The 130,333-nt window shown below is 44.9% G+C and overlaps 7 protein-coding genes across 13 annotated transcripts; 4 read left to right on the top strand and 3 right to left on the bottom strand.

Annotated features, from left to right (window-relative positions):
* Positions 1-22,956: 22,956 nt before the first annotated feature.
* Positions 22,957-27,641, bottom strand: tmem182a (transmembrane protein 182a). Its single transcript, XM_018749973.1, has 5 exons — positions 27,381-27,641; positions 25,851-25,974; positions 24,611-24,709; positions 24,386-24,523; positions 22,957-23,844 (listed from the first exon to the last, which is right to left on the bottom strand). Exons 1-5 carry the CDS (start codon positions 27,537-27,539, stop codon positions 23,618-23,620), a joined length of 747 nt encoding a protein of 248 aa, XP_018605489.1. The 5' UTR covers positions 27,540-27,641; the 3' UTR covers positions 22,957-23,617.
* Positions 27,642-29,487: 1,846 nt separating this feature from the next.
* Positions 29,488-36,367, top strand: mfsd9 (major facilitator superfamily domain containing 9). Of its 2 annotated transcripts, none has more exons than XM_018749958.2 (6): positions 29,488-29,605; positions 31,318-31,405; positions 32,412-32,455; positions 34,152-34,281; positions 34,604-34,813; positions 34,925-36,367. In XM_018749958.2, exons 1-6 carry the CDS (start codon positions 29,522-29,524, stop codon positions 35,662-35,664), a joined length of 1,296 nt encoding a protein of 431 aa, XP_018605474.1. In that variant the 5' UTR covers positions 29,488-29,521; the 3' UTR covers positions 35,665-36,367. The 2 variants fall into 2 exon arrangements, with proteins under 2 accessions (XP_018605474.1, XP_018605475.1); XM_018749959.2 differs by lacking the exon at positions 29,488-29,605 and adding an exon at positions 29,998-30,031.
* Positions 36,368-39,609: 3,242 nt separating this feature from the next.
* On the bottom strand, positions 39,610-53,550 carry slc9a2 (solute carrier family 9 member 2). The gene is made up of 13 exons (XM_018749912.2): positions 53,529-53,550; positions 53,315-53,422; positions 50,666-51,129; positions 48,731-48,981; positions 47,204-47,421; positions 46,781-46,980; positions 46,279-46,368; positions 45,963-46,033; positions 42,112-42,279; positions 41,599-41,707; positions 41,361-41,477; positions 40,375-40,462; positions 39,610-40,105 (listed from the first exon to the last, which is right to left on the bottom strand). The coding sequence occupies exons 1-13, from the start codon at positions 53,548-53,550 to the stop codon at positions 39,720-39,722; spliced, it is 2,292 nt and encodes a 763-aa protein (XP_018605428.1). The 3' UTR covers positions 39,610-39,719.
* A 3,056-nt stretch (positions 53,551-56,606) lies between these two features.
* inpp4aa (inositol polyphosphate-4-phosphatase type I Aa) lies at positions 56,607-88,806 on the top strand. Of its 5 annotated transcripts, none has more exons than XM_018750134.2 (25): positions 56,607-56,722; positions 62,447-62,527; positions 64,199-64,448; positions 66,046-66,090; positions 66,801-66,919; positions 68,121-68,237; positions 68,574-68,653; positions 68,835-68,946; positions 69,035-69,125; positions 70,148-70,295; positions 70,379-70,509; positions 70,624-70,728; positions 71,077-71,185; positions 73,135-73,152; positions 74,094-74,280; positions 74,771-74,989; positions 75,175-75,307; positions 76,410-76,442; positions 78,752-78,924; positions 79,320-79,443; positions 79,879-80,146; positions 80,305-80,402; positions 80,485-80,597; positions 80,878-81,032; positions 86,124-88,806. In XM_018750134.2, exons 3-25 carry the CDS (start codon positions 64,349-64,351, stop codon positions 86,254-86,256), a joined length of 2,811 nt encoding a protein of 936 aa, XP_018605650.1. In that variant the 5' UTR covers positions 56,607-56,722; positions 62,447-62,527; positions 64,199-64,348; the 3' UTR covers positions 86,257-88,806. The 5 variants fall into 5 exon arrangements, with proteins under 5 accessions (XP_018605650.1, XP_018605651.1, XP_018605648.1 ...); XM_018750135.2 differs by having other exon boundaries at positions 74,097-74,280; positions 86,124-86,256; XM_018750132.2 differs by lacking the exon at positions 86,124-88,806 and adding an exon at positions 83,473-83,653 and having other exon boundaries at positions 74,097-74,280.
* Positions 88,807-91,195: 2,389 nt separating this feature from the next.
* On the top strand, positions 91,196-96,396 carry LOC108933192 (inosine-uridine preferring nucleoside hydrolase-like). The gene is made up of 6 exons (XM_018750076.1): positions 91,196-91,514; positions 92,547-92,736; positions 93,341-93,520; positions 93,987-94,098; positions 94,262-94,398; positions 95,417-96,396. Exons 1-6 carry the CDS (start codon positions 91,309-91,311, stop codon positions 95,762-95,764), a joined length of 1,173 nt encoding a protein of 390 aa, XP_018605592.1. The 5' UTR covers positions 91,196-91,308; the 3' UTR covers positions 95,765-96,396.
* Positions 95,597-99,594, top strand: unc50 (unc-50 homolog (C. elegans)). 2 transcript variants are annotated; one of them, XM_029251475.1, is made up of 6 exons: positions 95,597-95,651; positions 97,591-97,888; positions 98,032-98,152; positions 98,575-98,714; positions 98,838-98,945; positions 99,127-99,594. In XM_029251475.1, exons 2-6 carry the CDS (start codon positions 97,606-97,608, stop codon positions 99,261-99,263), a joined length of 789 nt encoding a protein of 262 aa, XP_029107308.1. In that variant the 5' UTR covers positions 95,597-95,651; positions 97,591-97,605; the 3' UTR covers positions 99,264-99,594. The 2 variants fall into 2 exon arrangements, with proteins under 2 accessions (XP_029107308.1, XP_018605594.2); XM_018750078.2 differs by lacking the exon at positions 95,597-95,651 and adding an exon at positions 97,047-97,182.
* Positions 99,595-101,003: 1,409 nt separating this feature from the next.
* LOC108933191 (alpha-1,3-mannosyl-glycoprotein 4-beta-N-acetylglucosaminyltransferase A-like) lies at positions 101,004-129,765 on the bottom strand. The gene is made up of 16 exons (XM_018750075.2): positions 129,614-129,765; positions 129,008-129,245; positions 117,183-117,350; positions 116,818-116,958; positions 113,301-113,434; positions 111,963-112,009; positions 111,518-111,631; positions 110,751-110,826; positions 108,498-108,612; positions 107,810-107,940; positions 107,486-107,593; positions 106,990-107,183; positions 104,505-104,583; positions 103,919-103,979; positions 103,326-103,438; positions 101,004-103,000 (listed from the first exon to the last, which is right to left on the bottom strand). Exons 2-16 carry the CDS (start codon positions 129,099-129,101, stop codon positions 102,974-102,976), a joined length of 1,602 nt encoding a protein of 533 aa, XP_018605591.1. The 5' UTR covers positions 129,102-129,245; positions 129,614-129,765; the 3' UTR covers positions 101,004-102,973.
* Positions 129,766-130,333: the final 568 nt, after the last annotated feature.

Genomic DNA, 130,333 nt, shown 5'->3' with positions numbered 1-130,333 from the left:
TGACGTGGGGCTAGGAGAGGCACAACAACACGCACAGCACACCCAGGCAGGAAAGCTCACATCCCCAGCTATCCCCGCGCAAACGATTCCGCAGGTGTAGTTTTTTTAACCCCCTACGGTCTGCCTGTGTGTATTACGTGGTTTGTACATTAAACGAGTTATTTACAGATGTTCGCGCGCAAGTTACCCGCGGTTCGCGCCATATGCCGACACGTCACGGCGGTGACGTCACCAAGGACGTCGGCCTGTTCGCGAACATATGGCCATTTCACAAAAGGTTACTCCGCATTAATTCCTCACCATGCGGCCTGTCGGCGTTTAAACTGCTTCTGGATCGTACATACGGTCCATGAATTGGATCCCTTTAACGAAGAGGCGCAGTTACCTCTTCCTCTGGCGGTCTTAAAATCTAACGGGAAAATATTACGATTTCTCATACAGAGTGGAACTACACGACAAGCAGACGCATCTGTGACTTTTGAAAAAGAGTTTCGGCTTCACTTCGGAATCGCGTGGAAGAAATATTAACGTGTCACGTGCTACAAATTAAGCATTTTGGCCTGGACCAAATATCCTAGTCACCCTTTTCCTGATTATGACCCCGGTCGCCAGGGGGCGCTAACAACGTTCACAGGCAAATAAACGGGAATGGCGCACAATCATACGTACACGAACAGAGGAAAGATTTGCTTTTAGCTGAATTAAAACCACTAGGTACTTGTGAAGACAACAAATGCATTTAAGCGATATTTTAAGTAAAAGGTTTAAAAGCCTTGTACTGTTTAAATACCATCGATCAAGTTACTTACCATGAATGGTACAGTAAGAATACCCTACTATATTAATAGGCTATTCATTCCAAAGTTGATTATCTATTAGCTAAATAAAGCTCTGAATGAAAAATTCAATTATGGTCAACATGAAGGACTTTGGGAAAGGGTCAGGTGCTTGGCCTGCTGTTGTATTGTATTACCTCAACTTTTTTATCAATATGCAATGCATTCTTTTTTTTTTCTTAATTTTTAATATATATCCAAGGCATGTCTATGCAAATGTACCATAAAATAGCAACAGAATTACCAGAAGCTTTGGTAAATGTCCAAATGCAGAGAAGTCATCTTTGGCAGAAGTGTACATATTATATCTGTAATTCTAAAATAACTGAGCTACAAAAAGGTAAAAGTCAGTGCTACTTTTTTAATTAAAATACAACCTTACCAGAATGGACAGCAAGCAGCACTATAGAAAACTTCTGTCCAAAAGATTGAACTAATTTCGGCCAATAGGCCCCCGTTTTATTTTTCCCGAGTCTTCTAGTGACATCTAGTGGTAGAGAGTTGAAATGATCATGTGCGAGCACAGTCCAGCATTAAATATCTTCAAAAGTGACTGCAGATTTCTGTTATTTCTAAAGTTTTATTGTTTGTACTAATAAAGCTCATTGTTATGTAAAATACCTTTATGAAGTCATTTAAAGCTACATGCAGTGGCATCATTTTTCGCCTCTAACACATATGAGCCCTTCATACCTGAATGTCAAAGATTTCGAGTGTGAAGAAATAATATAGGTGATCAGAATTTCTGCTTGGTTCTGAGCTCAGCCGTTGATCGTATCACCTCAACTGCACGCTGTCGGTATATTTTCCGAGTCACCGAAACCCGTGCATTAAAATCCAGACCCGAAGGTCTTAACGGCAGTTCAGCGCAGGTACTCCTTCATCGTCGCGGCTCTATTCATGTGGCCTCCGCTGCCATTGTTTTAGACTCCCCGGTGCCCTTCATTACAGTGGCAGGTTTGATTTGTTAAAAATAACAGCAGCTAACTTTCTCCCGCGGTTGTGATTCACAAGAAACAATGGCAGATGAATGGAGGGCCCCGGCGCGGAGGACGTGAGGATGCTGCCGAAATCTTCTGATCTTGCCTAATTGAAGCTTTGTCACGTAGATGGAGTGGAGGCTCTTCAAAGGCACGTTTTCCAGCTACATTGTTTCATTATGGGCCTCTCGGCCTTTGATGTGGGCCACTCGTGGACCACCTGCGGCTTTGATATCGAAAGTCATAGGAAGAACCCGGGCCAGAACGCAGGGCCTTGAGCCCAATTCCCATTCACCGGCAGAAAGGCCACACAACGGAACAGTAAAAGTATAAAAGCACTTTTCTGATTTATTTTCATTTTCATGCCCGCCTTAATTTCCTCAAGTACTGCCTTTCATATTATTATTATTATTGTTATTATTACTATTATCATTATAAGAGATCATCATCAATAGAAAGCTATAGAAACAACTCCTTAAATTTCACCTCCACTTCAAAATTCTTTCTTTTTTTCTTTTTTTTTAATTAAGATCAATACATATATGGTTTTGGGATTCATAATTTGTTGTTTGGTTACTGGAATTGGTGTGGTGGTGCAGCAGGCTTGGCTGGGTCCTGCTCTCTGGCGGGTCTGGGGTTCGAGTCCCGCTTGGGGTGCCTTGTGATGGACTGGCGTCCTGTCCTCGGTGTGTCCCCTCCTCCTCGAGCCTTGCGCTCGGGACAAGAGGTTTCAGAGCGTGTGTTGTGTCTGTACCTGGAACCCTGGTGGCCTTAGTGCACTGTGAGAAAAGGGGCCTTGATTTATTGATTGTGATTCATATTTACAGGCTCAGGTCTGTGGCTATAATAATTGTGAGAAACTAGCGGGGTCTGGAGACCGAAGTGCGTCGTGAACGCGAAGGCGCCGGTGAAGGGATGGCGCGACGCGGTCTGCCGCCACACGATGGGGGTTCTTCGCTCAGCAAAAGAAGAGGATTTTGAAAAATTGGCTGATGCAAGACTGAGCATTGTAAATTGCTTTTTTGGAATAGATGCTACAATCAAGACGTTTTTGTTTTCCCTCATACATAAGTAACCTTCAGTGAATAGCATTTCGGGACATACCTCAGCGCTGTCACATAGTCGATTCGAAAACCCGGCTGGGACTATTTGAGTGGCGAATAAGCGAGAGCTTCTGAACGAGGCGATAAGGCTTTCCTGAGATGAATGCATCATTACTGTAACAAGGCTTTCTTTCCGGGGCAATGAATGCCTCCGCGTGTATATTACCTCTGACACAAAGTCCGCGGTTACCTTTTGTATTGTCTTCACGGCCGCAGCCCCGGATTCACCTCGGCCATCGTCTTTTCAGCAGTTATGCTTTTGTTCAGCGGAATAAAGGCAGGAGAAGAACATGGCAGAGGGAAAAGGCATTAAATAAAGTGCTAATCAATACTGCTCTTCAGCTGCTGAGATAGATAGGGCCAAATATGGATGTGTTCCCCCGCGCGAGCAGGTCCTACGGAGTCGGCCGCACCGACGCCAATCGTCTGAAAGCAGGCCGGGCGCAGCTTCTCGCCATTATATGGTGTCACGTCATATAGTTTCGCACCCGGTGTTTTTGACGGTGCAGCTCGTTCTCTGGCACGGAATTTCGTGGAGCCCCTTGACACGTGGCGTTCACAGCGCTGCTTGAAGGTGCATGAACCCTGTGGGGATGGTCATTCTTCTTGTGTAAAATATTAAACTTAGAAAATCGAAAGGTTAAATATTAAAATAAACGTAATTACACCGGTAGGGGGCACGGTGGCGCAGTGGGTTGGACCGGGTCCTGCTCTCTGGTGGGTCTGGGGTTCGAGTCCCGCTTGGGGTGCCTTGCGACGGACTGGCGTCCCGTCCTGGGTGTGTCACCTCCCTCTCTAGCCTTACTCCCTGTGTTGCCGGGTAGGCTTCGGTTCCCCGTGACCCCAAAAGGGACGAGCGGTTCAGAAAATGTGTGTGTATGTGTAATTACACTGATTTATTACTATGATTTACACACTTGACTCTACGCTCCTAGTCGGTTCGACCAATGCAACTTGGGGTTCGCTTACTTTTGCACCTGCACGACCTCCGTGTTTCTGCTACACGCACGATTTCCTCGAAAGCAACACTTGGAACTGGTCATCACACACCTATTATGTCGCATAAGAAAGGCTGATTCTCACCGAATAACCATTCTGTGGTGAAACTAAGGGGCACGGGGGCATTGCACAATTCGAACCAGTGTCGCACCTGCTCTTGATCGCCTCTCCGAGCCGCGCCATTTTTCACGAGGAGATGAACAAATGTACCCTTCGCAGGCCCTGACCCAGCCAACCTCGCCGGAGCATCTCGTTGCTTTTCGGACCCTTGCCACCTGCAGTTCCTCACCGGCTGTACGTGTGCTTTGCTTTATCATTATCCGCTAAGAGGAAAATACATGAAGTTCCCACTGATATATTCTTTCCTTGAAAGGTGGTTCACGTGGTGCCTTCGAAATGCACGACCGTCCGACATCCATGCCCACACCTCTTTATTATTGCTGGCAAATGACGGAAACAAAGGTGTCTCCTCCTAGTCCCGGAGACCGATATCGGATCGAGCTGATTGTTGCTTCCGTTTCTTGTCTCATTAGTTTCCAAATTGCGAAAAACACGGACACAAATGATTTAAAGCAGTAACTGCGTGATCCCGGTGGTTGGAAGTGAGACATGAGGCGAATCCCGTGCTCTGCGCGAGGCCCGGCGGTGCAGGGAATCATCAAACCAATTTGCAACCACTCGGAAATATTGAAAATGCTATTACTTTTCAACACAGCGCATTTCTTTATGGATAACTCCCCATCTTCTTTTCAATTTACATTCATTTGACACATGTGGCATTTTCGATTTCTTTTTTTTCTTGCCCGATGCAGAAGAAACAACCAGACGGCACCTCGCACTGTACCAATCCGTGTCGAGCGGCAGCGTGTGCGTTCGGAATCCGTGCATCGAAATTACGCATCAACCGACACGCAGCGGCATCCAAATGAATCGCAGACGCAAATGCGCAGCGTCTAAGAGCTCCGCGCTATTATCTCGAAAGGGGAAAATGCCTTGGAAATTGGCAGCTGTTAGGGATCAAAATCCCGTTTTATTTATGTATTGATTCGTTTGCTTATTTCCGCCCGTTCGCGGAACGTCCACGTCAGGTTAGCGTTAGATCGACAGCGTGAAAGAAAGGCCTTTCCGATTAAAACAAACCCGAGGAGCACGTTATCTCGGATGAGCATCTTTAATCGCTTCTGTGGTTCTTCCGCAGATGAGCAGATTGCCGGGTGAAATCGGAAAGAGCCCCTCTGGAAAATTACGGGTTCTTAAAAACGTGGGCCCAACTGCGGGGTCTAGCGGCGATCGAGTCGCTCGGGTCGATAACTTGTATTCTCTGCTCTTCTTTACCCCCCCGCACAGAAGTAGAAAGCAGCATTTATTACAGCTTTACCATTTAACTGGCACTTTTCTCCAAACCAACTTACATTTATTAATTTAGCCGATGCTTCCCTCCAGAACAGCCTCCGATGTTTAGCTACTTTACAATTGGTTACAGAGCTGTGCAACTTTACTAGAGCAATTTAGGGTTAGTAATGATGCATTTATAACACACACTGCAAAACTGTTTGTCCCAAGCAGGGTCGTGGTGAACCGGAGACTAACCCGGTAACAGGGCGTAAGGCGACACACCCAGGATGGGACACCAGTCTACCGCAAGGCACCCCAAGCAGGACTCGAACCCCAGACCCATCAGAGAACAGGCACAGGCTAAACCTACTGCACTACACAGTTTACTCATTTCACTTGTTTTTATGGGAATTAATGCTCCAGACGAGACACTAGTGAGACTCTAAGGAAAATACGAACAACAGTAAACACTTGTATGTAAACACATGTATGTATACGGTAAACTCTATTGTATTTTTCCAGCCTCATCCTCTTTAACCACTAAATTTGCTACTGGGTATAACACAAGAGAGAGGAAGAAAATATATGGTAATGCAGGCAGAAACAAAGGGTATTCGTATTTCGCCCAAGGGTACTGTAGCTAGGATTCGAACCTGTGATTTCCAGCACCAAAGACAGCCGCTGTAGTGCTAATCATTACACTACGAGCTTCCCCTGATAGGAGCAGAAATAAACTTCTTTAACGGAGAGTAAAGTAAAGTACTTTCTAGAGCTGTTATGCACTTTTAATGGGTGAATGTTCTATGATAGCAGGGTGGTGCAGTGGCGCAGTAGGTTGGACCGGGTCCTGCTCTCCAGTGGGTCTGAGGTTCGAGTCCCGCTTGGGCTGCCTTGCGATGGACTGGCGTCCCGTCCTGGGTGTGTCCCCTCCCTCTCCGGCCTTACGCCCTGTGTTGCCGGGTAGGCTCCGGTTCCCCGCGACCCCGTTTGGGACAAGCGGTTCAGAAAGTGTGTGTGTGTGTGTGTGTGTGTGTGTGTGTGTGTGTGTGTGTGTGTGTGTATATGTTCTATGATATAATGTAATATCAGATCAGGACAGCTGATAGTGGTTAAAGCTGTTCCCTTTGCACCCAAAGGTTGTAGGTTCAAATCCCCCCTCTAGCCCTTAATAGTTGAAGTTCACCTTTGAGCAAAGTACTAACCCTAAATTCCTCTGGTAAAATCACCCAGCTGTATAAATGGGTAAATAATTGTAGGTAACAATGGTGTAAGTCACTTTGGAGAAAAGTATCAGATGAATGAATAAATGTAAGTGCATAATAAATAAAAAAATGCATCATCTGAGCTCTTTGTTCACATCCAGCGCTGAGGAGCACATAGATGTTCAATGTTGGCATAACTGTGTGGAAGAATGACTTTGTCGTGCCGTCAGTGGTCGGCGATGTCTAAGCACAAGCCAGAGCACGGCGGGGAACCCGAGGAGAACCTCGTCCAATTGGAAATGACAGGGCGGCCTTTCTGCGACACGGGCCGCCCTGCGGTCGGGGTCTCTCTCGGCGTCAATATATTGAGCTGTGCATGGCAGCGGTTCATGACAGTGACACACGCCCATCGTGCGGGTCACAATCCGTGCCAGCGCCGGTGGCTGTCGCCTGGGCAGTGAGCTGGCACAGGCTCAACTGCGCGAAGAAGAAAGACCCGGAGCTTCCAAATGGTTCGGTGCGACGGCACACGGGAAAGGTGTCGAGGTGAGAATTTTCCGGAAACCTCACGCGCTCTTTGCGACAAACCCTAAGACCCTAGATTTCGAAAGGGACTGATGTTTATTCCAAAAGTATTCTGCTGCGGCGAGTTTTGTTATGGACGAGAAGCGCTCCGCCCTCGAGGAACTGCTCGTGTTTTCATTTGCGCGTGGCTGAACTCGTGGGGCCATTTTCCACAACTTTAATGAAATTCCTAAATTCTCGCCAGACGTTAACTGTGTTATGAAACGGACTTTTTAGCTCGTCATTTGCGATCTGTTCGAGTGTTATTGTTTTTGTGCTCAGCACTCGTGGTTAAATGATTCTGTGAATTGTGTCACTGTAACCCTGAGCTCGACCAGTACTTATGGGAAAAGGATGGAGAGCACAGAATGGACCTTTGGGGGTCACTTCTCACAGTCATTTCTGGCTGCACTGCCCATCGCTTGGGCCTGGAGAGGGATTTTTGGCACAAATAACCACGCAGAGCTCCTACAGTAATTCGCACATAGCCCTGCTGATAAATAACCCGGGTGGACTGGTGTCGTTGTGCTCCGTGCTTCTGGGACCAGCTCCACACCACCATGACCCTGACATGGACAAGCAGTTACACAGTCAGTGAGTGAATCAGTAAGTCAGTCAGTTAGTGAGTCAATCAGTGAATCAGTCTCTGGGTCAGTCAATCAATGAGTCAGTCAGTCAATCAGTCGGTCAGTGAGCGGTCTAAAAGAACAAATGTCGGTACCCTCGGCCCCGTACCTACTCGGTGCTCTGTGGTTTCCGGTTTGGAGCTGCGTGTCGGACTGAGGTGCGCGGCGCAGTTCGACAAACAGCATTGCTGTTATTTGCTCCTCCCACCTCTCCTTGCTGTTGGAGATCTGCACGGGTTCCCCCTTCCCAGCAGCAGTCTGGGTAATCAACCCCGCCCAACCGGCCTCCCCCCCCAGCCCTTCGCGGACATGCCATCCCAGGATCCTGGGTCGACACGCCGTGCCGTAATCAGCTCTCGACGGTACAAGCAAAATAGAAGTAAAAGAGCATCGGTGATTACGACACGATTCCGCCGGCGCGCAGTAATCGCCTGCGATTTCAATCAGATTAATTTTATCGCTGGGGCGAGGAAAATCACCCCCACCCCCACACTGGTCCCCCTGAACACCAGAGAGGCCCTCGCGATGCCTCTCTTTCCAGTCACTGTGCTCACAGAGGCCTGATCAAGCACACCTCCATCGAAAGAATGGGACCCTGCCCTTGTACCCTTGAGCGCGCTACTTAATCTCTGTGGCTTCAGTGTGACATCCTGCTGTAGAAATGAGTAACGCGGTGAGACGCGCAGGTTGCTTTGGAGAGAAATGCTGTATGACAGAGGGGGTGTGGTGGTGCGGTGGTGCAGTGGGTTGGACCGGGTCCTGTTCTCCGGTGGGTCTGGGGTTCAAGTCCCGCTTGGGGTGCCTTGCGATGGACTGGCATCCCGTCTTGGGTGTGTCCCCTCCGCCTTACGCCCTGAGTTGCTGGGTGGGCTCCGGTTCCCCGCGACCCCACTTGGGACCAGCGGTTCAGAAACCGTGTGCGTATGTGCTGTATGATAATCGTAAGCACGTTAACATCTGAGGTGGGTACGGACCGCAAGCCCGTTTAACACCTCCAGCGCTTTGCTGTGAGGGAAAGGTTGAGGAGCGATGGCGGTTTACAGTGAAAGGGACCGCAGCTCAAAAACGTACACTTTGCTTTTTCTCTTCTTCCATTTTTCACACGCAGATCGCGCACTGCGGTCACGATCCGCTCTTCTCTCACATCAGATATTTGAGGATCAGAGCACAGGAGCCGTCGCCCTCTCCAAGGAGACGGAAAGACGGCATCTGTATTCCGTCACCTCTTCCCGGAGTCTGCTCCTGTTTGCTGTCTGGTCGGTCCTTGTCGCGAGTCGATCGATGAGCCCCTCGTGAGCCCCGGGCCCGTGCCGCGTCGGTGCAAACACGACCGGATCCCCAGCGACGCAAAGGCGCTCGGAGCCCAGAAGGCTTGGGCCGACCGGGCCAATACAGCTCAGGGTGTGTGCCTGTGCATATGTGTGCGGTGTGTGTGTACGTGTACGTACCCTCGGGCGCCCCCTGTAAATGGGTTGTTTCTCCCTACCGTGCTTTTCGCTCTCCTTCAGAGGCTAACGTATGACTGCAAATAAATTAAAATAATTAAAAATAATGCAGACTAAAAGCGACAGTGAAGGACAAGCGCATTCTAACTTATGCACCGGCGATGTTGCAAACCAGTCTCATGGCACAAGGCGGAAATAAGCCCTCGTTTTTCTGCTGGTTTGTTTGTTCGTTCGTTCGTGCGGCCGATGCCTTTGCCCACGGCGACTTACAGCGATAGGTTAAGCCGAGGAAAAAGTACTTACCACAAATGTTGGGTTTTGTCGAAAGAGAAGGCAGCAGTAGCTGGTAGTGCAGTGGTTTGACTTGCGTTCTTTGGACTCAAAGGTCATGGGTTCAATTCTTACCTCTAGATGTGATGCTATTAAGCAAGGTGTTTACCCTGAATGCCCTGGTAAAATTAGCCACCTGCATGAATTGGTGAATAAATATAGATTGATTAATGTCGTAAGTTGGTTTGGGGGAGTCATCTGCTAGATGACTGAAGGTGAAACAGAGTACAGGTGTTGTTTGATTATATATGTGCTGACTATATAGGACTTGGTAAGAAGTACTTAAGACAAAGAAATATATCCACTGATTCTTCTTTGAATGCTTTTTGAGACCAACAGCTTTGCTTCATTTAACCAACAAACCAGTCAGAACCACTGCTGTCCTCCACAGAGTCCCTTACATTTATTTATTTAGCAGACAGGAGGTGCACAGTGGTGCAGTGGGTTTGGCCAGGTCCTGCTCTCTGGTGGGCCTGGGGTTCAAGTCGCATGGGGGGGTGCCTTGTCCTGGATGTGTCCCCTCCCCATCTAGCCTTGCAGGTTAGGCTCCAGTTTGCTGCAACCCCATTTGGGACAAGCAGTTTCAGTCACCATGTGTGTGTTTAGCAGGCACTTTTCTCCAAAGCGATTTCCAATGAACTCTATGTAGCGTTATCAGCCCACACACCTTATTCACTCAGGTCATTTACACTACTAGATACACTACTTACACTGGGTCACCCATCCATACATCAGTTGAACACACACACTCTCTCTCTCTGTCACTCACACACTATGGGTGAAGCTGAACAGCATGTCTTTGGACTGTGGGGGGAAACCAGAGCACCCGGAGAAACCCGCACAACCGTGGGGAGAACAGACTGAGCAGGGATCGAACCTATGCCCTCCCGCACCACCCAGGAGCTGTGAGACTCACTGTGCCACCGTGCCACCCTAGTGCCTTTTCTGTCCTCATTAGAGCAGACGGACCTGAGCGGTAGGCGAGCCACAGTAGTAGCCAGTGTGGGCCCTTGACCAGCACCGCTGTGCATGAACCCGTGCCCGTTTCGCAGGAGCGCTTCTGATGTTTTCCGGGCTCCTCGCATCGCAAGAAGAGCGGTTTATCCGTCTAATAAATAAACCCAAAACGGAATGAAGAAGCCGAGATGAGTCTAAAATCCAGCTGGCAAGTCGCTCGGCTGAGGGGAGATTATCCCTCTCACTTAGCAGCGGTGTTAATTTCTCCTGCCAGGTTGAACTTCCCAGAATGCATCTGGGGGATTGGCTGTCTCCTTCTCTTACAGCGGTGCGAAGCGCAGCCTCAACCGCTTGAATCGGGGGCCTCTTTGATCATGGCTGCCACGCGCGCCTCGCTCAAGGACCGCATGCACGCGCCTCTGAATTGGAACGCGCTTCGCCGTTTCAACTTGTCTATATCAATCTGAAATACGAAATCCATGCAAGTGCACTTTGAAAGAGCACGCGCTTTTTTAAATAACCACCATCATCCTCGCTGTGGGATGTCGGCACCAAGGCTGTGCAACTAGACCGTAATCTGAATGGAGAGCAAGGAGCACGTCTGAGTAATGCGGTTGCGGTATTATAACTTCATATGTTTGCGTCATTTAGTAACGTGCATATGAATGTTAGCGCAGTCCGTGATGTTCCAAGCAGTCGAAAGCCCACCAGTGGCTGCATGGGCTCCTGTCTGGAAACGTAAGTGTTGTCCAAAATTGGCACATGGACTTACCGACAGCTGTTGGATTCACCAAAAACATCACAGTACCGCTTCAAAGTATGGTAACCCCTCATGTCCCTTGGTTTTACCGCAAAACACTTATTTAATGAGAATCAGTCTTCTTCGGTGGGGTGGGGTGGGGTGGGGTGTGGTGGAACAGCAGGTTTGGCCTGTGCCTGCCCTCTGGTGGGTCTGGGGTTCAAGTCCCACTTGGGGTGCCCTGCAATGGACTGGTGTCCCATCTTGGGTGTGTCCCCTCCCCCTGTGCCGCTGGGCTCCGGCTTGCCGTGACCCTGCTTGATTGCATGCATGCATGCGTGTGCATGTGCGCAGTCTTTCTCGTGTGTAATGACCAATTCCGTGTGTTGCTTTGGAGGAAATCATGTGTAGTAGAAACACACAAGTTGTGCAGGTGCAAAAATAAGTGAAGCCCAAGCTCCATTGGTTAAACCAAGTAGGTGAGGAGAATCAGTCATTTATTAATTTTATAAGTTTGTTTTTATTTTAATATTTTATGCAAGAATATTGATCATACCGGGTCCTGCTCTCCAGTGGTCCCGGGGTTCGAGTCCCGCTCGGGGTGCCTTGCGACGGACTGGAGTCCCGTCCTGGGTGTGTCCCCTCCCCCTCCGGCCTTACGCCCTGTGTTGCCGGGTCGGGCTCCGGCTCTCCGTGACCCCGTATGGGACAAGCGGTTTCAGATGATATGTGTGTGTGTGTGTGTATTGATCATACCTACAGTATATGGTTCACATACTTTCAAGCAGCACTGTAAATAATTTAGATGTGCAGTAATCAGGTACCTGTAATGTATATTTGATGGTGTACCATATGTATAAAATTGCTATTGATCATTTTCCTTGAGGTTGGAACATTGTGTAATCAACAGAGGAACCCAGCGCCAGGTGGGGGTTTAGAAAGACCTGACCACAAGTTCCAGGCCCAGAGCATTTCCGTGTCCTTGACTCCCTCTGATGACACCGTCCTTCCCTGAACCCGATTCACTGCCACTGGATCTCGCTTTCCGTCCATAGGGAGGGGCTCCGACCACCATCCCGCACCGGAGGTGCGGGTGACATCGACACTAACTCGATCCATAGGCTCTGGCAATTTGTATCCTGCGCCTGACCTCGGAGCTCGCATCCACGGGAAAGGGAATTTGCCGCTCTGGTTGGTGTGACATTTCTTCTGCCCCCCGTGCGGTGCGTTATTCCACGATGTGGAGGGCATTGAGATGTGGCCCTGGATGAAAAACCCCAGGTGTGAGGAAGCTGGAGATGAAATGAATGCCAATGCTTCACCCCCTTCACCCCAGGGGAGCCCAGGCCTTATTACCCATCAGCCCCAAGGACAGTGTTTGTCAATTGCATTAGTGTTGGGGAAAGCAGACAGGACCCGTGTCTGCAGCACATCAGTAATTGACACACGTGCAAACTCAGAATGAATTCAGAGGGCTGTTTTTGTTGGGGGCACTGTGCTTCAGTATAGCAGGAGAACAAGGGCTGTTTCACTACATGACACTGGTTTGCTGTAACACATGTTTTAGCACTTCATTTTCCCTTGGATGTGTCCTACATAACTCTGTGTTATGTGCATGTTACATTTACATCTATTCGTTTAGCTGACACTTGTCTCAGCTTACCATAATTTACTGATTTATACAGCTGGGTAAGTTTACCAGAGCCACTGAGTGGAAGTACCTTGCTCAAGTGGGGTGTGGTAGCACAGCAGGTTGGACTGGGTCCTGCTTTCTGGTGGGCCTGGGGTTCAAGTCCCATTTGGGATGCCATGTGATGGACTGGCGTAGCATTCTGGGTGTGTCCCCCTCCAGCCTTGCACCCTGTATTGCCAGGTTGGGCTCTGGTTTGCCCCAACCCTACTTGGGACAAGTGGTTTCAGACAATGTGTGTGTACCTTGCTCAAGGATACGATCGCCATAGGTGGGGTTCAAACATGTGACTTTCAGGTCCAAAGGCAGCAGCCCTAACCACTACGCCGCCAGTTACCGCTGCAGGTGTGTGTGCAACCCGTGGTGTTCCCTGTCTTGCTCCCTGTGCTTCCACAATAGGCTCCTGCCTACCACAACCCTGCATGTATCAAGCAGTAAACAGTAATGACCAGATGGACAGGTGGACGGATGGAGTCTGTCTTGATTTGTCCAGCAGTCCAAATAGATCTGGTTACTCGAGTCTTTACGATACAAAAATACCCGTTTTAATCTCATTCCATCGGCTTCTGCGTCGAAGGCAAGTACAGGATCCTCCAAGGACCCCTGACAAAACTCCAGCTATCGAAGCCAGTTTTCTCAGGAGCACCAGAACGTGTGAAAATCTTCTCCTTGGCCTCACGGATCCAACTTCACCGACTTTTGCACTTACTGGCTGCGGCGCGCAGACGGCTCTGTAATTAATACGGTGGATCGCGGCCATTGTGCAACGAGCCCCCACAACAAATCCCCAGCCTTGGTGCTCCTTTGAAAGCGGGCTGCGAATTCATGCAACCTGGCATGTAGCCATCAAACACGAGGAAGGAGGAAAAAAAAAAAAAAGACGTACTTAAAGGAAAAAGACCGTTTCCAATTGTCAAGCCAGGTTAACGGAATACACGCCTGCGAGGAATTATAAGGGGGATAAAAGGTGTCTTGGCAGGGAAGTCGCTCCTTCCGTTCTCAAGGTGCACATGGTTGCGTGGAGCCGTGATGTTTTAACAGAGGAAAACTAATCTCTCTCCTGCAGACAGAGGCCCTTACTGGTGAAAGCCTGTTTGGCAAGGCGATGGTTTGGGGTTGGGGGGGGTTAAACCCCTTAAACTGATGCACACGAGCACTAATGCGGTTACGCAACAAATCAGACCATCAGAACAGAATAACGGAGCGTGCAGGACAGCTGATCGAATACCCTACAGGGCCCGGTGGGCCACGGGCCAAGACCCGCCGCTGTCCGCCGGTTGACCTGACCGCCAGCGCCTTGCCGCTCACGCGAGCCCCCGCCCCCCCATCCGCAGCTCACTGCTGAGCTGTTTGTTTAGGAATCTCGCCCTCGCCCTGAAAATTGTATTCCATCGACCATGCTCGCTATCAACACACAATTATCTGACTTAATCATGTGGAACAGTAGCAAATTCACCTGGGGCTTAGGAACTAATGACATTCTCCTCTGGCCTGCTTTAGTGAAATGGCCTGGCTCCCGCCGCAGGAGCAGGGAGATTGCTTAAGAAAATTTGGTTTTTGTTTTTTTTTTTTTTTTCCCCCTCTTCTCCCTCCCTCTTTCTCTGTGTCTTTCAGTCACCTTTTCTCCCCCACCCTCCCCCTCTGTAACTCTCTCAATTTTCCCGTGCATTTTCATTCTGCAGCATATGGCGTCCCAGCATGCCTCAGCGGCAGCCCGCGGTGAAAGGGCCCGGGCACGTTGTTTTCGTCGACGCCCGCGCTTGGCAGGGAGCGGCAGCCTCCCAGGACCTCGGCGGCGGAGGAGCGGGAGAGCATCTCGGGCTTGGGTGGGGGGTGTGGGGGTTGGCGTCCCGGCCCCCCGCCCCGGCGAAACGGCGAACCCGCATTCTCGCTGCATAATTAGGGAGGGATTGTGTGCAGCGAGCATGGCGGAGACGTCTCCGCGGTCCGTCGGGGTGCGGCGAGCGGCGCGCCGCCGCAGAGCCATTTCATCTCACACGTTACACAGCCGCGCTTGTTGCTCATAATGACATATCAATACCGGCGTTCGCTTTTCATCAAACATCGTATCGATGTGTGAAATGGGTATCTCACCGCTGGCAGAGCGGTGCACCACAACCTGCCCCTGATGAAGATGTCGGCGAGTGAAGTGAGCAAAACATGCGGCGCGAGGAGTCTTGATGCTGTCCTGCATCCTCAGAGGCCCGGAATGTTTTCCCTCCCTTGCGTGGCAGGTACTCTTCTCATACGTGTCCATTTACAAAACATTTACAATCGTTTAATAGACGCATGTGGCTTCGCATCTGTCAGCTGAGTACGAACGATGCTGACTAACCTTGCCCTTTCACCTCGCTAGTATCGGGAGAATTCTCACCGTTAATAAGGCCGCGATACACTTCTGGTCGTCAGCAAAGAGCTTTTCTGTCCGTCGGAGCTCTGCGGCATGTTCCGGAATTGCTCGCTCACAACCACGAGCCCGTTATTTGGCGTTGACAAAAAGGCTGTTCTGAACTCGGCCCCACCGTCTTGCCGTTAATTGAAAATGGCACCAAAGTAATTGAATTTAAGGCTTTAGGATGCATGTTAGAGCACAACACAGGAATCGCAGTCGCGATCCACCCAAGTCCATGTCATGGTTTAATAGCCTCGCAAAATTCATAAAACGCCCCTCGAGGCCTCCATAATCTCCCCTTTTTTCCTACTTAATAGGAGATAATAAGGAGTGTGGGCCCGATGAATCGGTGTGCAACAGCAGCTTTAGTTTGATAATTAATACCAGCGTTAGAAACAGATTTGCGATTTGGCAGCGAGGGTCTCCGCATCTGATACTGTGACTCTCAAGACAAGGCAGTCTCTGTTGCATCCCTGTACTCTTCCGTTGAGCTAATCGCATTTTTTTCCAATAGCGTTAATTCTTCAGCTAAAGCCTGTTATCTCATTACGGTGCTCTGCGATGGGATTCGATGGCACCCTGACATCTGCATTCATTCGCCTCAAAATTAGTCTTGACACAAAATTAATGAAAAAAGACACACGGAGAACATTGGAGATTAGACGACGGGCCAAGTGCCACGGAAACTTGTTTTAATCTTTTTCGGTGGTGGCTTCCGCGGCTTTTGAGGGCTTTGAAAGTCTGTGCCGTGTTGTTTACTCTCCGAACCGCGATGTTTCTGTTTTGACCTTGTAGACCAGTGGGTTTTTCCTTTGTGTTTCTCTCCTTATTTCAGAAGTGGCCAGGCGCTGGTGCTCTAATGGTCTAGTCACCATCATGCTGTAAATCTTGTTCATTTTTTTTTTTTTTCCTCTGGAAAGCTTTCCCCATAAACTGTTTTGATTGCCTTGCCGTCAGCACAGAACAATCTTACATTCTCGCAGCATTTCTAACAGCATCTTGCAGCCTCGGGGCTTTAAAGTTCTGGGACTCAGGCTCTGAGTCAAGGTGTGTCAAGCCTTTGCACATCTGGAGAATAAACACATGCAAAGGTTGAAGAACATCTCCGAACGACAAATAAAAGCAGTTGTTTGCTTATCTGCTCAGAGCAGGACATGAATAGGCAGCACAGTGCCCGTCAAAAGTTTGAGTACACTTACTGAAAACATGTTCTTTCATAACCGGCAAGGTTGTACATCCAGGTTTTTTTGTTTGAGACGTTTTTCACATTTAAACATTAGGTGTGTGTTGGGTCGATACCTTTCTGAAGAACAGAGGACTGTCCAGTTAGCTGTAATCCTGACAGAGCAACATGTCTCTGTAGTACACGATGATAACCATGCTGCTAGAGGTCACCATTGACTAAGACAAATCACCAGCACTGCGGCTGTCAAAGCCACCCCAGATCATGACACTGCCACCTCCGCGCAGGACTGTGGGAACCACACAGACACAACTCATGCACTCATCCTCTCTATCCAGCCATCATAAACAACCACTTGCCCCAAACAGGTGTCGCGGCGAGCCAGAGTCTTACCCGGCAATATGACGCACGGCCGAAAGAGGAGGGAACACACCCAGGACAGGACGCCAGTGAGGCTCAAACCGCAGGCCCACCACACAGTGGGCACCTGCTGAATCTGCCACATCATCATGCCCCCCTTTTTTTTTGCAGTGTCTACAACCGCTTGTCCTAAGCGAGGTCGCAGTGAGCCAGAGGCTACCCAGTAACACAGGGCACAAGGCCAAAAGGGGTAAGGACACACCCTGGACAGGACACCAGTCCACCACAAAGCACCCCAAGCAGGGCTTGAACCCCAGACCCACCACACAGCAGATACAGGCCAAACCTGCCCTGCCACCGCACCCCCATCCACCCTCTCTGTGTGTAACAAAAAAAATACAGCAATTAGAGCCAAATGTCTCACTTTTTTGACTCATCGCTGCAGAAGACCAACTTCCACTCCTCAAACTGTGTACCTTGGCCCAGGAGGTTTGGATTTAAGACGATGGACAACATACTCAGCCTTTTTAGCACCATGATGCCCTTCTGTTTCTGCATGTTGTGAACTCTCGAATTAGCAGCTATGGGAATCTGGGGATCTACACACTCTGTTATTTTAGAAGAAGGTGAGGGGTCATGGAAGACCACACAGTAGAGCTGACTTCACGCCAAACACGTTCACACCACCACCTGATGCCCTGTTGAATAATTTGTCCAATCTCCAATCAGCAGGCCGCCCCTGTAAATTACCCCCCATTCACACGAAGACACAGTAGCTAACACACACACACACACACACACACACACACACACACACACACACACACACACACACACACACACACACGCACAGAGGCTCCTCTTCCTCCTGTTAACTGACAGGGGCTGATTCAGTAGCAGCGCTGATAATTCCTTCTGTTTGAAAAAGAGATGAAAGCGTTCATGGATGAAAGAAACTTGGATTTAATCTCCCCCCCCCCACCCTCGCCCTCTCCCATCTCCCATACTGCACTGCTCATATTCTCCAGGAGAGGAGGGAACACAGAGAGGAACATGAGCGAGAGGGAAATGGGAGGCATAAGCTCATCTTTGTCACTGAGAAGGGAAAAGAAAAAGTAGTTAAATACAATCAGATACCCACCCCCCCTACAGAAAACATCCCTGGGAAATCCTGGACCAAGGAAGGTGTACGATTAAAAGCAGCTTTCGACAGCATCAGCGCCTCTACCTCCTTCCCTTCCTCCTCCTCCTCATCCTCATCCTCCCCCTCCTCCTCCTCCTCCTCCTTGTCCTCCATCCTCTACGATTAACGGACCCGAATCCACTGTTTGTGCAAGTAATCAATTTCTACTGCCTGAGCTGCGCTGCCCACAAAGGGCCTTTAAGTGTTTGCTGGGAGAGCAGGAGAGTGAGAGAATGGGAGGAGACAGGAGGGACGAGCAAAGAGAGGACTGATAAAGAGAGGCCGAAAGGGAGCAAGAAGAGATGGAGGGCTGGCAGGAGTGATGGGTCCAGATGTAGGAAGAGAGGAGATATAAGGAAGGTGGTGACGGTACAGGGAGGAAGGGGGAAAACGGGCTAGGCCATGTGGGGACAGTGTAGGGGTGGGCCATTCTCTACCCAGCTGGACAGTGGTGATTGACAGGCCCACCCTGTGGACTCCTCTGGATGACACAAAGCCCCAGGACGGGTAGGGTTCTTGCCCCGCCACCCTGTTAATGACATGTTTAACAGGCTGCTTGCGGGGCACCCGAATCTTCATTAACTCAGGGGAGGCAGGAGTGGAGGGAGAGGAGCATTGGGGCACGGGGGTGAGGAACAATCACCGACCTCATTATGCACACAAAAAAGGGTCCGTCAGATGAGATAGCGGGAGACTCGGGGGCGCGTGGGGGCGGAGAGGGTGCCGTCAAGGAGTCAGAGAAGGAGGGGGAGATTGACAGGGGAGGCGATTAGGAATAGGAGACAAGGAGCAGGACTGGGGGAAGAGGAGTAAAGGGCCAGATGGGATGCTTGAAACAGTAATACAAGGGAATTATGGACACTGTGTGAAGGAAGGGGTGGCAGACCACCCAGAGTGCAACGTAAATAACTGTGCTCTGTCAACGATGGGTCAAGTGCGTCTGCAGTCTGCGGATGTTACGGTGAATGTGGAACCTGGTACCTGTGCCCCAAACATGCCAGGTCCACAAGGGCTGAGAGCTGGGGGCGGCAGTTCAGCGATCCGTCTTGTCCAGTGCACTTCGCCGGGAAACCGCATGCATGGAAAACACTGCAAATGTAGCGGCAGGAAGTCACGGGCGACGCAGAGGCGGGGGGCTCGGATGAGGTCCTTGTGTCAGAGGGCCTGCAGTCAGGAAGCGCAGCAATTTTCATGAGTCGGGTGGGAGGGGGCCGAGTAATTACACCCCTAGGGTCGGCCCCGGGACGCGTGGTGGAGCGGGACTGGCCAACACTGCAAATGAGAGATACTGGAGACCGGGAGGAGGTGTGGACACGTATTTGTGCATATTTAAGTGTGTGTAGCTGGATGTGTGTGTGTGTGTGTGTGTGTGTGTTTTTGAGTGAGGGAGCACACAGCCCCATCTTGCGTGCCCCTTCCTGAGTGCAGTTCACACCACTGTGTAAGCCACCAAAGACCCTATTAGGCTGCAGAGAAGCAGAGGTGGGGTCCTCTTCCTTCGCCCTCCCTGTTTCTCAGCACTAATGATCCACAGTGCTACAGATCCACCTGACAGGAGACACGGGACATACACGCGAGCAGCCAGCAGAAAAAGTGTACAGACGCGTCAAAGAAAAAGATGGAAGAGAATCCAATAGCGAACCTCAGCTTTCACAGGTTAGAGCGCAGAAGCGATTGCCACGTGACGCTAGATTGATTTACCCTGAATTTACTCAGATGGACTGATCGTTTAATGTGCGTTACTTCGAGGACGTAGCTCCGGGTCCCCGTGTTCCTAGCATGGGGGTGGAAAGTGTACGCGAGTGTTTTAAGAAGATATCTTTCTCAGTCGCCCGTGGAAGTCTAAGTAAAGACGTGTGCTTTAGACACAGAGTCGGAGTTCTTCCCGCAAGAGATTCGGCTCCGGCACGCGATCATATATGTCCTTTAATCCACTTTGCTGGTTGCCAGAGAATGCTGCGGGAGTAATCTGAGTTTTGACTTAATAGCAAAGGGAAAAGTGATCAGTATTTTGGCCTCTTACAAATGACATGATGTTTAAAGAGCTGCCAACCTCATTTTAATAGCATTTTTGCTGGAAAAAGGAAAAGAGATTAAAATTCCCGGGCGCGCTCCACGTTAGCCCTCCTGTAGTAATTGTTCTGGACAGTCCCATCTCTTGGGGACAAAGACCCCGGTGATGGAGAAGACAAACAGCAGGGGCATGCAGAGCGCAGGCACTGGCCTACCAGCGAGTACAAATTCAGGTGGAGGGTTCTGGGGCTCTGAGGTTGGGTGGATACGTGGCGGGGGGGGGGCGACGACACGGGTAATGAATCTGCCAGCGGATTTTTGAAAAAAAGAGGAGGGGGGAAAAAAAACTTAACTAGGAGTTATGATTGAATCTGCCGCAGCATTCATTAAAATCCACCTAAAAACATCAATTCCTTCCGCTGATTTCGAGACGGCTCCTGGTGACAGAGACGTTTCACCTGCGCGGAACAGCAAAAACACAAGTGACAGCCTCGGATGTAATTACAGTCACCTTGTTCGCATGTGAGATTAAGGAGCTGAGCGCAGAGGTGGATGCTGGAGACGGAGGGAGCCCACCGCCTCGACGCCTCAACCGCAGTCCTGCCGTAACCTTTTTCCCGACTTCAGTGTGCTGACACTCCTTAGCGGTGTACTACCGAACATTATGGAAGAAATTACCTGAAAAATACATAACAAATAAAATAATTTTAGACCAGCCCAGAGCAGAAATGCCACGGTAATCCAGCCGGTCCATTTTATTCTCAAGATTTATATTTAGATTCATTTCAGAGGAAGTGATTTCTCTTACAATTTATGTCAAGCACAGATTATAATTATGGACTACATACATTTTCAGAACCGCTTGTCCCATACGGGTTCGCGGGGAACCGGAGCCTACCCGGTAACACAGGGCGTAAGGCCGGAGGGGGAGGGGACACACCCAGGACGGGACGCCAGTCCGTCGCAAGGCACCCCAAGCGGGACTCGAACCCCAAACCCACCAGAGAGCAGGACCGTGGTCCAACCCACTGCGCCACCGCGCCACCGCGCCCCCCAATTATGGACTACACACACACACACACACACACACATTTTCAGAACCGCTTGTCCCATACAGGGTCACGGGGAACCGGAGCCTACCCGGTAACACAGGGCGTAAGGCCAGAGGGGGAGGGGACACACCCAGGACGGGACGCCAGTCCGTCGCAAGGCACCCCAAGCGGGACTCGAACCCCAGACCCACCGGAGAGCAGGACAGTGGTCCAACCCAATGCGCCACCGCACCCCCAATTATGGACTATAATTATTATATTTATCGAGGTGTATTTTAATTAAAAAACATTTCTATACACCTTGAACACGAAATCGGCGCACTGAAGGCAGTGAGGGTCTGGTCAATGAGTAAATGGGGTGAAGAAGTGTTGAATGGAAAGCTCAGGCAGGTGAGAGACACTGATGAAGCAACACTGCCCCCTCTTGGTGGATGTGTGCAACACTTCCCCCATGATTTGACACTGGGAAAAAAATCCAGTAGGAAAAGCTGCAGAGGTGCTTTCGCTTCTCCGACTAGCTCTTCCCGCCTGCTGTCATCCTTGGGAAGCTTTCAGCTCTGACTAACTAAGCAGTCCCATGAGCTCCTCTGCGAGTTCTGGCTTTACGAAGAGCCACGGAACCCCCGGTGAAAGTATTTAAGGCCCAGGGAGCCTCAGAAGTAATATTAAACTAAACACATGTGTCTCAGTTTGGCAATCGCCTGGATGTGAGAGGATTCGAAAATAGCGACCACTCGAGCGCAAACGAAGTTCTTGGCACGGTGGTTGTAAGGCGATCATCGTAAACACAAGGCTCTGCAGCTGTGCCCCCCCCCCCCACCCTCGGTGTCGCTGCATTACCCCTCTCCAGTGTGCGTGGCGCAGTTACACCGCGGTACGTCGGCTGGATTCACCTGGCATTCGTACATTTCACCGCTTCCCCCGCCTCAGGGAAACCTGTCAGCTACGTGACCCCCTGCGTTCCGCGCATTGGTGGGGGTCCAGTTGAGGAACTCAGGTTGAGATAAAACCAGCTTCTCCTGCTTGCATGACTAACTGTTTATTCATGCCTCATTGGTCTCGATCACCTGGCCCCCGTGATTATAGGCTCCCCAATGGAGGTCTCTCTGGGACGATCCCATTCATGCACCGCTAGCACCGCAGCGCTAGTCCTGTAGCAGTTTTGCGTGACGGCCTTGGGTGAGGCACACGGGGTGCACTGCTGCCAGTCACGCTGTGAAACGGGATCTGCCCGGAGGGAGAGGGCAGCTCAGCCCGGTGCCGAGAGCCAGGAAGAGAGGCTTCGAGTGCAAAGAACGTGGAACACAAGGCCAGCAGGAGATGCAGAGATTAGTCTCAGGGTTTACAATGACCTTGCTCTTTGTGACCCCAGGAGATGATCTGCTGCCACAAATGTGGGCAAAGCATCTAACTTATATCTAATCATAATAATAATAAGAATAATAATAATAATACATTTATCTGACACTTTCCTCCAAAGCAAATTACAATTATTTACCTATTTATTCAGTTGGATCATTTTTCTGGACTTGTACAGCAACATTCCATGAAGGACTGAAGCTGTTCTGACGGCAAAGCGTGGCCCTACTTGTTATTAGGTTCTTGAAATTAATGTGTTGTTAGGAATTTCCATTATTTTGTCCACTCTAAGGATGACAGTTGTTTGCTGTGCGAGAAGGTATCAAGCAGTACTTGAAAAATAACACTTAACAGGGACAGCTGGTAATGTAGTGATTACAACTGCTGCCTTTGGACCCAAAGGTTCCAGGTTTGAATCCCCTGGTAGTACCCTTGAACAAGGTATTTACCCTAAATTGCTCCAGTAAAATTAGCGAGCTTTATAAATTAGAAATAAATGTAAGCTGCTTTGGAGAAATGTGTCAGATAAATAAGTAAATTGAATAAATTCACACACTCATTTAATTGAATTAATTCTTTATTCATTTAAATTTGTTTAAAGACCAGGTGCTAATATGTTTAAATATAAAGACATACTATTTACAAAGAAAACATGACTTTTTCCCAATATAACCACAAGGGTACCTTGTAGGTGATACAAGCGGTGGTATGGCATTTAACAACTGCTTCCATTAAGAATATACAAAAGAAAAAAACCTGGTCAAAAACAAAGTTTTAAAAAATTTAACAGCTTGAAAACAGTATCGTAGACAAGATCTCTTCAATATAAGTGACGAATCTTCCTGTGTCTCTGAGTACTTTCACAACTATCTCACACAATGTGAAGGGTTGATGTATAAAGCACAGCACATCGTTTTTCATAAAACAACTTCACAACTTAAGAAATGTGGCAAACATCTGTACCAGATCCATCAATCCAGTTTTCTTTTCCCGTCTAGCTTGTTTATTTCACACTGCTGATGAATGACACGGTGGTGTTATAACACAGAACACACACAGAGTACTTTTGCTTTTCAGCTCCAGGATGACCCCAGTGTGAGCAGGTTGAAAGACACACCTCTGGTCTATTTGTAGTCAACTGATCCCAAACCTTCTCACCTTGTTTCATACAACTGGTTCTTCCCCTAAAACGTTTTATCATGAGCACGGGGAACTGCCCACAGGACGCGCTGACGGATTGCCTGCAAAACAGCTGAGTGACATCGGATTTCACTGGTGTTGCACGTGCAACGACCGCCCGATCAGCGCGAAGAGCAGCCCCGCCAGAAGGGAGAAGAAGACGCCCACGGGCGCGAACATGAAGGACAGGCCATACTGGACACTGAGCTGGAAGTTGTTACACTTCAAGATCCGCTGCTGTTCCACGTACCGGTTCAGTGTGTCCAGAACCTCGACCCAGATGACCGACATCACAATGACGGCCAGAAAGAAAAAGCCTGCATGGAGCGAGAGGAGAAGGCAGAAGGAGGGAAGGCCAAGTCAGTGCTGGAAGCACCTTCTGCTTTTCAGCTGTGAACATCTCAGAACTCAGCTGCCAGAGGAGCCACAAAGTCATCTCTGCACGTGATTGTTAAATTAGTCCAGTTGTTTAGCAAAATTAAAATCCAGGTTTTTTGATTCTAGTAAAACGGTGGGTGATGTTCAAAACGAGGTAATCGGTAGGATCTCCTGCATTGCTCATTGCTGCAATACAAGCAGTTCATCTGGACACCATATTGGCGTAAACTTAATGTGCCGGATCATTGATCAACCCAGCAAAATGACTGCATTGCACCCAAGTGAAATGGATACCTTACCTTGTAAAAGGACACAGACCACTCTGCTAAACTGTAGTGAAATGCCAGATGTGGTCATTAAGCTTGCATAAAAGAACCGAGACACAAGGAAGCCATTCTGGGGTCTTTCACCAAGCTGTACCATAACATGAGGCGGGCGTGCAGCCGACCTCCTGTTAGCCGATGGCAGTGAGCCACTCACCGGCGGTTACGAAGAGACCACCTCCTGCCTTGTAAAGTCGGTGACTTGCAAAGGGGGCAGCGCAGATGATGATGAACCCTGCCGTCACCGCAGCGACCACACCCACCAGCATAAAGATGCTCCAGAAGCCCCTGTAGACTACAGTGCAGAATGCTTGTCATGGCTGGAGCACCTGAGGGGTCAGGGGAAGACCGAAGACCTGGCAGGTAGAGCGACCGTACTCACTGATGGCGGAATCGTAGTCCGTGCCGTTGTTGTTCTTCTCGGAGAAAGGAAACGGAAACTGGTAGGAGTGCATGCACAGCTTGGAAGGGGGCTGATTGGCTGAGGAGCGAAACAAGAGGGAAAATTGGGGGGGAAAGTAAAAGGGAGCAGGGAACCCACTGACTGCAGATTATTGGTTTTTTTCTTGATTATTTTCAATTAAATTAGCTGTTGATATGGTGGATACATAAAGGATATACTCAACAATTTAGATCAGTACCATCTCCAACAATTTTAACATGTCGAGTAAAATAATGTAAATTCACCCTATCCTGCTGTCAGCTGTATACCAGCTTCACCAACTCTCTCCTCATTTCAGAATTTGGAATTAAAACATCAGGCAGCTGGGAGAAATAGCCCCAGAAAAAAAGACACGTGGAATTTGACAGGGACAGTCCAGGGCCGTCTCCTGGTTTAGGATCTTACCCCGCAAGGGTGCAAATAGCAGCCTGAGAAGGGATACCCAAAGCACCTTGTGACAGAGCGCTCCGGGTCCCCAAATTTGAGGACAGCGGAAGGAAAAACATTCAGCAAAGGATTCCATTCAGCTTCCTGTCCTGCTGCTGCTGGATGATGTTTCCACTGCCACCATACGATATGAACATTTCGCTGTTTCCATTTCTGTTACACACACACACACACACATCTTCAGAACCGCTTGTCCCATACGGGGTCACGGGGAACCGGAGCCTACCCGGCAATGTTCACTTTTCTTAAGTGTACATTTTTTACATTCAGCATAAACAGAATCATGGAATCAAAGGAAGGCTGTCATGTTATTAACTCAAGCGGAAAAAAAAGTCAGATGGAACATTATTGTGTGAACACACACACACGCACAGAGTCTAAAATCACTTGTCCCAAGCAGGGTTGCGGCGAGCCGGAGCCTAGCCCAGCAACAGGGGCCGCAAGGCTGGAGGCGGGAGGGGACACACCCAGGACGGGACACCAGTCCATCGCAAGGCACCCCTAGCAGGACTCAAACCCCAGACCCGCCAGAGAGTGGGACCCAGCTCAGCCTGCTGTGCCACTGTGCTCGCCCTTGTTTTGTAATGTAGAGCTTATAAAGTATGTTTATGGAAGTACAAGGAGATGACTGTGCAGAAGGGATGACTGTACTTCTTTCTACCAGTGGAGAAAAAAAACGACCTCCTGAATGACAAAGCCCCAGATCCTGAGGTCACCCAACGGTCTCACTTACTGAACCAGAACTTCAGCAAGGTGTCCTCCTCCATTCTGTCCTTAAAGTAACACCTCCAGAAGAACCCCTCATGGTGGAACGTGGCATCGTCTTGACTTCTCTGTTGAACCACCATGTCCCCTCGCTATTGGGAGGAGATGCCGGGTTAAAGAAGAAGGGTGTGGGCGAACAATGTCCTGCAATAATGGGCAGAAGCACTGGAGGCAAGACTGTGAACTGAAACCTAAAACTGTAAGATGGAAAAACCACCGAAAATGGTTTTTCCGCAATATATAAAACACCTATGATGGAAATCTAAATAAAATGTAAATAAAATATATTGAAAGCACATACAACAAGGCACCACGTGGGCACTTCTGATCACGGAGCTAAGGACGACTTACCTCAAATTCTTCCTGCAAATTTTACTTTCACTTGTCTCAAATCTGGACAGAATCCCCAAACACCTGAGTACCATACAGGATCCACGCGCTCCTTATATGGTAACATCATGCTGGAATTCAGCCGATTGTTGATAATCGCAGAAGCTAAACAGCACGGCAAAAAGCCTGCGGGGAAACCACTTAAGAGTCATTAATATCCTCTAGTCAGTGTTCAGTGTGCATGAGAGATTTCTCTAAGTGTTAAATTAAGTAACTAATGTGGAGTTTCATTAGCCTTATTACTTTGTTGGAAGCTCGATTTTATAAATGGTGCATGTAATAGTTACATGAAAGTTACATATTAAGTTGCCCTTCAGTTCCATACGGGCGAATCCGACTAATATGGGCGTCCACTGAATGTTTTTCTGGAGTGAATGGGAGTCGGTAGCATTTCTATTCTCTGAGTAAGCCGACGTTGCCTGTTCCCCACAGTGCAGCTGTTCCCTGTCTTCATCGTCAATGTCTGCCCTGGTCCAACGCCCCCGCTCTTCTAAGCTTCAAGCCTGCAGAGCAGCTTCGGGGCTGACATCAAGCATGGGCCGTGTGACCATCACAGTTTTACAGTCCACTATTAAAAGACGCAACGGTTACAGTAAGTGACGCTCACTCGCCCAACAGCCCTACGGTCTGCAGACTTTTAGCAGTGACATCTCAATGTCAACAGTTGTTGCTCAGGTACCAGACATAGACAGTAAAGGTGTCCGCGAAAGTGTCGTGCGCGTCAGTTTAACTCAGATTTTATACAGTGTTGTTCCTAAAATGCTTGCCTCGGACATTTTAACATTCGTCTGTAACATCACTCAAGACTGGGCAACAGTTACGAGAATCAACAGATATGAAAGGCTTATGAATACACAAGCGAGGCCAGAGAACATAGTAGCATATGGACCAATATGCACGCACACACACGTTGGCTGAAGCCGCTTGTCCCAAGCGGGGTCGCAGGGAGCCGGAGCCTAACCTGGCAACACAGGGGAGGGGATACACCCAGGAGGGGACGACAGGGGACCAATATGCTGTGCCACGTCAAACCAAATCTTGAGTTCTTCCGGCCGCTATATTGCGCAGCCTGACAACAGCCCCTCGACGGCAGCAATCACACGCCTACCTCCACCGGCACGTTCCCAGGACCAACAGTCGGCAGCTCCCCCGGGTCGCATGTCTCTGAGGCCAAGAGCCAGTAATCGGTCCCAAAGGACAGCAACAGAAAAACGGCGGCTAAAGCACCGAAGAAGCCGGCAAAGAAGAGAACGACGCTGAGCTTCATGGTTGTGTCCGGATCAGCTCGTCTGCTTCACTGGGAAGGGCGGCACCCACCTGACCCCGTGGAGTTGCTCTGCTATTTTTGGTAGTTGAACGAGGACCCCAGCGATACTCCCTTGCAAGGGGAGGGCTGTGGAGGAGGGGAAGATGGCTGGGAACAGGATCAGAAATAACTGGCAACTGGACACCCCCCCACCCACCCCGTAGACCACAAAATCAGGGGTGACACTGAAGTGCCGGAACAGGAGATGGGAACTCTAGGCTGTGGGCAGGATGGCGACCAAGAAATTATAACTTGTCTTCATGGTTTATGTCTTGGGAGCGGTCAAGAGTGACCATTAATACAGACCCGTGTAAGGAAGGCCCATGATCAAACTGTAAAATCAGAGTAATAGTCCCCAGACTGTTCTTGAATCCAACTGACGCGAGTCTGTGTTACTGTATCTTACGGAACACGCACAAGTGGCACGGCCAGCGGTGTCTTGGTGGACATTGTTACGTTGAGGAGATGAAGCCAGTTACCACGCAGCTGGGACATTTTTGCAGACTGAGATGAAGAGGGGTTGAATTAACATGCCGCCGAGAGGCCTGTGAACAGACACCTGACAGGAGTCCCCCTAAAGTCCTCTGCGCCACTTCCGACAGAGTCCGGTCCAACTCCTAGGGCCAAGACAGCCTTCCCAATTGAATGAAAATGTACATAAACAATATGTGTATCTCTTTATATTACAGTAAACTGTTGATCTGACCTGTGCCAATTAGCCACATTTTGCTGGAAAGGTAATAAATGTAAAAATAGTGACAGTACTCTACTTATTCATTTTTAAATTTACTGTAACTAACTGGTTACAGCTGTAATCCTCATGTTACAGCAGCTGCGGCTGGTGGTCGCAGATTTACTTTTGGGCGGGGATTATGCAAATGAGAAGTGTGCCCACGTGCCTCACTCACGCCTGTACCTCGCGCTGAGCTCGTGCGCCGCTCGTCTGCCTCCTCGTAACATCTCTTCGTTATGTCCGCAACACGAGGGACTGTGTACCGTGTTTCCGTTAAGAAATAGCAGAACTTTTTATCCACGAGAATACTTGGGCATCATTCGCCCTGTAGGCCCCGGCAGAACACCTGCACTGATTCTGAATTTATTAAACCACCACCAGGCAATAAGATTGGACAACAACGAACGCATATTAGATATAGCAAAGACTGCAGTTACAACAGGCATTCCGTTTCGTGACCGCACTTTCGTGGTCGTCACACCCGTAATAATAATAATTGCGAATTTGCTTATACAGCCGCTTTGCGCTACAATGACTGAGACTCGTCATCTTACTCTAGTTACTCGGGGCTGCTGTGGCAGAATGTCAGACGACACATTTAAATCTTCTCACAATGATTGAAACAATTGTCGTTTTAGAATTTCTCCCTGTACTACTGGGGATAATGAAGGTGCGAAAAAAAGACTGTAAAATAAATATTTAACAGAGGGATTTTCAAATAATAGCGGGTTCTTCAGTGTGCCCGCACGAACGTTTATAATCCTTTGTCAAAGTCAGATTCTGCAACATTTACGCTATTACCATGAAAGCGGTACAGTTACACTTTCCCCACTATACACATCAACATAAATGACAGATTGGGTGGTTTAAAAGCCCCGCTGCCGTAGTGTGACGTCACCGCCAGGACCGTACCATGCCAAACATGGGGAAGTGGGAGAAAACGAGCGTCCGTGTCCACAACCAGGTACAGTACTTAATTATTAAAACGTAAAGTAATTCAAATAGTGAGCTCAGAACTAACAAACTGTTTCTTATGTCCACTTGACTGGTATGTACAGGTTAACGGTTGAAGGAGAGTCGATAGCTCTAGTGAATAGGGACGAGCACCCCCCCACTAAGGGCTGCAGTGAAAGCGGCCCGCGCTGAGCCGTGCTCGCAGAGTGCACGCTTCCGCATTGGTGACCGTGCAGTGTGTCCGTGCGGGAGAAGAATGTGCAACTCGAAATGTAGCATTTCTGAAAGAACGCGCCGAGAGCCGCGCTTCATCCGCTGCATGTACGTGGTGGGATTCATGGTGAGTACCTCAGTCACGGTACACTGGTACATCACGGTACGGTGACGACAGCCGGGTGACGGTGTTGCCCCGCTGTCATTGATTGATTTTCGCCGCAAACTGTATGTACAGGAACTCCACGTACACGCCAGTCTGGAAAGTCGTGTTTTCTCTGCTGTTTCATTTATCGTGGTTAAACATGTCATTCGACTCCTGGCTGACGTGCGCAAGCTGGGTGGCGTTCTTTGGGAAAAATGCGGCAGTAAAATGTCGTGACATCATCATCATGATCATCAATGAAAAGTCCTGCTTCAATAATACGCCGTAACGCTCCTGGAATCCGGCGAAGTTATTATTGTCATTTTTTCTATATATATATATATATATATATATATATATATATATATATGAAAAAAAAACATTTAATCTGTGGTGAATCATGGCTCGGTGAGTTGGAGCCATTACTGCAGCGCCGTTAATTGTTTCCCGTGGTTCTGGTCCACGCGCGTGCCGTGTGCGCTTCGCGGAAAACAAACAGCCCCGACCGTTCCTTCATTCTGAGATATGTGGACGTGTAATTCCTCGAAAAAAGGAACAATGATCGGGTTCTTGTCCAGTCCCCGAGTGGAAGAGCTCCAAGTCACGTACATCTAATTTCCCTTTCTGAAGGTTGCTGGTTCGAATTCCTCTCCCCCCGTACCCTTCATCAAGGAATTCACCCTGAACTGCTCTAGTAAAACTTCACCCAGCCGTATAAATTGGGAAAGCATTGTACATTTGATTCCCTATAATTATAAGTCGGATTGAAAGGCCTCCGCTAAATAAACGGTAATGTTAACTGTTGAAAGTTACCCGCATTCCTGCTGCAGTGTCCATGTGCGTTTGGTCATAGGGACAAGGTCGGCTCATGACCCCCGCATTAAACCCTTAGTGTAAATCAAGAGTACCGTGACACCAGTTAACCTCCTGTGTGACTCGAATCAGAGTCCTGCACATACTGTGTGCAGAGGTGTTTCTCCTTGCCTGTGTTGTCAGCACAGATTTATTCATTTAGCCTTTTCTCCAAAATTCTGCTTACAGTTATTTATACAGCTGGGCAATTTTGCTGGAGCAATTTCGGGTAAGTACCTCGCTCAGGGGTCCTCCAGCTGGAGGTGAGACTCGAACCTGCAGCCTTTAGGTCCAAAGCCGGCAGCAGCTCTAACCGCTATACCACCAGCTGTCCCGCTGCTTGGGATGGACCGCTATGAATAAACTGTTAAATTATCTCTTCCCCGATTGATGGGAATCCCCTCCGGTTCACGACGACCATTGTTATGGGGCTGTTGGTATGCAGTCAGCATAACCGCTTGCAGTTATGCAGGTGAATATTTTTTCCATCACAATTCACTATTGCTACTGTTTGATAAGGTACAAGATCAAGACCCCTTTAGGGATTACACCCAGTAACCTTTTGTGCTATTCTTTTTATGCATCATAATGTTTCCCAACAAATTATACCGTGCAGCTTGTGCAGTACTGTAAGTACTCTACGGCGTCAGGAAATCCACGCAAGAGTAGCAAGGGGGTGCAGCCTTAGAGCATTTCTCTGTTAGTGAAAACTGAACAGCAGTTGCTTTTTGTTGGCTTGTTTACTCACAGTGATCCATACTTTTGAACTTAGACACTGTGATGAGGGAGCGTGGAAAGTTTTGGCTAACGTCTGTCCCTCGGCTCTTCTCTCCCTACTACAGGATCTCTTTGGAGTCAGCATGATCATTCCCTTGCTGAGTCATCATGTCAAATCACTGGGTGCCAGTCCGACCATGGCAGGGATTGTAGGTCAGTCCGTCAGTTTGCTTCTCTCAGGCGCTGTGACATTGGCAAGAGTGGCGTTGGGGGACCAAGAGGGGAAAAAAATGAGATTTTCCTATTAAATTTCTCTCAGCATGTCAATTATTTTAGCGTGTGTTAGGCTCTTGGGGTACAGGTGGTCCCCGATTTACGATGGGGTTCCGTTCCGCGAAACCCATCCCAAGTCAAAACTATCATAAGTCGAAAATGCATTCAGTACACCTAACCTACCGAACATCATAGCCTAAGCATACGAGCGATGTCCGTTACGGGCTTGCCGCCTTCATGCTGGTCAATTATCTTGAGTTTCTCCTCAAGGGTAACTGCCCTCCTCTTTCTCACCAGTAGCAGGAGACACACATGGGCGTTTCTGTAACATTATGAATGCACAAAACGCAGCCGCATGGCAGACCGGGAGATGCGGATCACTGCCGTTGCCCAGCATCAGGAGAGAATATCGCTCCGCACATTGCGTGCTCAGGAAAAATTCAAAATTCGAAGTACGCTTTCTCCTAAATATCTATTGCCAGCTCACTATCGTTAAGCTGAAAAAAAAATCGTAAGTTGAACCATCTTAAATTGGGGACCACCTGTATATGACAAAACGTGTTGAATAATTAGCCCTGTGCTCAAAAGCAGAATTTGGGAATTGCTTGCATTTGGATAGGCGATCCTGCCCACTTTCTTCCAGTTTATGGGTCCAGTTCACAGGACATGGCCTGCTGGTGCTGATACCCAGTGCTTTTCCCTGTCATCTGAAAGGGGAGGGAGGTGGTTAGTTGCACTTGGTTTTATTGATGACAATAACAAATCAGTTTATGTGAGGCCAAGAGTTTACCTTTTAGTATCTTCCCTCATTTTTACTCGCCTCATCCGTTCATAAACTGTAGGGCTGTGTATTTAATGCCCTTCTTGCACCTAATTGTGACATCCAAAGTTAGCTGGTTTAGAAACTGTTAAATAACCAAGTTCTTTATTCTCATGAACATTTCAGGGTCAACCTATGGAGTTTTACAGCTTTTTTCCAGCACGATAGTTGTAAGTATTGCGCTTTTTGTATATTCTGTTACTGTACACGTGGTGGATCTGCCCATTCAGTCAGAGCAGTCAATGGTGTTGGTGCAGGAAATATTACCACCAGTGGATACTTTTTATTGCTGAAATGTTTTAACATTTTTTTTCCTAAGCCTCCGTACCCTAAATAAGCAGTCCATTTAAGAAACGTGACAGGGTCCTGATTTTCAGTGGCTATAATATTCTTTTTGTAAATTATGAAAACTGTACTTTGTGACACTAAGTGCTTTAATTTAAGAATCGTACCAAGTGGTAGGACAGGCTCAATGAGATCTTAAAACATCCTCTCACACCTGGTTGGACACAATGGGTTTATGTCTGTCTGGTAGTCGTGGAGATGACAAAATGCATATGTGCTGCTTGTTAATTTTTCTAAATGAAGCAATGGAATTTCACATTTTCAGCTCATTTAACAAGATGTGTTCCCTGTAAAACAGGCACTGGCCTTCTCAAGTAAGTGAGTCGCAAGTCTTTTAAATTAGTTTAAATATGTGGGGTCATGGGATTAATTATGGCGAAAAAGAGATGTTTATATTCACTCTGAGGGGATGGGAACAGGCAGGTCAAGGATGGGTTCAAATTGGTACAGGGAGTAAATTCAATTCCTGTGATTTTGTTACACAATCAGGTCTTTTGTGCACCATGAATACCTTAATAAAGACTCAGGAGCAGGGACTTCTGGGAAAGGTTTCCTGGCTGGTCATGTCTGTGGAATGCAAAGGAAGAATAGTAGAATTTATTTTTTATTATTGTAATAAAATTATCAAATGTCACTATGATCCAGTGTTGCCATATGAAATATGGTAACAGCACAGAGTAACAATGGAAATGCATGGATAAATCCAGGAAAGCAAATAATATTTCTCAGAAGTGATGGGCCGTCAATATTCAGGTCAGTTGTCCGAAGTAGTCTGATCATTAACATCTTCCATAAATAGGCAACTATGAGTATAGACCACAACAACAAAATACTGTGTTTGTTATGAATGAATGAAACTAACGAGACTTTGAAAGATTTCAGTGACTGAATTTTAATTTGGCGTATTTCAGCGTATTAAAAACCTCCAGCCTATAAATATACTGACAGGATGAAGGAAGTTTTGCTCTTAGCTTCGGTTCTTCCTGCAGTCAAACGGGTGGATCTTTCCTTCATGGATTCTTTTTACTTGGATTGGACAAGCGGAACCTCAGTAGATTTTGCGTTGTTGGGAAAACTTCCATGACTTCATGACGTCGGTGTCTTTTCCGAATGATTTCAGATGGGGTGGAGTCACAGACAGAATCACGGTCCTTAAAGATGATGATGTTTCTTCGCTGAAGCTTAATGCTTTTATTCATTTCTTTTAAATACTTAAGGATGGCAGAGTTGGGCTGTCAACACTGTAGAAGAGTTGACTTAAGGCAGTTTCGCACTCCTGTTGTGTTTAGAGTACGATTTACTGCCGACAGCTAGGTATGGAAATGCAGGTTGCTTTGGCTCTGTATTAAGGTGCAAATAAAATAAACTGTAAAAGTCGACTGTTGGTAACGCAATGCATGCGTCTTGATTCCTGCACTTAACTACGACAAAGAAAAAAGTCTTCCGGTGTATAAATATAGTTTTATACATTTGTGCATTTAGCCAACCTAATGTTGTGTGGGTCCTGCGTGTGATGTGTAGGGTAGCTGGAGTGATGGAGTGGGCCGACGGTACTCCCTCCTCACCTGCCTGCTGCTGAGTGCTTTTGGGTACGCCCTCCTGGGACTCTCCACCAGCATCACGCTGTTTGTGCTGGCCAGGATACCTGTGGGTGAGTCCCTTATAAAATGTTCCATGCATGGGTTGCTGCTCTTGGACCTTTGCTGTGTACTTGGATGGCCGGCCTGTTGGTCATGAGCCTTAATCTCTAACAGCCTATGTGCTGGTCCTTTATGGATTGCCATTCCAAGGACTGAAACGCATGCAGTAGAGGAAAGCGGAACCATGTGGTGGGAATAACATATATTTTTAGACGTCTTTTATTTGCATAACTGATGACTTCCTGGAATGTCGTTCCGGCTGCTGTCATTGAACAGAAGAGGTCGCGCTCTCTTGCTCATTCTGTGTGATCCTGCCCCTCATCGTTTACCCAGGGCTCTTTAAGCACTCCCTGTCCATCTGCCGGGCCCTGCTGTCGGACCTGGTCTCCGAGACGGAGCGCCCGGTAGCGATGGGCCACTTCAATGCGGCATCCAGCGTGGGCTTCATCTTGGGCCCAGTGGTAGGAGGGTACCTGGCTGAGCACGAGGGCGGATTCTACACCTCATCCTTTGCCTGTGCTGCCATCTTCCTCCTCAATGCAGGTACAGGACAGAGAGGCAGTACCATCCTTTTTTTTTTTTTTTTCTCTCCTCCTCCTCCTTCTGAAAATAGGTGAGTAATGTTGATAAGTAAGCTTTCTGCTGTCTCTCTAGGTTTGGTTTGGATGTTACCGTGGAATAACCATCTGAACCGCACCGACGCCAATGCAAACAGCAGCAGGCAACATGCTAGCAGGAAGCGGGAGGCAGCAAACAGCCTGGGCGTGTGGCGGCAGCTGTCGTCAGTGCTGCTTCGCATCCGTGCCGTGGCGACCTCGGACATGTGGGACGTTTTCCTGGTGCGGCTCCTCATGGCCGTGGCCATCATGCTGTACTACAGCAACTTCTCGCTGGCGCTGGAGGAGCGCTTTGCTTTGCGGCCACAGGTTGCTGGCTACCTCATCAGCTACAGCAGCACCCTCGGTGCCTTGACCGGCTGCCTGGTGGGGCCAGTCACCCGCCTCTACGGCAACGACATGGCCACCTTGCTGCTGCATTCCACTGCGCTCACTTGCATACTCATCTTTTTGTATGCTGCCGCACCCAGTGTTTGGCAGGTGGTGCTCACCTCCACCTTCTTCGCCATCTCCACCACCATTGGCCGCACCTGCATTACAGACCTGGAGCTGCGAAGGGGAGAACCAGGGGCTAGTGGGACTCTGCTGGGCGCCGGTCAGTCTGTCACAGCCGTGGGCCGTGTGGCAGCACCGCTGCTCTCTGGGCTGGCCCAGGAAGTGAGCCCGTGTGGCCCCCCCAGCCTGGGGGTGGTCCTGGCCCTGGCTGCTATCCTGCTGCTCCTTTTGCGGACCCCAAAGTGGGAGAGCAGGAGCAAAGCCAAGAGCCCCAAACTGTGAGACTTCAAATTCCTGCCCCGCGGAGCCACTGGGTCCGGGGTACCGTTGGCGCGGTCGGGCCCTGTTGGGAAGCAGCTCTGTTGGTTGAGTCCTCGGCAGGCCTGCCGAGACGGCCTCTTTTTCAGGGATTTCGTGCTGATGGAAACTATCAGCGTCGGCGCTTTCATTACCGCACAGGTCAAGGGTGACAAACTGAACTTTGTAGCACAGTGTTGTCACTGTAACCCTGAATTCAAGGCCAAATGGTGATAGATACAGCAAAGAAGAAAGAGATGTTAATGGGAAAAGGGTGAAGTGGTTAGTTAATGTGGTTATTAATATTCCACTGGACGTATTGTAGGATTACAGAAAAATATGTTTAATGTCAGAAATGGGGACTAATGGTGAGCACTAAATGGCCATCGAAACTGAGTGGTGTAACCCTTTGTCAATTACTGACGGGCCTAGAACATTAGCAGTAGTACTCTGGTGCATCATACGCTGGACAAGTAGCGGGGGACACTGGGCTTTGATTTGTTTTGTGTAAGATCAAATTCCACATAGTTTTGTCTTTATATTACCTTATATACCGTTTTAAGTTATAGTGTTCTCTGTAACTTAAATAGCAGCACTATTTTCATGGCACTGACCTCATTTTAAGATATTATCGATAGGAAAGAAATGTAATTTTATCAGCAATAAAACACTAATGTAGCTTAGTCATAAGCAGAGGTAGAAATTCATCTGAAGAAATTTATTTTCTGTGTATATGCAGTGCTTTTATTTTAAACTTTTATATACTATTAGCCAGTTATATGGTTGCAATAGTCTTAATAAATTGGAAGACATAAGGTATGTTAACCGAGGTTAGCTGCCACCCAAGAAGGTCATGTCCTGTGTTTAACTGAACCAAGTGAAGTTGATCCGCTCTCAAAAACCTGGAATGTGTGTTTTTTTTTATTATTATTAAAAGTGAATTAAATTGTCATTTTGTGTTTATTTCACATCCGAGCTTGTGAAGGAGGGGGCGCTTCACACATACCCGAAAAGGACTAACGTTGTGGTCATGATCAGATCGACACAAACTTCGTTTCGGTCTCACAACTTTTTAAATCTGCTCTCAATTTGGGAACATTATTGGATTGTTTGTGTTTGAAGGCTTTTTTTTTTGGAGTTAATGCTGATTATATTCCTGGATTTTCCAAATTCCGTACCAAGATGTGTTTTGGGGGGGTATTTGAAAAAACACTCCAGTCTCCTTCTCAATGTCACCACTTGACCACTAGGTGAGAGCAGCGCACATTGAACCTGTATGGACAAGCTTGTTTTATTTTTCAGCTTATTTGAAAAATAACATTTTTAATTTTTTTATTCTTCTGCATGAACTTTTATAACTAATGTAATGCAGGGTTTTATAATTTACCCATTCATACCCATATAATATACAATATCCACCCATATAATACAGTTACAGTTCAGGTGTAGGGTCCAGTGTGGTGGTTAGAGCTCCTGCCTTTGGACCCAAAGGTTGCAAGTTTGATCTCTCTCTTTGAATCTGTAGTTCCCTTGAGCAAGATACATTCCTTAAAGTTGCTCAAGTAAAGTTACCCAGCTGTATAAACAGGTAAATAACTGTAAGTAGATTAACATTGTATATCACTTCGGAGAGAAGCAACAGCCAAATGAATCAATGTAAATATCTTGACGCTCAGGAGTCTATTCCAAAATCCTAGGGCCCAAGACTCTGTACCAGCCCATTGCAGGGATTCCTCATTTATTTCCTTCAATCAATCTGATAGAGGACGGCTAATGACAAGAACATGACACGAATGTGAGACCATCTCTGGTTATTATAGGGACAGTAAGAACTGCTGTGATTTCCTAACTGCAAATAATGACAAATGGGGTGAGATGATGATGGTTGCTGTACATGCTTATGAGATTTATTCCTGAATAATTATCACTGAATAGGACTTGAGACTGCTTATTTTGAATAATTTAAAATTAATTTTTATGAAGCTCAAAGGTCATAGAAATATATATTTTCTATTTACTGCAGTTATACCAGCAGGGGCAGCATGTTGGTGCTGTCACTTCACAGGGTATGGGTGTTTCAGTCATAGGTTCAAATCTAGCTCAGTCTGTGCAAAGTTTGGATGTTCTCCCCATGTCTGTGTGGGTTTTCTCCAAGTGCTCTGGTCTCCTCAGACAGTCCAAAGACATGCAGTTCAGTTCAATTGGCAATGCTAAATTGCCCTTAGTGTGTGAATGGGTGGGGGGTGCTGTGGCGCAGCAGGTTTGGCCCAGGCCTGCTCTCCAGTGGTTCTAGGGTTCAAATCTTGCTTGGGGTACCTTGTGATAGACTGGCATCCCATCCTGGGTGTGTCCCCTCCCCCTCCAGCCTTGCACCCTGTGTTGTCAGGTTAGGCTCCAGCTTGCCGCAACCCTGCTTGGGACCAGTGGCTTCAGACAATGTGTGTGTATGTGTGTTTGACTAACCTGTGACTGGACTCCCATCCCATCATACCCTCCTACTCTAACACCTAGTGACTCCAAGATAGGCTCCAGACCCCTGTGACCCTGATAAAGATAAGCAATTAACAGAAGCAAATGATTGAGTACATTTAAGGATTTTACAGAACCTGATCTGGGAATAAACTGATGGACTTCTATTAAGCTTTTGTTCACCGGGCCTTAGGGACTGACTGGAAATTTGGAGTAATTTTGAGCAGCCCTCTGGTCCAAACCTTATTCATAAGATAGGGGGCTTATGTTCTGAATTTTGTCAATGAATTTTTCATGTTTCTCACTTCAGTTGAATGTATAACCAGCTGTAACAGGAATTACAAGTGTTTGTTGTGAGCTATAATGTGGATGCAGATTTTATCAAAAGCACACGCGCGCGCGCGCGCACACACACACACACACACACTTTCTGAACCGCTTGTCCCATACAGGGTTGCGGGGAACCGGAGCCTACCCGGCAACACAGGGCGCAAGGCCAGAGGGGGAGGGGATACACCCAGGACGGGACGCCAGTCCGTCACAAGGTACCCCAAGTGGGACTCAAACCCCAGACCCACCGGAAAGCAGGACCCAGTCCAACCCACTGCGCCACCACGCCCCCCTTTATCAAAAGCAGTTTTAAATAAATACTGTGACTCATAATGAAAAGAGGATAAAGCTGGAGGCTACCCGCATATATTTTTTAGATCTGAAATGTAAATTGTCAAATAATGCAGATGAAGCTAATGATCTGGATGTGTAATGCCTGATGTAGCGGAAGACAATGAGTTGTTGGATATTAAGATATTTTAGGACACTAAAATAAAACAGGCAATCTTTAATATATTACAGGGATGCAACTGTCAGTATCTCATTTAATGTTGCATTAAGGATCTAGAAAATACATATAACAGTATGCACTTCTATATGAAGTACATATGAAACCCACATATAAAAGCAACCTATAAACCAGAAAGTAGATACGGGCATGTACGGAGCACCAAGTTTCGTTGCCCATACATGCACAGGTGTTATCAGGTATTTGAACAGGGAGGAGACCAAAACTCCCAGTAATCTCACTTTCTTCTAATGGCACCTTCAAACACACATTTGTTACTCATTAAAAATCCATTTAAACCTTTGTATATGGCTAAACATTTTATGCAGGCCTAATGCAAGTGTTACAAATGTGTTAGTCATCAACAGTAAAGGAAGTTACTGAGATGTTGTTGCTAACCAGCAAAACAAGATCAGTTTTTCCAATACAAAAAGCTTATTTTTCAATACAAACTCTAATCTACAAACACAAAGCTTATTCCCCCCCCCACTAAGTCTACAGAGCAAATGGAAATTTCACTATGAAGTGTGGATTTATGAACAAAAAAGTGAATGTTCAAAGAAATAAATAAAGTACAAAGATTTGAAAAACAGATTTTAAAAAAAAATCCTTCATGGTTTATTTGCTTTTCCTCTTTGATTCATAAAGAATCAGGTTTTGCAGTGTGCCAGCAGGAACTTAGAGTTACCATCTGGTTTGTTCAAGATTGGTCCAACAAGTAGTCCCTTTACTCTCAGGAGCTCGAAGGGTCACCTGGGCTACGAGGCTTCCAAAGCGGTTTCTGGAGTTGGGTGTTTGGTTGCCCGAAATCTCTTCGACTCAATGGTTGTGGAGCCCTTCTTGGGGGTGCAGATGGAGATATCCGCCCTACCTCAACTCCATGGTCGGGGTGACCACGTCTGCTAGTGCGATAGGGGGATGATCCACGTTCCAAGGGGGGGTCCCAATTTCCATCCGCTGGGAGTTCTTCGGAGGTCTGGCTGGCAACCTCATCCATGGGTAACTCCTTGAGAGGGTCCATGTTCTGTGGGGTTACGGTTGTGTGGGAAGGGCGCTGAAACACGCCAACACCAGGCCTGGTTGACAGTGGCTCCAGCTCTAACTCTGTGTCTCTTGGACCTGAACAAGGAGAATCCATTAGATACCCTGTACACCAACACCCAGCCAGGGTCCAGGACCATCCTTTCACCATCCTATATATTGCTACCAGTATCAGCAGTGAAAGAAAAAGCAAACATGAAATACCACAGGGATGCAGTTTACAGGTGGTGGGACAAATGGAAATGATTAACTAGCATCTGGCTTCTTTTGAGTCAAAACTTGGCTTCTGCAGCATATTCGAGAAGAAATGGTCCACAGCTGTCAGTTAAGGGTTGTCTGAAACTCACCATGAAAGCTGCGTCTTTTGGGAGGAAATATGGCTTCCAGACCTTTTCCAGGAGGCAAGGAGAAGTACTTGTGGGACTTTTTCACACTCTGAGAAGGAAGGCAGAGCGATTAGGGCTGCAAAGTCATATTTGGTACAGCAATAAATTACTTGGAACAGTGCACTTCTCACCAAAAAAGGACAGAAGTGAGTGAGTGATGAAAAACCTAGTTCCATCACACAAGTACATGCACATTAAGATGTACTGTGCAATCATCTAAAAGTCTTGTAGACCTTCAGAGCTTAACCAGGCAATGTCAGCATCACACATTTACATCTATTTGTCAATCTCTCACTTTTCTCCAAAGTAACTTACAATGTTAAGCCATCTACAATAATTTACCCCTTTATACAGCTAATTTTACTAGAGCAGTTTAGGCTAAGTACCTTGCCCAAGTGGACTACAGCCAAAAGTAGGATTCAAACCCGCAACCTTCGGGTCCAAGGCAGCTGCTCTAACCACTACGCTATCAGCTGCCCCTAAAACAGCAGCATAGATAAATCAAAAAATGCAAAAAGAAAATGAGCTTGTATCTCTGATTTAATAGTATACAGTAATATTTAATTGATATACTGTACTCTGATTGCACTTGTTTCCCTGTAGACTTTGTAGTCCTTTATTTTGTTTTAGCTCTGTAAATGAAGCCATGTTGGCAGACTGCAAGAAATTATTTTGTCAGTATTGCGAAACAAACCCCTCTACAGGAAGCAAAACAAGGTACTAAACAAAGAAGGGTATATGGATGAGTAACCCAGTGTAAATAGTGTATCTAGGAGTGTAAGTCACCTTGATGAATAAGGTGTGTGGGTTGATAACACTACATAGAGTTCATTGGAAGTCACTTTGGAGAAAAGTGTCTGCTAAATAAATGTAAATGTATCTGAGGGAGACCTCTCCTAACGTGCCCCTCTCCACCACTTAGTTTTACTTTTCTTCAGCATACGTACCTGCCTCTGGACGCTACCAGCCCGGAAGCTGTGTCTGAGGCTGGCGTGCCGTCGAATCAAAATCTCCCTGGCCTTTGCCTCATTGGGCAGGGCGCTCTTTTTGGTGTACTCCACAGTCTGTTGGACAAGAAGGATGGGACAAATCATCTGCACACTGGGCAGTGTAGAGTGAGGTAACCATACTCGGTGTCCTTTCCGGTCTTGAAGAAGGTCAACGATCACCGATACTAAAACTCACCCTCTGGCGGATTTGGTACATGTTCTTGGACAGCAGGTCATGCATGTTCCTCAGGTCAGTCGCCAAGAACTTTAATTTTTTCGGCTTAGGGGCAGCCATCCTCTCTTCACTGCGAAGTCACACATGAAAACTGTATTTTTACAACCTCACGGAACAAAGAGCGAGACTGTGGTGCAAACAAAGGCCCTAATTTTATTGACATGGGAGTCAAAAATCAGACTTCAGAAACCACAGCCATGAACTCGGTCCTTTCACGTTGTTTTAACTAGATTCTCCTGGTAACGTCAACTCTAAAGTGAAACAAAAAAAAACATGAAGAGATGGAGACCAATCAGGTATGGATGTTAAGATATGTGAAGCAATATATAGACCTAGTATTCAGATAGAGAAGACAGCAGGAAATGGGCAGTATGTGTGAGGGATTTCTGGCATATCATGGAAGACTGGTGATTGGGAAGGTGAGGTGGATTGGCAGGGTATAACACACCACAGGCTGGTAAAAGCATAACTTACTGAATGTCTAGGAGCGAGGGAGCAGCACTGAGGTCACCTTGGGTTTTGTCTAGCAGCTCCAAGGCATTCTGCAGCTCCAGCTTCTTGTACAGAGCCACAATGCTTGACTCTGCTCTGTTGTCTTTGATTAGGATCCTCCTGAGGACCAAGTCATTGAACTTCTTAAACCTGCAGAGAATGTCAGAAGGCATGGTAGAGGTGAGGTGGAGGTGGGAAAGGAAGTTCATCAGGTCCTTCAATAATTATGACTGTCCAGTTAATCAAATGTTGAGGTCCCTAACATCGTAAATCCAGAATACCATTTACTCACTAAATTTAATATGGCTGTACTGTCACTATGGGCTTCTACTGCTCTACCTTCATCAACATGTCTAACATGATTGGATATGATGTTCTTCAAAAAAGAATCAACTGAAACCAAGACTTCTGATCATTATGTTTAATTAGCCATTTTGAGCTATGTTCTTCTCTCTGAGAGCAAGAAAACAGACACAGATTTCAGAGGTCAATATATTCTGTCAAATAAACTCAACTAAGGGAGCTTCCAGACAGGACTTATTACTGGGTTAGAACATCAGTATTACAGAGGTATGAACAGAATTCAGACACAAGTAAGAAGGCTGTCAATCCCATGAATGAACCTTTGCTCATGAGGTTAAAGAATGCCAGAACATCTCTATGCTTCACAAGCTTCTTGGACTTTTCAGCAATTTGATAAACTTGAATCTAGAACAGTTGTTTTACTGGGTACCTCATTCTCTGTAACAACAGATCTTATACTTCCCACCATCCATCCATCCATCTTCCTCCGCTTATCCGGGGCCGGGTCGCGGGGGCAGCAGTCCGAGCAGAGTCCTCCAGACTTCCCTCTCCCCGCACACCTCCTCCAGTTCCTCTGGGGGAACCCCAAGGCGTTCCCAGGCCAGCCGGGAGACATAGTCTCTCCAACGTGTCCTGGGTCTGCCCCGAGGCCTCCTCCCAGAGGGACAAGCCCGGAACACCTCCCCAGGGAGGCGTCCAGGAGGCATCTGGAACAGATGCCCGAGCCACCTCAACTGGCTCCTCTCGATGCGGAGGAGCAGCGGCTCTACTCCGAGCTCCTCCCGGGTGACTGAGCTCCTCACCCTATCCCTAAGGGTGCGCCCAGCCACTCTGCGGAGGAAACTCATTTCTGCCGCTTGTATCCGCGATCTCATTCTTTTGGTCATGATCCAGAGTTCATGACCATAGGTGAGGGTAGGAACGTAGATCGACCGGTAAATTGAGAGCTTCGCCTTACGACTCAGCTCCCTCTTCACTACAACAGACCGGTACAATGACCGCATTACTGTGGATGCCGCACCGATCCGTCTGTCAACCTGCCGCTCCATTTTTCCCCTCACTCGTGAACAAGACCCCGAGATACTTAAACTCCTCCACTTGAGGGAGCAACTCCCCTCTAACCCGGAGGGGGCAATCCACCTTTTTCCGACTGAGAACCATGGCCTCGGATTTGGAGGTGCTGATTCTCATCCCCGCCGCTTCGCACTCGGCTGCAAACCTCCCCAGTGCACACTGCAAGTCTTGATTCGATGAAGCCAACAGGACCACATCGTCCACAAAAAGCAGAGACGAGATCTCGCGGCCACCAAAACAGACACCCTCCGTTCCCTGGCTGCGCCTAGAAATTCTGTCCATAAAGATAATGAACAGAATCGGTGACAAAGGGCAGCCCTGGCGGAGTCCAACATGCACCGGGAACAGGTTTGACTTACTGCCAGCAATGCGAACCAAGCTCCTGCTCCAGTCATACAGGGAACGAACAGCCCGTAGCAACGAGCCCTGAACCCCATAATCCCGAAGTACCCCCCATAGGATGCCACGAGGGACACGGTCGAATGCCTTCTCCAGGTCCACAAAACACATATGGACTGGTTGGGCAAACTCCCACGAACCCTCCAGCACCCTAGTGAGGGTATAGAGCTGGTCCAGTGTTCCACGGCCAGGGCGAAAACCGCATTGCTCCTCCTGAATCCGAGGTTCGACTATCGGTCGGATTCTCCTCTCCAGTACCGCGGCATAGACTTTCCCAGGGAGGCTAAGGAGTGTGATCCCCCTGTAGTTGAAACACAATCTCCGGTCCCCCTTCTTAAAAAGAGGGACCACCACCCCGGTCTGCCAGTCCAGAGGCACCGTTCCCGAACTCCACGCGATGCTGCAGAGGCGTGTCAGCCAAGACAGCCCCACAACATCCAGAGACTTGAGAAACTCGGGGTGGATCTCATCCACCCCCGGAGCCTTGCCACCGAGGAGTTTTTTGACCACCTCAGCAACTTCAGCCAGGGTAATGGACGAGTCCCCCTCCAAGTCCCCAGCCTCAGCTTCCTCTACGGAAGGCGTGTCGGAGGGATTGAGGAGATCCTCAAAGTACTCCTTCCACCGCCTGAGGACATCCTCAGCTGAGGTCAGCAGCGCACCACTTCCACTGTAAACAGTGTTCGTGGAACACCGCTTCCCCCCTCTGAGTCGCCGGACGGTTTGCCAGAATCTCTTTGAGGCCGACCGAAAGTCTTCCTCCATGGCCTCACCGAACTCCTCCCAAGCCTGAGTTTTTGCCGCGGCGACTGCCAGAGCCGCGCTCCGTTTGGCCCGTCGGTACCTGTCAGCTGCTTCAGGAGTCCCATGAGCCAGCCAGGCCCGACAGAACTCCTTCTTCAGCTTGACGGCATCCCTTACTTCCGGTGTCCACCACCGTGTTCTGGGATTGCCGCCGTGACAGGCGCCGGAGACCTTATGGCCGCAGCTCCGAACCGCCGCCCCGACAATGGAGGCGCGGAACATAGTCCATTCAGACTCGATGTCCCCCACCTCCCTCGGGACCTGGTTGAAGCTCTGTCGGAGGTGGGAGTTGAAGACTTCTCTGACAGGGGCCTCCGCCAAACGTTCCCAACAGACCCTCACTATGCGTTTGGGCCTGCCAGGTCTGTCCAGCTTTTTCCCCCGCCATCGAATCCAACTCACCACCAGGTGGTGATCAGTTGACAGCTCAGCCCCTCTCTTCACCCAAGTGTCCAAGACATATGGCCGAAGGTCAGAAGAAACGACTACAAAGTCGATCATCGACCTCCGACCTAGGGTGTCCTGGTGCCAAGTGCACTGATGGACACCCTTATGCATGAACATGGTGTTCGTTATGGATAAACCGCGACTAGCACAGAAATCCAATAACAACTCATCGCTCGGGTTCAGATCAGGGAGGCCGTTCCTCCCAATCACGCCCCTCCAGGTATCACTGTCGCTGCCCACGTGGGCGTTGAAGTCACCCAGTAGAACGACAGAGTCCCCAGTGGGAGCACTTTCCAGCACGCCCCCCAGGGACTCTAAAAAGGCCGGGTACTCTACACTGCCGCTAGGCGCATAAGCACAGACGACAGTGAGAGACCGTTCCCTGACCCGAAGGCGTAGGGAGACGACCCTCTCATTCACCGGGGTAGACTCCAACACATGGCGGCTGAACTGGGGAGCTATTAATAAGCCCACACCCGCCCGCCACCTCTCACCTTGGGCAACGCCAGAATAGTGGAGAGTCCACCCTTGATCGAGAAGAGTGGTTCCAGAACCAAAGCTGTGAGTGGAAGTGAGCCCGACTATATCTAGACGGTATCTCTCAACTTCCCGCATCAGCTCAGGCTCCTTCCCCGCCAGTGAGGTGACATTCCAAGTCCCAAAAACCAGAGTTGGCGCCCGAGGTTTGGGTCGGCCAGGCACTCGGCCCCGACCACCGCCCAAATCACAATGCACCGGCCCCTTACGGTTTCTCCGGCAGGTGGTGAGCCCACCGAAGAGCTACTTCTCACCAAGTAAGTACTTACTTGTCCTTCCAGTAGTAGTGGCTCCACTGTCCACAGAGGTCCTCAATTCCAGCAACAGTGTGTTCCATAAGCTGAAATAATGATCAGGGTATCACAGGAGAGCAGAAAACATTCTATACTCATTAGACCTGTAGCGCTACTGGTCCAGCAGGTTCTCCTACTCTCTGCAGACCAGTGACATTAGGACTGGAACAAATGCTGGTGAATACCATAATCCTCGAAGACTATAGTCCAGGAGTTTTGCATTATTCAGTGTGAAGGGGCAAGAAACAGGATGACACAGATTTAAAAAGGGTGAAGATTAACAACAACTAACCCGTTGGTGTATCTCAAAATTAATGGTGTTCAGCTTCCTATTGGTCCTCCTCATGTTGATGAACTCTGCCAGGGGTCTGATGCTGAGTCCCTGCAGAAGACAGCAGGTGTCCAAGGCCCAATACTACACATGTCCCTTGAACTGAGAAGACACCAAGTCCAAACAACCACTTGGCCTTAAGTCCATATTTAAACTATGCGTAGCAAGACCTTTAAGCCTGGTGTCACTTCAAAACCAAGCATCTGAAAACTTGTCAAAAATGTGTCTACCACTGAATCTCATTAACAGCTTCAAAAGTTTGACTTTCTCTTGAATCAGAGAATCCTTATCCTACTTTTTGCTAACCATAACAGTATTGGATCACCCATAATAAGCATAGCCTCATTATGCACTGTGTCCAAGTCAGAAGCACACCTCGTGCAGGAGGGGAGGATACCCACCCAAGTGGTCAAGGTGTCAGTGCAGCAATAATGCAAGTCAGACACCTGCGTTTGCTCAGTACCTGGATGAAGACTGTAAAGAGGATGACGACAATGGTGGTGGTAACAAAGAGATTCCGGCTAGTGATGCTTTGTGGCAGCAGGTAAGCCAACGCAAAGCAGACAGCCCCCCGAACTCCACTGTACGCCAGACCAAATTGGTCCTTAAAATTGAATGGAATGGTGCGGAAAGGGTTAATGATCTGGGTGAGAACCAGAACACCTGGAAAACAAGAAACCAGTCACTACCGATAAAAGCTTTGCTTGAACTTTCCTGTTGAAACTGTTAGCATCATTGTTCAAAGAGTTATTAATGAAAAAGAAATTAGACAGTTCAAATAAAGTGAGAATAAACCGTTGCATAAAAAGGGAAGTCTAATTCTAAACGTAAGGACAGGCTGAAGCACACAGATACACAACATATATACACACACACTAAAACTAACCCAGGCCCCTCCAGATGAAGGTAAAAAGTAGGGTGAAGCAGATGTATCCCCAGTTCCACTCGTGGTCAGTGGTAATAGTGACCACACCCAGGAAGAAGAAGATCAGTGTCTCAGACATAGTTCCCAGCATCTTGATGACATGCCGGATGGTGGTGCAGGAGCGCTGGGCCACATTCTCCTCCACATAGTACTTCATGGTCACCGCACAGATGACAATGCTGTGTGTCAGAAGAATGGAAGGCAAAGTTAGTGCGATGCTGACAAGCAGAATGCCTGGTTACCATGGAGGCCAGTTGTCAACAACCCCATAAGTAGAACTCTTCACTTTGTTCCCAAGAGACATTAATATGTGTCGTATATGACTCCGTGCGCGTGTGTGTGTGTGTGTGTGTATATCCCTGTATGCATGTGAATGTTGGACAAACTAACTGATAATCCCATGATTGCACCTTAAGAGCTTCACCTGTTGTGAAATGCACTTCTATTTACTCTGATCTGTATGTCGCTTTTAAGACATACAACTCTCTGTCCGCTTGGTGGTCCCACCCACAAAAGGTTGAAAATCAAACGCACAAAGGTTTTGGTTCCGGATCTGATGTGGTGGAATGACCTCCCTCTCTCACTCAGAACTGCTGAATCTCTCTCTCTACATTTAGGAAGTGTCTGAAAACTCACCTCTTTCTGACTGACTTCCCCTGATCTCTAAGCGCATGATAAATGCATAAATGTTTACATTTCATAATTTTGTGATTAGAAACCGTTGAGGTGGGTATAGTGGCGCAGCGGGTTTGGCCTGTGCCTGCTCTCTGGCAGATCTGGAGTTTGAGTCCTGCTTGGGGTGCCTTGCGACGGACTGACGTCCCGTCCTGGGTGCGTCCCCTCCCTCTCCAGCCTTGCGCCCTGTGTTGCCAGGTTACGCTCTGGCTCGCCACGACCCGACAAGCGGTTTCAAACAGTGCATGTGTGTGTATATGTGTGTGAAATCACTGAATAAAAAGTAAACCTTTATGCAGCTACTCATGATGTATACTGGTTCACATGGTGAAATGCGTCAATTAGAATCATGTGTCTGCAACCAAATCTCCTTCTGTTGATGTACTCATTGTATTTTTCACAAAGGCATCTGCTAAATGAATAAATGTAAATTTACAGTGCCTACAGAAAGTCAGGCGTTTCACTAAATTAAACAAAAAAGAATTGGAGCTTAAGACGAGGCAAATGCTTATGCATTCACCCTCATCTTAAGCTCCGTCAAGTTGGAAGGAGACTGCGTGAACAATTTTTAAACCATTGCACAGATTGAGGCTTTGACTGGACCACTAACCTTCTTGGTTTTAAGCCACTCCAGCGAAGCTTTTGCTACATGTATGTGTCTGCGACTAAGTTTGCATACATGAATATTGGTTTCTTGCATACATGCAGTGTTGACCGGTAAAAAGAGAGATGGGTAAGAAATGGCAGTTTGTAAGCAGGAGCGGGGTGGGAGAGTGGGGGTCCAGTTGTGAATGGCAAGCGGGCGGTACTCACGCCATGATGCTGGAAAGGGACAAGAGCTCCGCCACCAGGTAGGCTAAGTAGCTGTACATGAAGACAAAGAGGGGCTCGATCTCACGCACGCGGGAGGTGAGGCGTGTGGTGAATGCTGCCACAAAGCCAAACAGGAGGCCGAAGAGCATGCCTCCCAGGCCCACCACCACAAAACGGGTCACACAGAGGACCAAGTCCACAGTCTCTACTTTCGGCATGTTGGCAACAAAGGTGAACATGTTGTACAGAACCTGTTGGACAAAAACAACGAAAGAGAAATCTGGAATCACGTTGGAAAAACATAGTGAACCTGACACAAGTGCTTAAAGAATTTTGATGGCTTCCATTATTCTGTGACAAAGTCAAAATTCATAGAGCCCTGTATTTCTGTCACAGGGAACCATGGACGTCGGGGCGGCTGGACCCAAGTGCAGGATTGTTCGTCGGGAACCGAGGGGTCAGGCGAGTTCTCGATGTTGGGGACGGACGAAGAGTCAGTCGATCGGCGGTCAGAGTGAGAGCGAGGATCCGTGGACGTGGTCGGGGGACGATGCGAAGGGTCGAAAGCCGGAGAATGGATACAGGAAGCAAGGGATGAGGAAGAGCAGGACATAGCGCAGAGGGACGGTTGTCTCAGCGAGATTCCGCAAGGGAAGGGGAGCGGAGGAAGGTCTTTAAAGGGTGCGTGTAATGATTGGTATCCGGTGCTTGATTTGTGTCAGGTGCTGTCGATGGAGATGCGGACATGGACGTGACAACTGCAAGTACGCAAAGAAGCAAAGGCCAAGTGACCTTCCTCTCAGCCATGACTCTCATTCTAGGGCTTATCTCCAATGTCATATCGGTGGGTGACAGACAAGAAGTGGTACTACGGAAACCATTCTGAACGCAAGCACGCCACCATGATACTGACGCATGTAAATGCAGAAACCTGTCTTTCGAATATGACTTTAAATTGTGCAGTCCTGTTAATTTGGTCTAGCCTGGTGTTATAAAAGTTAATAGCCTTTTTACTTCGTTATAGCAAGTTCTGATTTTCACACACTCTGTCATTTAGTGTTTCAAATACTGTTTCAGTCAAACAATGCTTCCAACTGCATATTACAGTTCTTTGTGTGTGAACAGTGTGGTGTATGACCAGAATGGACAAACAAGAGACTCTGTGTTCCCTGAAATGGTGGCAGAGATCATATCTCATTCTGGGAGGAACTGTATTTCCTACGGTATGATTACACAACCCTCTCTCATACCTGGGCCTTTGTGATTCAATAGCCGAGTCCTCTAATGGAGGCTGAACTCTAATCTCCTAGGAGACTTTCTGTTGGATTTGAGATCACGTGTTCATTAACAAAGAACTGTCCTTTCAGGGCACCAAAACCACAGGTTAATACTACACAAGGTTGAGCTCTGTATACATCTTAACAGAACAATCTTTTTAAAATAAATAAATAAAAAGTTCTTATCAGGACTGAGCTCCTATTACTAATTTATTAACCAAAACAGTTATTTGAAATATACTGAAGCTCCAATAGTGGGGGGCACAGTTGCGCGACAGCCTTGGTTGGGTCCTGCTTTCTGGTAAGTCTGGGGTTTGAATCCTGCTCGGGGTGCCTTGTGACAGACTGGCATCCCATCATGGGTGTGTCCCCTCCCCCCAGCCTTACGCCCTGTGCTGCTGGGCTAGGCTCCCGCCCACTGCATCCCCGCTTGAGACAAGCAGCTTCTGCCAATGTGTGTGAAGATCCAATACAGCAGCACTTACACTTTGGAGAAATGGATTTGTGTGTTCATTGTTGAAACTTAGTGGATTCATATGCAAGCACTCAGTTTTGGTGTTACACCTCACCACCTGCCCCCTCCCCACACACCTTGCCATGCAAACAAGCTACCTTTGACCCAGTCAGCTACCACCACCAGACCAATTTGTTCACTCACCACTGTGACGGCATCATTAAACAGGCACTCCCCAAACACCACAATGTAGAGCTGCTCATTGACATTGATATCCTCGAAGACGGCAAGTACAGCAACGGGGTCCACGGCGGAGATGATGGAGGCAAACAGAATGTTCTCCTGAAGGTTGATGTCCTGCACGCCCAGGGCCTCTATATGGCACACAGCATAGAGTGACAGGCCGATGCCGATGGAGTTCCAGAGCGTGCCCACCACGGCAAACCAGAGCACCGTGCCGAGATTTTCAAACAAGGGCCGTGTCGGCATGAAGTAGCTGGAGTCCAAAACAATGGGCGGCAGCATGTAGAGGAAAAAGACATTGGAGCTCAGAACAGGAGGAGGCACTTCCTTCACCGAATACATGATCCCTCCTACCACCAGGCCCACGGTGATCAGCAAGCAGGACTCAGGGATCCAAATGGTGATCTTGTGATACACATTGAAACCTTTCGGAAGGAGCAACAACACAATGTCAACGTTACGCACAGCATCTTGACCTTCACAATGCTTTCACACGTTCCTGCATCTCCACATTCTGTCCCATCACAGTTGTTCAGAAGTTATCTTCACTAAGCCCAGTGTGCAATGAGTTGAACCAATACCTCAGCTGTCAAGAGAAAATACAAAAGAAAATGCTATGTACATTAGCACTGCAGCTGAATGTTGTGCTGTAGCAAGCGGGCAGACATTTTGCTCTCTAGTAGGGTATGGGGCAGCACGGTGGCACAGTGAGTAGCGCTGTTGTCTCACAGCACCTGGGTGGTGTGAGGGGACATCCGTTCACTCCCCGTTCAGTCTGTGTGGAGTTCGCGTGTTCCCCCTGTCCTTGTATAGGTTTCCTCCCACAGTCCAAAGACATGGGTTCACCCATAGTGTGTCAGTGACAGAGAGAGTTTGTTCCACTGATGTATGGATGAATGACCCCAGTGTAAGTAGTGTATCTAAAAGTGCAAGTCACCTTGGTGAAAAAGGTGTGTGAGCTCATAACACTACATATAGTTCATTGGAAGTTGCTTCGGAGAAAAGTGTCAGCTGCATAAATAAGTGTAAATGTAGTAGAGAGGAACATGTGTATGCATGATGCTTCTCATGCAATCAGTGCACATGAAGATAGTAGACCCAAAGCAAAAATACATTAGGGATTTATCTCCAAACCCTACATTGAAATATGTTCCTGTAAATCTTGAGATGGACTGTCTTTCCCAAAATGATGTGGAGTCTCACATGGGCCTCATAGTTACAAATGTGCAACTCAGCTGGATCCAGCTAACTTCTATCCTGATTTGAACAGAAGGCCATATACAATGCATTAAGGACTGAGTCAAAGTAAAATTCAGGTACAGTACTTGTGGGCAAGCTGGCAAATACACTGTAACATAAGCTATGAGGTGTGTACAGTACTGCTTGAAAGTATGTGAACCCCTTGTGTCCCTTACATTTACCACCAAATAGCTATTTGATGAAAAGCAGGTTTTCCTCATCTGGCATAATAGGTGTGTAATAATCAATTCCATATGTTGCTTTAAAGAAACACCATGAGTGTAGCAGAAAAACAAAAGTAGTGCAGGTGCAGAAATAAGTGAAGCCCAAGTAAGTTCCACTGGTTTAACGAAGTAGTTAAGTAGAATCAGGTGTGTAAATGCGTCATATAATCATTAATATCTCCAAAAGCAAAAGCGAACCGCGGTTAAACGGCACAATCGCAGCACGAAAGAATAAGCCCAAATTCGGTGGTCTACGGCGTTGTGGGGGGTGCTGAGTGACGCCGCAGTCTGTCAAAAAAAAAAAAAAAAAAAAAAAACTCCTGACATGTTGAAAACAACAGCGGGACAAATACTAAAATTCACGGCACAAACGTGACGTGTTTTTTTTTTATTCGCGCTGTCTGTGGGGGGTGGGGGGAACAGCTGCTTCCCGGAGCTTTTTAGAATTGGAAAAACTAAGCTTTGCTTCCCTATTAACGCGAAGCTTATCAGCAGCGTCGGTTACGACCCTCGTTACTGTTTTAGGCGGGAAACCTGTAAAATGTAGAAAGTTGCATTATGGGGGGAAAATGTGAAATGTGGGTGTGTAACCACTGGGGGCACTTCTGGGGGAAATGATGGGGTGACCGTGTTTGGGAATAGGTTCTGTTAGAGCCTTGAGGAGTAAAGCAGGGTCAGGGGTTTGATTTTAGTGTTCCGAAGGCTTTGCTATGCGGTCTGTGTATATGAGCTGGTTTTATCGATCTTGTAGAATTTTATTCCTTGCATGGTATTTTCCAGAATATCTCTTGAATAAAGTTTTTAACTGCCGTACATGATGAATGGAGATACTTATTCCTGTCGAGTTAGGCAGCGTGTTAAGCCAGACACTTTTGGTGGGTTGGTAATACATTCTGATCCGTAAGAAAAAAAAAAAACAGGGTCTTCGGCCCGAGAACATTACTTTCCTGCATCCCAAATAAGCGTTCGAGAAGGACGCTTCCTCTGCGTCTGTCTTCGCCCCATCCAAACCCACGGCGCTGTTCGCCACAATAGTGTCAGTCATAAGCAGTCTGCTACTTAACCCCCACTCCAAAGGGGCTTGTTTCCTATACCCCTTAAATAAAAAAAAATGTTAATAATGTGGCGACGGGAGTGACACTCTTACCGATCTTGGCAAAGGAGGCCAGTAAGATCCACAAGGTGATTTCGAAGGGCACCTGTATCCGAGGGTAGTTGACGGTGAACACAGGCAGGTTCTCATGATCCTGCGGACCTGGGGAGGGGTGTGGACTCCCGGGGGACTGGGTCGTAGTCGAAGTGCTGCTGGAGGTCTCCCTGCTGGACCCCAGAGTAGCGCACACAGAAACCACGAGACAAACCAGGAGCGCCGGCGTAGTACATCTCCAGTTGCGGAGGTCAAACATATTGTTTCAAGCAGTTAATAAATAAAATCCAAGTGTGTGACTGCCCGCAGTGTTAGAAATTATCAGCTGGTCCAAAATGTAATCCTTCCTCTTCCGTTGATCACAAGTGGTAGGGTGAATTGAGGAAAACCGAGTTATACTGCATCAATGAACCCCCCTCTACCCCCCCAAAAAAAAACCCCAGCAGATTTAAACGAGGAGGAACTCCTTGGGCGCCTCCGACACAGCGGCCAGTACAGTGTGGGCTCGCGCTCCACTGAACGCCCTTCTACCTGAGCGACGCGGCAGGTGAGTCCTGGGAGGGGCCTCTGAAGGGTACCATGATTTTACCATTGTGCAACTTTCGTTTTAACACACAACTGTTTAAATATCGCGAAATAATACTTAAAACACGGAGAGATGTTTCGTTATGTAACTCATTTTAATTAAGGGGAAATTTCGCATGCTTTCGGAATAAGTTACAAGTAAAATATAACAAGTTTTATTAGGCACTGTACAGTTATTACTGACATCAAAATTGAACACACACAGGCTGAAACCGGTTGTCCCAAGCGGGGTCGCGGCGAACCGGAGCCTAACCCGGCAACACAGGGCGTAAGGCTGAAGGGGGAGGGGACACACCCAGGACGGGACACCAGTCTGGCAAGGCACCCCAAGCAGGAATCGAACCGCAGACCCGCCAGAGAGCAGGACCCGGCCAAACCGGCGGCTGTACCACTGCCCCCCTAAATTGAACACATTCACATAAATGTATAACTATAACCGGTTTGGGGTTCTCCACAGTGTTCAAAGAAGCCCGATGCCCGGATTTCGCTCAAAATTAGATGTATAAAACATGATTTGTGGGGTGAAGTTTTTCAAGATAAACCCGGTTTGGTGAGGAAAAAAAGATGGTTAACACCGGCTGCTCTGTCTGTGCTCTCCCTGACATTACACTAATGTATCTTGCAGTGAAATAAATGTGCCCCACACCGAAACCGGCCTCGTGCCAGCGCTAAGAGGGAGACCAGTAGCGCTTTCGCAGTTCGATGACATCACCAGTGTGTGGGTTCCTGGGCACGCGGCACGGCTCGAGTATGCGCCGCGCGTGCACGCCCGCCTTTCCACGGCCGCAAAGAGCGCGAATCTTTCGCTCATATGGAATGAAAGACGTCCCGAGATACCGTGGGAGCAACAATCACCCCGAAACAAGTCCTCACACCGGATTACTGAACGAGGAGCTGGGCGCGCTGAAAAGTTCACAACATAACTAACTCTCTCTTACTTTCTGTAACTCTCATTATTAAAATAAAATTGCTGCTTCTAATAGGGGGTGCAGTGGGTTGGACCGGGCTCTGCTCTCTGGTGGGTCTGGGGTTCGAGTCCCGCTTGGGTGCCTTGTGACGGACTGGCGTCCCGTCCTGGGTGTGTCCCCTCCCCCTCCGGCCTTATGCCCTGTGTTACCGGGTAGGCTCCGGTTCCCCGCGACCCTGCTTGGGACAAGCGGTTCTGAAAATGTGTGTGTGTGTGTGCTGCTTCTACTACTTGTCAAGTCCAGCTGGTACAGTATTATACAGTGAAACCAAACAACTTGTATGCTGTATTAAAGAGTAGTCTTTAGTTTCGAATGACAGTGCAGCGACCAAATGAAAAAATCGTACAGTCTCGCATTATTATTATTATTATTATTATTTGTGGGTAAAGTTTGACATGACAATGATAGAAACTCGTCTCAGTCATTTTTTTTTTTTTGTCATTCAGTTGTTATCAATCCGTTTTCATCTGTCTGAATTCAAATTGACTGCAGGTTCGTAAATGAACCAGGTTCAAGTAGCGGACATACCAGACGTTACTGCACGTGCATTACAGTTGCAGTGATACCGCTCGGTCATTCGTGACGCCGCTGTCTCCAAAAACACACGTTTCCTGGTCCGCGGGGGAGCATCGCTCCCGACGACCGCTCTTCCACGTTTGCATTCATTCGTTTCGCAGACGCTTCTCCAGTGCGAAGAACATCTCCGAGAGCAAGCAAGCAAAAAGTCCATTACCTCAGTGGTTTGAATGGTAAAGATCCGTTGTTTGTTTAAGTGATGTTCTGCCAACTGGCTGGTGCGAACTGTCTCGAACCGTTGTTCAAAAGTTATGAGTGTAGTGAGTGTGGGCTGCGAACTTCGTTCTGTGTGATTACGGTATCACATGGTATCAAGAGGTAAGATGCTTAGATGGCCCATCCTCGGGGAGCCACCTGTAGCGTGTCTCCGGGCGGTCTTATCTCACTTTTTTCGTTTACATTTATTTATTTAGCACACACTTTTCTCCGAATCGACTTCCAATGAACTCTATGTAGTGTTATCAGCCCACACACCTTATTCACCAAGGTCATTTACACTGCTAGATACACTAATTACAATGGGTCACTCATCCATACATCAGTGGAACACACTCTGTGTCACTCACACACTATGAACCTGAACAGTTTGTCTTTGGACTGTGGGAGGAAACCGGAGCACCCAGTGCAAACCCCACACAGACTGACCGGGGATTGAACCCATGTCCTCTCACACTACCCAGGGGCTGTGAGACAACAGCGCTACTCGCTGTGCGAACAGCGTTACTGCTGTGGATGACAAAGATGTCTAAATCCTGGAGGACAATAAAACGCACAAATATGCACCCTCCCAAATCCCAAAACACACCTTGAGTATCAAACCAAGTGCGCTTAGTGACAGTATTAGCGACAGAAGTGGTACACAAATACAGTACTGGTGGGGCAAATTAGGGTTGCTCGTAGCATCGGGGGGGGGGGGGGGATTCGAGTCCCTCTAGTCATACCTGCGGGTATAATATAAAACACAACTCCTCAATTGGCGGGTTTAGCGTCAAAGAGTCCGTCTATGTGAGCCAAAGCAAACTGCGTGTCGTGGGTCGGGTTGCGGCTGTGTGATCGCGGCCTGCGCGCGGCGGGGGCTGTCGGGGGGTCCGAGTGGGTGGGGGGTCTGCTTCGGTGACACCGCTCTACGTCAGCAGCTCGTGTCACTGCGAGGTAGGGCGAGACCGGAGCAGCTGCGGGCGCGGAGAGAGTCAAGAACCCGGGCGGCGTTGGTCCGTAAATGAATTAAAATCACGGCCGCCGATAATCGACATGGACCGCTGAGGTGCATCACGGAAATGTAAGCGCATAAATGTCTCTTATAAGTGTTGCCGCGGCGCTGGTGATAGAAATGCGTGCGCGGAACACGTAGTGGGAGCCGTTGCACATTAGCTTTGTTTGTTTACAGTGCGTGTCATTGGAAAACAGCGCAGCGCACCGGTGCGGTAGTTAAGTGGATTCGCTTCCATTTATGATTTAGCGGTTCGTGGTGGATTTCGGTTCCTAAGCGCCCTTTCCGGACCGATCGCCCTACTGCAGTGCCAGTTTTCGTCGGATCCGACCGAAGATGAACGGGGCGGCGCGACGGCGCGTCTTTGTTGTGTTCACAAACACAAACCATTGATAATTATTCTGTAGCGCGTTTATATACAGCGCTACACGAGAATGAACGTGTGTTTATTATTAGCGGGCGATCGTGGGTATGATCATCTTTTTAATGCTTATTAATTATTTCTGAAAGGGGGGGGGGGTCGACAAACGAGATACGAGGGCTTCGACGTTGACTCATCAGTCGGTTTTGTCAACTCTGTTTTAAATCTAAAGTTAGATTGAAAAAAAAAAAACAAATCCGAACTCACTCACACTGGTGTTTTTTTTGCAGGATCACTGGCAGTACCGGTGGTCAGTTTCACTGTGGTACATCATGTAACCTACCTACTGTACACTTTGCGCACCGTTATCTGAGGGCGCGAATGCTGGGTGGTGCTTCTGCATACATTGATATTAATAGTATTAACCTTTATTCAAAAGACACCTTGTTCAGGGCGATGGACAGTGTTATGTAATCGATTTAACAATGACGTATGCATTTATACAGCAGGGCATTTTTACTGCATCAGTTTAGAGTAAGTACCTTTATCAAGGGTACTACAGCAGGAGCGGGATTCGAATCTACAACCATCTGATTGTAAGATGAAAGAGCTCTATCTGCTGGCCTACTTTCAGTAACTGTGATCAGGTTATACTTTTATAATATGTATGCGACTAAGTTTCTGTATCAGACTCCTTTTACGTGGCTCTTCTGCTTTTCAGAGTATGAAATAATTTATTTGTCATAATAAATTGTGGCTGAATGTTAGGCTACACAATCATCCCCACTTCTGATCAAAATTTTGTTGTTTGAACTAATGCATGAGTGGAGGTTTACCGGATTCTAAGAACTCATCAGCTTGTTTGTGGTGTGACGGCTAGAAAACAGAAGTAACCACAAAAAGGGCTCAACTTTTTCATCCCTCGCAGTATTTTGGGACCCAGAATGTGCCGTACAGGAAAATGGTCTTGTTATATTTATTACATTTTTAACCTGAAACAGCTATTTTGGGTAGTGTGTCTTTGGTGATGTCATACAAACAGAAACCGGGGTGAAATTACAGCGCACTGTGTCATGTCACACTTACAGATATACTTTGTTACATACCTGAGTTACAGAAAAAAAAAAAACAGAACTTAGTCAGACACTCCAGTTAGAAACCTGGTTCTATTAATTCACTTAGCTGATGCTTTTCTCCAAAGCAACTTACAATTATTTACCCATTTATATAGCTGGGTAGTCTTATAGCAGAGCAATTAAGGGTAAGTACCTTGCTCAAGGGTACTATAGCCAAAGGTGAGGCTCAAACCTACAACCTGGGGGGTCCAAAGGCAGTAGTTTTAACCACTACACTACCAGCAGCTCAGGAGTTGATGTGCAAAACTTTTATTTTATATATACTCCCTTCAGTCACTGGGGCACTTGCAGGCTTTCCTGAGTGGGGGCATGGGTCTCGAATCCAACAGCTCAGTGCCTGTTCAGCTGACATGAGGAGTGCAGAAGCATGCTGATGCATGTGCTCCCACATGGTGCCACAGAGCCCTGCGGAGTGCGGCATAAATACTGCCATTGTGCTGGGGTTTGAAGCTATTGAACCCACTCCAGCTTCAGTATGGAGTGATGAGCTTTTATCAGTGGCAACAGCTCTAGGACACATTTTCTATGAGACTGCTGTGCTGTGGCTGTCAGGGACAACACTGGCCTCATTGTATGGGATGGATGCGGAACTCTGTATTTGTTTTATGGATAGGTTTTATCTTAAGCCACTCAGAAAAATAGTTTTACGCTTTGTTTACTCAGTTTACTCTTTTTTTAAATGATGTGCAATGTGTATCTGCGTCAGAAATACAGTAAGTTACCTATCCGTGCGGTAGGCTGAGGCTCCATTTCTTAACCACTGCTTTGAATGTGTGTGTTAGTGTGTGAGTGACACAGAGAGAGTGTGTTCCACTGATGTATGGATGAGTGACCCAGTGTAAGTACTGTATCTAGCAGTGTAATAAGGTGTGTGGGCTGATAACACTACATAGAGTTCATTGGAAGTCAGTTTGGAGAAAAGTGTCTGCTAAATAAATAAATGTAAATGAATGACAAGGTGTGGCATAGTTTCTCCAGAGTACTATTAACACAGTTACAAATCTGGCCAGTTGTTGTTACAATGAAAAAGAATTTGTGCTTGAAGACTAAAAGCATATAAACACATAATTTAATTTGCCCTGTATCAGTGACATTAATGTTGAAACCTAGACATAGCTGCTCTGAACCAACATCAAATGTACTGAGTACTTACTTGGTTATTTCATGTTAACTAATTAACTAATTAGCATACCTAAAATGGCATGAAGGTGGTATTTATGATACACTTTGTGGGGCTCTGTGACAGTATGTGGGAGTATATGGGTGTAGCTGGCAGCATAGTGATTAGTACTGCTCCCTTTGGCCCTCAAAGTCACGGGTTCAAATCCAACCTCTAGCTGTATTACCTTTCGGCAAAGTACCTGCCTTCTGTTTCTCCAGTAAAACTACCCAGTTGTATAAATGTAAATTGCTTTGGCGAAAAGTATCAGCTGAATGAACATAATGTGTGAACTCAAACAGCACTAACAATCCTGTTTACAAGGGAATGCTTGAGTTTATTGTAAAGGTCTCTGCAACTGTAATGAAGCAGAAAAAAACAGTTTTCAAGTGCTGGCGCATGATGAGATTAGAGGCCAGATTATTTGTACATCTGTTTGTGTCATTGATTTCTTCTGATCGGAAACAATGGAACTTGCAGACTTAGTCAGGTATGAATGAGATGACAGTATTGCATATTTAAATGTACATGAAGCAGTTTCAACAGTTATAGTCAGTCTATTGCTGTGTACGTAGATGTTTTAGTGGATTTACATGCATTTTCACACACACACTGGAAAAAGTGTGCATCCACCACTCCAACTTGCACAAAATCATGCTTCCAAAACCAGCCTACACACACTGTCTTCCCCAGAGTTTTCTGTACATTTTTATTTGTCTTCGGTATCGTTTGTACCTTTGCGCTCCTACAAAAGCACACATTCATTTGTTGTTTCCATAACTCCTTTAGGAAGATGTATTCATACCTCTATACAAATAAAACTGACTCTTGTATTTTTCACTTCACAAACCGACAGTGTTCACCCATCCTGACCATGCCTGCATCACAGAGGGCTTTCGTTTCCTTAGCAGATGGTAACCCTAGGGTGTGCGTTCAGTTGTTTCGCATGTTTTGAATCCCACTTCCTAAACAGCTGTCAATGCCAGGCTTGTGCGAACAACGCTGTGCACGTGGCTCACATCTTCAGACAAGTGAGGGTCGTTTGCTGACTACTTGTTCCCTTTTTACCATCAGTGAATTATTAATGAGTAAAAGGGAAATGGCAGCTGATCCACATGAAGGGGAGGGGGGAGCCCAGCGGGTATGTCTTACAGTGGCTCAAAAGATGGAGGCCAGCGAGTGAGGGTCTTGGTGTGAGAACCTGAGAAGTTCTTCGTGGTCAATATAAATTCATGCCCAGTGCAGAAAGAGTTCCCCTTTATTCACGAGAGGTCGTGCAGCACGGTGTCCTCTTCTGCAGCCTCTGCTGGTTTTGTTTTTTTATCATGGGTTGATGTCACTTACGCGGTCTTAGTGGGCCAAAATTACGAGAATAAAAACTGTGTTTGCTTTGAATAAAAGGAACAGCTAGGCAACCACCTAAAAATAATTTACAGAAATAAATGTGTGAGGCTATAAAGTTGTCTCCAGCATCTGCCTGTATTTATATGCTCACAGGACATGCTCTGCTTATTTTCATTTAAAAAGATGACATCTCTTGATATGTTTTCTCCGTCTTCTTTCTGGATCTTTTTTTCTGCTCTGTTTCCTTCTTTGTGGATCATGTTCCTGACATTGTACTCTATTGTTTCTTCTTCCTTATGAGTCATGTTCCTGGCTTTGTCCTCTATTCTTCTATATTCTCAGTCTTCTTCTCGTATGCAAACTGGATTGGGTCCAGCGCAGTCCTGACCAGGGGTTTAAGCAATATGCAGGTCATTGTTGCAGATGTTCTACCACTCACTCAGTTGTAGGCGGTGCAGACTTTTTGCAGAGGAATTCCGGAGCGGTACCATTACCACAAAGGTTGGCTCCATCCTAGTGGTGATGCTGGGCTCCCTGCTAGAAGTCACACAGAGACACTGAATAAACTCCAGTCCATCATGGACTCTCCATACCACCATAGTAAAAACAAGGAGCACTTTCAACAACAGGCTGGTCCAGTTGTGGTGCTTCAAGAAGCGCTATCGGACATCATCTCTCCCAGCAGCCATCATGCTCTATAATGAGTTCCAGGGGAATAACCTCTCAATGGCTGAGTGGCACTGAGTTTTCTCAGTGTCCCACCACAGCCTGCACCACCTCAACTGCACTGATCATCTCACTTCAATTCACTCCTCCCTCTCCTGCTTTTAAATATATTTTCCTAATTATTCACTTATTTATATTTAGTTTTTTTATGTGTGTAAATATTTACACTTATGTTGTGTGTATATACGGTTTGTATTTTGTACATTGTGTGCTGCTGAAAAGAAAGTAAAACTCTGGGAATAATAAACTTTCATTCATTCATTCATTCATTAAATATGTTCCTCACCTTGTCCTCTATTCTCAGTCTTCCTGTTTACGGATCATGTTTGTTACCTTGTCCTCTATTCTCAGTCTTCTTTCTTGGAGACCATGTTCTTGACCCTTTTCTTTCTTCTCAGGATTCTTCCTTGTAGATCATTGGATCTTGTTTCTGAGCCTATACTCTACTATCAGTCTTTGTCAAGGGGATCGTGTAGCTGATCCTGTCCTCTGTGCTCAGTCTTCTTCCTCATGGAGCATCTCCCTGACCCTGCCTGCAGTACTTCCCCATGCTTATTGAAAACACTCAATCAGTCAATTGGTACTTCCTTAATAAAATCAAATGAGAAGGACTGGTGACCTGGAGTATGTCTAACCCTATGCTCAGCATTATCAGAAAAGATTTAAGGCTCTCAGACTCTGCTAAAACCTCCAAGAAACATGGCAGACAGTACTCAGCCACAGCAGCCCACATCACCCATTTGAAGACTAGAAGAAGTAGTCGCATCGGACTCCCATGTCTGAGACTGAGAGTAGGAGTTTTTGAGTCGCAGTCTCCTGTTCTGTAACATACTGACTCAACCTGCTCAGGTTTTCAGCATTTTGTCTCTTTAATATTTATTCTTATAGGTCCATATAGGTATGTTTCCTCTCTCTGTGTATGTAGCAGGACTGTCTGAGTGCGATTGTACCTCCTCATGGACCTCATTGAAAAATGACCCCCTTCTCAGAAGCAGTGGGGTTTGGTTTCCTGTGTTTGCTTTTGTCAACTTGTCTGCTTTATAACCCCCTACACCATCACTCCCCAGCTTCAGACACCTACCTTAAACTTTGTGGTGGCCTCAAACTGGACCTGCACCTGTCCCAGCACCCTCCAGTACTGACAGCAGGTACTATAGGAGGTTTTTCCATTACCTTCTAAGTGTGTGTATTAATGTGGTAGCGAGTGTTCATGTAGGTGACTCTGTGTCCTTGTGAACCTGTCCTTGTGTCTGTTAAAAAGTTTGCATGAATTACCTTTTTCAAATTTAGCGTATTGTGTTCAACGCTTCGGACAAGGTAGTTCTTCAAAATGCTGTTACTACGGCAACGGAAGCTGAAAAATGTGTCCAGATATACAGGCCTATATGACAGAGGAACTGAAGATGAAAAAAAATCCAGAGTATGAAGTACAAGTTCCACAGGAACTGTCTTTTAATCTTAGTAGTCTGAAGTGGAAAATGCCTTCCGAAGCAAAATACAGTATAAAGTAAATGTACAACATTGATTACATGGTCAGAGTAGCGAATGATTGGTGTTAACATTTTTACAAGGAGTACATCGGAAAGCATTGCCATGACTCACCTGCTTTTCATCCTAGCTGTTTTCTACACTATATCCCAATTTCCATGCTCTGTACCTGGAGATTTAATGCAGAGATACTCTTTTTCATTGGTGCAGAGCCACAGCATTTACATAACTGAAGTTAAGGATCTCAAAGTAGTGTAATGTCTTGGCCTGTGAAGTTTTCATTCATAGTTTTACGGGCATTTTCCCATGCCGGGGATATTGGTCAGTATAGTTATGGAGGTCTGAGATCATATGTATATACATATTAACCCAACACAGAACTGAAAAAGAAGAGAAGTTCCATGCAGGCATGCTGGAAGTGACCTTCCTCCATGGCATGAATAATACATACGTGTTGGGTAAAACATGCCCACATTTTCTCTCTGTTCCCTCCAAGCATCTCTCTCACTTTACGCAGCTTAATTTTCTTTGCATATTATGAAACAGGACTAAATAATGCAGAGAGAAGCAAACTGGGAGTCACAGCAGCTAGAAAGGAAGTCGAGTTCTGGAGCCCTTTATGTAACATGAGGTTGTCTGGTTGTCCCACCTCATGGCAAAGTTCATGTGTAACTTTGCTTTGAAAATCCAACCTTTTGAATTATACTGTAGCTTGTGTATGGATTTCAAAAGGTGTGAACTACAAGGTGGATGAGAGAGAAGTTCCACCATAATAGTGTAGGATTTGCAGGATTAAATCCCTAAGCACATTTAATGTGCCCTGAAGTAAAGCTCTTGTCCTAAATCGCATCATACATATTTATTTCTGTAATTAGATAATACGAGAAGGGAATCAAAGCTAAACAGGTCATCTGCAATATAACTCAAAATAGTGAAAAAATTTAATGTTTTTCTTCCATTGTATGAGCCAATATTTTTTGTATTGGCTAGGAAAACTAATGTTCTGTTACAGAACATAGTGAGGTCTTTGTACATTCTTGAATATAACCTTTGGGCAGTGATAGTTTTTTTTTTTCTGTTAATATAAGGCGAGTGAAATACAGTGTCTGTTGCAAAATTTATAATTTAATTTTGTCTTGGAGATTTACCAGTCAGTTTCAACAATTCATACATCAGTGTAATTCTTAAAAGTGTTATTTGGAGGTTTTTGTTTAAGTAAGGCAGTCAGAAGGTTCTGTGGGGATATGTATATGTTGGTGCCGAACTTCTTGCTTTTCTAGATCTTTCTTGATCTATTTTTAATAACTGTTTGTTTGTCATTGACACCAAAGTGTCCTAGCCCAACGCATAGACCCTGAGAGAGACTGCGACCTGACGGAAGAAGGGCTTCAGGGGGTGTGGCTCACCCCTGCCCGCTACCAATACCTGTTCGCCAGCAAATTACCACCCCACCCCAACGAGCCGACCCTGTTGCAGTCAAGATGGCTGCCCGAGAGCGTAGCCCTCGGCACCGTCCGTGGTCTGTGTACCGCGCCAACACCTTCGACCTCTCTTCGGAAATGCTTGGCCTCACACTGGCAGGTACTCAGCCTGCAATCACAATACATTAATTCTGATGGCTATCTGATTGGCATCTGTCCCCAGCATGACTTTGGATTGTACGCCTCTATTTGCCATATTAGCCTCCTCCATTCTCATATATAGCTGGTCCCCATCTTATGAACATTTGTGAAACAAACTTTCTACTGAGAAGTATCTAGCATTTATTTTTCCCATAAAAAGAGAGCCAGCGCACAAGCTCAAATCTCATGCTAAAACTTCACCCGATGTGCCAACAGATGGTGACAGCAAACAGCATGCACTGTTTTAAGCTTTTCCAAAAAGTGCCGAAGGTGGAAACGAAGCAGAGAGAATGAGAACAAGCTGTAGATAATCCTCTTCCTTCTGTATCTACCAGTTCTGAGCTCATCAGTGAAGGGCCACCATCAGCTCCAAGTTAATGTGTAGTTGTTGTCTCTGCCTGAAGATAACATAAAGCTTACACTGTTTTCTAAATCTCTTATAATTATGCTTTTATATTTTGCTTATTGGGTATAAGTCAGGGGGCGCGGTGGTGCAGTGGCGCAGTGGGTTGGACCGGGTCCTGCTCTCCAGTGGGTCTGGGGTTCGAGTCCTGCTTGGGGTGCCTTGTGATGGACTGGCATCCTATCCTGGGTGTGTCCCCTCTGGCCCTATGCCCTGTGTTGCTGGGTAGGCTCCGGTTCCCCGCGACCCTGTATGGGACAAGTGGTTCAGAAGGGTATAAGTCAACTTCGTGTTACATGTGGTGCAAAAGAAGAGATGTGGGAGCTGCAGGTGAGCACCTATACCCTGATCTGACTCTGTGCAGGGTTCATTATTGGGCTTTCTTACTAACACCACATTGTAAATAACCCTGCTTCTGATTTAGCCTTAACCAAAATGGCCCAGGCGCATGCACAACCCATGTCTTCCCCTCGCTGTCTGCATTCTGCTGAATCCGGTAGAAGGACAGCTTGCCGTGCTGCTGTTGTAACATCCATTAAACCCTGCTGTTGCCTCCTTCTGAACCATTTCTCCACTCAGTTAATGAATAAATGTAATGAGGAAATCCATCTCTGATGTAGTATTCGAAGACTGGGCTTCTGACATTTACTTTACACGTATTAATTTAGCAGGTGCTTTTATCCAATACAACTCAGCTTAAACAAAAGTGCCTTGCACCAATAGAGGGAGATACAGATAGAGACATTTAGTCCAGTACCACTGTTTTTGTTGGCACACATTACACGAACGGCTGCATATAGAACTGATGATAAACCCCTTGGCCAGTCCATGTCATTTTCAGCTTCTAAATTTTTCAACAAACAAACCAACTCTCTTATCACAAGTAAGTTCTAAAGTTGGGGAGCAACTGTATAGGTCAACATTTGGTCCTCAGAAAAGTATAATTAATTCACTGCTGGGTTAAGTGCATTTGTAAATCCATGTGGTTTGGTTGGTCTGTCACGTTTTACTCAAACATGACAATCACAGTGCTTCTTCTTTTGTCTTTTTTTCTTTTGATGTTTCTCACTACAGTTTCTCAGCTACGATCTCCATCCCTGGTACTGCTGTAAGGGACATTAAAAAATGGCCTCTGTCTTTGTTTCTCTGGCAGGAAACAGCCAGGATCCAGATGAGCCAGTGCTGGAGTTTAGTCTAGGTGAGAACACCATGGAAATTTACTGTGTTATGTTTGTCACAAAGTCACACATGGAGGAAACTGGTTTCACCTGTTTACACGGTATCACCATAAAGGGCACCATTTCACTCCAAACAGTCCTAACAGCTTGGATCCTAAATTCCAGTCTTGAGAGCCCGTTGCACTAACCTTACCTGAGTCATACCATACGTGATCCTACCAAAAGTACAGCCTCCCTTTCACCAACCCTGTGTTGCCGCCTTAGAGATTCAAGTGGAGGCTTCTCAGAATTGGGGCGATTTTTAAACGTGTTCAGGCTTTGATTTAATCCAGGTATCCCATTCTTCCTTGCTTTCCCTGCCCCTCGACGTCTCTATCAGATCTGAAGTCCAGCGTTTAGGTTCAGGAGCCTTTGTGTTTAGTTAAGGTGACGTCAAATGACTTCTGTTTCCATTGTTTGCCGCGTGCTGCTGGCCTTTCGTCGTGAATGATGGACGGTCTATTTAGCACGAATTCTTACACTGTTTAACCAAACTTGATCTTTTCTCAGAACTCCGTCTCAGAGGTATAAGAACGTGTAAACACCAGCAGTTTTACTCTTTCCTTGGTATGAATTGTGCTGTTTGAAAACTTTTATGCCACTACTTGTTTGCCTCTGGCTGTGTCGCATGTGTTGTCCTTTCCTTTTATTTTCTTTTTTTGCTAACTCGCGTGAGTCGCTCTCCCCACAGCCTGTAGCGAGCTTGTAACACCCACGTTAGACCGCAAACCAAATAGTTTTGTTGCTGTGAGCTGCACCACACCTCCTCAAGCCTTCTGGACCAAGCATGCTCAGACTGAGATTATAGAGGTGAGACCATACACCTGCACCAGCCTGTGGTCATATGGGATTCCTCCTTCTTACTACGCTCTTATTTTGTAATTGTCATTCATATATTTATTTCTTGAACATTACACTTGTGGAAATATCAAGCGGTTCACCGACTTCTATTCTGGCGACTGTCGCCTCATCTCAATTTAAGCTACTGCGCATGTCTAAGGACAAGGCGGGAAAAATGCTTCGATTGGCGCGGAAGGGAGAGTTTTGTGCGGAATAGTTTAATAAACGTAGCACCTAGCTGAAAGGGCGAACAGGGTAAATTGAAGGCAGCTAAATTGTAGATTTTACACTTTTGTTGAACTCATGTTTATCAGTTTCGGATGTACAAATTTTCCTGTGAGAATTATTATTGTGTACTTGTTACCATGCAATCTGTCCTTGCGTTGTTGGAAATACGTCGTAGCACTTGACTCGAGCAACAAGTGTAAGAACTGGTAGATATCTGTGTGAATATTGTTTCGTTTTGGCTGCGTTTCATTGTTTGTTGGATTCATGTTTTTGCTTATTCTTGCGTTTATTTGTAAATTGATATGATTAGAGTTAATATTACGCTCTTTGTCTCCGCCTTGTGGGTTAATATTGGAATTAATGCTGGTATCTTTCTTTGTAACAAGAATAAGCAGCACTGTAAAGTGTTATTGATTCCTTGTTGTCGAATATTTCTATTGTTAGAAAGAGACTTTTTTTTATTTCCTTTTTCTTTCTTACAGCTCTTAGGTTGAACTCATCAATGCTGTGCTATAAATTTTGCATGAATCATTAGTTCTTGACTAGACTATAATTCAGAAGGGGTTGCTTCCACAATCGAAAGATTTGTTTCATGTGAATTGGTGACTGTAAAATTGTCCCTAGTGTGTGTGTGTGTGTGTGTGTGTGTGTGAGAGAGCGAGAGAGAGAAAGAGACAGATTGCCCTGTGGTGGACTAGTATCACATCCAGAGTATATCCTGGACCACCACAACCCTGCACTGAATAGGCGATTATTGATGATGTTTGGGTCGTTGTTTCTTTGGTAGAAATACCCCAGTGAAGAGAATTAAATGCATATCCTGGCAGCCAGTATGACTTTTGTAAACATATCAAGAAGGCGTCACAAAAAAGTCTTTTGTATAATCATTTCAAAAAAGGTGTGCCACGACCTTTGAACTTTCTCTGCCACACCTCCCCCACAGGGCACCAGTAACCCCATTTTCCTCAGCAGCATCGCTTTCTTCCAAGACTCCCTCATCAGCCAGCAGACCCAGGTCAAACTGTCGGTCTATGATGTCAAGGATCGCACTCAGGGAACGGTGAGTGTTGCTGCTGCTGCTCTTCAAAGCCGGAGGTCAGGTCCTTCCTAGCCTTATCAGTGGTTGAGGGCACAAGAACCCATACAGGAGACATTCAAAGGCACTATAACATGCTCCTTTGTAAATGCTTTAGCTTTGTTGGCAGTAGGAAGCATACACGCATGTTGCTCAGTGAGTGTGTGAAGTTCCTACTGTGTGCTGTGTCAACAGTTGTGAAAACACAAGACACTGCACCATCCATTGTCAATGTGGGGTTCTTTCCCTGTGTGCTACATAGCCTTGCATCAGCTGGCTCATGTGTTTTTTTTTTTCCAATCGTCTCTCATTCCTTTCCAGATGTACATGCTTGGCTCGTCTATGTTTACTGTCAAGGAACTCCTGCAGGACAAGCATCACCGCTTACACCTGATGCTCAGGTAAAGAGACAGTACTTTTTGTTCTTCCTACTGTTCAGTGCCCATGCTGGGCTACTAATGTTGCTATTATTGATGAAAGTAATTACAGAGTCAGTGTTGCCCAAAAGTCTGTGACGGGTATTGGTGTTCCCTACCCACCCGTCACATGACTATCCTACTAACTCTGAGCTGCCCACTGCAGGTCAGCAGAGAATGAGCGTGTGGGCAACATCACCATCATTGCATGGCAGATGGATGAGAAGCGTGACCAGCGGGCTCCTGTGGCCCGGCTGCCGGACACTGTCAATGGGCGGGTGAGGCATTGCTGCGTGCCCCATGGTGAGGCTCAGTTGTACCTGGGGCTCATTGGTTGTATTGATTAGGTGTTTTTCCTGTCCGCAGATGGTGCTTCCTGTGGACGAGAGCCTAACTGAATCAGTGGGAGCGAGGGCTAAATGCGCCTCTCTATGCAAGGACATTCTGTTAAAGGCTGGTAAGGCCTTGTCACGGAGGGGGGCTATTCCTTTGCGCACTGTGGCTGTATCAGTGAGTCAGAAATTGAACTGTTTGTAATGGAGAGGTTGTTTTTCTTTAAAAGTCGATAAGTAACTGTTTCCTGGGGACTAATGATAGGACTTTGTGAGAATTTGTGCTGTCTATGACAAAGGGTTATGTATGAAGTCTGGAGATCTGTAATTCAGTCAGGAAGAGGGCTTGTACTGTGTAGACAGAGTAACTTAACATCTGATTTTCCATTGCTGCTATGTCTTGATTCGTGAAAACTGAGAACCCTGATTTCCTATGTTCCCCCGTCTCCATGCTGAGACAAGCTGCTTACACAGTAACATAACAAATGGAATTACTTCCATAATGTTTTGGTGGAAAGTTGCTGTGGGAATTAGTGACCCCTAAGAACCACTGCGAGTCTAGAATAACACAGACACACATGCATTGACTGAAACCACTTGTCCCAAGTGGGGTTGCAATGAGCCGGAGCCTAACCCGGCAACAGAGGGCATGGGGCTGGAGGGGGAGGGGACACACCCAGGATGGGACGCTAGTCCGCCACAAGGCACCTCAAGCGGGACTCAAACCCCAGACCCACCAGAGAGCAGGCAAAGGCCAAACCCACCATGCCCCCTGTGAAATAACAGCTCAGGGTTATCACAGTATGTAGGCTGATGGCATAATCAGGCTCTGCGTCCAAACAAATGATGAAATTGAGCTGAATTTAATAACGTTCTTCCTTGTCTGTGGGTGGGACCCCTCACAGCTGTCAGATGTGATTCACTGTGCTGTGGCACTACAATATCAGTGCACAATACACATTCTGCTATCCCGTGTCCTAACTCAGTCATGTAACAAGCATCGTCATTCTGAGCAGGGAAGGTGGACTAAATATCTGGTTAATTGGTGAGTTTTCCTGTCAAGTGACCAAAAGCAGCCTTGCTCTGAGGCATTAGTGCTTTTGGGTTATAGTTCAAAGGGGCTATAATTTTGTGTTTTCCCTCGCAGTATTCGGTGGGACCACGTCACGCATGTACCGCTTCCCTACCACGGACGGGAACCACCTGCGGGTTCTGGAGCAGATGGCAGAGAGCACTATGTCGCTCAATGTGCCTCGACAGTTTGTAAAGCTCCTGCTGGAGGAAGACGCTGCCCGGTGAGTTTGGCAGTGAGGGTGGTCCATGGGATGGGGGCGATCCATGACAGCAGAGCGAATGACAATCCATGTCTCTGTCTCAGGGTCTGTGAGCTGGAGGAGCTGGGGGAACTCTCTCCATGCTGGGAGAACCTACGGCGACAGATCATTACCCAATACCAGACCATCATCCTCACTTACCAGGAGACTCTCACCAACCTACATGAGTACAAGGGTAAATACTGATCTTCTCTGTCCCTCAGACTGTCTGTTACTTTCCAGCTGCCCTCTTCTTACTCCCTTATTCGTACCCTTCTGTGTGTTTCTCTGTGTCTTTTTCCCTATGCAGGCCCCTCCTTCAAGGCCAGCAATCTGAAAGCTGAAAGAAAGCTGGAGTTCATGCCCACCAACCTCCATGTCCAGAGAATGAGAGTTCAGGATGACTCAGGTTTTGGTGAGCTCTTTGATATCCTCACTGTCATAACTATCTATTCAACTCCTCAGGGAGTCCCTGCCTCTATCTTTCTTACACATTCATTAAGTCTTTCCATACACAACTCTGCCAGCATGAGAAGGAGTCTACATTTACATATTTATTTTTCATTTATTTATGTAGTAGACGGTTTTCTCCAAAAAAAATTACAAAGATTATTAAATAGTATATATGACATCTTTGTCACTGTCATCGTCATCTTATAGTGCTGGATGCTGTGCTAAACTCCCTATAATCGTTCACACATTTACACAGCAGAGCAATGTAACACAGATACTCTATACTACATCTGTTGTCCCTTTCAAACAGATCACACATACGATGTTGTGACTATTGGCGCCCCTGCTGCTCACTGCCAGGGATTCAAGAGCAATGGTCTGAGGAAGCTCATCCAGAAGTTCCAGGAAGCTAAGAAGCAGTAAGTCCACAGCTGTGGTACCTCTCAGCTTCAGTGCCAGTTATTTTCACTCTCTATCTGGTTGCTCTTTAGTTCTGGCTGCTTGTCAGCCTGCATTGTTCTGAGATTTGCTTTTTAATATGCATGTTTCCTTGTTTGCCTTTTTTATCATGCAGTTGTTTTTGCTTGGCTGGTTCAGAGAACCAGGGAGGTGTATACCTTATCATGGGACTCAATTCAACCATTAAGGATTGTTTTTGTCTAAAAGTCATCAAAATGAGGATAAAGCTGAAGCATGAATGCATCTTTCATAAATAGTCCATGTTATAGGCAGATGGTGGGCTTGTCCTAATGCTCAATTAATAATTCATCTGACTGGTTTTCTAGTTTAATTAGTATTTAATTATATAGAATATTCATGCATTATATATTTGTTACATATATTTGTTGTACATCAGGCTGATAAATTTAGTACAATTTACAATACAGCGCAGTGCAATTTAGGGTAAGTTACTTTTCTCAAGTGTACTACAGTAGGATTAGGATTTGAACATGGGCTCTTTGAGTGCTTCTTGAAATAAATTATACACATATGACTCAGTTACTTCATTTAGTCATTGTGACATTGTGACTGGGTTTTTTCGGGAAATGGTTAAGAACACTCAAAGTGTGTGTGAAATATTTTTATGTGTCCTGTTTACAGAAATGAATAATTCCAGATAACAATGAGGGACTTGACAAAGGAAAGGTCTGAGGAGAACTATTCACAGGCAGACACATGTTCTTTGGTCTACTTCTCAGATTCTTGTGGCCTTTTATTCTGGGGGAGATTTAAATAAAGGGTGATGAGGATATTGTGCCTTCACCCTTCACTCTTTGTTCTGCCATGGCAACAATCATATAAACAGCTGTAATAACATGAATACCCCTACACTAACATAAATAAAGTCTTAAATTCACAACTGAATGAAGATATCTAATGTGAGACATTTTTTCATAATACCACACTGTGCTCTGAGTAGCATAGACAGTGTTCTTGGGATCTTTATTTTTTTATATCATAAACATACATGAGCCAAATTATCAAAATGTTTCTGACTAGCCTATTGTGTACCGTGTCTCAGACACTGCACTTGCAGAGTAAAATTCTCAACTACTGTGACTCTGTTGGAAAACTGACTTTTGATAATAAATGAATGAATGAAAGTATAAAATTAAAAGAAGCTAAAAATAATTTTCTTACAAATATAGATTATAAAATATGCTGCTGTTGTCTTTGTAATGTGTGATAATACTTCTTTAGTTTTTAAATAAATTTTAGGTTGCATATTGTTTTGTCCATGAACAAGTGTTTTTTGTCCCACAAGAAATGAAGTTAATTTAGTCTCCTCATGATGAAAATTCACTTAACACCCCATTAGGCAAGGGATGGGTGTTAAAAAAATTTTTCAGTATTAAGTTTTGGTAATTTCTCTGGAATACTTTGATTATGTTTAGAGATATTAAAATTATCAGGCTTCTGTGAGTATTGTATACATCAGCTAAACTATGATTTGTAAAAAATACTTTTTTTAATCAATTATGCATATTTTAAATCCAGGGTATTATGTGCTCTTTTCATTAGTTTTTATTATTTCTTTGCACTGAGTTCACTTTCATGTTAGTGTCTCTGCCAAAAATATAAAGATTGTTTGCCTGTTGAATGACATTCTTCATATATTCTATACAATTTCATTTGCTATGGTGGGTTACCTCTCATTCTCAATTGCCTGTGAAGCTGCCTGTGGGTGGAGGCTAAGAATACAGCTTTATCTCTCTCGTCTTCTGTGTTCATTTACCATGTTTGACTGCTGTGCCTTTGGCATTTGCATACCCGCATTTGCACTGCTGCTACTGAACTGGGCAGCTGCATTTCTCTGATGGTTTATTAGTTTGATGGCTTTTTAATTTGTTTTTTGTTTTCTAATCAGCGTTTATGAGGAGGCTTGGTGAGTTTTCTTGTATTATTGCCATTTTTTCTTTTCCACTACATTTTTGGCCATTCCCACTCAGTGTGTGTGTCTGTGCATGAAAGAGTGTGTTTCTTCTCACTCATATCCAAGGCAGCTGGGTTTTCCACACCCATCCATTACACCTTTGGGGATGCTTTGTGTTCCTATGGTATACATATGCACATGTATGTCTTTGGTTGTGTGTATGTTATGGGAGTGCACACTAAAGCACAGCATCATAGGAAATAGATCAGCCCACAGTCTCATGTTACCATACCACATACTCATTTAACACATATTACCTGGCTTGCTCTGTCCTTCACAAAAAGGCAGTTTAACTTTGTCCATGGAAGTCAGCTGCTGTAGTCTGACGTCATTAATTATTGAGAACAAAAACATATTCCGGCTGCCTGCTCATAAATTTTTATGGACAGGAAGACAGTTTTTCCTTGTTTGTGTTAGCAATGTGAAAGTGATTATTCACAGCAGAAGAACAACAAAAGTGAAATCCCAAACACCAAATGCTAGCACGAAGTCCAACGACAAACTTAAGACTAACTTCAAATAATGAACAATGGTACAGTGTCATGAAAACACACAATAAATAAATACATTCACAGATTTTCAAATCACAGATTCACTTTATATAATAATCAAGATAAACATAACTTTTCTCATTGTTTACAGACTTTTTTACTTGTTCTTATGAAATCAGGTATCTGTGATTGTTCCAGTTTTTTAATGCAACCCCTCACTTGACTCGCTGCACTGTGATGTTAACATGATTATGTATGTGTGCTGGCGTGCAAGCGTGTGTGTGTGTTTGTACGTGCATGTTTGTGGGGAGGGTGCATGTGTGTATGTTTGGAGTGCATGGGGACTGTGTGTGGCTTCATGCCCTTTCTCTAACATTAAGTCCTCCCCCCTTGCCCATTCAGCAGTGCCCAGACCAGCTCCCAGTCCATTATCTACGTCCCTCAGGACATCGTCCGTGCCAAAGAGATCATTGCCCACATCAACACCCTGAAGACCCAGGTCAGCTACTATGCTGAGCGCCTTTCCCGTGCTGCTAAGGATCGCTCTGCTAGTGGACTCGAAAGGACACTGGCTATCCTGGCTGACAAGGTGATACTCTTGTCCTCCACACCAATCCAGAAATCTGAGGATTGTTTAGTTTAGCACTCTCATCTTTGCTGTTAGATAAGGCTAGGCCTCCAGCATTTGTACAACATCAGTCTGAGTTTGCAAACATTTGCTTTAAACTAGTTTTTTTTTTTGGTCAAAGCATTCACCTAACAAGTTTGACCAGGAAGTGAGCTAACATGTCTTCCCAGCTCTTCTGCAGCAATTCCCGGGGCTGTAAGACACTTATGGGTTGCTTTGGTTTCACTCTTCTGCCCAGTTCTTCTTATAGAAGTATTGCCCAGGTTGCCCAGTTGCACTCATAGTTTTCACTGCTACTGTATTTCCAGTAGAGTTTAAAGCTGGTCAGTGTTACTTCCATTACACAACAGCTGCATTTAATGTGATACTCTGCTGTGATGTAATGTCTTAAAAGCCAAGGTTAATGTCAGTTCAGTCTTTGCCTTCACCATCTTGTTCCTTATGGCTACAGACCCGGCAACTGGTGACAGTGTGCGACTGCAAGTTGCTGGCCTCTGCCATCCAGGCACTGAACGCTGCTCGTCCCGAGTACATTGCCTCCAAAGCTTCACCCTCCGGTGCTGAGTGTGAGCGGGTGGTCCTGCGGAATGACCAGGACACATTGTTGGCAAAGTGGGCAGGCCGTAATAGCCGCTCCTCTTTGCATGTCAACTGGCACGAGGAAGAGTGGGTGAGGGATCTAGGGACAAGGGGCCAAGGGTCAGAAGGGTTTGATTGTCAAACGCTCCATTTCATATTCTACTACGCAAAACAGGTTTTTTTTTTTTTTAGTTTTTCAAATGAAAAGGAAGATGAGCAATGATAAAAATATTTGTGTTGTTTTGCTGACCACTGCTCTTACCTATGATCCCACAGGAGAAGGTGTGGCTGAATGTGGACAAGAGCCTGGAGTGCATCATCCAGCGTGTCGACAAGCTGCTGCAGAGGGAGCGGCTGCAGAGTGACAGCAGTGAGGATGTCTTCTTGTGTGACCAGGAGGGCAAGAAAGGTAACCCGAGGACCAGAGTATTCTGGAATGAGCCCAGCAGCATGGAGGAACCTTCCTCATTCACTGCACCTCAGCCTCTGTCATCATTACCATCCTCACCATCATCTTCAGCTGCTCATCCATCATCATCTTTAAAATTCACAACGATCTCTGCATGCCACAGTAGCCGTAGGTTTGCTTTTATTTTTTTACATATTATTTTTTTCTCTTTTCCTCTCTTGATTTAGAGTCTTAGGATTTGTCTTGTTTTTATTCAGTTGCCTTTGAAAGTTAATTTTGTCCCACTTCTTGTGATCATTTATAATGTTTATTTGACCCAAGTGTCTGACTGATTCTAAGGATGGGTCTTCATGTCTGACTAATTTTGGGAGTTTCTCTTATTTTGCAATGCTTGTGGTGGCCAGCAAGTCGTGTCTCTGACCATCCATATACATGATTATTATTTTCTTCTCTCTCACCTCTGTCCTTGTGCCTGCACATGCTTGCAATCTTGGTTGACTGCTCTGTATTAAAAAATACAGACACAGCTGCAGCACTGTTGCAGATAAAGTGTCCGATCCATTTCTACCAGGATTCAGACAACATTTAATTTTCCACAGCATAAGCCTCTCTGTTTCCTCAAACACAATCCCTTACTGGCTTGTAAATTATATTGTGGTGTTTGAGTGTGTGCTGTGAATGATCTCTTATACAGATCTCCTGAAGAATATCTCTGTGTAATGTTTTGTGTAACATTAAAGACACTTATAAGTGCCATTTGGTGTGACATTGTGGTCACAGTTACATGATGTCCGAAGCCTTACTATAATATCTCTTTCTGCTGAGTTCTGATGTCATTGACATCAGTAACATCCTGTTACATTGTGAACAAAGAGGACAAATTCAATAAAATACAGCAGACAGGGCACAGCAAACTGTTCTTAAAACTCCTCTGATTTGTTTCTGCCTTAGCACCTACAGGTCACTGTGTGTTGTAGGCTCAAATGTGATTTCTGCTCCTTGTGCTTTGACTGTTTTAACTGATCAGCCAGGTTCGCCTATCTCTGGCTACTGATGGTGGTACCTAACCATGTATGTTGCACCCCTTACCCACCTATTTTAGATGGCAGCCCTAACAGCGAGGAGTCTTCATCAGGTGGGTGCTGTTACTGTTACTGTTGTTTTGCAATTTGTTCTTAAAATATTATTTTTTACTTGTCCCCCATTAACTGGTTTTGATTGGAAAAAAGCATCAGCTGAATGAATAAATGTGAATGTAATTAGTTTCTGATTATGGAATCCCCCTCTAGGATCAATACATCTTAATTCTTTCATTTCATTAATTTAAAATTAATAATATCAAAAACCAGATGATCACATTGCTTAATCTGTTATTTCTTATGTGGAAAAAATCCACTTTGTTCCAATTCCAATTTCATGCAACATATCAACCATTGATGCTTAATATAATAATTATGTAGCTGTTGTCACCCTTTTAACTTCTGAAGAAAAAGTAGAAGAAGGAAATAAAAGTATCCTTATCCACCTTTCTTCCAAAAGTTCCTACAAGGAAAAAAATTGAAAAAATATACATTGTTATACAAGTGTTAGACATTGATTAACAATAATATTGTGTGCTAACTCTTTAATATTTGCATGTATTTTTTAATTGTAACTAGTTTGTTTACTGATAATTTTATAAACAAATATTTTTTATACTTGATCACATCTACAAAGCTTTTTTGATTTGTATGTGCACCTGTTGAGCTTTTTTTAAATCACATCTTCATTAAGTTTTTTTTTCAATTGCCTGCTATGGTGGTACAAATATCGGCCTGTATATGAAAAACTTCGTCACAGTTCTGTATCTGAGAATTTAAGTCTACATTTGGAGTAAACATGAGAACCAGGATTTTTGTTATCATAATATTTTATGTTTTTTTCTCATGTAAATTGTAATTATAAGTTATAAATACAATTATACACATAGTCACACACTGTGAGTGCTTCAGATCATACAATTCATTCAAGTCTTTGGGCTGTGGTAGAAAACCAGAGTTCCCAGAGAAAACCCACACAGACACAGGGAGTACATGCAAACTCCATACAGACTGAACCCGATTTCAACCTGCACCCAGACATGTTAGGCACTATTATCCAGAAGCAATATCTTCTGTGCCACCCCCAGAAATTAAAGACTTTTTATTTTATAGTTTTCTTTTTAAAGCTTAACTGGGTCTATAGGGCAAATTATTCTTGGTGATTTCATTGTGGGTCATGTATATATTTTTAATTATGATTTTATAAAGTAAACTTAGTGTCATAGTGTCCATTGACTGGCTTGAAAAAAAATGAAAGCTGAAATTTGAATAGCTGTCATGGGCTTGGATGGGCCTGGAGATATAGAAAATCTAGAATGAATAATTGCAGACCAGATATATAAAGAACTGGATATTGTGAGACCGAATAATGAGAGATCAGTGTATTTTAATAATATATTTGTTAGTCTTATTATAACAATGTCGTTCTATGTTATAGATTTTTAAATATACACATTTTTTAAACTATTTATTAAATAAAGAGTTTTAAAAATTAAGCAGATAGGATGAAAAGAGATTTCAAATTGTGCTGGCAGCCTGAGCTCCTAGACCTTGTCAGTTGTAGAACATACATTGCACAGCTCTATATTTTTAGTTGTAGATGGAAGTAATAGTTACATTCTGCTCCGTTTTCGGTCTGGCAGAGGTTATGTCAGTGGAAATTCGGCACAGTTCATGATTGAATGACCATTTATGTGTAGTTATAACCTGGGATACCCACATTTCAGTTAAGAAAGCTCCAGTTTACTATGACTTTCATTTAATTTCATTTAACACCCATTTTTACACACGGAAAAGTAAATACCCTTTAACTTCTTTGTTATGTTATGATAACTAACCTTAACTATTGAACTAATTATGTTCATTGTAATGTGGTTTGGTGATATTTTAACATTAATGGGTGTCAATTCGGGGGCTCAGGAAGACAAAAGTTTTTACTATTCAAACAAATGGTTAAACAAATTGCAATATGTCTGAATTATGGAAATTCGGCTTATGGTGGGTTGTTCATGAACACATTACATTCATAATGTGGGGCAAGACTGTACTAATAAATGATATTCATTACATTTACATTTCCATTTATTCATTTAGCAGACTCTTTTCTCTAAAGCGATGTACATCTCAGCGAAAATACAAATTTGTGCATTACATTAGGAGAAAGAGAAATAGTGGCAGACGTGATTCTTAAGTAAACCTAGTTTCTTACTTTCTATTTGATGCACCGATGTTCATCGGTGCATAAAACGCAGGATAGATGAATCCTGATAACCATTATGCTCGGCATTATGTTCACGTGTGTCCGTTAGTGTTTGAGTGTCTGGCTGTGACTCTTTATATCTGTTTGCTTGTGTCCCCACCTCAGGAGAGTGGAGCGAAGCCCTTTACCCTTTGCTCACCACATTGACAGAGTGTGTGGCAATGATGAGCGACAAGGCCAAGAAATCCATGGTATTCCTGCTGATGCAGGACAGTGCCCCCACCATCGCTATGGACCTGAGCCTGCAGTACCGCCGCGATGTGGTCTTCTGCCAAACGGTTTGTATGCTCACAAGAACACGTAAAACAGTTACTTCACTCACTTGGACATTTGCAGCAGCTGGTGCAGAGATTAGAGAAATGTACTGGTTCCAGAAGGTTATGTATTTAAGTCCTGAAATATATTTGTAGCTCCACGCTTGAAAAAGGTATTTAGTGTTCCAGTGAATAATATCCAAGGGATGTGAACCTTGTTTGACGTCTACTTTGTTGAAATCTGTTCAAATACCGTATATTTTGTCTTTAACGAGAATATTTCCTTTGCTACTAATCCATAATTTTACACAGTAACTTACAGATGCTGTCCGAATAAACTAACATTTGTCATTTGGCATGTATTTATGGTTTGTGATACATTACTCTTTTTATGCTGTTGCATGCTGCTCTTCTCCCAGCTCACAGCCCTAATATGTGGTTTCATCATCAAACTGAGGAATTGTCTCCATGATGATGGCTTCCTAAGGCAACTGTACACCATTGGCCTGCTGGCACAGTTTGAGAGCCTGCTGAGCACTTACGGTAAACACATAAGAACACACACACACACACACACACACACACACACACACACACACTCTCTCTCTCTCTCTCTGAAACTGCTTGTCCCAAGCGGGGTCGTGGCAAACCAGAGCCTAACCCAGCAACACAGGGCACAAGGCTAGAGGGAGAGGGGACACACCCAGATCAGGGCAACAGTCCTTCGCAAGGCACCCCAAGCAGGACTCAAACCCCAGACCCACCGGAGAACAGGACCCGGTCAAACCCGCTGCACTACTGCATCCCCCATCACACAAGAACAGATACACTGTATATAAATACACACACAAAAAACACACATACATATATTCAAATACAAAACTGACACACGCAACACTGAGATAAAAAACACATATACAGAAGCACATGTACCATTGCATAGATGCATGATTATACTCAGTACTGCATATATTGCAGGGGAAGAGCTTGCTATGCTGGAAGACATGAGTGTAGGTGTCATGGACCTGCGGAATGTCACCTTCAAGGTCACACAGGCCATGACCACTTCAGCCCCTGACATGCTGCCTGTCATCACGGGCAACCGAGATGGCTTCAATGTCCGCATCCCGCTGCCCGGAACCATGTTTGATGCCCTGCCTCGTGAGATCCAGAATGGCATGCTGCTGCGTGTGCAGCCCGTGCTCTTCAACGTGGGCATCAATGAGCAGCAGACACTGGCCGAAAAGTAAGCCCTGGAGGGTTCTCAGTATAAATCCAACACTGATCAGAACTAGGGCTGTTCCCAGAAGTCACGTTCTATGAAGGAAACTACTCAAGTCAGTAATATAGTGACCCTCTTCTGGGTCTTAGTACTCATATTGTGTTGTGTACGTCTTTTCACAGATTTGGAGACACATCACTGCAAGAGGTCATTAACCTGGAGAGTCTGGCTCGCCTGACCTCTTACTATGAACAGTTCAAGGAGGTCTTACCTGAAGACTGTAAGTTTACAATTTTTCCTCTTTCCTCAACCTGATCATAAAGTGGTCTGCTAAGTATAGGTCTGCCTCCCTGCCCATCCAGGTCTACCTCGTTCTCGGAGTCAGACCTGCTTACCTGAGTTGCTGAGGTTCCTGGGCCAGAATGTCCATGCCAGGAAGGCCAAAAATGTGGACATCCTGTGGCAGGCTGCCGAGGTATGGGTAGCTACTTCCCATATCCAGGGAGATTGCAGAGGCTTTATTTGTAATGATCAGTTTCAACAAAAACACAACTCCAAATGCAGGGGAATCTGTAAAAAGAGAACCTCTGAAATGTATATTGTATTTCTGATTTTGAGGTCTTGAAATTTGTTTGGGTGCTTATACTGTCTTTCTTGGGTGCAGGATGGGTGTTTGTTGCATGCCAAGTGAGTTAGTTTTTAAACTTCGCAACACCCCTTCATAAGGTTTGATCTCAAGCTGACATCCACTCCAGGTCTGCCGGCGCCTGAATGGTGTGCGGTTCACCAGCTGTAAGAGTGCCAAGGACCGCACGGCCATGTCAGTGACGCTGGAACAGTGTCTCATCCTGCAGCATGAACACGGCATGGCCCCACAGGTCTTCACCCAGGCCCTGGATTGCATGCGCAGGTAGGCCTCTCAGTAGTCGCTATGGGGACTGGAACAGGAACCACTACAGGGGGGCACTCACTTCTGCTGAAAGCCCTCAGTTTGATGAACCATCATTCAGATAGCTAGAGAAGGATTTTTTAATTGGTATTATTGTTAATGCAGAGCGCCTTGTGTTGCCGGGTTTGGCTCCGGTTCGCCACAACCCCACTCGGGACAAGCGGTTTCAGCCAGTGTGCACGTGTGTGTGTGTGTGTGTGTGTGTGTGTGTGTGTGTGTGTGTGTGTATTAATCCAGAATATGGAAATGCAGCACTATTTAATGCTCTCTTTCTAACGGGACTTCATTTTAAGGAAAGAAAGTTATTTTTAAATATAGAAAAAATGTGTATTTTCATTTGTGTTGTGTCCCTTAAAAGAGAGATACTGATTGCTGTTGTAGGCAAAGTTGTTATTTTAGAGTTCCATAAATATTTCTTATATTTAATAGAAAAGAGTGATGTGTGTATGTGGATTTATGTGATTTTAACATTTTGGAATCGCTCGTAATCGTTTTCCAGTCGTAGAACATCATAACACTCCAGTCCATAAAAGTCTGTTAACAAGAAGAGTCAGTACAATGTAGTCAAAGTTTAGAGCTGTCCTCAAGACCCAAGTGACACAAAAGAAAGCTTTTAGAATGCCAGAAAGCTCTTGAGGATAATATTAACGACTATAAGAGAACTACAGTGAGAAGGCCCAAGGGTGGAACCAGGTTTGGTACTTGCCCAAAACAAGTCAATGTCCACTAGACATACAGAGGGGTGCAAACATTGAACAGAAACACAGCTGTCTCAGAAAGGCCTCCACACAGAGTCGAGCTCTGTTTATTAAAACATCCATATTTTTCTGAATTCATAGGCACGCCACTGCATAAATAAACCATGAACTATGTTCTTGACCCTTTCCAGTGGTTTATTATTTTATGCATATATGAATAAAAGGTGTTGTTGAGGTTCTGAGGGTGATGAGACCCAGATTCTCTCTCCCTGTCTGCTATCACTACATGTCTTTCACCTGACCTGTATGCCCTGTACACCCAGCTCCTCCAGCCCTGCTTGTTCTGCCATCCAGATGAATGAAGGGGAGTGCTCCCATTTCTAGCAGCCATGGCCCTAACTAATCATGCTTGTTTCAGTGCCTACAGTGCCATGAAAAAGTGTTTGTTGTCAATAGGGTGCCAGTTGGTGTTATAATTTTGTTCATTAAATTAATGAAATAAGTTGTTACTTGTTCACTCAGGTACCCTTTTTTCTTATAGTACCTTTTGGTTGAGGACCTGAAAACATTTTTCAGTAATAGAGGAAATCAGTAAGGAGGCAAATACTTTTGCAGAGCACTGTACCATGTCCCTTCCTTAGTCCTTCCTGTCAACCTGCCGTTTGCTGACACACAATTTTTTGGAGGGGTTCACATTAGACATGGAGAAGGTGGATGAGTCTTCACACCCATGTTTGGATTTTCTTATAAAATAAGCAGCATAGAAGTGAAGTGGGATCAGTCTCATTTGACTGAGCAGGAAAGAAGTGTAGAGCTGTTTCAGTGCTCCTTGGCTGCTCTCCCTGTCACTTACACTTCTCTTTACCCCATGCTCCTGTCATCTCTGTGCTCTTCTGTTCTGTTTGGTGCTCCTTCTGCATCCTTTTTGCTCTTGTCTCAAGCCTCTTAGCTTTTTCTGCATGCTGGTGCAGTTGCACCCCTGACTTGTCTACACACAAGGCTGTTACCTCAAGTAGGCTGAGCAGTGTGCATCTTAGCAGTTTTGTTAATACTTGTTTTAATCAGTGATTTCATATGGCTTTCAGACAAAGGTGTGACAGCATCATTATTATTTAGTGGACGAGTTGAGGTGAATTATGGGTTTTTTTCCGGCATTCTGCACAAAAGTGCATGGTGGGTAGAAGCATGACTGTGCTGCATGGCCCTTGGATCCCTTTATCACACCCCAGCTCCCACTTTTTTGCCTTGTTCAACACTAAGAGCCATCAGTGTTTTTCCTTACTTGTCTTTTATTCCCCAAAAGACTACAGAAAATTTCTTGTAATTTTCTCTTTTATCCCCTCTCTCTCTCTTCTTAATTTGCTTTAATTTTTGCCTGCTTTTTAAACTCCATTTTGGTGGTTATTTTTGCTGTGTTCAAATGTAACTTCATCTGACGTTAAATTTAATTTAAACTTTGGCTACATCACCGTCCTCTCCTGCTCTCCTCCCTGGTCCATGATCTGGTCCACGGTTTTGTTCAATATTTTAATATAACTGTTGTTATTAACAACAAATTTTCATCTTTATCATAATCACTATCATCAACACCGTTATTTTATTCCATGGCCACATTGCCATAATCTGCTTCCACTTGCATGTTTCCATTACACCCCTCTTTGACCCACCCTTCCTCCATACCCTGCCCCTCTCCGTCTCCACAGCATTGGGACCAGGGAAGGGGTCACCCAGAAGAACTTGAGTGGCCTGTTGCCCATCCGTGATTTCGGGCTAGACCCCAGCCTCTTCTACTCCCTGCCCTTACTGGCACTTAGCCCCAACCTGCTGATCGTCTGGTTGTTTTTGAGCATGGCCTACCTGTTGGCCAAGCTTCGTTACAACTGAGGGCTGACGGTCTGTCTGTCCATCACTCTGTCTGTCAGTCAGTCGGTTCATGTGTTTGGCAGATGGTTGACCAGGAGTTCTATGTGTTTTTCTTTCAAACTATTTTGTGGTTCCCCCAAGTGTCCAGGCCTGCTTGCCAGGCAAACATTCTGTGTGCGCGCGCGTGTGTGTGTGTTTCTCTGTCTGTGTCAGGCTGGCAGTTTGTAAAAAACAGTTTCTTGTTGCTCCTAGTTTGTCTTTAACAAACAGTCCAGGAAAAGTGCAGTGTGAAGGTCTAGTTTACTTTTTCGGTCGGCAGTTTGCCTTAATTATAAATACTTCCAATTAATAAACAACCAAGGAACTAGACCACAGAAATCTGTAGCATAAGGAACATATTTTGTTGTAAATAGCAGGTACTTTCATGTCTCGCGGTACGTTACAAAATAGATGTATCCTGTTGATGTTTTTGAAGATTTTATTTTTGTCATTTATGGAAAACTCTCTGTATCCTTATTATAGACAGTTTATAACAAATAAGAGCAAGGAGAAACTATTTTTTCTAAGTTCTGTTTTAAGGCATTTTGTGCTGTTCTTATTTTTCATGTTTTCTTTGTGTATGTAATGAAAGCCAACGCTGGGCTTTAAGTGATGTTCTTTTTGGGCAAGTGGCAATATTGTGATAAAGGTTTGTGTGGCCCAGGTGTTCCTAATTTTTCTGCAAAAGACAGTGCTTTCACTAAAGGCAGTTTATATTCTTTGGTATGACTTTGTTTTTGTGAGTTGAACTTTCTGATTTACACTAGTAGATTATAGGAGAAATGTTTATGTAGATGTATCAGTAATTTTTTCTGTGGAAATGTGAATATATTCCAGACTATGCTTCATTATGCAACTTTTATACTACATTCAGAATTATATTTTCAGTGCATTATGCATGCATGCAAGCCTTTTTGAAATACTGTATATACAGAATTTAGCGTGACCCTTGGATAAATTATGAAATCAGCTTGTACAAGTCTGAGCTACTCTTAAAGTAAGAATTTAATACATTATTCCTCTAGCACGGGGCTTCTTTTCAGAGGCTGTGGTGCGATAGTCTGTATGCAATATGTGTATACACCAAGCCACAGCACTTCCAGCCTGCATGGCACTGATGTCATGGTCTGTTGTAGATCCATTTTCAACAACATTTTGGAAGAATGATGGTTCAGTTTTTCTGTCAACAGTGACAGAAAATAGGACATCCTAAACTATAATAATGGAAACTACTTACACATAGTCAGTACATTTCTCAGCCAGAAAATAAACTAATGCCAAAGGAGATGTATTTTGAATCTTGGGTTTTTTTGGCTTTTGAGGTCGAGTTATTGGCTATTAGGTTCAGTGTACTGAAGTGGAAAAATCTGAGCTAGACTTTGATTTAGGTTTTGAGATTTTTTTTGTTTTTAGAAATGTGTAAACGTACTGTTTGTTATTCTCCTGAAGTTATACATTTGTATTTGTGCTAGCATTTGCAGTACACTATATGAAATATAAAAGGTTTGGCAACTGTTACTAAAATAATTAAGACCAGGTATATAACTGCCTCTCAGTTACCTGTACATGTTTTGTAAAACCTCTGAAGGTACCATACTCGAGAGGTCTATAAATGGAGCATTCTGTGACGACTTCTTATTGAGCTACCTTAACAGTGTCCAGTTCTCAAATACCACATGACATAAAGGACAGGCAACCGTTTTGCACATAAAGGAAAAAAGTAACGGGAAAGATATGTCTGCTTGTACGTATGCTTGCTCATTGTATGCTTCATTTTGGATACCAAATTCAAATTTCTGTGTTACATGTTACTTATGTTGTAGGGACTTTATCAGTACAAGATTGGTCTAATTTGATTTATGTCTATGGAGTCAGAAGTATACTGGCTACTAACTAGACTAATATAACCACCTACTATGATAGGTGGCTTTCCACTGTAACAGGCACACAGAATGAGAAGATAAAATCACTCCAAAAGTATTATGCCATATTTATCGTTTTGACTCAGGGTCAGCCTAGAAAACTCTGTCCCTATGAGAAACAGCTTTAACTCCTTGTTTGTATTACTGCAGTGCTAGGAAGGGACATTTCTTATGATGTAATGGCAAAAAATGGGTCTTATCTAACCAGGAGACTAGTTATTTATGATCTATTTATGATTATTTATTTCTGAATGATGTCTTTGTAAAACAAAATTATAGCACTTGTGTCTCTATGAAGTTATTGTCTACCCATTCCAAACCTCCTACACTCAGCCATACTCCCACCCCTGCCCTTAAAACCCATCAGCCACTGCAGTCATATGATCATTTGTGTTGAAAATTTTCCACCCACCTAATTTACGAATAGCTATTTTTATTAGTTTTTCTCATTATATTTAATACTGCCCTTTTTGTTTGCTTGTTTGTTTTTCAACTGCTATCATCCTTTCTGTACTTGCTTTCTCCCCCAGTGAGGGCTGTCGACGGGAAAACACCATGAAGAATGTGGGATGTCGCAAGTATGCCTTTAACTCCTTGCAGCTGAAGGCCTTCCCCAAACATTACAGACCTCCAGAAGGAACTTACGGCAAAGTTGAGACGTGATAGTCTGGCCAGTCTGCTGGCGTAGCCAATAGGAAGAGAGGAGAGAAACACAACACATGAAAAAAATCCCATGAGTTAGTTCACATCCACTGACATGGGACCTTCGTAACAGTAGCATCATAGAAATATGTTAATCTATTCAGCAGGATACAAACACACATAACTGCACCACCAAGTTTAGGTTATTCATAATCCTCCAAAGACCTATTTCATCATCAGCTTTAGAGTTGATACCATAAAACGTAGATAAGGCATGCCTGGGTCTGTTTCTCTCTTTCTTTGTCTTTTTCAAGTACAAACACAGAGCACACTGCAAATTCAAATTGCCCTAATTCCTGCAGCGCTGGGGTAGACGAGAAAGGAGTCTGGTTTGACAAAGGGACTGCTAACAGTAGTTGCCATGGCAGATTTTCTTGCCTGTCGTTGGTCTGCTTGGAAGAGGGCTGGAGCTCTGCTTATTAATAATGATGAGTAGCTTTCCCACCACGTTCAGATTCAGAGTCTGCCTGGTACACACACATGCATCCTGTTGTAAACTACTTAGTTACTAAACAAATACGTATAAATCCATTGAAAAAATGTACAGGATAGTTAATTTTTGCCTCTACAATAGTAATTTAATTCCAAGCATTTTAGATATTTTGTTTGTAAATTGAGAACCTGTTAATAAATGTGCATAAATAAATATTTTAAATCCACACTCCAGATTATGGTGCAATCGGACGTGGTACAGAAAGCTCCAGAGTAGGACAGTAGCATCTGCTGCCCAGCGAATTCTCTCACAGGCCTTTCGCTTACAGAGCTGAGCATGCACAGGATGCCCAGCTTACACAGTCATTGCCTCCCAGGAGTGAGCCTTGCCAAGCATGTGGGCGTGCTGTGCTCTTGTGCCTATAAAAATGCCCCTCCGTATATACTGGATCGTACCTGTTGACAAGCCCACCAGTCAAAAAAAACTTGAACATTTGCCAGGCAAAGACACAGCAACCATCAACGTGCTGCTGCCCATGTTAACACCACACCATAACACCCCACCCTTCCACCCCACTCCCTGGCCCAGTGTCCCCAGGCAAGCAGTCCCCCTCTACTGCTTGATCAGGCTGAACTGGGCCAGCTTGGAGACACCATGAGAAGTACCACAGCTTGCCAGCCAGTTGGAGATATTTGCTTTCTGCTGGTTTAACCGACTGCTCAGCTTTCCATGGAAAACCTTTATCCCTTTCATTCCTGAACCACTCAGTACCAAACACAGAGTTTCAGAGCACTCTCTCTGAACTCATTCACTCATTTTTTCTCCCTCACACCTCCTCTGGGATGAGCACCACCACTACTACTGCATCCAAGGTGTTTGTGTGTTTATTTGGATTCTGGAGTAGAGGGATGCTCTGCAACACTAGTTGAGTGTCAGGCTGCGGGCAAAGCAAAGTACCTGAAAGGTGTACGAAAAGGAAATGTTCCCAAATATGACATATTTTTCCATTGTGTTTATTTGAACAACGTAGGGTGTTGGTTAATTGGGATGTTTTTCACAGACTAAGATGTCTTCATATTCAGTACAATATATACATCTGCAGGTAGATGATGCCTGAGTGCAATACAGCTTGTTCCAGCTTGCATCCACGAATATGCCTGATATGCAGAAAGCGCACACAGCACATCACCATCATACAGCAAAATTCATGTCCTATAATTATTTAACTGTCATGCATAATGCCTGTAAGAGCAGAAGAGTGGTTGGTATCACTGTTACTGGTGGTTATCTATCTGTGAAATAGCAGAAAATGTGGCTTTCGTTTTGGACTGCTAATACGCTGTAGGTGCTCAGGTGAATGTCAGATCATGTTTTGTGTCCTGGTGTGTCAGAGTTTCAGGTATCACCCAGGCACTGCATTTACCCTGGACAATCACTGAATCGTGCTGCAAGGGCCAGTTAGATGGTTTATTCAGGATTGTTCCTCATGGACTTGGATTTCTCATGTTAGTCATTTAAACTGTCCAATGAATGTTTTGTCTAAAAATGTACTAAGGTGCATTCTGAATTAACAGTACCTCTGTTCAGGTGACTCAGAATGGAGAAGACTGACATCTGGCATTGTGGGGGTGAGATAAGACAAATAAATTATTTGGATTGAGTGCACGTTATCATTCTGCACAGTCTGTCCACGTCCCTGCTCAAAGGCTTTTTACACAATTAACAACGTATCACATATTCATAATTTTACTTTATTTTATATTCACAGGGAAGTTGCTTTTTGTAACTGAGAAGAAAAGCACATAATAACCCAGCATAGGTCCTGTCCTTTTCTGATACAGCACTGGATAGGCTACCTGCTAATAACTCCATTATTCTCTTTAATTGTTCCAACCTACTCGGTTTGGAAGTAACCTCCAAGTAACCAGATATGTGTGCTGTTTGTATTTGACCCAGCATATGTGAAATAATTAAGTAATTGTACGGTTCTAAACCTGCCTACAAGCACTAGCATATAGTACTGTGCAAAAGTCTTTAGGCACTTAGAAATTTCATAAAAATATTTGTTTTAGACGGTTATTTGTCTTCTGCATTTGTCAGTGGGAAAGAGCATATGTTAGATTTCCAAGCATTCCTTTTGTAAAACGTTACAGTATTACAGTAAGGGTTTTGTATGTCGTTAAAAAAAGTACACACACACACACACACACACACACACACACACACACACACACTGTCCGAAACCGCTTATCCCAAGTGAGGTCACAGCAAACCAGAGCCTAACCCGGCAACGCAGGGCGCAAGGCTGGAGGGGGAGGGGACACACCCAGGACGGAACACCAGTCCGTCGCAAGGCACCCCAAGCAAGACTCGACCCCCAGACCCGCCAGAGGGTGGGATCCAGCCAAGCCCGCTGCAACACCACTCGGGACAAGCAGTTGTTGACGATGGATGGTTACTAAGCTTTGTAGGAAGTTTATTAATTAAGAGCATTATTTTTGGAAGCATTCTCACTTTACGCCCCCCCCAGTGCCTAAAACTTTTGCACAGTACTGTATGTGCACATGCTGTGTCATGTGCACATATGGCACATGTGTCACATATTGTTGAGTAGAGTTTAAAGAGAATATTAGTAGAACAGGTGGTTGACCACAGCAGTCAAGGCAGGAGTTTAATCTAGAAGTCTTGACTGGATCACTGCAAATTTATTGCTGTAAATGCATGTAGCAATGTTTCATATATAACGGTACTGAACAAATGCTACCAATGTACTGCCTAAATCAAACCCTGTCCGTTGGATACTGTACTTTTACACAAGTCTATTAACGTACATCTCCTCTATGCATTTAGGCCATAGTTTTGTTTGACTTTGTATTTTTTTATTTCATACATTTATGTTGTTTATACATAAATACAAAGTGATTTAAGTAGATAATATTCCCACAGTGCCATCTGTCTGGCAGTATGCACCGGCTTTTATTTTGTATTTATTTCTTTTTACACTGAACTGGTACATTTTGTTACATTCACAGAAGGAAAGAGTACCTTTAGATATGAGCTTTGCTGTAAATTCTGCTTTCTCTTATGTTTTTTTTTTTTATGTGAACCATTAAAGATATTCAAATCATTTCTGTCTCCTCTCTTTATTGGTCCAGATTTCATTCAGCAAATCAGCTGGGAACATCGGCATGCAATAAAGAATAAACTATCTACAGATGAACAGTGTATAGAACAAATTTACAGGAGAACCCAAAACCAGGATTCAATCCAGTCGTACTAAGAAAGCATTCAGATTGCTTTGTGAAAGAGGAAATAACTAGAACAAATGTTGCCAAAAAAAGAGCAAAAGTTTCTGTCCATTTGGACTGTAAATATAAGAACACCCTCTAGTACTATGTTCCGCAGATATGTCACTCCTTATTTGTCACCATGTCTCACTGTAAGACACTTTAGTCCCACAGATACTTTGCAGACCATTGCCTCCCAGGAGTGACTTTTGTGAAATTTGTTACAAAAGACCTAAAAGTTATGTTATGTTAAAAACAACTGCCTTTCCTGATTACAGAGAATGCATTGTTTTCTGCAGCAGTAAAAAAGTGCGCACTGTTAGTTTACTGAGAAATTCCCCTAGTATAACTTTTGTTATTGATAAGTCACTAAAATCATTAAGAATAGGAATACAAAATTTAAAAAAATAACAATGATAAGAAGGGTTATTATGAGAAATAGTTTGATCACCCCTCAGTAGCCCACAGGATCAGCTGCAGGGGCCTGGATCACGTGTCTGACAAAAAAAAAAAAAAAAAAAAAAACCAGCAAGTTAGGATCCTGATGAATGGAACAAAGAACTAGATCCAGAGATTACAACAAATAATGCCAGAGGGGGGCTATAACAAAGAGAAAATGGAAAAAAATAAGCAGTAAACAAAAAGAAAAATATAAATATACAGAAAATAAAAACAGAAACTCATTTATCACAAATAGGAAATAGGGTAAGATGTCAACAAAAACACAGTTCTCGCAGCTTTGGGGTTTTTTAGAAATTAGAATAGAGTTCTTGTAATGTTTCTTTTATGAACAGGAGGAAAGAGAAGGGCTTTGAATGACTAAATTTACATATATGTAATATTTCACTAATAAGAAAAAACAAGGATAACTAGCTCTCTCATATTTGTCAGCTCCAAGTAATGTTTAAAAGTAAAGTAGAAATCAAAGGAAAAGCAAGTTTCCACTGCATGCATGTCACTGCACTTTTCTCGTCAGCAATAAGAACCCTGCGCGGTTCGACACAGAGACGTTCTGAAAACAGCATAACAGAGCAAACGTCATTCGTCCGCTACAAGCGCAGCAGCGCAACTTTATTAAGGTCCTACAGACGAAGCGCTCCGCTCTCGAAGGCGTCGCAGTTAAACTGAGTCTGCGCTGCGCCTCGAGACTCCTCCTTCCTGTCGCTTTCCGGAAGCGCTGGAGTCCGTCCGCCGCGGCGGGAGGGCTAATTCCGTCAGAGCGCGGTGCGGAGAGATTGGCTCACGTCGGGTCTGTGCGTTCGCTGCGACTAGAACACCTGTCCTGTGTAATAAATGGTGAAGGTCCGCCTGTTGCTCACGCACTTCAGTTCCTTCCGGGGGCTCGTGAGAAGCCTGTCCTCCTGTAGCCGCGGTGCGCGTGCCCTCTGCGCGGGCTTCGCTTTTGAAGCGCGCGACGACGTGCAGCCCCGGCGGCATCCTGAGCCTGAGGGGACGAGCAGAAGCGCGCGCGCGGACCCTCCAGTCCAGTTCGGCCTCGGGTGAATCACTAGTTTTACATATTATTCTTTGCACTTATTCAACAGAACTACACTTTATTCTCCAAATCCTTTGGACGGCAGATAAATTCTTTTTCCATTTGTGAAACACAAGCCTTTACGTTTAAACGACGTTTACTGACGCGTATTTCCTCCAAGCGAATTACACTGACTGTAACTAAGCTACGTGATTTACCCACTTATGCAGCCAAGTTGTTTTTTTCACTGTAAATTCAAGTTAAATAATTGCTTAGGGTTACTACAGACAATTCGAAGTCCTGTGTTGTTGCATTGTACGCTCATTCATGATTCATTTGTTCCTTCGTTCATTCACGTTACTTCATTCAACAGACACTTTCAGCAGTGTGAATCACCACGGTGAATAAGGTGTGTGCGCTGATGACACTACATAGAGTTCACTGGAAGTCGCTTTGGAGAAAGTTACAACGGGTCACTCATCCATACATCAGTGGAGCACACTCTCTCTCATTCACACTGGGGGAACCTGAACAGCATGTCTTTGGGCTGTGGGAGGAAACCAGAGCACCCGGAGGAACAGCATGCAGACACAGGGAGAACATCCAAACTCGATCGAACCCACATCCTCTCCCACCTCTTGGGCTCCACGAGACAGAAGCGCTACTCGCTGTGCCACCACCTGTCTGTCCCTTTGTTTGTTCCCAGCAGACAATTTTTTTTTTTTTTTTTTTTTTTTTTTATTGACACGGCTGCCACCCTTGCGAGTGTCACCCAGTTGCATTGCTGTCAGTAATTAATTGCTGGTCACAGGACCTTATGCAAGAAGTTGTTTTACATGAAACGTTTGCTGACACCATGAGTCATTAGTTTTCACTACACATAAGGCAATCTTAGTAGGAATGGGGCAGTCAAATGAGACATATATGACCAGGAATCCTTGCCTTGAGGGTTACCCCTTGCAGAGTGTGCCCAGACCCAAGCTCAGATGTGTTGGGTGTGTCATCAGAGCAGCAGTAGTACTTTGTGTATGTTTACTTTTTTCTTTTTTCTCTCCAGATCCGCCGCTATGGTGAAAAAGCTACTGGTGGACGTGGACTGTGGGGTGGACGATGCTCAGGCTATCATGATGGCATTGGCTGCTCCTGATGTCCGGGTGCTGGGCATCACCTGCGTTCATGGTAACACCAGTGTTGAGAACGTCTGCCGAAACACGCTGCGGGTCCTCAAGGTCTGCCACAGCCTGGAGGTACAAGCATGAGCAGAACATGGGAAATTCTTTAATGATGAACGCATAGCTAGAGTCGACTGGCCAGTGGCGCAAATCAAAACTTCCAGTCCGAAGTGACGCCGCTACATTCAGATCCTCAGCAACTAAAGACAAGGCTGCTACACATTTTATAGTAGTTCTGCATTTTAAGTTTTTGTGCCCAGATTCTCCTAAATCTCTGCAGCTTTTTTGATCATGTAGCACAATAAAGAAAGCTGCAATATAGGTAATTAGCACTCTGATTTTAAAGGGAATTGTTTTGGTATCCCGTAAAGTCATATGAACATAGAATATCATCCATGAAGAGGACTTGCATCACAGGGTGTACAGTTAGATGACTTCGCAAGAGTGCTTGTTCTCCAAATGTTCAATGGCATAACAGTTCCAGTAACAAATTTGGTGTCCTCGGGGAATGGGAACAACAGGAACCGGGCTCTGGAAGATAATTAGCAGGGCAGGGTACTGCACTTAACCAAAATAAGGGACATTTAATGGTGTAAGGGGAGTTGGGTGTCACCTCTCTACGTTCACTGTGGGGTGCATGATGGACTGTGGGGGAGGGTCTCCTCTCCATCTGTTCTAGATTCCAGTGTTTCGTGGAGCCTCCCGGTCCATTCTTGGGCACAGTCTAAACTTGGGTCACTTCCATGGCAAAGACGGGCTGGGGGATGTTCCAGACCCAAAGGCTCCAGGCCTTGAGCTGGTGCAGAATGAGGGTGCAGTTGAAGCCATGATCCGGATTGCCAGTGAGCATGTTGGCGAGGTAAGGATGTACCCTGTTCCACAAAACAGAAGAGACCATTTTGAAGCACTTTATTAAAGATGTGTTTGGATCTTTAAGAACTTTGAATGACTTTGTCATTTTGTATCAGAAATGAAACAAAGCCTGGGAGGAACAGTGTAAAGGAAAAGGGATCAGCTGAACATGAGTTAATAATTATTGTATGTCACTTTGGAGAAAAGCATGGTGCTAAATAAATAAATGTAAACAGTGGGGATGTGGACCCTAGAACCAGAAGATCGGTACCAGTCTGTGACACCAAGTGTCCACTCTGAGTGGAACTGGGGAATGTGGACTTTCTGGAGAATTTCCACTCAAACTTTTAGATATTCCACTACCTGAGGGAGGGTCCCAATATTCAGTATTCGTGGACTAGATATGCAGTGATAAGGAGCTTTCCCTCCCACTGCCGGACACTCACATGAGACACGTGGCTTCACCCACTCAGGTGTCCCTGGTGGCCACCGCCCCTCTGACAAACCTGGCCTTGGCAGTGAGACTTGACCCCACGTTCCCTCAGAAACTCAAAGGCCTCTACATCATGGGTGGAAACACTGACTGTAAGGGCTCCATGTCTTGGGCTCTCTCTCTCTCTCTCTCTCTCTCTCTCTCTCTCTCTCTCTCTCTCTCTCTCTCTCTCTCTCATACACACACACATATAAATCACACATCTGCTGTGATTTGATCAGTGCTTTAGCAAGATGGGGGTGTGTCTATTCACAGCTCGAGGAAACTCCACAACGTGTGCCGAGTTCAACTTTGCTGCTGACCCAGAGGCAGCTTACATTGTGCTGAATGACTTCCTGTGCCCCATCTACATGGCATGCTGGGAGTTCACAAGTCTCAATAAATTATCTTGGGTAAGAGCAGAAGAGTCTTCTAGACTCACTGGCCCCTCAGTTCTTTGCATCTTCAATTTTTTTCATGTGGCATTATATTCAGTATTATTTCATGAGGCATTTAGTTAAACATGGGAACTTTTCTGATGTGTACTGTGAGGTTGAAAGCAGGAATGTGGCCAGAGAAGTTATGAAATTACAGGTGGTCCTCCACTTGTGACTGGATTCTGTTCTAAAAGCCCCATCGCAGTTCAACTCTAACATTAGTCAAAAGTCTGTATGTATACTTCCTTATATGAACCATAAGGATGTACTTTACGGTGGGTGTCGACTCATGAACTTTCGTGTAATAACCTTTAGCTGTTACAAGTTTGTATGAGAAGTGTTTTGTATTTATTGTTTTATTAATAGACTTGCGTACCATCTCAAATTGCACACTAAAGCTTAAGCCAATGCGCTGACAAATAGCGATTGGGAGCACTGTGTGCTGCCTAAGTTTGTAAATACCCTGCTGTAGCTCTGGTCACAAGTCTTTAATGTGCTTCATTATGTACAGCAAGTCATAAATACCCAGCCAGGGAACTCAGAACACACAAGTGTGTGTGTGTGAGGCTGTTTACCAGCCTGGTCTCTGCAAGCTGCTCAGTACAGGCCAATATTTATGAATAGTTGATGCCTTATAGTATTGAATAGTGAATAATGAACAGTCACTTTTGTACAAGCAAGCAATTTCAAATAAAAATTAACTTGAAGCCAGTCGCAAAAAGTTTTGCAAACAAAAGGCAGTCCCTCCAGAACAGCCCGTAACACTGGCTGAGACCCCAAAAATAACAAATATGGCTGCATTGTGACATTTCAGCCAGTTAGTATTATTGTACAGTCCACGTTATCTCAAGTTGCATATGTCGTAAGTCGAGGAGCACCCAAGCATATTGCTGGAATGTTCAGTGGATTGAAGTCAGTGCGGGCAGAAGGCAAGACTTCATCAACAAAGTATTTTAGCACAGCTTCTAATGCCACCATTCCTTACGCTCCCCAGGAGTTCTGTGACCTGTGGTTGGCCCAGGACTCGGAGAAGGCCCGCTTCATGGAGAAGATCTTTGCATACTGCAGGAAGGTGTCTTGTGCAGAGCGCTGTCACGAGGAGATGGGAGATGGTACAGGCTTTGTGCCATGTGACTCCTACGCTATGGCAGCTGCCATTGATGACTCCTTCATGGTGGAGTGCATGCAGGTGGCAGTTACCGTGGAGCTCACAGGCACGTACACACGAGGTATGATGGTTTTAGACCACCAGGAGCTCCTGAGTAAAAACAACAAAGTCTTTATTATGAAGAAGGTGGACATGGAGATGTTTAAGGAGCTCATGATGAATGCCCTTAAATAAAGACAGACAACTTTGGGGTTTTTTTTTTTTTTTTTAAATGCCATGTTTGCTGGCTTGATTTAATTCTAGGTGTCAAGACCTGGCAGGAAGAACTGCAATAACAGAAACTGAGACAACTTAAGACTCTCTTGGTTATTTTTGACTTTTAAGTTATCGCTTTAAAAAATTATTTCATGTAACATTTATTTAAAGTGGTAAAATGTCCAGTTTATAACGTGTCACATTTCAATATAATTCATTAATTGCATTATGTAGTTCTGAATTTATTAAACTATGAAAACACTGTGACGTTTTTTTTTCCACAGTACACAAGTATAAATGGTTAAATGGTTAATGTGCACTTTGCATGTTAGAAGTACCGCACTGTGGTGTATTTTTAAATGAAAAGATGGTGTACATAAAGCTGCTTGGTGCCATCATGGAAAAGAACAGGACAAAGTGGTGTAACAAAGGTGTGTGTTTATACAGGCCCACTGAAGACTCACTGTATTATCTGTATACCTGTTTTGTCATCTTAATCCTAATTATTTAATTTTTCACTTTTTGTCTGTAAATACATTAAAACTGTCATAATACTGTTTTACTGGTGGTGTAAGATGTTTTCCCAGTCTTGTGGGACTGACATGGCGTAAAGACAAAAATCACCTTATAAATTGTGAGGAGTTTCAAATACTGAACAGTAATAGTTTATATGATAAAGATGTTTTTGTGAAATACAATTACTAATTAAAATGAAGAAAGTAAATTATATATTATACGATTCCTTGCGTTAAGGCAATGCGTTTGTTACCCTTTTCAAACTTTTGTATTTCGTTTTTATCAACTTTTTCACAAAAAATGGCGTGCTACTCATGTGCGGTTCTATTCACGTGTTACAGTCTGAGTGTCGATTTTGTCTCCCTCTTGTGGAAGTGCTCGAAATTATTCCTGCGGATAATACATCCCTTGCTATTGCAGTATAAATGCGACCATTTTTACATGAAAATACTTTTTTTCATTTTAAAACTGGTTCTACGTTATCTTGCTGGCATCTGTGAGCATTATGGTGCAGGGGACACATTGAATTTTACCTTGCCTTCAGTTATTTTCGGTACGGCGTGTATGTTGCCCTTTAAATCAGATCGCATAATAACGTCAACTGCTCGCGAGTGCACGATAATATTCGTCGCAAAGCATGATGGGATCGCAGAAAGTGTTTCTGACTTTAGGGAAGGTTTGTAGTTTTTTTAAGACTTTTCTCGGTTAGCCTATGCATTGCGTCGACTACAATTCCCGGCGTGCCGGTGAAGAGACTCCTATTTCCGGGACGGCGCTTACGTGTTCACTTTATGACAGGCATTCGGTAGCGCAGCGCTGGAGTTGTGGGGGATATATGATATATCGACGGTCGAGGAAGTTCTGAGCTTTGCTGTTTTTAGGTAATGTGCTGCACAGCGCGGCATTTCTCATCAAACACTGCGAGTGGGATTTGTTAGACAAAGTATGTTTAGGAAGAGTACGTCGTCTTGTTCGTGCTGTGTGCTGACTATTCATCTGGCCCTGCTATGTATGTGTTAGCTAATAATAATCGATAGCCGTGCAGGTAGAGTCGTCGTAACACTAACACATATTCAATGATATTGGTACCCAAAGGTGGACATACGATAGGTTGGTGCAGACATAGAGTTGGTTGATCGGCCGGCTGGCCGACACATGCCGACGCTGAAGCCCCACCTTCCGGGCCCGAGAACTTTAGTTATTGGTGAATTTGTTGTTTTTGTGTTACGTGATTGGCACCGCAGTTACCTTTATGTTTGTTCCTCCCGAAACTGCTCTGTTACCTCCAGCACCCGCCGGGCAGCATGTTGCCCACCACCACCACGTACTCCCCGCAAAGCGCGGGCAACGGCAGCCTCAGCTCGCGGGACGCCGCGCGCCACACGGCCGGTGCCAAGCGCTACAAGTACCTGCGGCGGCTGCTGCACGTGCGCCAGATGGACTTCGAGTTTGCCGCGTGGCAGATGCTCTACCTGTTCACGTCCCCGCAGCGCGTCTACCGCAACTTCCACTACAGGAAGCAGACCAAGGACCAGTGGGCACGCGACGACCCGGCCTTCCTCGTGCTGCTCAGCATCTGGCTTTGTGGTGAGGCTCCGTGGCCAAATTCACATGTATCCTACCTGCCTAGAATAACGCAAGCGCGTGTTTGTTGTGACCGGTGACCTTACTTGTGTACCCTGTGTCACTGTGTGTGTGTGTAATACCATTTCCACCGCGTGCTCTTTCAGTGTCCACGGTGGGCTTTGGTGTGGTCCTGGACATGGGCCTGGTGGAGATGCTCAAGCTACTGCTGTGGGTGGTGTTCATTGACTGCATTGGTGTCGGTCTGCTCATCTCCACTCTCATGTGGTAAGTTCACCTTCGCCCTTGCGAGCTGTGAGTAGACGAGGTGCAGCGAGGGCTGCGAAACTCCCCTGGTCTTACATACGGTGCGGGTGATTCCAGCTCTGCAGTCTTTTATGGAGAAATTCTTGTTCCATTTCCTGTACAAGTGGCTTCAGTTCCTGTCAGCACAGAAAGAGAACCTCTTTCCTGAGTCCCTGTTGGTCAGTGCCAGGCCTGATGGGATTTTGTAACTCTTAGCGGTGTCTCTGGAATCCAGTTGAGTCAGACGAAGCCAGTCTGTCTTTGCAGAAGACAGAGATGATGGAAGTGTGAATGTACATGGTTCAAGTGTTAGAGTAGTGGTCTTGACAGTCCGTCATCTTGCTTTTCCATTATTCTGATGGATGTAGTATCTTTATAATAATTATCCATCCCCCTTTTCCTAGGGTCATCACAAATAAATATCTGATGAAACACCCAAGTAAAGATTATGATGTGGAGTGGGGTTATGCCTTTGATGTGCATCTCAATGCCTTCTACCCGCTGTTGGTCATCCTGCACTTCTTCCAGCTATTTTTCATCAACCGTGAGTCCAGCACAGTTTAAATGTGGACAATTTAACTTTCAAACTGTCAGTACGGAGGCCAGTGCCTTGCTTTAAATGCAGTGTTGCAAGAGTAGTGATTGGTTTGTGTACCCTCTTTTACAGATATTGTGGTAATCAATTCAGACTGGTTCCTAGGATACTTTGTAGGGAACACACTGTGGCTCATAGCCATTGGCTACTACATCTACATCACATTCTTGGGCTACAGTGGTAAGTGTTGAATCGGTATTAAAATTTCTTACCCATTCAATAGTACTGTATCCTGTTCCACTCTACATATTACAGCAGCTATAAACAAATCATGGTTCCTTTACTGGATAATTGCTTTAGGTTTTAAGATGCTACTGTAAGTGGTGATGCTGTTAAATCTTTGGTTGTGATGTTGTTACAGCTCTGCCCTTCCTGAGGAACACAGTGGTACTGCTGTACCCCTTTGCACTGCTGGCTCTTCTCTATTTGCTATCCTTGGGCCTGGGCTGGAACTTTACCAGGGGTCTCTGCTGGTTCTACAAGTATCGGGTCCAGTAGCTTGCTGCCAGAACTGCTCAGCTGCATAGGACTTTGGGATGTTCATGGTTGGGCTAGTTGAGCCCTGGGACAGGTGGATTGGAAGAATGTTGGACTTAAATCCAGGAATGGGGTATACCCCCACTGGAGGACTACAGTTTTTTTTTTATTTGCATTGACCTGAAAGGGTTTTGGTTCTGTAAAGCTTGTAAATTCTCTGTAGATAGTTTTTTTTAAAACAAATTCCTTAGATGTGCACAGTTGTTGAAACTGCATGGGGGAGATTGCATGTACATTCCTGATTCTTGGTGGGAGCACCTTCAATAAAGTGGTTTTTACTTTCACATTTAAATACTTTAAGTGGTGTCACCATCTATGGAAAGTTTTCCCCTGTTGATGGCGCATGTCTGCTTAAGGTTCTGGACAGCCTACTTGCATACAACACATAGTTATGAACCACCACTGGAAGTAACAAGTGAAAACTTTATTACAAACCATTGTCATATGAATTATAGGCACTATTTTACCATGCACATCAAAAGAGTGCGTGTCTACAGCAGTTTGCTTTGGTACGTGAGCCCGAGGTAGGACAAGCTTCATTCTTTTCAGTTGGACTATGTTGCTGTTAACAAGCCTGGTATAATAACACCCCTGGCACTAAGGTGTAAATGTGATGCATCCAAGAAAAACGGTTGAGAAGTTAAAGTAGAAAAAGCAAAGTTTTGTGTGCGCATACTACTATAGTGTGGTTGTCACAACCACACCTCAACTGGCAGTTTGTCAGAGCTATAAGACAGACACTTAACCTTTTCCCAGTTGCAGAATCTCACTCCAGACAACTGTCCCCTCTGCGTTCTCAAACCTACCTCACTTTGCTCTTCCAAGTCCTGTCCCTCGACCACGATTGAATCCTCAGCTTTTCAGTTTGCCATTCAGCCGTCCCTGACCCCGCGAACCATCAGGGCTCCCTCTCCCCCCGAGACGTGTCTAGTTGATTCTGAATAAATGATCCTGCTCTTGGGTCCAGCCTCCTCTGTGTCCTCTGTTCATCATGACTGACATTTCTCTGTTATAGTTACATTTATCATTTTATGTTTCAGTGTATCCAGAAGTATTTCCTTAATGTTTATGCATAGAAAGGTACACAATATACTGACATTACATACCCACCCTACATCAAAATCAGACTTAAAGACAGAATGAGGAAAGAAACTTTGTTTAATTCAGCAGTTGCCTGTATTCTGCCAACAAACAGAATTATTGCAGGGCATTTTCATAAGGGGGGGGAGGAGGCAGAATCGCATTCCCTGCTTAGTCACTAAATGTTATCTAACCATAAACTAGATTTTTAGAAAAATACTTGGAATCAATCTGCACCATGTATATGTTTAAAAAGTGTAGTCAAAACATGTCTCACTGCCACTGCAAGGGGGGAGCAGGCAGAGTCAAATACCACCTCCAGCTGCAGCCTTGAGTAAGGTACTTGCCCTAAATTGCTTCAGTAAAAATTTCCCTCCTGCACTTATTTACTTCCAGTTAAATGCACAAATGTCTGTTTTACCACCTCAGATGTCCTCTGTAGTTGCATTTTAGCCACTAGATGCCGCTGTGAGAACACTGGCACAGGAATTGTAAAGTGCAAAGGTAAAAGTACTTGAAAGATAAAATGCAGAAAGTCTGCATTTTAACAGTTTATTCTAAAGAATTCAGATTCTCAAAATTTCAGGACATATTCACAAACCAGTGACTGATCAGCAAAGCTGTATTCAATTTTTATTCAGCGATATCCATGAAATAGACAGACGGATGAAGGCACATGACCCTTGAAGGCAGCCAGCTCCTCACCTACACAATTAACATTACTGATGTGCGGGGGGCCTACATGTCTTCCACCCACCAGACATTTCCTGTCTAAACCTGGAATGTGGAGGAGACAAACCAAAACCAAAAGACCCATTGCTCCAGGTAGCATAAATTTATTCTACACCCTCCTCCCCTATTCAAACCCAGTCCAGCACAGGCTGCTCTTATTACACACACTTGCCTAAATTAGCTAAGGTCTGTAAAACAAGACTCAAGAAGTATGTCAGTCTATGAAAACATTGGCAAAAATGAAGACAAAGACCAGATAACCTGGCCCATGCAATCCTTCTTAAAGAGGCTGATTTGTCAACATGAGCATCATTCTTCAAATAAAAAAAGAAAAAAAAGCAAGTTGCCAACTAACAAATAGGAAACAAAGACAACTTACTGCCCCAGAATACATTTATGATTGCAGTGCAGCAAAGTTTTGTGGGGAATGCAATGAATATTTAGGAACAGAAGGCATTTCAAAAATTTGAAAAAAGGTTGCCAAAGGATGAAAGAAGGTGGGGTAAAAAGATATTGCCCCTGAAAGATACTCAAACAGCCATAGTGATACAGTTAAATCACACCCAATTCTTTGAACAATTTCTACAAGCTCTCAGCTGTGATGCATTAGATATTAAAAACAAGGCCCTCATTTCCACCGTTAAACACGCAGAACATCGACTGTATACACAACTTGCTTATATGTGGAGAGTTGCTCCCCAACCGAGGGCTGCAGCCCATCCATCAGGTTAACAGCTCCTTCTTAGCTTACAGAGACTGATTCAAAACCTATTAGATCCCTAGTGAGAAGGGGCGTGGCATTTAAGGCACACGTGACACCGTATCACGGCACTAAACCGCATTGGACAAAGCCACAGACTTACACCCCCGAGGGGGATGGGGGACAGAGGGAATTCAAATGCACTTAAAGACCATTCAGTTTAAGACAAAACCAAATTAAATATATATGTTAAATACACAGACCTCTGTACAGACAGGAAAAATAGAAATTACTAATTATACAAATAATACAATTACTCCAAATAAATTAAGTCACCATTGTTTATCAAGGTAATACATCCATCCTAGAAAACTGAACCAAAGGCCTTATTATACTTTCTATGAAAGAATACCAATTATGGCAGTGCTTCATATATGTCAAAAAAGCAATTTTCAGGTCAAACGGTCTTCATCATACCCTTCAAAGCACATGGCTTCTGTCTGCAGACATTTACCCACTCAGCTCTACAGAACAAGACGCCAAAATAGAGGCACGCCTGAGCGCTTGCAGGAAAAACAGCCAATTGAGATCTGTATGATTTTCCTTTAGTATCCCCCCCACCCACTTAAAGCAAGACTTTCGCAACATTTTCTGAAAAATGAACAAGGATTAACACTCTGCTCCTTAAAATCTGGGCCAAACGTGGAGCCTCCGTAGACATGTCAGCATACCTGAAAAACCCTCAAATTATCTCCATTTTCTCAGCATAACCCTGTTTTACAACCAAATATGGAATCAATCCCATTTCTTCAATGCAGAGGGCCAGATCAAAGGACAGCAGCATCCACTTCAAACGGCATCTCTCACCGTTTCCAGAATACAATGCCCTCAACGCAAAACACGTCCACTCCATGTATTCTTCACACCAGCACATTCAGGGCAGCCCAAGATTTTTCATGAAGGTGAGTTGTTTCTAACAGTAGTGTTCACATTCGCACGAGGTAGAACGTAGGAGTGTCAGGGAAAGCGTTTTTCCAGGAGGTGACAACACAGGAGTGCCATGAACCCCCCACCCACCCCAATCCCCACCACTGGGCTCCATTGGCTTTGCAGTGGCAGCATGCGCCTCCTACTGGTCCATTGAGAAACTGCGAGTTAGTCATCCAGAGACTCTCTTGATGTGGATCTATGAGAGAAAGATTTCACTCAGTACCATGAATGGTTACAAATCTAACAATCACTGCAGGGAACACAATCTGTTGCTTCTGAAAGACAGTGGGAGAGAAACACAACAATATCCAACAATGGACACAGATGGCAAAGTTGTGAACTGAAAAGCAACAAACCGTTTAAGATGTGACTGGATGGTGACAGTGGAAGCATACAGTGAACAGTATGTCCTTGCAGGAGCCCAGATGGTCAGCATTTGGCTGGACATAAGTGCCCAGTACTGTGTGAAAGGTTACCAATCAACACAGAAGAGAAGGGGATGGAAATGAAAGAAGTCTAACCTCACTCAGGATAGCCCACACAGCAGAGTCCTGGAGGACAGTGAGTCGTAGGGCCACCACAGGGTTGAAGATGGGATCCACTGCGGCCTCGGCCACACCCTTCTCAAACTGCCCTGGGGAGAAAATGCAGTGCACTCACGTTTACAGTGCACACACTGTTTCACATGTTCCTTGTAAGCCTGACCATTTCATTTTTACTTATAGACACAGTACAGGAGCTTAGAGATTAATCCCAAGGCACATCCATGCATCCTCATATGGGCACAGAAGGAGCTGCTGTGCAACAGATGGTGAGGGCTGCTCTATATGACAGCCTTCCACCTCAACACTCATGACTCCAGCCAAGTTCCCCAGAGCTCAAGGCAACCAAATCATACAACTGCTCTTTAGTGCATCTCGACATGCAGGCTGCAGTATCCAAGCTCTCTGTTGGCTGATACCTTCACTCTGTATATTTTTCTAAGGAGACAGGAAACCGGTCTGGTTTTCTAATGTTGAGTTTGTACTGGTCTAATCCAGTACTCAAACCCGGATGTAGATGAGTGCGTACTATGAGTAACCAGCAGGGCAAGACAACGCTTTTGTTTGCTTACCGATTCTGTAGAAGTGATCCTCTGTCTTTTTATATTTATCTTTGGTCTTCAAATCAGTGTCCTGTCAAACAAGTGCTCAGTGTGAGGATGACACCATGAGAGACACAAACCTATTGTTGCAGAATTGAATGCACCTCAGAAATCCATTTACAAATATTAGCTTGCATAACAGCACACACTGGCCCAGTCAATGAGCACATTCATCGGTGGGAACATTGAATGAACATTATAGGACCTGACCCTGAAGTGATTATAATGGCAATGAGTCCAGTTAGAATAAATCATACTCAATCATACACTGCTCCAACAGTGTTACTGTGAAGAGCAGAGGTTGCAGTACAGTGGTCACTGGATATTCACAACTGGTTATGTGATGTGACAGTGTTTACCATTGCCAGTACTGATAGAGCTGCGAACACAGTTCTCTAGTCTATGCTTATTTATGGTTAAAACAATGGCAGTGACAGTGTAGTTTGTATGCTTCACAGGAATGTCACACTCCTGTGTATTCTGTTTTGACTCTGGCTAACAGTGAGCAGCAGAGGAGTGAGAAGCAATAGGAATGAAAGGTTGTTTTCCCCCTCACAGAGAAAGGCAGGATCTCCACGGTGGTGTTTTCAATCTTGTCCCCGGGGTGCTCCTGGTTTCCGCTACGGAACAGGTACCTGTCAATCAAGGACGGACCTTTTTAAATCCTCTCCACGTAGTTTTGCACAAGCATCTTCCTGCATTTCACTAGGGACCATGCAATTAACTTGAATGCAAGAAATTACTCCAAACATGACACAATACCTGAAAAGATACAGAACTTGGAAACAAAAACTTTTGCCACTTTTTAACTTATAGCGGAGGACCACGTTTGGGTTTTGCCTCCATTACCCTCTGTGATGGGGTGCTTTTCACCTTTTTGGCATGAAGAGGAATATAAGCAGGCAGCTTTCGAGAGCCAAGAGACTCTAAAACAAAAACACCAGAGGGAGGAATTAACAAATGGATAACAGGAAGGGCCATTCATCTTCCCCAGCCTAGTTAACTGTGCTCCCATGTCTGTCAGCAGAGGCATCCTGCCTCTGCAGCCCTTCAGCCCCTAGACAAACTGTGCTGTGCAACTGCTGCCTACCCTTGGCCCAGTTGCCATGGTAAAGCATACCCTGGCCCAGTATACCCTATAAGAGCAGAACATCAGCCTCACTCAGAGCTGCAGCACACCAGCAGTGACAACACTCTCTCTACAGTCATCGGCCCTCAGATCCACAAGCATGCTCAACATTCTCTATACACAGCTAGGTTTCCCCTCAGTTCCTCCTCCAGGTTTGCCATGTACACATCTGAGCTCTTCATCATGAAGTAAAGGTGGTACCGTGACCTTTAGCACACGTGAGCCCTAAACTCAGGCACACATCACATATTTACTTTCCCCTCTTCCTAACATGACAGGTAGCACAACTTCACTGACTACAGACACCACTACAAACACAAATGCAAAGTCATGTGTGTGCCAGCTGGCAGTTTGGATAAAGGGGAGCTGACAAGGATGGCAGTAAAAAGCAGGAGTTCACTCCATGGTTACAGTACAGCAGTTTGGGCCTGCTACAAAATTAATACATATAAATCAACTACATTAACACCCATAAGTCACCTTCCCTGAATTTTACAGGTATGTCACCATAGACTAATACACTGATGCACACACACAAATGCCTGCAAACTCATTTCCGGTGTCCTTGCAGCACTATGTCAGCAATACAAGGCTGTGAAGGTAATAGAATACGCAGCATGTGACTGACGGCTCTGATGTCATTTGCCATTATTAGCATGAAAAATTGCCTTCATACAATATAGCTGGAAACTAATTTTAGTTATGTAGTCTGTTGTGCCATCATTTGTTTACTTCAAACACTAACCAAATTCTGTTCAGCTCTCTTGAGTGGTAGAAAAGGAGAAACAAAACTAACCTCTGAAACACTACCAAGTGCAGTCTTTATTTTTAAAATTTCCTAATTTTGTGTTCCCCATACACTGGTGACACAAATTAACCATTCTGTATTGCTCTTCTGCCACTGTGCAGACTGCAGAGCTCTGCCCCAGAGACACAGCTAAACCGCACGCATGCACACACGCTCCTGCACTCCGGCTGTGAAAGAGGTCTTGTCATGTGGCAAACTGGGCCAGGGGAGTCAGGAGCACAGCTCACTTTCTTATTTTAGTGCCTCCCTCATTAGCATAGAGACACACAGGGATTAGTCCCCGACAGGAGTGGGTTATGTACCTCCTGGGTTTGAAAACTTTCAAATCATAAAAGAACTGTAGTTTTATTTGTGTTATGTGCTCTATCATTTATGCTGTAAAATCAGGAAGAGTTTACAATTTTACTGAAACTGTTTTGGTTCTGTTGAAGAATGAAAACAGCAGAACGTTTTTCTGGAAATTGAATTTGCAAACCCCTTTTTTAAAAAAAAAAAAAAAAAAAAAAAAAAAAAACAAAAAAAACATGTCCAGTGTTCTTTATTACTTTAGAAAAAAATTCAGTGTTTCACCCCATTAGAAGTAAACCGTACAAGCTAAAGGACAGCCCCTTTGGGAACATCTTACTTTTCCCTGTGTTTCAAAGTTTCTCACTGACATACAAAAGGGAGATACAAGGAAAAGCTCTGGAAGTTTCCCCACTGTTAGAGATAAAATAGTGGCAATGGAATGTACAGCTCCAAATGTTCCCCAGAGTCAACAGTTTCTGCAGAAAACCTGATAAACCAGTGTCCCTGAGGAACAACGAACAAGGTGTGAGCGAAAGGTTGCATCACTGGTTTTACGCACTGAACCACCCCCAGAAAACTCCTGGGTAGGAGGTTTAAGCCTCCAGCAGCAATAATCAGCCTCTGAGCTTGAGTTCCCCTCCCATACTCTGTTGCTTCCAGTCAAGATACAAACCTTGACATCTTGCTTTAGATCAACAAGCTGCTAAAACAGACCTATGAAATAAAACTTTGACAAGAAAGCAAAAACAGCCCAAGCATGCACACACATACGTATAGAAAGCAAACTGGTAAATAAACGATGATTGCGTTGCTCACCTCTCAATGCTGACAGGCCGGTCAAACTTGAAGAGGATGTAGTCACCAGCAGTGGGGGTGATGGCCCAGAAGAAGTCCTCACCCATGTAGGTTTTCTCCAGCGTGTGGCCCTGGTATACCTTCAGTGTGGTGGAGACTTCTGCAGGAGGGTTCACATGGATCTTGTGGAGCAATGGCTTCAGGAAGTCCTTGTCCTGGGAGAGGAGGAACACAACAGAGGTACTCAAAATGAGAGCACATTGTAGCTGTCACTCAAAACAAAATGGGGTCAGTCATTCTTCACAAACCAGCAGCATCAAGTGAGAGGCATGCCTTGAGAAGTGACAAAGTTTTATCTGTTGAGTGGAGAGCGTACTCTCAGGAACAGCTCTCATAATGCACTGCGGACAGAGAAGCTCTCAAGGTGAGTCGTGATGAGAGAGCTGGAACGAACAATGGAGCTCAGCAGTTGAAACGAGGAGGCATGGTGTGCATGTGTGCAGTGAGGTGGGATTACTGTGAGTTTCTGGATCTTTCCGGCCAAAGAGGAGTGCAGGCCAACATGCTGGAAGAGGGAGGGGCGGAACCGCACACGGAGACTGGATTTCTGTCTCTCACAGTGCTTCTGTAACAGACAAAGCAAGAGAGAAAAATGTATTTATGTGTTTACATAAAGCTGAGGCACCACAAAAAAATGACTTATTCCTATGAAGGGCTGAAATATGTTGAGTAAAAACATGTTTAAGTGTGGCACAGTCCCTGTGCGCACACACACACACACACACACACACACACACACACACACACACACACACACACACACACACACACACACACGTACCGCGTCCTTCTCGGGGTTGCACACTTTGACCCACAAGATGTGGTCTAGCAGCCAGTCAATGGGTTTCTCCTTGTAGAACATAAAGATAAACTCCACAATCAGGTTCAGGTCTGGCGCCTGGAACATCTTTCCTGGTAGAGGGAGGAGAACACGTGACATTCTGTAGAAATTAAATTAATTTGAAAGTCTCTACACAATGTTTTCTGCTACTGCTTATGCTGACACTATAATCTAGATACATCCATCCATTTTCTTGACTGCTTGTCCTTCTAGGGTCGTGGTGGCAACAGGGAGAGTCCACATACAGTCCCATGATAAGACCCTTTGTAAGTCTACTAAGCTGTTCCTCAGCAGATATCGCTTCAAGGTTTAGGGTTGCCTTGCAGTGCAATGAAAAAAGCAATCAAACCATCCAACGCCTAAACTAGTACACCCTGGAAGCAATTTTATTTCTTCTGGTGTGAAATATCTCCCATCGTGACTCAAAAGTGCAAGCCGAGGCAGATACTGCCAATTCCCGCCCCCCCCCCCACTCCTCCTTTTGGATAAGGAGATAAAAGCATTTCAGGCAGACACAGGCATATGCCAAAACTGAAGCCCCTCAGGGGGAATCTGCGGTGTGAATAATTCAACATCCGCTCGTTAGCGGCCTTGTTAACCTCACCACCAATCCCCACCCCTCCCTCACCTATGAATCCCAGCTGGGAGAACTCCAGGATCATCCAGTCCTCAGAAGCTAGCTGCAATGCAAAGTTCTTCATGGTGGCAAAGTAGTTTGGCTTGGCAACAATGTCATCTTCAAGCTGAGGGTCAGCAACAAAAAACACATGAGCACCAACCAGATATTCACTACTCCCACCTTCAGACAATGCTGCTTAGTTCCGTGTAGGGTATTAATGTATTTACACCAAGTTGCTTTAAACATTCAGTGCAGAACTATAAGCCTTGAAATCTCTGATGGTGATGACAACTAAGTTTGAGTCTTTGATTATGAATGGTCATCTACATGTGCTAAAGACTTCCCTGCTCTCCAAATCAAATTCAAAACCCTGGTTACTGTGTACAAATGCATCAACAGAACTGCTCCCAGCTATTTACAAGACTTAATCAACCGCTACAACCCCAGCCAGGCCCCTTCGCTCATCTACTTCTGCTCGCTTGGTGGGTCCCACGCACAAAAGGCAAAGCTCGGATCTGGGTCTGCTGTGGTGGAATGACCTTCCCCTGACACTCAGAACTGCGGAAACACTGTCTATTTTCAAGATGGGTCTGAAAACTCACCTTTTCCAGATCCACTTCGCCCAAGATCTCTCCATTTCATTTACGGTGTAACTGTTCACACATCGTAACTCCATAAGCATCCCCAGTTACAACCTTTATTCAGCCACTACTCTGGCATTGTACTTGCTCACTTGTGTATCTGATAATATTAAAAAAAAAATTGGTGGGAGGGTATTGGGATTTGACTATCCTGTGTCTTATGCACCTACTCGAACGATGAACCTCAGCGCAGTAAGTGGTGGGTAACAAACTAGGTTTGCTTGAGATTTTCATGTCTGCAGCTATGTCTCCTTCTCTTAATGTAATGCATAAATTGTACTTTTGCTGAGCTGTATGTCGCTTTGGACAAAAGCGTCTGCTAAATGAATAAATGTAAATGTAATGCTCTCAGGATCCAGCAATAAAACTTCAGGCTCATTAACAGTATCCACCTCAATCCTTTGCACCTTCATATGATGTTCCCGGGAACATCTCAGCTGTGCTTTAAATGTAAAGCCACTCTGATATACCTATTCCAGGAATATGATAAGATCCAACCTTGTACATACAACCATCCAAAAAACAAAATTTTTTCCAAACTATTTTCTTGTGAAAAAAAGTTTTTAAAAAAAGTTTGGGTTGCAATTTAACCAGACTGACTACTCTTACATATTTGGCAAAGAAATGTAGTTTAATGTTGTAGTCTACCCCAGACATTTCCTCTAAATGTGTGGATGACTGAAGTGTTAATTTCTCCCACTCAAAAAACAGACATTTGATTTGCATGACAACTAAGATTCTTGAATGTCTGGACACCCTACTGGAAGTTACTGAGAAGGGCTACATGACCATACCTGTCATATATTGTTTTGACCTTAAGCCCAAGCACCATGTACAGTATGTAAACATATTTGCAATACCTCAATGTACCATTTCCACCTGCATGTTGCTGTAACCCTGTGGTGTTCATAAAAGAAGAAAGAGTCTAATAATTTGAACCCCCCAAGGAAAACAATTAAAATTAAGGTGTCAAACAGAATTAAAGCAACAAATCTTTCAGGTTTTACTTTTGCACTTTCTTCCCTTAAGAGTAATGATGTGCACCGGTGTTTCTATGGAAATTGAGCTGGTTTTGTGTAGTGCCACCCAAGGGCTCCGGCTGAAAGCACAAGTGCTTCTAATGTCATTTCTGTTCAGGGGATTCAGCTACTCTTGGCCCCAGGGAGGAAAAAAAAAAACTATTCGTACAAAACAGAAAATATTGACTGCAGTTAAAGCTGCGGGGGTTGATGGTCAGTCAAAATACGTCAGCCACTAGCGTCCCCATGGCAACTTGTTTTTAACAAAAAGAAGTTTAACATCTTTTTGTGCAAACAAAATCAAAACAACTTTGTTTTAATATGCACTTCACTGTCTTAGAATCTTGTTGCCAAGGTAACCCACTGGCAGCAGAGGTTTGGAACACAATACTTTAAAGGTTTTTCTGATTTTGTGACAGAAAGTGTACGTAGAGCATATGTTCTTCTGAGCTAAGGAACATGAACCAATTGCATTTAAATATACATTAGAATTGATCACAAATGTAGAAATTAATGTCTAAATACAGTGAACTGGCACATTAGTCTGGCTTGCAAGGAGAAACATTGCAAAAGCTTTCAGTATATCATCCACCCTTACACACCTGGACATAGTAAACGCCTTTGTTCACAGCATACATCATCAAGAAAGAGTAGTCCAGGTTCTGTTTTGTTCGCCACCTATTTATAAGAAACGGAAAATGCGTTAGGGATGAAAATGCATTGATCACTGACTAAGTAAAAGTACAGGTCAGAAGTAACTAGCACAGACCATTCCTAAGCAGACCACAGACCATTCCTTCAGAAAAACACAAACCCTATATAACAGCATCACTAGGGATTCTGACTGGAAAAACAGAAGTATGCATGTTGAGTCAAAAATCCTAAAGATGATAAAAGTACAAGAGACACTCAAAGTTGAAATACACAAGTATTAAAGTAAACCAGAAAACTCAAATAAAAAGGTAACCAGCAACAGAACAGTCTTTAGGACAGTTTTATATATAAATAAATTGTTCAGAAGGAATTTCTGTAAGAGCACTGTCTCCTTAAAGTGAGTGTGTGAAAAACAGATGTGGAGGGGGACAGAATGAAATGATGAACAATTGACTGACCCCTTCACTGCTTCAGTGACTGCAGATGCCTGAGCACTGCTAAACCAAAGATCTGTGTTCCTCAAATATTCATTAATTCCAGAAGTGTGGGAAAAGAAGTCAGGTTTCTGAGCTACCAGCAAACCACTCTCCTAGGATTACAACCACAGTTCAAATTTTTACTCTTCCTAGTTAAGATACTTTTTTGGTGCTGCAGAAGACAATATGATCCTGTGTGATATCATAATGGCGTGAATAATAGAAAAAGAATGCCACACCGGACGCGTTCCTTGGAGTCACCGAAGGTCTCCTTCAGATTGCTGAGGTCAGGGTAATAGCTAGCCGGTGGTGAAATCACCTCCAGCAGCCCAGAGCTGAACTCTGCTGCAAACCTGCAACAGGGCAGAAACCAAACAAATGTGAACAGTGGAGAGACAAGTTTACCATGAATGACTAACAGAGCAGGTGACAACACACAATGTAAAGGCAAAATCTGACACTTAAATAAAAACCAAATTGCCCTATACACAGCACATCAGCAGTGTATGTACAAAATAGCAAATACTGCTGTTGATGCTACAGTCATTAATGCAAAAGTAATGTGACTGCTTTGGTTCTGAAAACCCCAGTAATTCTGGTGTGTACTACAGAGGAGGATGGTCTGAGGACACGTTGCCTGTTTGACAGCACAGGGTCCTAGGATGAATACTGAGGGACACTCACTCCTTCTCCAGACCGGCGACAACACTGTGCACATAGTCTGTGTCCGTCTGTGAAAAGAAGCACAGCACACGCTCACTCGGCATGTGATACGCTCACAGCCACACTTAGTTTCTTCCATTCAGCTCTTCCCTTTTATTCCAACTATCATGATTTATAGGCTTTTTACTGTAGCAATTTAAATGATATGCCAAGGGATGTTGAGAAGGTGCTAGGAAAGTTATTGTGTGCAAACAAGAATGCTAAAAGTGTGTCCTTCACGAACTGGTTTCACCCAGTTTGCAGGTGAAATGAACAAACTCCTCCTTAAACAGCAAATAAAATAACTAGGTTGTAAAGGAACATGTGTGACAAGCCAACGCAGAGGAGGTGGTGGGTGATTCTGGAAGTTTAGAGGTGGTGGGTTAGTGGGTAGGAGTGCACAACAATTTATACAGAACGGAATCCAATCTGAACAAAACAGACCCATTGTCATGACCAGTCCTATCCGTCCTCAACTGCAATGGCTTACAAGCCCAACATCGCACAGAATGCAGTAACTGCTAATTAGCAATGAAACACTAACACGATGTTGGGGTGATCTCTAAACTCCTTCCTTAATCTTCCACTGTAAATCATAATGTATACACCAGAAATTACGCACAATTCCTGCAGGCATTACAATTTCACTCTATCAATGACGTGTCCTATCTCTAGGCTCAGCAATACTTAGCAATCTTGTCAAACAAAACAAGGAGAGATCACATTAAACACAGCATCCACTATACACACATTTTACTGTCAGTATTTACATTTGTCAAGATATTGATAAATTCAGTCCTTTTTTGCTGTTAATCATGCCATTACTGCTATACTGAAAAATATATTGTATTTCCCACTGGGGGGCACGGTGGTGCAGCAGGTTTGGCATGTGCCTGCTCTCTGGTGGGTCTGGGGTTTGAGACACGCTTGGGGTGCCCTGCAATGGACTGGTGTCCCGTCCTGGGTGTGTCCCCTCCCCCTCTAGCCTTCCGCCCTGTGTTGCCAGGTTAGGCGCCAATTTGCCGCAACCCCGCTTGGGACAAGCGGCATCAGATACTATGTGCGCACGCGCGCGTATGTGTATTTCCCCACCAAATGAAGTCTTTAATGCACTTTTTGAAAGAGACAAGGGTTAAGAGACAGAGGGGCTCCTGTCAATAAATTTGTGTTCTAGTCCCTATAGTCCTCAATGGTCAGCCAAAATATATCTCTCACACACACACACATACACACACACACAATGTCCGTGTCTCCTTCAGGTAGCTCAGATCCAGACACCTTTCCCCAGAAACTCCAGATGAAACCAGAGGTAAACCTTACCTCTCCCACAAAGACGACAAATACACAATCCAGTCGCTCCTCAGGAGAAAGCTTGTCCACCAGTGAGTGCAGTGTCTCTGCCAGATAAGACTTCACCTTCCTCCGCACCGTGGGGATCCCCATGACCATGGACACTGCAGGTGATAAGACACGTAACAGTGGGCTCCACATCATACATCTGTGCTGTAGCATAAATTTGTTCTGATGAGGAACATAGCCTGTGGAAGGGCCCTAGTGTTTCAAGAGACCACCTAAATTCAATATAAAACAGCAAGTTTAAAAAAAAAAAAAAAAAAATCCATGCATCATAAAATCTGCAAACACAGAAAGGAATGGAAATTTAGCACAATGCTGCCAACAGCAACACAAGCCAATAACTATAGCAAGTCACTAAGGCCCTCATCTTTCATGGCAGTTCTACTACTAAGCGTGCTCCACTGGGAGCCTGTTCAGCACAGCAGTCAGTGTGCGTGACAACCCCAGACACAGTAGCAGGAGGATGAACATGTGAAGTCGCTGTGTTTCAGAACCACCCAAATGCCAAGTGAAAAAGCAACCTGTGTGCACTTTTATCAGAGCTGTTTCTTCAGCAAAGAAATGTCAGGTGATGGCAACAGCTTTGCCCAATGCGGCAAGGCAATGAGATGTGTGTTTACACAAGTCTTTCCCTTAACAAAAATCACATATGTCCCAAAAAACCAGAAATCACAACCGGCCAACATTCGCCAACTCTGTGGCATCCACAATGCCAAAGATATAGAAAAACAATAGGTTTAACTTGTGGCCATCTTAAATAATTATGAGACTAACTGAAGCGTTACATGAAACAGATTCAATCTGAATACTTTGTCTTCTAGAGCAGGTCTCAAAAAGGATGTCTAATTTACTAACCCATAACATTTGCCAATAAACCTGCATTCCTTCATCACAACTGGTCCATTGCTATGTTACAGAATTTATCTGATGATTTGGAAAATACTGCACAAAATTTTGGAAAAAGTTTCCCCATTTTTCAGTACCCACGATAAATCTAATGTAGCATGCCCCTGTAGAATGATCATCTTCAGGAGCAAATGTGAACAATGCAAGAGAGAAGTTCAGTTTAAAAAGGAGCAAGCCCATACCTTACAAAACTTTGATCCGAGTTTGTAGGAGAGGGAAAGCAAACACTTGATAAAATAAAGAATGTACAGGGACAACAACAAAGTAGAAGAGGGGTCATAATTCTCTTGTGGAGCTTTCATTCTATACTCTTATCAGTTTTTAAAAACACTGAATATCTGCACTACAAAAAGGGGTACATTAAGCAATGGTTATGAAGGACTGACTCAGCAACCTGTGAGGATGTCCTGACAGAATCCACCTGTTAATGAAAAGACACCAACTGTACAAGAGGGGTTCAGAGCTTGAAGTCAAAGTATCAAGACAGCTCAAACTGACTTTTCACTTTCTTTCAATAACTCTAATTTAAAAAAAAAAAAAAAAAAAAAATACAGCTTAAATGTACAAAGTATTCATGCCTGACATCTTATCCAGCTACTCCAGACTGAGTGAGAGTGTGCACACTTAAAACCTCCAGAACACCTATCAAAGGTGAGTTAGGGAAGTCTGAAATACCCATCTTTCTCAGTGGTTTACCTGTTTCCTTGAGTATCACTATTTATGGGATTTGGTTTCACCATTACACATCATCCAGACAGTACCTTTACAGTACATAATTACATGCTAGGTGACTATTTTAAGCCTAAAACAGATATACAGAAGGACAGGTAGCCAACCATACCATTATATGTTGTGCATACATGCACAACTGCTAAGATACTTCTTTAGTGTTTCCTGCAGCTATTTATTAGATATTAAATGTCTAAGTTTCCATTTTGAAGAGTATTTCATCATACCATCACACAAATTTACAGTTAAGAGTCTCATTTGTTCCTGAAATGTAATTTGATTCTTAATGCGCGTTACACATCCACTGCTACAGATGTTTCCATATGAGGCACTTCAAACAAATTCTAGACATGAACTGATTTATAGACTACGATATGTTTTACATTTACAGGTTCTGCCTAAATCACCACATTCAGTATTAAGCTCAGAAAAAAGTAATTTTGTTTCTGGGTGATATGTCAACCCTTAATATGAACAATTAATAAAAAGCAAAATGTACAAAATACTAAACAGGAATATTTTAGAACTTGAAGAAATTCGGTGCTCAAGTTTTTCCAGTGTTCAGTTGCTCTGCCTTTTGCTGTTTTTAAGGTGGAACAAAAAGGAACAATTCTGCTGGAGGAAATATTAACTGATGAAAGAAAATGTCCCAATTTCAACATCTAAAAATAAACCCTCTGCGAACGCACAGCAAAGAAACAATGGCTCTCAACTTCATCCAAGTGGGACGAAGGACTGAAGGCAAGTCATTGACCAGGAAATGTTCCTAGCCTACATCCAAGGGACCATTACCTGAAACAGGCTGCATTGTTACCCTGCATGCTGCATCGAGTACCAGCTGTGCATGCAACACTAAGTTGTGTTCCCTGCTTGCACCTATCTGGGCTGCACATCTAAGAACCAGGACAAAACCAGCCCACGCCCTTTATATAATGTGTCAAACGAAAGCACTGGGGAGGATGTGATTCATCAGAACGCAGGCCACAAATAGTGCTGTGTGTGTGTGTCAGCTGGCTGGCTCATCAGAAAAGGCAAAGAGAGAGACTGCTGGTTCCTCTACATTTATTGAGCAACCCCCTCATCTTCCCCACCAGACTTGAATACTGAGGAATCACCACTCAACTACAAAAAAAAAAAAATACACCCACTGTAAATGAAGACAACTGATAGAATTATTTAAATAAAAAGTATAAAACAAAAAAGTAAGGCTAGCCTCACACCCAGGAAAAGAACAAGAGGAAACTCGTCACTGATGGTAAAAGCGTGAATTTCGAATGAAACAAACGATCCAGATCTCTACAAAACACACATTCAGACTAGACAGAAAGGTGGGCAACAATAGTCTTAATTCTGAGACTATTGCCCTGAAACACTCATGAAGCTTCTGTGAACTGTATCTTCACCCTCAGAGTGAGATATGAGTAACAACACATCACCTACGAGCACAAATCTTTACACTGTTTTGGCTGAAAGTGTAATGACACCAGTGCTGGTGAGAAGTTAAAATGTTTGGGGAAGTTTGCAACTGATGAGTAAGAAAAGCTTGACTCATTCCTACACCTCAAATCAAACTTTCTGGGATACCCCAATTGAACACAAAAAGAGACACTAGCGTTCCATCATGTTATGTAATGGAGGTGTTCTCTTATAACAGGTTTGAAGATTTCTCAGAAATTTTCTCATATGTTTTACAAGGTTTCAGTACTGCCTCCTATCAGACTTTATGGGTAGCTCTGGAAAGTACGGGGGACGTCTGTCCTTGACTCGCATGGAATTCTGGAAAAAAATATTCAGGTTCAAGATTCTTTTGCTCTGTAGTTGTGGGATCACCCACGGGGATTCTTACCTCCCGTCCTGCCCAGGCCAACTTGTACAGCTGGCTGGAGGCTCTCCTCATTGTTCAGCAGGTGAGGCAGGTGGTAGTATATGTTTGGCACCTGAAGAGGTTTCCGGTGGGCCAGTTCCTTCAGTAACTTCTGGGTCTCATCTGAGAAGGAAACTAAATTCTTACAATTTTCACGCAAATGGATATGATAACATCAACACCAAACATGACAGAACCACCAACATCACTAATGCTAAATTTTATCAATTCTCCTACATCAAAACAATATTTAACAGAGAACCATGACAAAAATCTTTAGAACAGAAAACAAAAAAAGCCCAATCAACTACATAAACTGTGTGCGTTGGTCACTTAAGGAGATTCACCTGAGAAGTTGGAGAGGGCATCCCGGCTGCCGTTTGTCTCAGCAACTGCGCGCCGGAATTGCTCCAGAATAGCATTGAGCTCGGAGGACCGCTGCAAGGTCCTGTGTTCTGCCACACGGAGGCGCTCCTTCAACGCATGGAATTCCCGCTGGTAGGCAATCAGCTTTTCTACAGAGGAGCAAAGGCAAGAATTCTGTTGGACAGAATAGCAATATCTTGATGAAAATTCTCATCCAAGCCACAGCGATATCCCACCTGGACTAATCCAAGTCTCCTGTCTGGTCTTAGAGTCTCTGCATCTGAGCGAGAACGGTGCTGCACAAGTTGTACTGGACCTGCCAAAACATTCTTATGTATATCTCCTCACCTCTCCATGGGCTTCCTGTAGCTGCCCATATCAAGTTCAGGACACTAGTTATGACCTACAAGACCTGATTGGTCGCTATGCTACATCCAGACCGCTACGCAACGCCACCTCTGGTCATTTGATGGTCCCACACACAAGAAGTCCAAAATCAAAAAGAATGAAGGTTTTTGGTTCTGGCTCCAGATCCCATCTGGTGGAATGACTTTCCCCTCTCACTTAGAACCTTGAAGGTCTGAAAACATCTGTTTCAGACTCATTCTCCTGTATGCTCCCAAAAAACCAACACTATATGCAGCAACTTGTGTAATATATTCTAGTTTACGGAGTGCTATGACAAATTGTATTTCAAGAATTTCATTTACATCTAGATTACTGTCTGTTGGTTTAAAGCATTTCTATATTACCTTACATTTATGTTTATTTAGCAGACGCCTTTTATCCAAAGCAACTTCCAATTAACTATGTAGTGTTATTAGCCCACACATCTTATTCACCAAGGTGACTTACACTGCTAGATACACTATTTACAAAGGGTCACACATCAGTGAAACACTGTCACTCACACACTATGGGCGAACCTGAACAGCATGTCTTTGGACTGTGGGAGGAAACCGGAGCACCCGGAGAAAACCCACACAGACACAGGGAGAACACGTAAACTCCACACAGACTGAGCAGGGATCAAACCAACATCCTCTCGCACCACCCAGGCGCTGTGAGACAGCAGTACTACTTGCTGCACCACCGTGCTGCCCTTTTTTGTAAAATGTGCATCGCTTTGGAGAAAAACACCTGCTGAATGAATAAATGTACATACTTCTTGAATTGGGGAATTTACCAGCATCTGATCTCCAAGGTGTTTGTTTTCTTCAGCCTGTTACCATTGGCTTATGGTAATTCTGGCAAATGTCCAAGTTAAGGCCGTTCCATACTGTCTGGTGTTTGCTGAACAGGTAAGTCCTTTTATGTATTCATGAAATAGGAAGAATAAAAGGTTTTCTGAACCTCTTTGCCACATCACAACTTCAGTGATATGACAGTCACTGTGAATTCCCTTGTACTTCCTATAAAAAAGTCCCAGGGACTACTCTTGCAACCAGTATAGGGTAAGACTGACAAATCACTGAATTCACCATTACTCAAGAGAGGACCCCCATCCCACTGCTTTTTGCTACTTTCTAAATGTGACTGTAAAAAATGATTCAGGGTCAGGTCCATTGGGGCTTTCTGCAGCAAGAGCGTGGGAAGCATCCAACTTCCTAAAATCAGCCATGCACATCTCAACTGGGACCTCTTTCGAAAACCCACGTTCTGGGGCCCGACGAAACACTCACACCCACCCTGGCCATAGGGCCTTCCTGTGAAACATTGACCGCTATCTTATCTTTTGGAACCATCTTTATGTCCCAGAAAAGAAGCAACAAACGTGTGTACAAAAAGAAAGAAAGACAAAGAACTGTAGCCTATGGTGAAAACAGCAGAATAATATCTAATAATATGGACAGCTGGTAGCATAGTGGTTAGAACTACTGCCATTGGACCCACCTCTGGCTATAGTACCCTAGGAGCAAGGTATTTACTCTAAATTGCTCCAGTAAAATTACCCAGCTGTATAAATGGGTAAATGACTGTAAATATGTAATAATTGTGACCTTAACATTGTAAGTTGCTTTGGAGAAAAGCATCAGCTAAATGAATAAATGTACTGCACGTGACACTTCAATATGACTAAGTCTGGATATGGAGACAGCCTTCGGGCCTATCAGCCTCAAGTGTTTTGGAAGAGTTTGCTCTAACACTGGCAACAACAAACGGCTGTTCAGAGAATGGCATGTGAAAGGCATTTTCACTCCAAACCAACACCCTATGACTATCGGCATCACACAAACATTGCTTGTAGGAACAGCCAGTCTGAGATCACTGGAAATGCAGTACCCTCCTCAGCATGAGCCACTACACCATCCATTCCAAGATGACCTTACAGGACCAATCTTAAAGGTTTCCAAATAGAGGAGCCAGACTGAACACATTAAATACTGCAGTATCAGGCCAAGTCTCTGTAGAAGGAACATTTACAATTAAACAAAGGGTGACTAAGCAAAAGTAAGCAAGCATCACTCTCAAACAGTTCTAACAGTTTTTTCCAACTCAGTTTCAAAAGTCTAAGGTCTTTTTCCTGGATGATGACAGCTATCCTGGTCCATTTAAAGGTCCTTAGGGAGTCCAGCGGTACACTGAGTGGAAACTGGGCCTCTAGGGGTATGTGAGAGAACAAATCACACTAGGAGACTGAACACAGAAAACCATAATCACTGAACATTAAGAAAAAATGCTTATTTGAAATTGTACATTTTTTTTCTTAAAAAATTGACAATGTCCATCAAAATCAACATCCAGACATAGGTCCAAATTCACACTTTGGGGGGAGCTGCTTTTCACACAAACTATTTCTGACATTTCTATTTGCTGCTCTTTTTTGTTCCGCCCATTATGAAGAAACAGACAAGAAATCAAATGATGGCTGACATACCTGCCACCATGTTTTCAGAAATAACACTCCCTGCACTGAAAAAAAAGATCAAAACCTCACAAAGACTAATCACAAATTTATTGCAAATGTCATTTCGCTGGCCTGTTTTCAGAGATGTACACTGCTTTGGAGAAAAGCACTTGCTTTTAAATAAATACACATATCAAGTTTCTCTTGCTGCAACATGCATCTTACAACAGTGCTTGCTCTCTCCTGGATAACATAGGTGTGATTGTTCATAGGTACTGTATATGCTGAATAAACTACATGTTACCACTATAAACTGCCCCCTAAGGGTCACATACACCGCCCATTTCCCTTCATATTAAAATTTGTTTCTCCAATTCAAATCACGGAAAACAACAAATTACTAAAATTCAATACATTTAAAACATCGCTGGTGTGGCCTGACAAGACTTGCCAAGTTTTCAGAAGATCTTCTGAATCCAGGCCATCAATCAGACATATTAATCATTCCATATAATCGTCACCTGATCTTTGTTTTCATGAAGCACTCATTGCTATCAGCTAAAGCAGTGTAAGCAAGTCCAATAACATCCTAATGAAGGCCAACCAGTTTTCAGATTTAATTCAGAAGCCATTGTGGCATAGTCGTCACTGTTGCAAGGAAACGATTTACTCGTTTAATAAACAATTTATCATTGTTTTAGATATTAACAGCACAAAGGACAAAGCACCTTTCTTGAGAGTAAGGCAGAAGGGTTTTCCCCCTGCTTATGCCTTACTAGAGACCACCTCTTTAAACAACATCTTTTGAAATGAAACTTAACAGTAAGACACAAAAGCACCTGCAGCTGAAGTATGACCTCCACTGCATACACTTTCAGCACCTCAGCCAGTCTCAGAAGTATTCTGCTCCACCTTCAGCATCACTTGCTGTCATCAAGTAAGGGGGGATGGCAACAAAGTAAGTTAAAATATACATATACATCACAGCTGCAGAAAGCGGTCGAAGCAACAGGGTGGGAGGTGGTCTTAAAAAAAAAAAAAAAAAAAAAAAAAAAAAGTGTGAATTGCTACACAGATGCACAAACTGCAACACCTGGTTGACAGACAGTAAGGCCCACACATGTTGTCCATGGAGGAAACCCAAAGGCATCCCAAGCAATCTGCTTTTCTTTTTGTTTTGCATGTGGTGTCATTTTGCTGTTTGAGACTGGTGTCCTATTTTCAGGTGCTGCACCTTTTTTTGAACATTTAATACTGAGCAACAGCAGTGTTAAGAGTCAGCAGCCTACATGTAGCCATCAGGTTTTCCTTCCAGGGCAGTACTAGGAGCTGCACTGTGGTGTTTAACTCACTTTGCAGAGTACATCTGAGCCCCATGTGACCTGATACTCAGATTTGTGAGCATGCTGCCAGACAGCAGCAAAGTGGGGTCTTTTTGCTTCTCCCACTGGTGTACAGCAGGCTTCATTGAGACACGCAAGCCGTCCTCCAGCACACATAACCCCCTCTGCCTGCCACCTTGCCCCCTAACGAGCTGCAAGGAGAAAGGAGGAATTTATTCAAGCCGGACAAGTTTGTGAAGTGTGGTGTGGTTTTTTGAGAAATCTGCCAAATAAGAACAGGTCCCTGCTGCCCCCCCTTGTATCAAGCACAGAAGAGGTGTTGTGAAGGCAATGAATTGGTGCTCTGTGGCAGGGACAACCACTCCAGCTTCCAGCCCAGAGTGGTTCATTGAGGGTTTGATCACTGAACCCCCCCCCCCCATCACACATCCTCCCACCACCTCTCAAGGCAGCCTGGCCACTGAACGCAATTTGTTGCTTTTTGTTACCCTGACATTGTGCTTCTACAGCAAGTAAAGCCTGGATGGTGCAAAAGCAAAAGATAGGGTAGAAGAGGAAGAGCACACAGCAGCCTAGACAAAGCACACAGAGCTGATCCCCAGAGCTGCCAAAGCTAACTTACTTGGAAGCCAATGTGCCAGAGGATCCACTTTCCCTGATAGACTGGCCCCCGTGACACTGCCTTTACTGACAAACACAATCGCTTGCCCTTAGAGCCTTTACTAAAAATAAAGTGAGAAATAAAATGGGAATGTAATCTTTTCTGGCATGCCATTTCCTTATACACATCAGTTTACTGAGAGGGAGTAGAAACAAGGTAACACCTGAAGATTCCCAGGTTAGTCACATCATATGCTCCCCTGTGTAAATGAGCACTCAAGGTTAGTCCCCACCATGTAGATGACCTGCTCACAGCTAGCACCCAACAGAACCAGTCCACCAGGTTCATATTTCCAATAACCCCACAACCTCCCCCCTTCACACAGGGTACCAGCTGGTGCTGTAGCCTCTTCCTGGTCACATCCCTAGCCTGGTAATGGGATTAGTAGCTGATCTGCGCTGTCTTTTCTTCATCTTATTATTTCTGCCTAGGCCTCTTGCATGCACACACTCTCTCTCTTTCTCAAGTTCTCCACCTACACATAAACAACCAGCTCAGCAGAAAGAAAAGGGGAAAAAAAACAGGAAGCTTATAGAGAGAGATCAAAAACAAAAGAGATGCATGAACTGGGAGGACCCCTCTGCGGAAGTATAATACTGCCTTTAGACATTGCTCCACTCCAGAGACACCCCACAGAAGAACCTCTGCTATCACATGGAAATGGACTAGGAAGGGCATCTACTTGCACTGACAATATTTTTTATTAGATTTTCTTAGCAGGTAAGACTTTATTTCTATCTTTTTCAGATCACTTTAAATTGCTCACAGTTACAGCATTATAGCTATAGTAGCTATCTGCAGATGAGGAACACATAGGGACTTACTGGCCTGTGTCATTGCTGGATATTTGATTAAAAGCATCCCATGAGCATCAGACAAGGCTGCGACACCATTTCGATTCTAAAGAATCTAATCATCTAATGCAGGGTACTGAGACAAGAAAAGGCACCATGTTCCAGGGAATTTAAATTAAAAAAAACCAAGCAATCGGTGTATTTGCTGCTGGCATGCAGAAGTGGGGATCTGAAATGTGAACCCCTCTTTTAGCACTTTCAGTGGAGAGCAGGCCCACAAATCTGTACTGGCACAGACCCTGGCAAGGATCAGTTTATGATCACAACAGGACGATGCTGTGTGATGGCTGCATGGAGGGGAAACAAACCTAAGGGTCATGTGTTCCAATCTTTGCTGATACAACACTATGCTGACTGACCATAGCTGCTCCATACACCTCCGGACTTCTACTTTCTGTCTTGACAGTCATTCTCATCCTAGGTGACTGATGAAAATGAGCTCTGTGACTTAAAGCAGTTCTGAACACCACACTTGCAGAGGTATGTAACATGAAGGGGATTTCAGGTCTTTCCTGATAAGGATTCTAATCGCAATACTACCTCTCTTTCAATGCCAGTGCACGTTACAACCTCCAGCAGCCAAGGCTTGCATGCCTGGCACAAGAAAAAACAGTAAACAGACACAGCCAGGCAGGAAAGCACTGAGGTATTTGAACCTCTTTCCAGAACTCAGGCAATTTGTAAACATCCCTGCTGGCCTGACACTGGGAAGGGCCAGAAGACTAAACAAAGATCAACAAAAAGTCAAGGACTGAAGTAGTTTACAGTTGTTAGTCATATTATGATTTAAAAAAAAAGGACAACATCCACTACCCAAAAAAAAAAGAAAAAGGCAAAAACAGATTATGTTGGAGACAATGGGATAAAATACTGTTTAGTCACTGACTTCCTTCCAATGGGTCTTTACAATGAATGCTGCCATTTCTCATTCAATGCTCTGCTGGGTTACACTATTGCACTGACTGAAAGATCTAGTACAGCTGAGTAAACAGGTCTAAAAACACAGGTGCACTAATTCACAGAGCATTGACAGACTAATCTCCAGTGAAAGTTCTAGTTTGGCATTTCATGGTACCCATGGAAAGCAAGAGGGTAAGAACACAGCCCCTGCATTATCAACCAAGACATCCTGTGGTTCTCAGTTCCATCTGAGAGGTCTGAGGGGAAAGGGGGTGTGTCAGGAAGAGGAGCCCCATTCAAAGCAGGAGGCTGGGCAACAGCACCCGTCTCAAGGGTCCACCTCACCCTACCCACAACGTACTGCTGGTTTCCTGCGGAAAACCGTCACTACACCTAATTACCGTTTCATCAGCACCTCAGAGCTCTGAAGTGACAACACTGCCCTTTAAAACTTAGGGCGGATGCTTCAACTGAACCAATTCCTACTATTCAGCAGACCCATTTTGGGCAGGATTTTTTTCCCCCCCAAAAATCCACTGCAATTGTTCATAGTAAGCACTATACTGCTCTGTAGTTCTTGTTTTTACCATTACTTTTACAGTACCTTAACTAATAACTGAAAATAAACAAGCCTGCCTTCAAGTGTGTCAGCAGGACTGCAGTCAGGAGTCACCCTGGTGTTCCTCTGCCACCTGTTTATCTTACTTACCCATACAGCTAAATTAAACAGCTAGTATCTTAAAGCTTTCACAATGTGAATGAGAAAACCATCACTCATAAAGTTAACTATTTGCAAGAGGGATGTTCCCCTGTCTGCCACAGGAAGTTAGCCCAGATCTCACAGGAAGTGGGCACAAAGCATTTCTTCTGCTGAACCCCATCAAGTTGGGCAGCCATTTACAAATACTTCCTGAATATAAATTATGGAAAAAATGGCAATTACATACTCCCACTTATGCACAGATGCCCTCACAGGAGCAAAACACAAAAAGATGTGCTCAACTTTTAGTAAAATAAGGAACGAAGGGCTTGGGTGCTCAAAACCCCACTGTCTGTAAGATTTTGAGCAATGATGGGAGAGGACACTATTTTTTGGTAAGAGTGATTTCCACACTTTGACCAGCATTGGTCACCCTAGTGGACCAGTCACTGCTGCTACTCTTCTTACACCCTTTGGAGAATTCTGGGATATCCTCAGCAGTAGAGAATTTCCATGCTTTGACCATGAGGGGAATCTCAATGTGGCAATAGCTCCACCCTGCACTGGGTGGCTAATTGCTGTTTGCATAGATTTTTTGGGCTTGCTTGGTTTAAAAAGTCTGTTCAAGATATTTCAGTAGGACTTCTGGATTGTAAAAGTGCAATGGACCCATACTTGAATTTTTGAGTGAATGTTGTACATCATCCAGGTACCTTTCACATACCTCACACCAGAACAAACTAACCTTTTGCATACCTGTTTGTTCTAATTATTTGGAAGTATACAATTTTTAAAGCAACTACTGTCTACTTTCTGCTCTGAAAAGATGCAATACCAGCAGGTTTGAGTCAACCAGTGAGCAATATGTAGTTTCAGGTCCAGAACTCATTCTTGTTTTGATTATGAAAGAAAGAAAAATTCTTCCAGAAATCATAAATGCAGATTTCTGCTGTTTTATGTGAAGCACAATGTGTCAAGAAGGAAGAGAGAACACATACACAGGAGTCTACTCAGCCACCCAAGTCTATCCAGATGGGTCCAAAAAGCTAATGAGAGCACAGTGGTTGATTCTACCCAGACATTCTCTGGATCTGTGACACCAAATTTACAGTAAAACACAGAAGCAACAGACAAGGTTAAGACCCCAAAAAAAAAAAAAAAATCTGCATTCACCCAAATTGTTCAGAGACCAAGGTGAATTCTTCAAGTTGAAAACTGTCAAAAGGCAACAAAGATCAGTTTACCAAACCTCAAACTAAGCCTAATAAGTTATCTTGCTGCTAGGAAAGGCAAAGCAAAGCTTTATATTAAAGACATAACCAGACAATTTCAAAAGGAAGCTAAATGAGAAGAACCTGGGCTACATCAGAAAAGAAAATTGTTGCGTTGTCTTGTTCTCTACAGTAAAATGTTGGTAAGCCCAGGTACGTGCATCATAAGATTGAAACAGCACACCTCCTGCACAAACAAGGATCCCTCACTAGCCCAGTGGGAGGAAAGCCCTGATGCTCCACAGGCTGTATGACAGAATGCAGTGGCACCCAGAGGAGGAAGGGACAAGGAATGCAGCACATCAGCAAACTGCCAACAATCTTGTTCAACCACATGTTTGAAAGACAGTAAGATGATCATCATATGATAGGTATTAACTAAATCAAGACCTGGTGAAAGCATGTCACAAACCTCTACTTCCATCCAAGCCTCAAGTTCCTACCAAAGTGGGTCCTTGTTGCCAGGCATCCCCTCTGCCCTGCTTTGGTGGTGCTGGTGTCTGTCTGCTGTGTGGGAGACCATGCCCCCTCCCCCCAAAGCTCCTCCTCTATAATCTTGCTACACATTTCATGATCTCTTTTTGGATAATAGAACATTTCCAAAATGAAATGGACTTCATGGACTACAGCATGATTGGGAGAAGGAACAACACATATAAGGGCAGAGGAAAACATCTGGAATTTACTTTTTAAACTAAGCAAGCCCAAACAAACAATCTATGCAAATACAGCTGTGAGGTTCCCCTCATGGTCAAAGTGTGGAAATTCTTCACAGCTAAGGATACCCCAGAATTACCCAAAGGGTGTAAGAATAGCAGCAGTCTGTGGTCCACCAGGGTGACCAATGCTGTGTGAGATACCATTTGAGTTTCTCCCCTGTATACATGTGCATGCCTGTACGTATGCTTCAACACTGACATAACACACACAATCAGTTCTCTGCTTGCTTTCACCTTTTCCAACGAGGACTCCATCTGTGAATCCCAACAAGTGAACTCCAATTCAAGAAAATCCAACCCTCATACTTTTAAAGAAGAAGAAACTGAATTTGCCACAATCACTCCTGCAACAGATGCATCAGAAAATGAATTTACAAGTAAAGAATTGTTAAACATTTATCTTAAGCTGGGCAGTTTTTTTTTTTTTTTTTTTCCCCCCCTTGCTGACTTTCCAAAAAGTTTTATGGTATTTTGCTCAGTTTGAGATCCAAGGGCCTACCTATTTTGTCAAGAAAATTCAGGTTTGCTCTGATATTAAACTGTAAGCTGATCAACTCAACTTTACAAAGGAGAAATGTGTGTTCAAAATAAAAATTTCCTGTTTCAGAAAGCCCCCTCTGGGGGGAGGGAGGGGGGAAGTTTCCTGTAGACCATTACAGTGTACAACTTTGCTCAGCATCAATCTAATATCCAAGAAAGCACCGCTTTAGTTAACTCTTCCACTGAATTCACTGCATTTCATTCAAGGATCATCCAACAAAAACAGATTCAGCAGGTAAAACCATAGGTCTAATGCTAGAAGATGGAACACTGAATAGCATGACGACACCTAATCGTTTCTTACCAGGCTTCTGCACACTTCGGAGACTCCATCTATTTAAGTTTCAGTCACACTCAGAGAATAATATCTGGACATAACAAAGAGGCACTACAGACCATAAATAAGGCCACTCGCTCATCAGACATGGATGAAGAACTTTAGATCTAGTTTGAAATTAGTGCAATCTGCTGCTGGCTCTCTTCAGTATTTAGAGAATTTTAAAAAAAAAAGCCCTCTGGATACAACTGTCCTGCAGCAACTAAAAATGCTTTAATTGTAGAACATGAACAACAGATTTCAAAAAAAAATAAGTTGAACACACACTATAGCACATACCTTTTCATCAGCTATAACAAACTACAACCATTACAAAGGGATCTTTTTCCATTCTAGGGGTTACATCTTTACCCTGCCATTGGTGCTACATTTCTCGACATACAGGAATTGAGGCAATTCTGCATAAGCTGTTCCTCTCATTTACCTCGGTACAACTTATCGCAGTGCCCTTTGAGTGCTTCAAGATCCTGCTCTATAAGTGAAGCTACATACATCATCTGAAGCTCCACTGAGTGTGGCAGAAACAGAAGTCATTGAGAACATCCTTCAAGCAGCCATGGGTAGGTCAGTCCAAAAGCACAATATTACCATAACAATATCTATTTTTAGACCATATGAAACTGTGGCAGCAGGGCATAATTCTACTTTCATATCATGATTAACAGGGTATTCCAGAAACATTTTACCCCCTCATCAGAATGAAACTTGAGTATCAAATGAACCAAGTACTGGCCAGACTGCAGATTTTTCTACTCACTTTGAGTAAAGGGGTCATACTTTTAGAGAATTTCATTAATCACACCTGTACATGTATGTACCAGCCCATCAAAGTTATCAAAGATGTAGAAAAATTGCAATAAATAAAAATATATTTGTGATGTAGCCAGTAAGGACTGAATTTTCACCAGCAGACCAGTAACATAACAAGAATTTGGTTTTACCATGATCAAGTGCACAGGAAGAAACAGGGTTCTATATTTCAATATTCTTATTATGGATATGAAAGTCACTGATAGGATGGAAACACGACTCATGGCCTTCTAACTAGGCAAACATAAGGATGTGACCCAGTTTCAGAACCAGTTTTAAACCACTTTTACCCACTCTGCTCATTTTAGCTTGATAACATCTAAATATTGGAGGAAAACTAATTCTTGATTACTGTGTTTTGAGCTAAATGAAATCTGTGCTAAAACAATACCACAGACAAATAAAACTGTTGATATGCTCAATTTATAGCCCTGGAAAGTGATCACCTTCACACAAGTTTACATCAGTAGTAACAGCCCAGGAATGATTTTAAAACTTTTTCAACACATGCCTGTGCTTCACAGACTCCCTTAAGGCATGGAATCTGGGTTGAGTACCCCTGATCTACACAGACATACATACTCAAACAACTGGCATAATTAAGACAACTTGCTATATTTTAAATAGCATTTGTTTTTGGAAAAAAAAGAGCATGTAGCATCCAGGTTAGGGCTGCTGCGTTAGAGTGCAAAGGTTACTAGTTCGAATCTCACTCCTACTCCTCGAGGGAGTTCATACATAAGAACATCTACCAGTGTAAGTGACCATGATGGGTCACAGAGAAATGTACCCAGCAGGAGCACATGATCATGCTTCTCCTCACCTTTTCCGTTCTGCCAGGCTGTGTACCACGACAGGCTGAGGAACGACGTGAGGAACACGATCGCGGTGGCAACGGTTCCATTCCTGAGCCTCATCTCGTCTCATCTCAGCGGCTCATCCAAAGCGATTCAGCTCGGCACGGCTCGGTTCCGTTCGGTGTGGCTCCGCCGGGCACACGGCGCTCCCCCGCCCCGGCGCTCACCCTCGCACCGGGACCACGTCCACGTCCCTCATCCTGCCTGCGGCCATGTGGACAGAGCAGAGGGAAGCAAGTGAACAACCTTCGCCAACGGGAGTCCGTGTCGGAGAGCGAGGCACCGTTAGGTGGGCGGTATAACGCCCAACAACACCTCCCCGTGGCGCCCCGAGCCAGCAAGTCCGCGCTGCTCGCACACCTGTGTGACCTGTGCGACAGTCCCCACGGTAACTGCGCGCGGCTGGCGCTAGAAACCAGCACGTAGCCGCGCGCGAAGCGGGGAGGCAGCGCGAGCAGCGCTGAGAAACCCACCGCCCAGGATGTAACGGCACTCTCATCCGAGATTCATTTTTCAAAACTATTACCGGCCGTCGACCCCCGAACGGAGCTTACATTAAAACAGACGCTTACCTAACTATTCCATCGCTGACGAAACGCCGTAGCAATACTGTCCAAGTCCTGTTTTATCCAGTCCGTTTCCTAACGTGAATTGCCTCACTGAGACGTTCCTTTCCGCTCTCGCTCCTTCCACTTACAAAGAGCGAGCTCTCAAGCAACCTTAACCTGAGTCCACGCCCCCTTCCTGCCGTTGGTTCCGATCGACTTTCGATAAGCCAATCACAGCCTGGAATTTCCACACAATTTCCATACTCTTGTCACTCACAGGTCATGTGTTCGCGGACGACGGCTCACTCCTCCTACCTTACTACACAGTACTGCTGTTTTTGAAGATTATATAGGAGTTTGAACTAAGTTTTGGTAAAGCTATTGCGCATATTTTACGGGTTGCTGTTAATTATAATAGTATTTCGCGTTTTCCAGCAGGGATTCACCTCGTGTTACGTTTTAAGTAAATCTTACAAATAATACAAGTATTATAAAAGGGCTTCAGACCCTCAGTGGTCGATCTGTGAACTGCAGCTTGGTGACGTCTGGTTCGAGCCTTAACACACACACACACACACACACACACACACACTCTGACTGTCTGAAACCGCCTGTCCCGAGCGGGGTCGCGGCAAACCGGAGCCTAACCCGGCAACACAGGGCGCAAGGCTGGAGGGGGGAGGGGACCCAGGACCCACCCAGGACGAGACGCCAGTCCGTCGCGAGGCACCCAATCGAAAAAAT

Source organism: Scleropages formosus, chromosome 1 (assembly GCF_900964775.1).
Source record: "Scleropages formosus chromosome 1, fSclFor1.1, whole genome shotgun sequence".
NCBI classification, from domain to species: domain Eukaryota; kingdom Metazoa; phylum Chordata; class Actinopteri; order Osteoglossiformes; family Osteoglossidae; genus Scleropages; species Scleropages formosus.
Note: the sequence above shows the minus strand (reverse complement) of the source record. Positions and strands in the feature narration are given on the sequence as shown.

Excerpts from the sequence above, each read along its gene's own strand:
- tmem182a (XM_018749973.1), bottom strand. The coding sequence starts at position 27,539 with ATGAAGCTCAGCGTCGTTCTCTTCTTTGCCGGCTTCTTCGGTGCTTTA. Across the intron at positions 24,710-25,850 it reads CTTGCTGAAGTTCTGGTTCA|CCAATCAGCCCCCTTCCAAG; the intron begins GTAAGTGAGACC and ends TTCGCTCCTCAG. Across the intron at positions 23,845-24,385 it reads TGGTCTCTTCGTAACCGCCG|GCTTTTTCTTTCTGGCCGTC; the intron begins GTGAGTGGCTCA and ends CGCTCCATGCAG.
- mfsd9 (XM_018749958.2), top strand. The coding sequence starts at position 29,522 with ATGTGCAACTCGAAATGTAGCATTTCTGAAAGAACGCGCCGAGAGCCG. Across the intron at positions 29,606-31,317 it reads TGTACGTGGTGGGATTCATG|GATCTCTTTGGAGTCAGCAT; the intron begins GTGAGTACCTCA and ends TCCCTACTACAG. Across the intron at positions 32,456-34,151 it reads TTTTTTCCAGCACGATAGTT|GGTAGCTGGAGTGATGGAGT; the intron begins GTAAGTATTGCG and ends TGTGATGTGTAG.
- slc9a2 (XM_018749912.2), bottom strand. The coding sequence starts at position 53,550 with ATGTACTACGCCGGCGCTCCTG. Across the intron at positions 41,708-42,111 it reads CCCTCGCTCCTAGACATTCA|TGAAGAGAGGATGGCTGCCC; the intron begins GTAAGTTATGCT and ends GTGACTTCGCAG. Across the intron at positions 40,106-40,374 it reads CAAAAGACGCAGCTTTCATG|GTCCAAGAGACACAGAGTTA; the intron begins GTGAGTTTCAGA and ends CTCCTTGTTCAG.
- inpp4aa (XM_018750129.2), top strand. The coding sequence starts at position 64,349 with ATGGCTGCCCGAGAGCGTAGCCCTCGGCACCGTCCGTGGTCTGTGTAC. Across the intron at positions 68,947-69,034 it reads CGGACACTGTCAATGGGCGG|ATGGTGCTTCCTGTGGACGA; the intron begins GTGAGGCATTGC and ends TCCTGTCCGCAG. Across the intron at positions 74,281-74,770 it reads TGGCTATCCTGGCTGACAAG|ACCCGGCAACTGGTGACAGT; the intron begins GTGATACTCTTG and ends TTATGGCTACAG.
- LOC108933192 (XM_018750076.1), top strand. The coding sequence starts at position 91,309 with ATGGTGAAGGTCCGCCTGTTGCTCACGCACTTCAGTTCCTTCCGGGGG. Across the intron at positions 93,521-93,986 it reads CCAGTGAGCATGTTGGCGAG|GTGTCCCTGGTGGCCACCGC; the intron begins GTAAGGATGTAC and ends TCACCCACTCAG. Across the intron at positions 94,399-95,416 it reads GTCTCAATAAATTATCTTGG|GAGTTCTGTGACCTGTGGTT; the intron begins GTAAGAGCAGAA and ends TACGCTCCCCAG.
- unc50 (XM_029251475.1), top strand. The coding sequence starts at position 97,606 with ATGTTGCCCACCACCACCACGTACTCCCCGCAAAGCGCGGGCAACGGC. Across the intron at positions 98,153-98,574 it reads CTCATCTCCACTCTCATGTG|GGTCATCACAAATAAATATC; the intron begins GTAAGTTCACCT and ends CCCTTTTCCTAG. Across the intron at positions 98,946-99,126 it reads CACATTCTTGGGCTACAGTG|CTCTGCCCTTCCTGAGGAAC; the intron begins GTAAGTGTTGAA and ends ATGTTGTTACAG.
- LOC108933191 (XM_018750075.2), bottom strand. The coding sequence starts at position 129,101 with ATGAGGCTCAGGAATGGAACCGTTGCCACCGCGATCGTGTTCCTCACG. Across the intron at positions 107,941-108,497 it reads CTCCCAGCTGGGATTCATAG|GAAAGATGTTCCAGGCGCCA; the intron begins GTGAGGGAGGGG and ends TCCCTCTACCAG. Across the intron at positions 107,594-107,809 it reads GCAACCCCGAGAAGGACGCG|AAGCACTGTGAGAGACAGAA; the intron begins GTACGTGTGTGT and ends TGTCTGTTACAG.